The sequence below is a fragment of the Simochromis diagramma genome, unplaced genomic scaffold (genome assembly GCF_900408965.1).
Source record: "Simochromis diagramma unplaced genomic scaffold, fSimDia1.1 OVJJ01000802.1, whole genome shotgun sequence".
Lineage (NCBI taxonomy): Eukaryota > Metazoa > Chordata > Actinopteri > Cichliformes > Cichlidae > Simochromis > Simochromis diagramma.
The window spans coordinates 9,610,130-9,754,308 of NW_024387492.1; the positions used below are offsets into that span (position 1 = coordinate 9,610,130).

Below are 144,179 nucleotides of genomic sequence, written 5' to 3' on the forward strand. Positions count from 1 at the left end.
ATAAACAAGGAGAGGCCCAAGAGAGTTTTGTCAGGAACAGGTAAGATTTCAGAAACAGGCATACACCTTGTGAGGCCAATTTACCACCATAGAGGCAACAATAATCTGGCAAAAGATGATAAATTAGCATGGCCTTAAATCCATTGAACTAAGGAGTAATGAAAAGAGTAAGGATTTGTGTGCCAGCTGGGTCAGAGGGGCCGGCACCGCCCTGCCCAGAGATGGAGCTGAGAACCAGAAAACCTGCTCCGAACACTAAATGAGAGAAAAGGGGAATCTAGAGGAAGAGTGAAAGAGAAAGAAGAGTGGGGCTTGCCAGGACCATGACACCTTTTTGGTTATTTAATTTAAATCTTGTTCTGATATATTGTCTGGCAGATGGATCTTATCACTTTAATGTGAGCACAGGGCTCCTGTAGTTGAGTGCCTGGATGATCTCATTGTTTTTGGTGTATGACTATTAAATATTGCCTTTTAAATTAGTAGATGATGCGCTAATGAATAGCGAGTCATTTGTAGGATCTCCAGCTTAATGGCAGAATTAGTCTCATGACGCTGAATGAGAATACCCAAGAAAAACTGTATAACAGTCCTAACAGAGGCAGCAGAGGGACACTTTAGATTACCCAAACACATTCGCACACACAAGCACACATTCCTCCTGTCATTGTCATTATGCAAATGCAAATGTGAAAGAAAGCATGGCAGTGCGATTAGCACACAAAGTAGGCTGAGTGAGCTATAAGTTAAAAACCCAGAGTGGGAGGATAGAGTTATGTAGTGACATGCAGTCTGAGGGATTATGGCAATTCATTACACACTGTCAGTCACAAGAGCAGAGCACAGCAGCAGCAGAACCTTGTTTTTATGCATCTGTAGTTTGTTGCACGCATCTATTATTGGCCCCTCACTGTATTTCATCCATCTACTTTTCTTGTTCCCTTCATCTGAGCAGGAGGGTGACTTTTACTCTGCTACGATGACCATGCATGTGTTGTTGCCATGGTTACCAGGTCGCAGAGGGCAAAATGTAATCTGTGGCTGCATGCTGCATTCATGAACACATGGCACATGTTCTTCGGTGTAATGTTTGGCAGCCTCTGACTTGATCAGGTTTGCCTGGCGTGTATTTACTTAGCTGTTTGCCGTTGTTGGCTCCTTATTCATAGCAAATCAATTTCCTCATGTTAGATTAAAAATTCGAAAGACCGAACAGAACCAGTGTGAATGAGTGGCCTGTCATGTTGCCTTTGGAGACTTTGAAATTACAGGGTGCAAGAGAGAAAAAGTATGTGCAGCTCTTTAAGTTCAGACTTTCTCGTTTGAGTGGCAGACTTCTCAAAATGGTGCATTGAATACAAGGTAGTTGCGCAATATTGCTTATGTTTGTGTCTCACTATGCCTTTCACATATTTTCTACTTAGTTGTGGAGCTAAAGTTTGAGATTTGTGTGTGTGTGTGTGGGGGGGGGGTATGCAAAGCACGAGTCTTGACTCTGCTTGTTTTTAGAGAAATTTTATAAATTTATTTTTGTTAACTTGATGAACCACTTAACTCTGACCTATGAATCATTCAAGAATAAAGTGATATATCTACACAATTTAGCAAAAAAAAAAAATCGGCAATTGTATATATAGGCACGTTATTAGAAGCCTGTTACAAAGGCGTATTACGCGTTCCCATTTCTTTGGCTGAATGTGTGAAAAATGCCAAACATAAAACAGTTTGACAGACATGAAAAAATATTTTTGATCCATCACTTCTAATGGTTTGGGGCTGGATTTCAGACAGTAGTGTTGGGGATCTTTCAAAGCACAGAAAGGGAAAGCGCCGTCAGATATTGATCCACCATGCAATGCCATCTGGACATTGGCAATGGCTTCATTATTTAGCATTACAATGATCCCAAACACATTGGCAATACAGCAAAGGCATACTGTACCTGGATAGAAAAAACTCAACAGATGATTATCAGTTATTGGGAATTGGCCTCCCCAGAGCCTGGAACTCAACATTATTGAAGCAGTGTGGGATCATCTTAACAGAGAGCTAGACGAGGGCGGTCGCACTTTTCTCCGCTCCTCCTCTCCTTTAGCTTCCCTGCTTAGCCTCTTATGTCCTTGTCTAGTCTCGTGTTTTTTGTATTACTTTTCCCTGGAACATTCTCTCACAGTCTGTTCTCTAAAACCTAAAAGAGGAATTATGGATTGGATCAACTGGTCCCTAAATGCAATTGACACCCCTTTCTCAACAAGAAGTTTGGGCTTGGGTGAGCCTGAGTGCTGAAGATATCTACCTATTCGGAAACATGGTAACAGGGTTCTGGCGGATCGGAGCTGGCTTGGCCCTGACTTATCGAAGAATTAAGAAAGTGGAACCGGCTGTTCAAACCCCCACAAGGCTGCCCGCTGGGATTGGAACGATGGGAGAGGCGTGAGTTTCTCAAAATGGGCTCATTGAGTGCAGCACGAATAAGATCTTGGAGAGGCTACGGCTGCTGTGAATACTCAGAATAAGATCTCTGACTGCAGACTGGATACATCTCGGAAGGGCTAGCTCGGAATAACATCTCTGGGCGCAAATTGGATGACATCTTGGGGAGGCACACTGCCGTGAGTTCTCAGAATCGGCTCCTTGAGCACAAGAAATGACAGCATCACAGAATGCAAGTATGGCGAAGCTCGTGGCTCTCCAACGGGAGATTGAGAGACCAGTGTTGGACTGTAGAACTGCTTTGAAATTCATAGCTGTTTGCACTAAAGTAAAAACCACCATCACTTCATGCGGATACCCCTTTGGCGCCAGCTGCGGTCTCAAGGCTGGAGCTGAACAACAACACCCTGATAACGACTGTGTTTAGTCTGTTCCTTCCCATTCCATGCAAGGCCACCTGGGTTGGCTGGAAGACTGTTTACTTAGGCTAGCAGGGCGAAGGACACTGTCTCAGCTGAACTCTGGACACGCACACACATACATATACACTGATATGCACACAATCATCCCCCCTCCCTTTCCAAACGCCTTCGACGCTTATTCCCTTCCGATGCTGACGGGGATCAAGGAGACCAGCGCACGCAGGCCCGGATGTACTGTCTAATTCGGCTGCCTTTCACCCTTTACCCACCCCTGTTGCTTGTCATGTGTTTCTTTGGTGTATTAAGAGTTTTTTTCATGTGCTATGTGCAAAGGTGTTTTTTTCTGTTCTCAAACTGATCTCCCTGTTGGAGCTCAGTCTGGGGGGAGTTATTTTTCTTCTCCTTATCTTTCCTCATGTGGTGCATTTTCCATTGTTATACCTCTCTGACCTGTCTTCCCCATGTGATGTTTTGTGTAATGTATGTATGGTCGGAGGGTAAGATGGCGCTGCCATTGAGTGCAATAGGTCGGCAGCCTTATGAAATTTCCCCTTGTGGGACTAATAAAGGTATATCAATTCAATTCAATTCAATTCAAAAGGCAGCCAACATCCAAAGAAGAGCTTTGAATGTACTTCAAGAAGCCTAGAGACTCTTTTACTCCAAGAAATGACAAGAAAGCTTGCATGAGAGAGCTCAAACTGTGTTGAAAAATAAATGTGGTCATACCAAATATTACCAAGAACTGTACTGTAGGTCTGCATTATTTGCAACTCTGTCATGCCAACATTTGCTGCACTGTATGGGTAAGGCTGTTATGGTGGCACATGAGCATTATGGGGAACACCCGTCCATACTCCAGCTCATTCACTCTAACGGGGTGGGGTGAGGTGGGCTTCTTCAGGGGCTTGTTTACAAGCAGGTCACAACTGAATACTGAAGTTCTACCAGTTGGATGCTCCCTTGGCTTTATTGGCACTTCAAGTAATTACTGTAGGTTATTAGCCGGTGGAGTGACTTAGCAAATGACTGTTGTAAAAATGTAACAACTGAAAATATGAGAAACAACTTAAAACACGACACTGCACCTCCTTGTTGCAGAAATTCGTTTCATTATTCGGTTTTTGTAAAGACATAAGGGGAATAAACAAAAGCAAAGAAGATAATGCAGGCGGATAAATGATTTTTTTAGAATAATGACATTTGGGAGACAACCACTTCTTAAAAATTTCCGCAGAGTATTATCATTAGCAGGCAACAAATAAAAAGAGGCTTCTGAAACACTGTTTTTAAACGATATATTAGAATGTAAAATATCAGATATGTAATAGTTTTCCTTCTATCAGGACATTGCCGTGTAAGTAGGTAACAGTTTGTTGGAAGCATGTTTTGTTGATATCGTGCAGTCCCTGTTGTTGTTCTGTTCCCAAGGCTGCAGACCTGTCAGAGGGTAATCTGCAGCATCAGACACACACAGGTTCCAGCATGCCTCATGAATAAAATCCAGAGCGGCAGACCTCCTTTCTCCATGAACTATTGTGTTGCAGTGTTTTGATTAGATCCTTTTCTTTTTCTTTTCCTTGGAACAATAATGAATAAACAATGAGCCAGATACATGTATCTGTTGTTTGTTATTAGCAGCATACACATATCAGGTCCTGACAGCTTTGTATTACACAACTTAACTACATTTGTTTCATCCACAACCAAACTCAACCAGCTTTTCACCTTCAACTACTGGACAAAATCCTGTTTATGTAGCCACAAAAATGTTCAAGGACATTTCTGATCTTTTAATACACTTCTTCCAACAACTACCTTTCCAAAAATAGTGGCATATCTAGTCAAACTTGTCTCTATGCACATCTATATCCATAGAGCCAGGCGATTTGTAAAAACAAAAGAAATAAATGTTGTCACTGTATTGCGTAGACACTGCAGAGCCACTCTTGGAGAGGCACGGAGGTAATGGGTAATAAATTGGTGATATTGTGAAATGATATTGTCTCTGTTATCATTTTACCTGTGCCTGTCAGCAAGAAACACAATTCTGTGTAATATAATATATTGTATAATGAAATCACAGTAATAGTAATGGATCCCCAAACAACAAATGTCATGACAAACACATGTTATTATGCAATGAGGAAACCGATATCGGATGCAGATTTACTGTAGAGCATCAGTAAGTGAAGCTGTTATTATTAAATGATGTGAAAACCTCATACCTCCAATTTGATTATGTTTTATTTTTGTTTTTAGGTGGGGTTGACTGGATGTTGTGGAAAACAATAAAATCTGATTCAGCGTTTTATTGATTTTACGTTGGCCGCAAAAGCTGTGCTCATGTGTGGGACGCACATGCATGACAGACCATGACCTTGTTTACTATCAGAGCACCTGAGTGAAGAGGGCTGGATAGCGTGAACTCATGTGTATTCAATGTGTGTGTAGTGTGGGATGAAGTGTATTTTGACCCCAAACTTATTTATTCCCTTTTAACTACAATATTTTGTTTTCTGTATTTACAAAAGTGTCAGAATATCTCCTGTACTTTGTGCCGTATACCCCCATGCAGCAACCCCTTAATGCACTTTGGTTAGTCTAATATCTTTTAGGTCTCCAAGTCCTTAGTATAAGTGATACAAGTTTTTTTCACCTACAATGACATTAGCACAATATTCATTTCTTTGTCTGCAGAGAAATCATTGCTGCTAATGCAGCTGCTGCAATTCAGTGTGAAAAACACTGTGAATGTGTGATTAAGCATTTTTATTCACAATACATAATTATTTGACACTTGATTACATAAAACTCTCCAAATGTGAGTCATGACAATGTCCTGCTATGCCCCAAGAACATAAGAAAAAGTGGACAAGACACACCAAGTGCCGCTAACTGATTTCATTTCAATGCTCTAACAATCGTAAAACAAAGCCAATTGCTTTTTTTTCCTTCTTTTTTTTTTTACCCATTATCGGTCCAGTCCTTGTACCTGACCATTTTCAGAGAAATGTTTCTTTTGCTTACTAAGACAGTTAACACTGACCTATGAATAATTCAAGCATTTTACCTATTTCAGGGGATGAACCAGTGTTAAGCAGACAACTTAGCAAAGAACCAATTTTAAATTGTATCTTTAGCCACTTTGTTAACAGCAGCTTGTCACAAAAATACATAATTTGTTTTCATTTCTTTGGTTTAATGTTTGAAAAATGAGTGGCAACGGGCCTCAGAGAGTGATTTATCCACATTTTTAATTCAAACCATGTTTGAAGGAGGTCAGGCGAGACATATAACAGTTTTCTGCAAAACATGGTGCAGGCTCTGTCATGGTTTGGGGCAGCCAGCAGTTTTGGAGAGCTTGTCACTATTGATGGAATTATGAACTCAGAAAAGTACTGTCAGATTTGGATCCACCATGCAATACCATCTATAAAAGTTCCTACTGGCAACAGCTTCATTTTTTAGCATGACAGAGATTCCAAAAACTCCATTATTGATATCACTTATCGATTCAATTCCTTATTGATTCTCTTATGGATTGTCATTGGTTTCTCATTGGCTCTGTTTTGAGAGTCACCGCAATCTCTAAGCAGCAATAAAGAAATTACATTAATGCAAATTAATTGCACGCTGTGTGTCAAATGTTTCATCTTTGTTGAGGTATTTCCCCTCTTCTTTGAGATCAGTGTTGGAGTCATTACTAAAAAAAGTAATTATTACACATTTTAAACAGAACACGGACAATTTCACCTCAGTAAATCGCATGATAGGGTGGGGCTAGGTTTCACAATGGGTTCACCCGAAACCTTGGCTGCTTGTGACTACACCCGTTTCCACACTTTGCCTCGTGTGATTAGGTAGGACCAAAAGGGGTCCATGGCTCTCTTGGGGACACTCCCATAGGGCTTAAAATCTGGGACTCTGCACCAATTGCTCTTAGAACTGAAGAAGCTTCTCAAATGAGATGTGAAACGTCTTCAAGGAAACTTAAAGAAGTCCGGACGCTTTTGTTTCCAAGCTCCTTACACTACGATGACCTGGATGACTGAGAACCTTCACAGACATTACACCGAAAACTTTTCTTAAAAGGAATGCAGCATGTTAAAGAGAGGCTACAGCCTGACTGTTCATCTGTTTGTTACCTGATATTAAGGGTCTGGCTGCTGGGGTCGGCATTCGCTGAGCACTTGGGGATCTTGGCTAGCTTAGCGTTAGCATGCTGTCTGCACAAATGCTTGCAAAGAACTGAAGTTGTGTTAGCAGAATAATGTGGTTGTTTCTGTCCTGGAAGCAGTTTTCCCCTTTACCATTTATGTCACCCTTCTGTACAATAAAAATAAATGTCCATATCCTCACTCTACACTGTGTCACTATCAGCTGGTAGCCCAATTGCAAGAACCAATAAGCGGCATCAAAAGGCAGGCAGACTAACAAAACAAAAGTCAGCCCACATTCAACAACAGCTTTAAACGTCCTAGAACTATTCCTAAAGACTACTTAAAGAAATGAATGAATGAATGAATGAATGAATGAATGAAAGGGGTCATGCAGAGGGTTGGTGTGACAGAGGAGAATACTAGTTACAGGGTGAGATGAAGGCATATTATCTGCTGTGGTGAGCTCTAAGAACTGCTGAAAGAAGAAGGAGGATCTAACAGCAATTATGTTACATTTTCTTTTTCAAACCCTTCCCGTCTATAGTAAGACGCTTCACTGGCTGAGACCACATCCTCATTTATTTCTCACAGCATTTCTAGTAGATAATGGCATGAAAATGAGTTGAGTCTACGATTTAGAAAAGGTCTCTGAGTGGACTGGAGATGGCTTCCGGACAGGGCAGATCCCCATGTTTGCCCAAGGGAGGTTGGGGCATGAAAATGAGAACAAATTGCTTATAGTGCAGGGGGGTCATATATCAACAGAGAATGGAAAGGGGATGCATGAAGTGTGAGCCTGCTCCTGAAATTCAGATAAATGATCTCCATTTTATTTTATTCATTTTTGCCAATTACTAAATCAGCATCCACACTCTTGTTTTTATCGGCAATGCAGAAAAAAAGCTGCCAGAATAACAGAGTATAATTAAGTATAATAAGAGGAATTAACTATAATACAACAGCTGGATACAGAATCAATCCTGGCATAACTAAGCTTCTTCTTTTTCACCCCGACAGCTTCTTTGGGGTGGGGGGGTGGGGGGGGTGTCATTACATCGGCTCATCCACCATTAATATCAAATCTGCCAAGAATGTTGGTATATTTTTTGACCAGCATTTGAAATGCACATTTCACATCTCTAAGTTCATCCAATCTTGTTTCTTTCGTCTAAGAAACATTGCAAAAATCCAACCTCTAATTTGAATCTTGAGTATATACGCTTTAACTTTCTTCCATCTCAAAGAGATGGCCCATCAAAAAACTAGCTGACACTCATACATCACTCCTCTTCGTTCTTCTCTTCACTGCCCAATTAAATTCTTTATCCATTTAAAAATTTTAATAAAAACATATAAAGCTCGATGGTCAGGCTCCTGCATATATAGCAGAGACCTTATTCCAGCAGTTAGCCTCTCTTAACTCTTAACTGTTTCCCTCTTTAGTATTAAATCCAGAGGCAATCAAGCTTTTGAGGATGAAGTGCCTAAACTTTGTAACAACTTGTCTCTGCCTATCAAGCCATCTAAATCTGTGGTGTTTTTCAAAGACTACTAAAAACTCGTTTTTATAGGTCCATTTTTCTCAGTCTTTCACCCATTTGACTTTGTGTCTCTATGCTGGAACATGTTTACTTATCTTTAATGTGTGGTTTTATTCAAACTGTAAAGCACTGTGTAACTGTGCACTGAAATCAGGCCCCTACCTTCATCACGCTTCCATTTACCACTGTGCTTTTAAAAGAAGTAGTGGCAGAACCAATTCCCGAGATAGCATCCAAAACAACTTGACATTGAGGGAAAAGAAGGTGGAGGGTAATAATACATTTAGTTACAGTTTGAGTACAGAATAAGCTGCAGTCAGTCAGCTCTTGTGAATGCTCTGTCAGTGGGTCCTAATGGTGAAGGATCATGATGTCATCATTGAAAGTAAGCCACCTACTCAGCCAAATGACTTTGTTCTTAACACTGTACTTTCTTGGCCTCCTACAGTAAAGTAGATTGGATGATGAGTCACTAAGAAAAGCAGAGGACAGTCATACAGACACACGTTTTACAGTTAGATTATTAAATTGTACCAAATACATCTTAATTACAAATTTTTCATGGCCTTGAATAACAACCACATGCGCCTCACGCAATGCTGATCTGACAATATAATCACTTGCAAAACCCATGTTTCTAACGGGCTCATCCAATGTCATTATGTTGCCTCATCATAGCACCTCCTGCACACCCTCATCATGAAAATCAGTCAACAGCTAGTTCTGCATATATTTCTTCTTCCTCCAGAAGAGAAATTATGCAATAAGTTTAACAACTTTATAATGAAATTATCCAGATCCTAAAATGATTAAGCAAAACTGTGAACATTCAACATTCTTACACTGTTTAGACCAACCAGTGTGTTTATTTTTAAGATTTTTCAATATTACTAAACTAACAAAGTTTTACTTTGCAAAGAAAAACTGAGATTTTGGCAATGACAGGTTTTTGCACCGAAACATACATCATTACAACAAAAACAACCTGATGTTAATGTCTGTCAACAACAGAGATGGGCAGTACAAGTAACGCGTTACTGTAATCCGATTACTTTTTTGAAGTAACGAGTAATGTAGGGGATTACTATTGCAAAAAAGGTAATTAGATTACTGTTACTTTCCCGTAAGCACGCCGCGTTACTGCATTACTAAAACCGTGTCTTATGACAGTGACGTAAGCGAGTGCGACGTTTGTGACAACAGCTGTGTGCAGATCAACAATGGATAATCTATCGAGTGCAGGAGAGAGTATGAGCGTGCAGCGTTTAAAGCGTGGAAGTACTGACCTTACTTTGAGTTTGATTCTGTAAAAAGTGACAAAAACATTAGTGTCCGCTGTTCACTGCGTGGGAAGAAAACTTCTTTTTACAGCTAAAAAACCCTTAACTTCCGAGGAAGTTAAGGGTTTTTTCACAGACAAACTCACGGATTCTTCCACTGACCGCTGCGGCACACCTGCACCAGGGCAAACATCTGCCTGCTATACAGGTGAAAATAGAGCAACAGGACTGTTGAGTCTTTGATTTTATTTATTTTCTGCTGTGTTTCACTTGCATTTATTTGAAAGACTGAGTGTAAACACAAAAAAATATTTTATTTTATGTGCTGGAATGTGCAGAAAATAGGTTTAAATGTTAAACAAATTTCTTCCAGTCAGAGAATGTTGCATATAATTAAATTTTTGCTTGATGCATAAAGTTAAAAGATTAAAACTAATAAAACTTTGTCATTTTTTGAACTTTTTGAGGGTTGAAATAAAGAAAACCCTTTTTGAAGATATCTTTTTTTTGCCTGTGTCCTCTATGCCTTGGCTGCTTGGTCCCTCACAGTTTTGTTATTACTATTATTCCTGTTTTGATTTCTTTCCCAAGTTGTTGTGAGCCCCTTATTTCTTATAGTAATTTCGTTCCATTATTGTTTCTATTTGTTCTATTTACTTAGTTCCCTCTGTGTTCCCTTTCGGTTCCTTCTGTTTTCTCTCTGTACTTGTCTATCGTTCTTCTGTCCAATACCTGTCTTCCTTTGTGTCAAGCTCTTTCTTGCTCTCCTGATTAGCTGTGGCTAACTTCCTGTTTTGTTTTGGTAGCGGTTTATCGTGATTGTTTTCAGCTGTGTTTAGTTCCCATACTGTCTCTGCTTTCCTTGTTACCTCTTGTTAATATATTGCCTCAGTCTTCCTTTGTCCATCTACATGTCATGCCATCCTCTCTACCGCCACTAAAATAACCAGTAACTGCCCGGTTACTGTGGATCAGGAAGTAGAAGAGGTCATCCACCATTTGGAAGATTGCTGGTTTGACCCCTTGGGTCCTGTACTCAAAGTATCCTTGGGCATGTTACTACATACAGAGTTGGCCCTTTTAGTGTGAATGTAGTAAAAAAAAAAAGGGCTTTGAGTGCTCAAATAGAGCAGTAAAGTGCTGCATAAGTACCAGTCCGTTTACCTTTTGCTCCCGAGATGTTCATAGTATCTCGTCATGTTGCTGGTTTCCCTTGTACGTGTTAAACATTTAGTAGTCTGTGGACTCTGCATCACACTCTAACCTATCCTGTCAATGTCACATCTAAAAAAATATCAGCATCTGGATTACAGTAAATGTTGTGGTTGAGGACTGATGTTTTAGCACTATTTTTCAGCATCTTGTTACACTTTTAAAGTTTATGTGTTAAGTTGTTTTGGTAGGATGGCACATTGATTGTGTTTAAATATCAGAATCAGAATACTGCCATACCTTGGTACGTCTATTCTGCAAGAGTAATTTGGTTTTACAAAAGCAGTTTTATATCTTTTTAAAAACAAGTGTGTTGCAGTGCTCGTATTTAATCAAAGGACAACTGAGTAGAAGATGCATTTTTATTAAAGAGGTTCCATTCAGTCACTCTGAGTGACGGTTGTCATGTCACTTTTGGATTCACCTCTCGTCTTCATCACCCTCATCGCTTTCTTTATTGCCTTCAAGTAGGGGGTCTTGTTCTTCAGAGGCACTGTCAGCAAATTCATCCCACCAGTGGAACTGTTCGCTGGCATGACTTTTCTCATCATCACTGTCTTCCTCTCTAAACTGTCTCCCAAATCCTCCAGGAAGCAGATCCTCCGCTGCTTCTCCTTCATCCGGGTTGACTTCATAGTCAACCTCAGCAGCAGCAAGGTCATTTTCATCTTGATGAGCTTCATTGCGTTCTTCTTCATCGTTGCTGCTGTCAGCATTTTGATCATCATCGGCAAAATTATAATTGCAATAATTGTGGTCATTTTCAGTATCTCTGTTATTGTGGTCATTTTCATCATCAGCATTATTGCCATCATTTCCATCATCAGAGTTGTTGTCATCAATTTCAAAATGAATGTTGAAGAAATTATTCTGATTGATGTGATCACCATTGTTGTTGTTAAGCTGCTCTGGCTCCCAAAGTCTCGCAACTTCAAAGATACGTGGTGCAAACATTATAACATATTCCACACCATTTTCAAAGAAGTTGTCCATATCTCCCCAGTTACCATCTTCAGCCAAGAGTGGTTGCTCTACATGAAAGTTCAGTTAGCAAAGTCACAGCTAATCAAAAGAAACTTCAACACTGCATTATGTTTCTTTTGTACAATAACAGATCAAGTTCTTACCCTCATTAGGCTGAGCATGGGCCCCATCTCCTTGCTCCGTCATCTGAGCTTTAAAGATCCCACAAAGACATAAGTTATTCAAGTTAAGCAGTACATTTCCCATCTGTACTGTTGGGCATGCTCAAAAATCTCACTGTAAATATCTACCATCAGCTATCAAAGTTACAGCGTCAAAAGTAAGTTTCACTTATAAAGCAGTTCCCCCAAAACTCACCTTTTTTTCAAAGAAACTGCTCTATGAAAATGTCCTAGTTCAGCTGTGTGTGTATCTGCTTGTTGCTGGAGTCAAAAATATGTTTCAGTTGTAACATTTAAACCTGCACTGTAACTGTGCAATAGCAGTGATGTCATAAGAACTACCAGAATTCCACCCCATGAGTGTTCCATGAAATTCCACCTCAGGAAGGCCAACTCTGATGGCCTTCATCAGGGCTTATGTAAGCTTACTTCAGGACTACCAATGTAGCCATTGTACTCCTGGTACCCTATGACCCTGATCAGGGTCATAGGGTACCTGATCAGTATACTGATATATAAAAAACATAACCATGCTAACAGACAGCCATTTCTAAGTAGTGATGGCAGTAAAAATAAAAAACTGAGCTTGGTTCTTTCATTGTGACAAAAAAGTCGGCAATGGCTGGGATGTGAGTCATTTAATTAATATTGCATGTACTTATGTGCTTAAAGTAAACAAACAAAAATAATATTATTAATGTTTTAGCAGTAGTAACAGTTTTATATATTTAGTCTTCTCATATAAAACTGACAACACAAACATCATAAATAAGAGGAAAAAACTGACCTCCTATTTTACACCTGCTCATGAGTGTTTTCATGATGGCGGCAGCCTTGTTTTCTTTCAACAATCAGGAGAAGCAGGAGACCACAGCTGAAGACTCTGTATAGATAATGTATGGGAAGCTGCATCCCCTTTTACATTACAGGCAGGGGGAGAAGAGGGTCACGAAGACACGCTCATAAAACATTAATTCAGCACTTCATTCTGCTCAAAAGCAGCCACACACGGTGAAATAGGCTGTCAAATACAGTGTGCTTCTGCAGGGAGTTTGGTTCACTTTAGTGTTAGCAGCAGTGGCCTCAGAAATGTTCATGCAGCTCATTTTAGTTCAGCATTTTAGAAAAAACACAAAGTCACTAAATAATTGTGACTCATCGGCTCAGCCATTTCTGTCAAAATTGTTAGGAGTGTGAGTACTTAGGTAATTTTTACATTTATTAAAATCAATATGTTTCCCTGTGATCCAGGTTGTGTAAACGCTGTTGTGTAAAAGCTGTGTAAACAGCAGGTTGTCACTTACCTGCAGAAGAAACAGCGTGGGCTTTTTTTTCTTTTCTTAAGTGTATTGGTGCCTATGTCTTGTTCAGTCTCTGAGTGTTCCCATGATGCAGGTAGCCAGAGGGTATGTGGACACAGGAACATTAAGTGTTGAGAAAACAAGTATTTATTCAATCAGCAGGTGTCATCAAATCTGAGAAAGAAATGCTAAAAACAGAACATCTGAGATAAAAAAAAACAAAAAAACAAAAAAGAGCCAATTTCTAGGAATTAAGGAACACAACATGGCTATGGGGATTACTATATGTTTGTTGTTTTGCTTCATTATTAAACCAGACTGAAACACTGAACAGAGTGCGTGCTTTGTGCTAGCACATCTCACCGAGAGTAAAACCTCCTGAGTCACCTGAAAATCCTGCATTAGAAATAAGTCTAAATTCTGCTGCTTCCTTAATGAAACCTTCTAGTAATTTCAAACTGTTTAAACTGTTTCTGAAAGTCACACCACTTACTGGACATAGCTCGTTTCTGCTTTAATCCCAACACTTTAATTTCAAATCAGCTGTAAAAGAAACGTTTAACTTTCAAATGCCATGAGAGCGAGACCCGTCTCAGACGTCTGATATTAAATGTGACAGCAGTTACCAGGAATCAAATTCGACTGTGGTAGACGGCACTTTTGAATAGTCAAGAATGGTATTTTTATCAGTATGGAAAGTGTCTCTTTTCATCGAATTTTTACTTTGTGCTATTTGTTTAACCTTTTCAAGATTTTAACAGGTAACCTTTAGAAACTGTGTCTAATTTCAGGGTTGTATATACCACTTGTGATGCTCTGTAATGCATGGTTGGCTATGATGGTTTTGATGCCTCGCTCTCTTATAAGGAGATTCGGGCCATTCGTTGTTTATTCTTTGTCGGTTTACATCAAAGAAAATGTCAGCCATGTGTTTCTGCGCTCGGTGCTCTGAGCAGGTTTTCTGTAATAAGGCATGAAAATGTTGAGGTGACTGTACCAGCACTTGCAAAGTACAAGGGACTCAATTTTCCAGCTAATGCACATTTTGTCAGCCATGTCTTTTCTCACTGTGCAAGACACACACTCACACAGATGTGCACATCAGGACACATATAACCCCACTTTGCGCTGGTGCACCAATGCATGAAATGCACACTATGTCTGAAATGCTTTTTCTGTGATGTGAAGTGAAGGTCAAGAGGACGGGGCATGAATGACTGGCTTTTATTTTTGCTTGACATCATATGCAAGATACCATCTACGTCTTTGTATTTAGCAACAAAAGAAGCTCTTTATTTACTTTTTTTAAATACTGAAATTCAAAGTTGTTTTTTGATTGGATCTAGCTCAGCAATATTTAGTGCATTATGTGTCATTTGTCTGTGCTATATCAAATTAAGAGACCTAGGTTAACAGAGAGTGAGGCGTTTGGGGTCGAGTAAGTCTTTCCTCAGGCTAAACAATGAGACACAGCCAATGGTGCGCTTGATGAATCTGCTGACGCGTCAGTGTCGTCGTGTAAATAATTCAGAAAGACAATAGAGAAGAACAGAAGAACTCACTGCAGATGGCTGAAGGTCAAAGGTCCTCCCAGCTCCTAGACATGTTGGAAAAACAAACTGCATCACCGCACAGTGACTTACCCAGTTGCTCTGCGCGACCCCCTTGAAAAGCTGAAACCTGACGCTGTTATGATCAAAGAGGGCAACTGTCTGTTTGACTGACCCACCTCTTCTATGGAGCTTTTTGGTAATATTTTTTACATGAGACATGATGAATGGAACAAATTAAATCCCTTATTATTAAGCTGCCCGAGACCACTAAATAAATAAGCCTGTAGCGAGTGATGCACAATGATTGTTACTGATGGACTGATGTGGGCACTCAAAGCCTCTCATGAGATTTTCATGACAGTCACATTAGAAAGAAATCAAAGGAAATGGACACTACTGGCAGCACTTAATAACAATCCATCTATCCACTGTTCGGTGATTTTTATGCGGTTGGATATAAAGCTTTTTAAATGGAAGGCAACTCCAGCATTGATCTGATACTAAAAGCCTTCCTGTTGCTAATGAGGATCATGTCATGCTGTATTTTTCTGAAGAAAATGTCAGCCCATTCAACCGCAGCATTTTATTCACTTACATCAGTGTGCATGAACCAGCAGTTTATTTCTGGAATGAAATCCACAAAGAACGATGATTTATTTTTCATGTTATAAAAACTTCACAGTCTTCATTCTTCAGGTGTGATTGCCCACTTATGACGTTATAAAGTCAGATTTCATTGGTCACTCAAAAATACAAGCTACACATTAACGTTTCATAGCCAAAACCAAGCTTTTGTTTGGAAACTTAGGCCTGTAATTTTTCACATTACCTTACACTTTCCTGTTAAAAGAGAGATTTTCTTTCCCATTGCTGCTAATCATTGTATTGTATTATTGTAGGACTGTCATGACACAGTTGTAACTGTAATGTAATAAATTTATTTAGTACAATAATGCATTGCAGTATGTTACTTTGGAGGGTGTTACACCTGTTACAGAAGGTGAGTATGATGGCAACTACACTTTACTGTCAAAATTATTCACTCACCCATGCAAGTTGTTTGTATCTATCTATCTATCCATCCATCTATCTATCTATCTATCTATCTATCTATCTGGTAGAGTTGCAAGTTCAATCATAGGCACTCATAGGCACATATGTTGAAGTCTAATCACACTAATCACTTATAATCTGTAATTGTACCTATTCGGGGTACGTCTCAGTGCCAGTTGGGATAGACTGCAACCCTGCTATTAGCTGCTAAGAAAAAGAATTACAGAGTCAAAAAAACATGTAATTTCTGAGGCTCTATATTTTTAAAAGAAATGTAATCTGTTTCAGGTGGTAGGGATGCTATCATGACATGACGGCCATAATGCCCTCTATTTTTAAACTCCAATTAGCAGAGGAATCCTCTGAATGGCTGTGAAGGCCATAGCATTTAATTTCATATCTTTTTTTTTTTCTCCATACTAATCAAACCTTCTTGTGACCTCATGTCTCCAGTCTAGCAGCATTTGCATACATCATGCATCTTTACTCATTTATTCAGAAATCACTATTTGTGGGCAAGAGATCACTGGATTTTTTGAAGAAGAATATAAAGATGAAAAAACATATTCATCTGCTTTCAAAGGATCTTTGAGACACTGTTGTGATTGATCTCCACAGAATTTTTCAAAGGAAAGGTCTTTTAATGTTAGCTAGAAGAAGAGAGCTGCATAAATATTTTCAAACTATATTTGCTTTCATACCTTTTTTCATATCGCTTTACAAACACATCATGTTCACATCACAAAGTCACATACCTCCCAACACTACCTCCTGTCTTCCACCCCCATATTCAACCATCAGCACCTACCCTGCATCCTGTCAAACTGTCACATCACTCAGTCTCAGCTCTCAGCTTCATGCTAACATGCTGGAAAAAGCTGCTTAGCATTATGCCAAATGTGAAGCTGTCTTTGTCAGGTGATGAAAACGGTGTTTTCATGTGTTGTTACTGATATACAGTCATTTTAAAGGCTGGCACACAAGTTTAAAGTTTCGACAAATGAGTGACACCAACAAGTAAATATGCTGATCTGAATATTTCTAGTATTTCACAAATATAGTACAGCAGATAACTGAAATTGTTGTTTGTCTCCCTGGATCCATTCATTTGAGAAAAGTCCCCATTAGCCAGTCTTTAGACTAGACTTTATTTCCATCTTACAAACAACTGCTTTAGATTGCAAATATGCCAAATTTCTAACTAATGCTATTTTTGTCACGTCCACTTCGCCTGAATTTCGTGTATTTGATGCATGAAGACTTCTTTACATTGTACATTGTATTGTACTACCTTACAATACAATTGTAATTTATATAGCACCAAAGTTTAATTTAATTTAATTCTTTATTCTTGCCCATCCCTCTCATGCTGACACGCTTATTCAATTCATGGGAGCCTATCCCACACATCTGCCGAGAGGCTGGGTACACCATTCAACAGGCCAGTGTCACACTACTAAGTTAGTCACCAGTGAACCCAAAGCTGAGTTTTTCTCAGAGGTGGAAAGTAACGAATTACATTTACTTGCGTTACTGTAATTGAGTAGTTTTTTTTGTGTATTTGTACTTTTTAAAGTCATTTTTCAAGTCTGTAATTTTACTTTTACTTAAGTATATTTTTTAAAAAGTATTGTAGTTCGCTACTTTTTCAATCACACCCGTTACTGAGTAAATTAAAAATTAAAAAAAACATTGCGCTTCGGAAATACTGCAGGGAATGATGGGTAGTAGAACAAATTGGCGCCAAGGTCACGTTAAAGATGGAGTCTGACATCGGTGTTACGGATCCAGTGAAAAAAGAAGCCCCGTCGAATTCTGCTGACCCTGAACTCGAAGAAACGGATGTGAACCCCTGGCCGTATTTAAGGGACCATTTCGGCTGAAAGTGCAAGAAAGGCAACAGCTTTATTATGCAGTGTAAGCTGTGTTTGCCCAGAGACACCGAGTTAGCAGCTTTTAAAAATTCCACATCAAACCTGCGCAAGCATGTAGAGATAAGTTAAATACAACTGTGCTCAAATTAATCACATTAAGTTAAGACATCTGTGAAGAACACAGATAACGTTGGTTGGTACTAGCAACTTGCTGTAATCGGGCACGTTGTTGTCCACGCAACTTACATTTTTTTTACTGGGTTGGTAAATTGCAAAAAGAAAATGTGTTTACCTACGTTTTTCCTGTTTGTTAATAATAATAATTTATTTTTAAAAATAGTTAAATTAAAGACAGAAGCGGCTACTTTCTTACTTAACCCACATATGTTCACACTGCAGGCAAAAGAATAACAGCGCTCACTTACCTTAGATTAGTCAAAGACAGCTGACTTCTGTTACTTGTTAATTAGCACTTGCAACCTCCCGTTAACTAGCCTGTTACTGTCCAATAAAAAAAAAAACACGAGGTATATTGGTATAATTTACCAGCGGTAGCTATGTAATGCATTGATGTCTTATTAGGGACGTCAAAAAACTTTCTCTCAAACTTAACACTGGCCTGCCTGCCTCAGCTGCCTTCGAGCGTCTCTTTAGCTGTGCTGGACTACTGTTCGAAGACTACTGGCGAAGTCTGTGGTCCCCACATGCTTCAAAAGATCCACCATCATCCCTGTGCCCAAGAACAGCAAACCCTCATCCCTGAACGATTACCGGCCAGTTGCACTGACCTCGGTAGTAATGAAGGTGTTTGAGAGGCTGCTGAAGAACATCATCTCCTCCTCCATCCCAGACACCACAGATCCGCTGCAGTTCGCCTACAGATCCAACAGATCCACAGAGGATGCCATCGCCCACGTCCTACACACCACTCTCAGCCACGTGGACAAGAAACAGGGTAACTATGTGCGAATGCTGTTTGTTGATTACAGTTCAGCGTTTAACACAATAGTGCCCTGCAGACTGTTCACAAAGCTGAGGGATCTGGGACTTAACAGCCGTCTGTGTGCATGGGTGTTGGACTTCCTCACTGGCAGAACTCAGGTGGTGAGGGTGGGCAGGTGCTTCTCCAACAGCATCACCATCAACACAGGAGCACCTCAGGGATGTGTCCTCTCGCCACTGCTCTACTCCCTCTACACTTCAGACTGTGTGGCCACCCATGGCTCCAACACCATTGTGAAGTTTGCTGACGACACAGTGGTGTTGGGTGCCATCTCCAACAACGATGAGGCGGCCTACATGGATGAAGTGAAGAATCTGGCATCGTGGTGCCAGGACAACCACCTCCAGCTGAACGTCAGCAAGACCAAGGAGCTGGTGGTGGACTTCAGAAGGGGTCAGCACAGAGACTACAAGCCCATCATCATCAATGGAGCTCCAGTGGAGAGGGTGCAGTCCTTCAAGTATCTTGGTGTCCACATCTCCTCAGACCTGACATGGTCTGCCCACATTCAGGTCCAGACCAAAAAGGCTAGGCAGCGCCTGTATCACCTACGACAACTGAGGAAGTTCAGGGTCTCTCCAAAGATCCTCAGGATTTTCTATACAGGCGCTGTGGAGAGCATCCTCACACAGAACATGACATCGTGGTTTGGGAACAGCTGTGTGAAGGACCAAAAAGCTCTCCAGAGAGTGATCCGTACAGCAGAACGCTGCTGCAGGATTGCTCTCCCCCCGCTTCAGGACACCTACACCAGGAGATGCCGGACTAGAGCAGCGCAGATACTGAAGGACCCGTCCCATCCTGGCAACAAACTGTTCCAACTTCTGCAATCTGGTAGAAGGTTCCGCATCTTCCGGGCAAGGACAGAGAGACTCAAGAGGAGCTTCTATCCCCAAGCCATCCGGGCCCTAAACACACACACCCGCCCTCTCACATCATCTATAATTGACTGAGACAGGACTCTTCCAGACACTAAACCAAGGCACAATGTACATTTCAAATTCCTTTAATTTTAAATATGTTTATATTGTCTCCTGTAAAATAGTCCGATGTCTATTCATATTAATATACAGAATTCACCTGCTTGCTGCTACTACTGCACATTCACCCAGTGTATATACTATATGTCTGTATATATATATTTATTGTTCTTCCTCTACACCCCCCCCAATTTTTGCACATGTCGAGGAGCGTGTCAGCCTACATTTCACTGTGTGTTATACTTGTATAACTATGCATGTGACAAATAAAGAACCTTGAACCTTGAACCTTGAACCTTGAACCTGTTCACTGCAAAGTGAGCAAGGATGAACTCTACTAACTTTGAAAATCAACTGCTCCTCAAAATTAACAGGATGTTCAGAGAGTAACACTCTAGGATGGATACAAAGGAACTTTAATCTATAGGTACAGTAGGGCAGGGCCGTGTTTAAAAAAATTAAAAAACATTTTTAAAGCAGCTGCCGTTCAGTTCAGGATTTGTTCTCTTATTTGACAGTTTAGAACACATTCTCATGTGAAAGAATGATATGGTTTTGTATTGAAAACACTGTGATACCTGACAGTTTGGTTGATTGGTTTGGTGACCATTATCCATTTTCATGTATAGACTTGCAGTTTAACTGCCACTGCACTTTAATTTGTAAAGTTTTTATTTTCACTAAAAAAGAACTACTTTGAGATTTATATCCCACTGTCTTTTTTTGCACTACTCAGAAGCGACTGTCCTCCTGCTGACAGAAAAGTAACTATGTAACTTTTACTCTGAGTACATTTTAAATGAGCTACTTTTTACTTTTACTTGAGTACATTTTTAGACAGGTAATTTTACTTGTACTTGAGTAAAATTTCAGCAAAGTAATAGTACTTTTACTTGAGTAAAATATTTTAGTACTCTTTCCACCTCTGGTTTTTCTGCAGTGTTCTGTCTGTGCTAGTCCTTGGTAAATGGACTGTAATTTATATAGTGCTTTTCAGCACCCAGAGCACTCTTTACAAGGCAAACTGCATGCATGGAAACAATTCTAAAGCTCATGCACATATGCAATTGCAGATGGATACATCAGGAGGTCTTGGGGGGTTCAGCATCTTGTCCGAGATCAGTTCCGCATACAGTATACATCTTCTGAAAAGTAGACAACCCACGCCACCATAAACAATATGCTTTTGGGGGTACATAGGTGACAAGTGGGTAACCAGTTTCATGTGGAGTGGATTAATATATATATTTATTAGGGGTGCAACAATACTCGTATCGATATTGAACCGTTCGATACAGTGCTTTCGGTTCGGTAGGCATATGTATCGAACAATACAAAATAAATTTTTAATTTATTTTATCAACTTTCCTTCTGACGATGCTGTCTGTGTAGAGCGCTCAGTGGATCTGCGCTCAACAGTGCAGCCTAGGCGGAGTAGTCGAACGCAGATTCACTGAGTGCAGGGCAAGCTAGCGAGACAGAAGTTAAGCTCTCCTTACAACATGGCAAATTGAACCTCCCCCACCCTCATTCAGATCTGGTGTTTGGAACTATTTTGGTTTTCATGTGATGTATGACCCTGAAGGTAAGCGCGTCATGGACTAAAGTAAAACAGTATGTTGGATGTGCCATGCAATGCTCAATTACATGGGTGGGAGCTAGTGTGTTAGCACAGTTAGCTCGTTAAGGTGTTGGCCGTCCAGCCCCATGCACGGCGGTAGCTCGTTAACGGAGATTTGCCATGTTGTGGCGTTAAGGTCATTTCAACGAGATTTACGCTGACAGCACTAGTGGGAACACAACAAATATGACTGCACATTTACACCCACATCATCCTAGTGCAAAGACAAGTGGAAGCAGACAAAAACAACAAGCACGCATGCTACAAACTTTACCCGAGTCATTTAGACAGCCGTTAGCACATGATTCTTTTTATGGGGACCTGATATGTTTAATATGCTGCTGAGAATATAGCCCAGAAGAAGCGTATAGTATAGCTTTTATTTTGGAAAGAGCCATTTCTCTGTCCTCAATCAGATACAGGGCTCGCAAAATCGCCTGCCCAATGTCCCGGGGCTAGCGATTTTTCCAGTCGGGCTACCAAAACCTATCTCTGCCCTGCCCGTGGGGCTATCGTAGGAAGGAAAAATATATGTCAATGCTTTTGCATTCTTTCAGAAATGTAGCTGGGTAATTATGTCATTGGCATCGGTGAGCCACTGCCAATATGTGACATATTGAAATCGTGTTTGAATTTGCGCTTGTTTTTTGCTTTCACTTTGCAATGGCATGAACTGTGTATAGAGAGTGACAGCACTGATTGGTGAGTGATGATAATTTGCACACCAATTCCTCTGACGTTGTCTTATCAATCGTTAGCTTACTATGCAAACATGACAAGTGAAATCTCCTGCAGCAAGCTTAAACATGTGAGAGGTTGATCGCGCAGAGAATCGCTGAGCGTTATGTGAGTGCCTGTGTAAAAGCAGCAGGATATATATTGTAGCGGGTCAGGGCTGTTCGGGGTTCTGTTTGTACAGTTATGTTTTGTTTATGTTGCCATAGTGACGGGTGACGCCCTCTCGCTGCGACGGTGTGTCCTTCCGGGGTCAGAGGGCGCCCTGTGTGTTGTTGTTGTTGTTGCTGTGCTGTTGCCACGCTGAGCAGTTAGCTAGCGGCAGTGTTCTTCTGCAGATGTCAATAAACGGCTGTGCTCCCTGGCTAGCTCACGGGAAGCAAGACCAAACGACACCTCCGTCTCCTCGTTGTCTGAGCTCGCCACATTGGTGTCAGAAGTGGGATGATGGTGGCACCCCATGTTCTGACCCGAGTGACTTTTCCCCCGCCGGTTGTGACCGGCCGGTGCGCCAAAAGAAGGCACCTGGACATTTGCAGGACTTTGTGTGGGGTAATGGGGTCGTCGGGGACGACTGACCCCTTAGGTGGGGGCTATGTAGCGGGTCAGGGCTGTTCGGGGTTCTGTTTGTACAGTTATGTTTTGTTTATGTTGCCATAGTGACGGGTGACACACTCTCGCTGCAACGGTGTGTCCTTCCGGGGTCAGAGGGCGCCCTGTGTGTTGTTGTTGTTGTTGTTGCTGTGCTGTTGCCGCGCTGAGCAGTTAGCTAGCGGCAGTGTTCTTCTGCAGATGTCAATAAACGGCTGTGCTCCCTGGCTAGCTCACGGGAAGCAAGACCAAACGATACCTCCGTCTCCTCCTTGTCTGAGCTCGCCACAATATTTTAGTTCTGCTGAGCCAAATAAGACAGGTCAGGGTGAAGAAGTGACAGCCAAAGAAAAGCTTACCACAAAACGGAAAAGTTATGACAAATCAGACTATAAGGAAAAAAGAAAGTGCAGCGTTATGGTTTCATGGACAAAAGAATTTCTGTGGCTGCAATATGACAAGCGAAATAACCAGGGCTGCACATAAGTGGTCCGCAGGTGCGCATTCGCTGTCAAAATAAAAAACGTGCACAAGATAAGAAGTTGCAACGCGTGTTTGTATACATAAGATTTTCAGGAGGAGGACAGACATTTGTTTAGAACTCTTAAAGATGTCGAAAGAAGCTCCTTTAAGCAATTACTGTGGTGTTCCTCCACCTCCAAAGAAATGTCAGAAGGAGTCCTAACCACAAAAGAAGCACGTATTCTCGGAAAAGTAGTTGCAGGAGGTGAGCTGGCTTCAAACAAATGATGAACGCACAGAGATGTGGTGCGGGATGTGCCGTGAAAATTTAATAAATGACAAATTAAAAAGGCATGAACATTTTTTTTGTATCGAAAAAATATCGAACCGTGACACCAAAGTATCGAACCGAACCGAACCGTGAATTTTGTGTATTGTTGCACCCCTAATATTTATATAGTTAGATGAAAAAATGCGGTTCCGTACTGAAAAATCCATCTTTAGTTTTTAAAATAATTCATTTGTAACAACAACAGTTGCCTCAAGGCACTTTATTTTGTAAGGCCCTACAATAATATAAGAAAACAGAGAAAACCCAAACAATCATATGATGATGATGAAAAGGATGGTAGTATTTATTTATATAGCTTTAGGTTTGTTTTTTTTATTGTATTAATATTTTTTCTATAGTAAATCAGAAAAGAATATATGTGACAATTGTGGTACTTGTATCAACTAGTACCGGTACTTGTGAATGTGTTGGGGTCCCGGTGCCTGCCTGGCTGTTCCAGCGTGGCCACAAGTGGCTTTCCCCCCACTTGTATATAGAGCACTCAGTGTTGAAAATAAAGTACTGTTTAACTGTTATTCTCAAGTCTGCGCCTGAGTCCTTCCTGCCTGCCCTGATAGAATGATTCCTCCTTAATCTTAATCATCCCTGAAGATTAGAGAGCATGATGTGAAATTGCCTGCATTTCTTTCCACACTTTGTAAATCTGCTGTCCCCACACTGTTTGTATGTTGCAAACAAAGAAGAAAAAAACTCCTTTTCAGGGTGATGAATGGACACTTAAAAGCTTTGCAATGCTTAGTGTTCTGTTGTTTACATTACGCTTGTAGTTTATCTCTTTCTTCAGTGCACAGTCCTAATCTCTTGTATATGTTGTAAAATGTTTCCCTTCTTGCTCTTTTTTTGTAACTCTGAGTAATTTTTTTTAGTTTGACATGTGAAAGGTCAGTGAGCTCTGGAGAGGCCAGCAGATAATAAAGTGGTTAAGTGGCACCACCATGTGGCCTTACAGACATCATTTTGCTGACATATACAGCAGGGACACATCTAGTTCCTGAGAGTTTCTATGTGGAATTCATTTGCATTTATTGCATCTATACTTGGAGGTTAAGACACTGCCTTCTCTTCTGTGTGATTTGCTAAATTCTTTGAAAAGACCAGGTGAATGACTGATCAGACAATTTGCAATGCACGAGTTCTTCAACTGATATAACACAGTTGCGAAGACTGTTGGGAAAAGATTTTTTCAATTGAATAACAGCTTAATGAAAATGCAATAGAGGGTATGATTTGCAGTTCATTTTCTTCTTAATGAGACCATGCATGCTGAGCTGCAGTCAAAGGTATAAAAATATAAAGACTTTGATACTGTAATAGGATCAGCACCCATCATACCTCGACGCGCATCATCATTTATTACTAGCTCAGAGCGGGATTACTTGTGGGTGATGTTTGTTTACTGTGTGTGCTGATGCATATTAGTTACATTATGTTCTCTTCTAAAGTGCAAACAGTCATTATGTGCACCTCTTACAGCAATCCTTGACCGTGTGGGTCTATAAGATGATCATTTTATTTATTTAATAATTAAGAACAAAAATCTATAACCATTAAATGTAACAGTTCAGCGCACATTCTGCTCTGCCACAGTTTGTTTGATGTAATCAGGACAAACAGTAATTTAACAGAAAACATGGATATTTCTAGGAAATTAAAAGACATTTTTCAGCTCTTGGCACATGTTTGGCTTTTACCCATAATTCCACTATCACTTCCTTCTATGCCTGCCTCCTTCCCACCCCTCAGTCATGTGAATCCTCTTAGAGGTGGATTACTGGACTACGATGTCCACATCGAGAAGGAAAGCGAGGGCGAGAGATGGCGAGAGAGAAAAGGAGCATGAAGCGTCCAGAGTGAGAGGAACACGCAACAAAGAGAAGAAGAAAAAGACAAAGACAATGGAAAGGACCCCTTGGCCCCATGCAAGCCAGGAATGGGGTAGAAGGTGGTGTTTAGCTAGGGTGAGAACACCTACTTTTCCACAGGTGCTACTATTTGTTTGTTTTTTCATATCTTCATTTTAGTTATAGGTTATGTCTATAAAATAGTGGATAACTTTATGACTTATCCACTGTAAGTGAGACACTTAATGAGTGGTACACTAAGTTGTCTGACTGTTGCTTGTCTGTCAAAGTAATCATATCTTAGTGAGCTTAAAGTGTCTTTATGGCTTTGTGAAATATATATTCCTTCCTTTCTATATTCTGTTTCTGTTTTCTCGTGGAATGATAATGCCCGTGTTGTCTTTCTTTCGCTCCTTGCAGACAGAGCCTCACATGGTGAAGCGCACACTCCGGGTGTCCCACGCCCACTCTTGCTGACAAGGCAGGGAAAGACTAACAACCCGTGGCAGCAATGTCTCTCCTGTCCTTAACTGCCCCTCCCGGCTGGAGCATGTGCTCTGCTCTTTATATCCTCATTGTGTTGCTCCCAGAGGCCAAAACAGACGGCTTGAACGCTACCATTATCCGCAACGGTGGGGGCTCCCAGTGTGGGGAGTACACAAACCAGGTGATTACAATAACCATCTTGCAGTGATGTTCTCCAGACAATAGTAGCACAGCCTTATCACTGCAACAGCTTGCTACTTTTACCGTACACCAGAGATCCATCAGCTAGGTTAAGGAGCTTTCCATCTGAGCAGAAATCAGAATAATGTTCCCATCAAGTACATTTGAAATGCATAAAAAATATAAAAAAAATAATACACTAAGGTGGCAAGACACCTATTATTTTTTAAGTATATATATTTAAGAGATTTTAGGGGGGGAAATCAGACAATTTAAGTGAGGAAAAGATAACACTGTTATGAGTTGATATAAATCTGAGATTATGTATAAGAGCATTGACAAAAACAAGTGAACAAAGACAGCGGTTGTTTCGGCTGTCTGAACCTGTCCTCAACAGGTGATGGAGAATGGGATGTGTCGCCTGGTGGCCACACTGCCTCAGCTGGACGAGCATAGATGCCCCGATATGTTTCGCTGCACAGACGAGGTCTCTTACTGGCTGCATGAGAATGAGGAGAGGACGCAGCAGATCATGGCGCTGAAAGAGACCATCTCTGAGCTGCAGGAGGAGCTCAGGAACCATCGGCATCGTATCAAAGTCCTCGAGCTGCAGGTGCGATTTCCATTTTTATACTTAAGTAGGTGGGAGAAGAGGGGATGCTATACTTAGCAGACTTGAGTCAACCATCAGCAGCAACCCTTTTAGCTTTGATCGCTACATGGAGAATATTGTGACAGTGTGAAAACATATTTTCTTGTTTTATTTTTAAGACTATACCTGTAGTGGCTCACTTTTTTTGCGCTATTATAACTTAATTATGTTCTGTCTGTAGTATTAAATATAGCCACATGTGATCAAATAAGCCTTGATTGCAGTTTTATTTGAAATAAACATGTCCGCCTACGACAGGAAACGTGCTGCAGTTCTTTACTCTGATGTGGTGCTTGGTCATCAAACTGGCTTCTCTCCCAGCATGCCCTTGACCTTAGTCACTAACAGGATTACTCTACTCTTGCATGTGTTGCCTCATTCGTCTCAGTGTGAGCTTAAACAGAGACACTGGTCGGTGGCCACAGATGAAGTAGCTCGTGTCTTGTGTGTTGCACAGGAAGCACAGGAAGCACAGGACAGGGGAGAGGGCTCTGGAGTTTGTGGTGATGGGAGTTGTTGGTGGTGGTGTGTCTGAGCTCTGAATAGATTAATCTGTCTTTAAGTATTACAAGTGGACTTGCTCCACACGTTTCCTGTGTGTGGTGTTCTGGGCATGTTATACCCAGAGGAGGCCCTGGGGCAAACCCAGGACATGCTGGAGAGATTATATCTTTTGGCTAACTTGGGAACGTCTCAGTGTTCCCTCAGATGAACTGCAGAGGGTAGCTGGGGAGAGGGAGGTCTGGGCTTCTGCAGGCCCCATGACCCTTTATGGATGGATGGATGGATGGATCTAGATGTTGGTTTGGCAGATATTGCATGTCTTAACATGTGAATGAAGGGTTCCTGTAACAGATTGGTATATCTGTCACAGGAATGTGAATGATTTATTTCCTTTATTTTTAACTAATTTAAAAATGCACTTGTCTCAGTTGTTGAACGTCCTTTCATTCACATGTGAGTCTGTGTATTTCTATTTCAATGATTTCAGAGTGAAGAGAGGGTCCACTTGAACATCTCCTTGGAGCAGCGTTTTCATGAGTTGGAGCTGCACTACGCTGAAGCCACTACCCTGCTGCACTTACAGGGGACTCTGATCCTAGACCTTCAGGTTATTACCATCTGGGGATATTTTGTTAGAATTTTTTTCTCTCTTTTTTGTCATAAATGTTAGCAAAAGTGTTTTTGAGTGTTGGCCTCTGTTTGTATTTATGTTTAGAACCAACTACATAATCTGACACTTTTGGTGGATAAAGTAAAAAGAAGCCCCGGCTGTTTGATCAACATTGTCCGACCCAATCCTCTCATGAATGCTCACGATGCGCTGCACCCAGGTACATGCTCAAGCAATGATGTTCCAGCAGAGGGTGCCAAATACCACTTGTTGATTTTCTCTGACACTTTCTTGCCTGTTTTACTCTTCTTTCAGAGATCCAGCATGTGAGGAACTGTCCTATAGACTGTGCCTCTATCTACCACAATGGTGTCAGGAGATCTGGCCTTTACACTGTGGTGCCATCACTGGCAGGGATGCCTGTGGAAGTCTATTGCGATATGGACACAGATGGTAAGTCATGTGCAAGCGGTCCTGATTAAAGGGAAGCTATGGTGGTAATTTTCAACTCCATGTTATTATTCTGGGACTCTACTGCAGTAGCACTGCATGATTTACAATCTCACACTCATCCTTGGCAAAGTCCCTGAGTTCATTTCCTGTCTAAAACAGTTTGCTTTAACCCGCACTTCCTCCTCTCTTTAAGCCAACTTTCTTCTGATTTGCTGCCACAGCCATAGCTGTGTGCCTGAAATGACCATATGATCATGTCTACTCTTAGTGATATCATACAGAGCCAAGGGTAGAAATACCTGACTAAAACAGAGTATTTGGAGCAGTCTAAAGCCTGAGCTTTAACTGTGTAAACCCTCATTATTTGAAAACTTTGGACATGATTAATGTGACCATACAACACCAAATATTGTTGTTCATGTGCATAACTTCAAAAGCAGTGCCATAGATTATCCATTAGTTATTTTCATCCAACACATAAATGCAATACCATTTTTGTGACCAAACCTCCTTTAAAACCAGTTCTACTTGGTACACTTGCATGAAGCCTTCACAGTTTGTCTATGGATTTAGGCTTTCTGAGCTGATACAGTCACTTTATTTAATATCAGACCGATTACTGAGATCAGAAAAATGGCCAGAGTTAAAATATGCACTGCCATTTATAATAGCTACTTAATGTTTTCGTCAAATTGTTAAGTATTCTATACCTGACCTATAGTCATCAGCTGAGCAGATGATAACCCATCAAACATGGAATGAATTTTACACTTTCTCCCAGGTGGCGGCTGGACTGTGATTCAGCGGCGATTTGATGGCTCAGTGAGCTTTGACCGCAACTGGAGGGACTACAGGGATGGATTTGGTGAGCTGCACTCAGAGTTCTGGTTAGGCAATGACCACATACATGATCTGAGTGCCCAGGGAGACTACAGCCTGCGGATTGACCTGGAAGACTGGACCAGCAAGCACAAGCATGCCCTCTACCAGAGCTTCAGGTTAGTGTCAGATAACCAACTGTGCAGACTTACATTGGGCTGGATATCCCAAAACATACACAAGCAACTGTGTTCCTTACATAATTTCTTGCAGTGTGGAAGATGAGGAGCATCAGTACCGTCTCCATGTGTCAGGCTTCAGTGGTACGGTTCAGGACTCTTTCAGTTGGTACCACAATAAGCAGGGCTTCAGTACACCAGACAGTGGAAACATCTGCGCTGAGATCTCACATGGCGGTTGGTGGTATAACCAGTGCTTCTACGCCAACCTTAATGGAGTCTATTACAGGGTAAGGATACACAAATTACCCTGCATTTTACATTTTTAAAGATAAATTCTTATCTTCTTCTTCATCATACAGGGAGGCCATTACACTCCCAAAGGGCGAGGGCCGCTGGGTCCAGATGGAATTGTTTGGCACTCCTGGAAAGACTCTGATTATTATTCCCTACGCAAAGTCAGCATGATGATCCGGCCACGCAGCTTCCAAAGCCGCTCGTCACCATAACAATGGTGAGGACACGGGAACTGGCGTCCTTGGCAGCATTTGTAGGGATGAAGATATCTGATGATCAGGACGATGATGATTACACTTTATTGTATGCTCAGGAAACGTTTTGTGTGTGGAGCAGACCTACCCGGTAACCTCTTTGCTTTTAAATCTTATGTGACTGCGGCTGATATCCATGTTGTATTGTGTGAATATAAACATCATCCTGTTCACTGATTATTTCTTTCCCCCCACTCACTCCTGGTAAGTGAATTCTTCCTTGTTTTATACTTCTTTTTGTACTATAGTTTGTTAATGTTGACGTGTAAAATACCAGCCAAAATGTATTTGTGTGATGACAAGGTTGTCTTCTAGCCACCATGTGGAGACAACCTGCAACCGGAAAGAATCACATGACACAGTTTGCTGAACACTCTGCATGTATGTGCATATTTGTAATCACTCTATTGCCAGTTTTATTATTTTGGAGTTCTTCTACTGTTTTAATCAATGGGGGAAAAAAATCATTGAAATAAAAAGGGTTTGATATTACTAAACAAAGTCACTTAATATCTGATACGTGCTACTGTCTCAAAGTATTAGGTCATGTGCTATCTGAAGACTCCATATAAATACACATTAATGTATTAATTGTGCAATAAACACTATATATACTTAATAAAATGTGGCTTAAAGACATGTTTCACATTCAGAAACTACAAGCAGAGCATCCCCTCTCCCCAACTCTCCATCAAGGTCTTATCTGTAATGCATTATAAGCATCTTACATCATGTGCAGGGCATTATAATACATTTATAACACATTCCACAAGTGTTTACATTGACAGCTTTTAACGAGGTCTAGAAAAAATTTACCATCGTGGGTCATACTTTTTTAGAACTTTATAATGCTTTATACCTTCATGCCAAACATTCTGCATAGCATGCAATAGTGTTATATGGAGTTAGAAGAGACATTACATGACTTTGTCAGCTTTAAGTGACAGCACTGTATGCGCTTATTAAAAGCTGTCAATAACACAGTTATGAATACTTACACTTCTTTTTGGGGGGGGGGATGCAGTAATTACAGCAAAAAATAAAATAAAATAATGTAATTGCCAAGTGTTTGTTTTCACACCACATGCCATAAAAAAGTGACACAATCAAATCAGTCTCTGTGGTCATGGTGCCAGAAAGAGGTAGTACTGAGCAGCAAATGTGCAGCTGAGCACATGAGCAGGATGTAGCTCGTGTGAGTTGGAAATTAGACTGTGTAATGCAGGACTCAAACTCCTACAGTTGGCACTTTAAAGCACTGAGTACTAAATGCACAGCACTTTCTATGTCTTGTAAGTTATGCATGACTATAGACATATTTTTAATGGCATGGCATTCATTGCTGTATAATCATTCTACACATAACACATTATCTGTGTTAGTTACTTACATCGTATTGATTTAAACCTGGGGTTTCCACAGACCAATAGCATTTGATGTTACTATAGTATGATAATATGGTATGTGTTTAGCAGATATATTCCCAAAAAGCCTCGGGATTGCAAAATATCAGTTCAATTCTTGCAAAAACTGGAAAATAATTCTGCAAGCTTTCTATATGGTCTTGAGAAGCAATAAACACACTGCGGGTGATTCCATTTGATAAGATCTATTCATATAGCCACTGTGGCCTACATGAACAACTGCACCTGATGGCAGCGTGAAATGAGAGCAGGGTAAAAAGGGCTCTTTCACTTCCTTCACAACAAGAATTCACAAAATGCACTCTTCACACAAGCTGCCAGCTCATTCCCATTCCTGTCCATATCTACGCAAGAATCTGCTGCAGCGAATAAAGGCTTTAGTGTGAGGAAATCCGGGTGCGTAGTGTGCCGTCCCCTCCGAGTCAGAACACAAAACACACAAAGACACACACATACGCAATAAATGACATCCTAATGAGTACAAATCATTGTTTAATAAATCAAACTGAACTTTTGCTTCTTTTTAAATGACACATGTATTGCAAATAGTTCTATACATAACATATCAATTACAAGAAACCCCTGATAGGTGCAGTACAATTGATATTTTCTAACAAAGAGTGAACAAGATTACAGATTGATTTGAAAACTGGGCGGTGATAAGCAAAAACAAGAACACATAATTCATGGCTCTTCCAAACTCCTCTAATAGTACGAATTCTTACAGATGACTTTATTCTTGTACCATCATGTCAAACACAATGACTGCGTCAAACAAGGGCAAATATTCTTTCGAAGTACTGAGAGAAAGTTAACTAGTGTGGCAGGGAAGCACTGATCCAATGACTTTTAGTTTAAATGTTTTAAAAAAAGAAAAGAACAGAAAAGGAAAAAAGAAGAATAGAAAAAAAAGACTCATTCCAGATTCTGTTTCTTAAAATGCAAACTGCAGTGTGTGAGTATGCAGGAGCTTTGGGGTGCCAACCAGGTTGACCATTTCGAGTTTTCTCAAAAGGGAAAACAGGAAGAAGGTGGAGCTTCCTGTTCGCTTTTGAGGAAGTGTGGGATGAAGGGGAGCTGGGAGCTGCGAGTGGCGGTCACACACAGGGAGGACGCACACACTGCCTTTGCTAACTCTTTCAAGATTTGAATCCTTAAAGGAATGCTTCTGCTAACAATAGTGAAAATTTCTTTTTACATATAAATACTATATATGGTAACAAAATTATTCAAATGAAGCTACAGTAAAGCTTGAATATATCCTGGCTGTCCTTATTGGCAGAGCGGAGAATAGCTTTGGTATTTGGCGCCCTTTCCTATATGAATATTAACATGGAATAAAAGTGAAAGGCTGCAGAGCGTTACCTTGAGATAGATGGTTATGTTTGCACGTGAAGCTGTACAAAAAAACAAAACTGTATCACGTTAAAGAATTGCCAGGGTTTGATTTCATCACCACTGTAACTACAACATGGATTTTTTTTCCTGTCTGTGTTAAGAATTACAGCTGCTGTCACTCTTGAAGCCTTTTCAGATGTCGTTCGTACTCTTTAACATCGAAGTAGCGGATACCGCAAAGCAGGGACTGCTGGGATGAGTTGTAAGAAGAGGAGATGAGGTAAGAGAAAAACAGAAGTGAAATTTAAATTAAAGAGGACAGGGGTTGAAAAATGCAAAATAAGCAAAATTATTTTGGATCTTGAGCTGGTTTAAATCTTCTCGTCTCTTAGTGCAAGACAGCCAGCGGCCGCTTTCACATTGTAGTGAACTGACTGTGCGCTTGTCTCAGCTTCGCTGCGATCTGGGGGTGGGGGGGTGCAGAGGAAGACAAACGAGCATTAATACAAAAAGGTCATGTGACGCCTTCATATCGTCACTTTGGTATGAAACTACTTTCTTTCCAGGTAATAAGGAAGTGAAAAGGACAAACTGTTTCACAGTCAAATTTACTGTGAGAAATGCTCTATTAAAATGCCTTTACCGTCTCGTAAAACTTGACTTGCTCCTCCAGGTACAACTGCATGACCCTGTTGTAGTCATAGATACGGTTGCTATGGAAATGGTTCATTTCAGCTGCAGCACAAGACAAGAGAAACCACGGTGATCAGCCTGCATGCAGCGATAAAGCAAATTACTTCAGTATCTGTGACCGTGCTGTACCTTGTAATGCGTAAGACATGGTGCTGGCACGTTTAGCCATGGTGACTTTGTCCTGCTGAGTAATTTTACTGGCGGCTACCAGCTTGTCACCCTCCTTCACTTTGTCTATGGCTGCCTGCAGGGACCAAAAGTAAACAGAAGGCACTTTAGTTAGACTATTTAAACCTTGTATAATAATATGCACACACTGCTACTTGTTAATTTTTGCTTCTATCTGATAAAGGGACAGTTCAACCGTAAAATCAGATATGCATGTTTTTCCCCTGCTGTGCTATTTTTACCCTATCATAGATTGTTTGAGTGTGTGTTGAGCAGTTTTGGGAACTTCCGCTATAGTGATTTCTGCAAATAGTACAGGTCCCAGACATCAACATTCGGGGGCTTCAGAGTTTTCACTTTGCAATGATAATAACTATGAAAAACAGAAATTGCTCACACTTTAGTATGGAGTGCATAGGCAATTTTCTTCTATATTACTTAGAAAGTACTTAAAAAAAGACTGTACATGCAAAATGTGTGTGCATACACATTCCCAAGTTTTTTGTAATCTTAGGCAAAGAAAAGGGATAATAATTAACTTGAACACTTGACATATATTGTAAAGGTGTAGTAGTGATATAGAGGCGGTGACATATTTTAAACAGGTATCCTTATACTGTAGTTGAAGGTTGAAAGTGTATGCGTTAGCATGTGGGGGTGTGTGTATATGTAGATGTGTAAATAAAGGAAGATGTTGGTATGGTGTCTGTACTATCTATATTGTGGCACGCACAGCACCTCTGTTCCTATCAGATACCCCATAACGGCAAATTATCACATTCCAGCCCATTTCCTGTGGCATGGATGTTAGTGTACCTTATGGACTCCAATGGTATCTGGAAAACATCCAAGTAGTCCTTTGTATTCATTGTTGGTCTCCATGAGATGGTGGAGGTCTTTCCTGGGCTGAGAGAAAACAAAAATAGACACAAACATGAACTATAAATGTAAAAAGGTAAAAGTCACCAGTACTTAAAAATAGAAGAAAGTAAAACAGAGCAGGAAGGAATGCAAGAGGCTGATAAGAGAAAATACAATGAAGCCATAATTCAGTGTAGGTTTTTTTTTTTTTTTTGTTTTTTTTTTTAAAAATAGCAGTACTATATATAAAACATCATGTATTCAGAGGAACATCCAACAGGGAGACACACTGGGATGAGATGGCACAGAAATAAAACAAAATATTTAGCCAAACTATCATTTTAAATTGTAGTGCCAATTCCTTTGCTCACTATTGACCTTATTCTGCAGGGGAGTGCTGTTTGCATCCATTTTGGATAACATCAGATAAATTGGACTGGTTCCTTTTGTGCCCTGAGATGAATCCGTGTCTAGTGATCGTATTTCTCCAACACTAAACCACATCACAGGTTTCACTCAACTAAAATCAGAATTCTACCAAATCACTAACAAAGTCTGCCTGGAGCAGGACGAGCTTACCAGACAAATCCTTCCTCTGGAAGCTGCTGGGACATCAAAAAGGCCAAGAATGGACTTTATTACTTTGCACACTCATCGGGTCATTCAGTCAAAAAAACAAAAAAGCCACATTGATACATGAGTCAAAGCAAAACTAAGGAAGCACTAGGAATAAGTTTGCCATAAGCCTCTTCCTGCACAGATAGAAACTGACGAGCAGGACGCTGGGTTAAAGAGGTCAGCAACAGGGGAACTGGGAAATGCTCACAGATATTGAGAGATGCAGTGAACACAGATAATGGCCACAGATAGATGTTGCCCCACCCCTCTCTCTTTATGGTCTGTGTGTGAGTTTCCAGACATAATCACAAGAGGAAAAGTAAGGGTAGACACATTTCTCTTACTTTTAATAGCAGTCACATTAGATTATTTTACAGCAGCGGTCAAAGTACGTACCTGCTCTGCAACCAGCTGAGCTATCTCTTCGTATGTCTTCCCAGCTGCTGTCATGGCATCAGTTAGGGCTGACTCACCTGCAGCGAGAAACACTGTTAAAATGCATCCTACTGTTTCCCAACAGTAAATAACGAACACTCGATTTCAAAACCAAAGTCCACATTACAGCATAGCTCTGATTGCTCCAGATGTCTCCAGCTGTAACCCGAGATATCGGTGTGACAAACACAGAACTCCTTACACCCAGGAAAATGCCTCAAGTGCCCCAAATTACACATGACGCTGAATCGATATTTGTACTCCGTACCTTGGTATCCGCTGCTGGTGAAGACAGAGGAAAGGTTTTGGAAGGCTTTGCCGATTCTCTGATACTCTTTGGGCAGAGCTATGGTAAAACAAATGAACAAAGTAACAAAGACATTTTCCCCCCAATCTTTCTAAGTTGACAAAATATTCAGAATAATGAACATTTAATGTAAATAGTAATTACAGCACGGGCTTAAGGTGTGGCCTAGGTGTGCTAAACACTTATTTAGCTTGAGTGCAGTGTGAACATACGGCCTGTGCATCTCTTCCAATGTTCATGCCCCACTGTGAGGATTTCCTTCACCCCGTCATCCATGGATTTGGTAAACCTGCTAAACTGCTCACATTTCTGTTCTCTGTGAATGAGGAACACCACTGGCATGAATTACGCAATACAGTACTACACACAAGTTACATAAACACTTTTTGGTGCTATAGTTTCTCTTGGTAAAACTCACACTTCTATCAGGTCCAGGTCTGGAGCTTCAGGCTCCATTGTGGAGAAGACCATCACTCCTACCGTCTCATCCTTCTCTGCTTTTCTCTTGCCCATCTTCCAGTCCTGTAACAATCAATTGTTTTAATTAAAAAAGAAATAATTAATGCCACAAAATAAGCCCCAACCCTAAACTATTAGTAATAACAATCTTAGTTTTGATCTGCAACATTTGGCTGAAAGAAAGTAGAATTAACTTCCTGCGGTTGTTTGCTACTGCTTTGCAGTTTATAGTCATGGCCAGAAAAGGGTTTCTGCGATACTTTATAAAGTCAAATTCCTTCATGCCTTTCCAGAGACAAGACTTCCATACAGAAGGCTGGGCAACCGGACAACTATGGGAGTCCATATCCAGCTGTTTCTGCATGATTTTCATTAGTTTTTGCTAGTTAGGCAGTCTGTCTAGTCTAGAATTTACATCTGTGAGCAATTAACTGATTAAATGCAACTGCTGAACAGCACCACAAGGTGATGCCTTTCTGTGTGGAGGTCCCAATCCTGGATGAATGGGAGGGTTGTGTCAGGAAGGGTATCCAGTGCAAAATCTGCGCCAAATCAAACATGCAGATCCATCGCTTGGGAAATAAGGGCTCAGCCAAGAGTACCTTTTTAGTTGTACACCAACATGGAAACACGTCACTTCAGTCAACTGACAATAGCTAGTTATTCTGTAGTTATATATTACATATTATTTTGTTACATTAGCTTTAAATAACTAACTGACACCCCAAATCATTCATGTAAGACTGATTTCAGCAACACAGTCTTAGAACACATACTCAAAGACCTTAAAAGATGGGAAGTGGATGTATCAGTTTACCTTCTCATCCTTGTAGGTGACGAAAAGCTGAAATACTTCACTGCTGGAAATAACGGGGTGCCTGCACATCCTGGTCATCCAACCCTGTAACCGCTCCATACGCATCTTAATAAACTCTTCCTCGAAACGGCCTTTTAAAAGAGATCAATGCGTAAAGAACGGAAAAAACAAATATATTCAGCCATACGCATTTATTGGCTAGTTACCTACCTGTAACCTGCTTATCTGGTAAAGAAGGGATGGGAATGGCTGACCCAAATTTTTCCAGAAGCCTTTCATACAACCAGTCAAAGTGTTTATATCTGTGATTGACGGGTCGGTTTGTGGTCTGCATGCCAGGGGGGAAAAAAAAAAAAAGAAGTACAGCTTCCATTAAAGGAAGTAAAATATACATTTCAGTCCTTCTTATATTTATTTATGCGTCTAAAGATTAGCTTAGTGCATTTAGTTGATTTGATAACCTAAAAAAATAGCTCTTGGATACTTACACTGGGTGTGACTTGGTACTCAATGTAGCTCTTGAGGCCATACATCTTTGAGCCTTTTTTGGGATCAGCTACAACACAGTCTAGCTGGGTTTCTGGGTAAGACCACACTGGACCAACTTCTCCCATCTGAGCACAAAACATGAAGGTTCAGAAGTCTACTGCGCCAGACAAACATATGGCGAGCTGGCAAAAGATGCTACAATACTACTTTATATAAAGGCGAATATTCTGACAGAAATAATTTAGCCATAGGTTTTTAATTATGACTGGTGACTTCTGTGTAATAACTTAATAAGATGCACGTTGATGTTCTAACAGAACTAAAGAAAAACACACAGAAAAAAAACATTTTTGGAGATGACCTACATAAATTGGAAGTCTGTCTTTGCCCTTTACAAGCTGCTTGCAAAGGAGGTAAAGCTCCGGACCCGACTTGGAGAACCCAGGGAACCTGCTCAAAGACACAAGACAAAATTTCCTGATTAGTCTTGTGTAGAGCAGTTATTTGATACGATGTTACCATCATTAGAACAAGATTACTCTGTGCTGCTGCAACTCAGTTTATTATTATCTACAGTAAGAGCCTGAACACACTTTGGCTGAAGTAAATTCTGCTGTCCAAACTCTGATCAGCAGCTCAAACTGTACAGTGCAGCTTATTTTATGTTAAAAGCTGATTTGAAGCCAGGCACATTACTGACTTATTAACTCTTACTTGTTGAGGGAGATTTTCATTGAAGTTGCATGTGATCCGCCCCTCTGCAGTGCTCCACTTTCTCCGGCTTCTGACTCAGCATAACCGCCAGTGGATTTCATGTCATCCCATTCATCGTCCCACTCGTCATCCTCTGCCCCTGAGGTAAGATTCGTGTACACCAAGTTGTTTGTTTTCAGATCACATGCACAAAAAAAAAGCACCGTGTACAACTATTATACTACATTTATAGATGTTCCTACTACAAGAGTTGTGTGAAAATTCACACCTTAATGCTTCACTGAGCTTTACTTAGTGTGGGTCTAAATATAACATAACAGATTTTTCTTGAGATAGAGGAGTCAGTTGTTTGAGCACGAGGGCATGCAGCACACATCTATATCAGAAGCAATGCAAATCTATTAATGGTTCTCATGCTTTAAGATTTTAAGCATCATCACTCTCGTTTTCAATTAAATGGCTAAAACTATTACACACTGCAAAGCTTAAATTTGTCCTTCAGTACGTCTCATTTGTGAAAATAGTGCATGCATACTGAACCACACATGATATCTAGATCATTGCTTTTGTCAGAAGCTGCACACTTCATTTCAAAGCAGGTTTCAAAAAGCATTGACACAGTTCAAAGCAAAAAGGGCTGAGCATGATTTGTTAGGATTGGTGCCAGCCAGACCATTAAAGTCTGAATCAGGCAGCAGGCGGTAAGAGAAAACATTTCCACATATACATATAGCTGCACTGTTCCAACACTGCCTTTCAAAGCCAGACTAGGAGGCTATATAATAACTTAGTTAAAACTGAAACTGGCATGTAAAATATCATATTATACTAACAAATCACACTGGATAAGACAGCAAAGAAAATACACAAAAATACCCCATAAATTACAGCAACTTTCATTCTATCTCCATGTTGGCCTGCCGAATCACATTTACTCATTAATTTTCATTTTTGTTTTTTTAAATATATGTGTCTTTGTGTCCGATCAGTTAGTTGAGACATGTGTGTTGTGTATGTGTGCCTGTTCACTGCTGATAACGCTACTGCTCCAACCCCCCACAGACAAGCACAGGAGGACAAGCTCAGACCCAGTTCAACTCCTTTTTACTGCAATCGGATCACAATCAAACTGAAAACGAAACACTACAAAAAGGCAAAGCAAATGTGCTGCCGTGGTCTGCCACCTGCTCCAAAGCGAGTTGACCAACTAGGGGTAAACACTTGGGGTATATTTAACCTGCTAGTAAGCCACAGCCTCAGCCATTCTCCTCCGCTATCTATCTGTAAATTTAAAATGCCATAAAGGTAAACGATTAAGAAAGGCAGCAAAGGTAGTCCTGCCAAAAGTGTTCTTGTATAAATCTACAAATGTTTAAAAGTTTATTCCTGCACCACTCACCAAAGTCTATAACTGAAAACTATATCTCTGTTTAGTTACTGATCTCTATCTGTGCAGGGCGTCTAACAAAGCTCCTCCAACCTCCTCTTATACAAAGATAATATTGTTAGTGTCAAACTGTACACACATGCTTTAAAAGAAATGTTTCTTTCTTCATATTATTGGCAGTTCACACACAAAAATGAGCAACAGGCTTCCAAAAAGCAATAAACGGAATACCTGTGTAATCAATAAGGTAAGGATATGGGTAGATGTCTTTAGCAAGAGAGAAACAGAGGAAAAGTCTGTTAATTTCCCCTCTGACCATTTTTCCAATGTACTATTTTTTTTATGTATTTGGGGTGTTTTAACAAAAGAAAGTGAAGAATTTAAAAAGCAGCTCAAGTAATATATCCTTCTGAGTCATGAGTGAGGCACAATTTTCCACAGTCTAGAGAAAACAGAATCATGATTTGACCGTTCTGTCCCCGTGCTGGAGCTTCTCTCTGTGGCGGGACTGCACAAGTAAGAAAAACCACAGCGAGGACTTACAGTCACTGCAAATCTGTGAAAATCTGAGTCACGTAGTATTTTCAAATACAGTATGTGGAGTTCAAGATTACAGGTCCTACTGTACATAGCATGCATTTCTGTTCATATCAGATAACATGAAGGACAGGATATATATGACGCAAACACCTTTCACTGGCTTCTCAATGAAAAATCATAATTGCAATTTTAAGATTTGTTTCCATAACATCTATTTCTCACGACACGGGAAAAGAAACATCCAAAATATACATCTGGGTGTTCTTCCTACATCACATATTATTGATTTTTCCTCATACACTCAGCCAGAAATCCTTATTCAGTAGCACTTTTTTCACAGTAGGACTTTTTCCATATATAAAAAGCCTGACCTCTTGAACATCTTATCACTGAGAACAAAGAGTCAATGGACTTTTTCCAACTACTGACAGCAGTTTGTGATTTGTGGAGTAATAAAAACACTTGGTATATCAATTTGTCGCAACAATAGTTAAAGAACTTTAAACACCATGTTATCCAATGGTCTGAAAAAATATGCTAAATTAAACACATAATGCCTCACTTGCATATTTAAAAATGAGCTTTTCAGAAAGCATGATTCAAAAACAAAACACTTGATATCAAGCATGAATCAAAAATTTAACACAAAGCTTAATTTATCTTTTGTATTACCACAGAGGCATTCTCAAACTCGCAAGTTGTTGTCTGTTTGTAATTCAAACACCTTTAACCAGCCGAGCTCAAAAGCTCGCTGCAGAATCACTAAAAAGCACCAAAGGCTGTTTGAAGCAACAACCTTTATCACATCAACCAATTGTGATTGCAACAAAACAACCTAACTAATCAACGTGAGCCTGACTGTTTGATGCATTAAGTGCGAGGGACTCTGAAGTCACTCGTGTTTGTAGAACTGCTCCCTCCCCTGCAGCCATATATACAGTACAGCTTATGCAGAAGAACAGTTTAACAAGTAAAGAGTGAGCTAAACTGTTTCACGAGGTAGTGTGATGAGCCAAAACCATTGCATGACTTTACCTTTCCTGTAACCACATTAAGACGTTAAAAATTGCTTTGAAAATGTAGCTTACATACTTCAGAATGACATAAACACAGTCGTATGCGAGTATTGCTACAAAAGAGAAAGTTGAAATTTCAAACTGTCGAAAGATATTACAGTGATTTTTATGATAATAAAAGGTTTACATTATACTTCTAATAATAGGACAACCATGGTTCCTGAAGCTATCTCGGGTTTTTTTTTTTGTTTTTTTTACCTGGGCCTTGGTAAGCCTGAGGGTGACCATGTGATACAGGGGGCCAGGGGTCAGGAGCGCTCTTCCCAGTCTGTGTGCCCTCTGGATTAGATGCCCAGTTGTTGGTGGAGCCCCCTGATGGGTCCGCGTTCCACGCCGACCACGGATCATTACCATTAGTAGCCTGCAAGAGTGAAACAGAACTTGTGAGGAATGGAAGACGGGCGGTAATAACAAATCAAACGCGAGAAGAAGAGAAGGAGCAGAGTCAAGTCCAATCCTGTATGGAGTCTGTTTAATGAGAAGTTGACAGTAGTTTCAAAACAACATCCTTTTCCAAACATTTGATGAGGACCGGGCTTCTCTGAGGGAATCTGCTGAGAGATAAATCAGCCCGGCAGTGAGTGTGTAGTTTGCATATGCCGCTGTACAGAAGGGTTAACTGAAAAGATCAAAATAATACCCGATAATCTGGAGAAAGAGGCACATGCTTGCATACAAAAACTTCCATTTGTTTTTACACAACCTGTTTTTGTTTTTACAGCATTTAAAAATGCTCAAAAATGCAGCATGCCATGCTTGTAAGGCAGGCATATACACAATTCTAACAACTTGAAGGCATGCAAAAACACTGCTGTTGTGCGTTTCTCTTCTGTTGGTTAAAAAAAAAACAAATCACCGAAAAAAATAAACAGGCAAACTACTCAAATGACATTAACAAGCAAGTGCATTGAGGAACAACACTCTAAGAGCATGTGCTTTTAAATTTTGCAGCTCTTATACTTCTCATTACAGAGCAGCACTTAAAAAAAGTGATTATTACTGATATTTGCATAATTTTCATCATGATTTCTGGTACAAGCGTGTGTTCTGGCCTGATGATTTGTCAGTGTGATTAGTAAAATACATGTGGGGATCATGAACTCTTTTACCACCGATTCATACAGTTTTTCTTTTCTTTTTTTAACAGTGTGTGGGTGCTGATTGGTGGAATGTCTTGTCTTGTGCTGAAGTGCAAGGTGAATGGAGAAGTTGAGCTCATGCTTTTTGCAGGCAGTAAGGGTTGCAGGGGAATTCGCCAAAGCAGACCAATCAGAGAGGATCGCTTGGGCAAAGAATGAGTGAGGGCGGGAGGGCTTGGGTTCATGCTTTTAGGCCACTCCCACCACCCCAAACTCACGGTTACCTCATCAGGGGACGAAAGGTAGGGGGAAACTGGGGTGTCGGGGGTTTCCGGCTGGGGGCTCAAGCCCCCAGCATCCACCTTGAGGGGAGGGGGAGGGGGAAACAAAGGTGACATCATCACAAAGCGCCAGATGTGACAGTATACACTGTGCAGTGCTTTTTGTTAAAGTGATATAGATGTGTCAGAGGAACAATAGCCGACACATTTCCTGCTTTACCTTACTTGCTGAGCCGCAACATATTTTTACTGATCCAGCAGTATGTTCACTATTGTGGAACTTCCTGCCTGCTAACTGAAGATTTTGGTGGACTGCATATCGTTTAAAAATGACATGACAAAGATTAATATCTCCCACACCAGCTGGTCTCACTTCTGCATCTCTGGGGTTGACGGGATGCATTAACGTCAGTACATTTTTGCCATCGCTCACTTCTGCTTTTTGATTGTTTTCTGTAGCGTAACCCTACCATATATCATTTTTGAATAGGAGAATGGAAGCACGACAGATGCACCGCTCTATATTTTGTACACCTACTTACCCAGCATTGCACTAGACTTGTGAAATTGAGAAATCTTCACTGGCTGAATGCATTACCTGGTTTTGTGCAGGTGTTGATGCAGGTGCATATGCATCAAAGAAGGACAGGTCTGAGGCTGCAACATTTCCTAAACTTGGAGTAGGTGCTGCAGCTGATGGGAACACAGAAAACTGCTTATTGAGCTGCAAATCAAGAAAAAAAGAAAAAAGACAATGGAAGAGAGAGAAAAAAAATTCCCATTAGTGAACAGATCCAGACATTCCAGCATGATCTAATGATTTTTAAAGGTGCATCCTCATGCGGTAATGTGATCGTCTCATTTTTCACTCGTGGCTTTGCGAAACAGGGTTTTAATTTTCTCAATCTTTCCAAAAAACAGCAGTGTGATTGAAAAACAGACTGAGTTCTGGTGTTTTTCATGAGGCATTACATAAGCTACAAGTGCAATTGTCATCTGTGGGTTTTATATGATTTGGACACAGAATCAAAACAGTCCGGGAGCAGCTGGGGAGGTAACTCGAGGTCAGACAAACAAGCACGCACCCACCAAAATTTGCAAAGTTAAGCAGATGTTTAATATCAATGCCTCTCACCCTCGCACACAATCGTTAGCTCTTGTGTGGTAAGTGTTTACAGTGATGTTAAGTTGTTAACATCACAGACTTTAGTTTTAAACAACTCTTTCTGTGTCTGTAAATTTCTTCAGAGTGAATCATATCCTCCACATGAAGTCAGAGTTACTGGATCAAGCCATACACCCGCGCGCACGCACGCACGCTCGCACACACAAACACCCAAATCAGCAAAACCCTGAATGAGGCACATCCTGTTGTGACTTTAGTTTCACATAAGAGATGGCACCACAGTATGCAGATACATCTTTGTCTGTGACGAGGTGTCTATGAAATGTCTAGCTGATTAATGTTCCACTGCACCCACGGTACATCATGACCTCGGTACAGAATGTTTTGTTTTCGTTTCGTTTTTTTCTTGCTTAATTTTATGTGAATTAAAGTCTCTTTGAATATTCTATGGGGTTTGAAAGCTCTGCTGGCATCTCCTCCATACTCTTCACATCAACAGACACAATATAACTCACTTCAATGTAGTCTTCAGGAACCAGTCCCACCTCCCCTCTTGAGTTCTGTGCTTCCACCCAGCCACCTCCAATACTCTGAAAGAGAGACCCAGCTGCATATTAGTTACAGGAAAAAAAATACAAGGCATGTACTTAGGTATTTCTCCCTTCAGGATATTAGTTTAATAGCCAATAATCAGATAGATTTTTCATTTTACTAAGTCAGTTAATGTTTTAGTTACTTACTTTTTCAAATTTGTATTAAGTTACTGGAAATTATTTGAATCACATTTACAAAGAAATGTTTCAAAGTACAAAATGTTTTGTCTACAATGTTTCTCTCCGACTACTACTTCTTTAAATGCCACATATTTGTGTAATATGTCCAGTCCTATGGTCAGTTGTTACACAGAGGCCACAATACCACAACATAAAGTTCTGCACTTTGAAGAAATTCTGCTTCACATTTTTAAGTAACCTCAATGCCAAAAACTGAAGACGAAGGTAATAATGTAGCACATAGCTTCTGAACGGCTTCTGATTTACTTTTCTTGCACAGGTCGTATTACTACAAATCCAAAGAGAACCACATCTTTCCTTAAAAATATCCTTTCAATGCAACAAATGTTGCTTGGTTGATATGAAGCTCGCACATTTTTTTCAGTCCTGCTCGACCCACAGACAAAACGTGTACTTTTAACTTGGAAGTCTAACTCTCCACTTACCTTTGCGCACTGGATTAAGGAGATTTTATATACAAATGGAAGAATCACTTACCCATAAACCAAATACTCCAGATAGATTTAACAGGTGACAGGGGCTTTCCTTTAAAGACACCATATTATCTCTATATTTTCTCTCTGCTCAATAGTGTGTGAAACTTTATATTGATTTATATTCATTTATATATTTGAGTTATGTTTTCTTAATGTCAATACTGTCAAAGCATTTGCATCATCTTCAATTCCCTATTTATATTTTAAGTCTGGTAGCCTGGTAGCCTCCTGCTTATTTTTTGTGTTTGTGTCTATTGTGGCAACATATGTATCCTTAACTTTTTCTTTTTTTAAATTGCTTTGATTAATATCTTCATTGCTTACAAAGCTGTCCTGCAAAAACTTTATCCTGTACCTTACATTTTTAAGGGAAGCTGTATGGTAACTAAAACAGGCTCAGTAATAACTTGTACATATGTGATAGCCTATACACAAAAACTACATGTCACCTGTGGGAACCCAACAGATTGTTTATCGGTCACACTTGGATTTGACTCATTGTGAGTCAGATCTCGAGCTTACCATTTAAACATCATTTTAATGTTTAGTACCAAGCAAAAAAGAAATAAACAGGTAAGCCAGGTATGTATGTACACACCTGAGACAAATTCCTCATCAGTGAAGTTGATGAAAAATAAAAGTTCTGATACGCTGAGTCCTTGATAGCCATGACAGAGACATCGATTGGAAAACTATGTAGGACAGCACTTAACCAGTGACCTTTGAACTGTTTGTGGCTGGCAGCAATGACATCATGTTTGCTTTCTGATTTAGTTTTTTTTTTTTTTTTTTCACCTCTTGTCCTTCCTTCTTTTGTCCACATTTGTGACACACGTGACAACGTGAGGTCATGTGCTTTAAGTTTTTTGTTTTTAAATTGGAAGATCCGCACTAAACATTTGATCCCGGACTAATGTCGGCAATGTTGTTGTAGGCAAAGTAATTAAAAAATGATGGTATCCACAACACAAGCAAGTTTTATGATTTAATGATTACAGGCAGATGCAAAAAAAACAAACAAACAAAAAAAAAAAAAAAACCTCATATCGTACACGTCACATCTAGACAGCTTCTTTACAGCTGAGAGTGTGAGACTTTACCCCTGATGCTAAACAGATGAAAAGTAGAGCAGTGTTTGTATTATTTACCTGATTGGTGATAGTAATTGTCTCGCCTTCTTTCACTGACAACTCATTGTTTCCAGGCTCAGCAGTGAAGTCGTATAAAACCTGTGCCTGCAGACAACAACAACAAAAAAAAGTTCTAAGGTTTACTAGATAACTGATTAACAAACTTCAGACTTATATGAGGCCGTGGTGAAACAGGCCAAACTTGTTCTTGGTATGGTATGCTTACTCTCAACTAAATTCTTGCATCAACCAAAACACGGGCAGACCCACAACGTTACCCAGTTCAGCTTAATACAGGAGCCAACAAGGTCTCTCACAGTGACCCACATGTACTAATCTGTCATTCCTCCATGGCCCCAGAGAAGCTCACACACACACACACACACACACACACACACACACACCTATCTATTCATCTATACTCATAAATGAATTTGAGACAGTAGACGGAAACCTTTCCAGTATGTTGTAAGTTAAATAAGCACAAAATTGTTCATTAACCATTGAGATGGAATGCAAAGCTATTAGGAAGCCATCAAAATAACATTTGTTTCAGTGTCCACCAACCACCACCCTGCAGTCCAGGAAGCTGAATGAGGTTTTTGAACAGAAGCATATTACCAGAAAATGACAATAAATGTTTTCATGTCTGCTGATGATCTTAAAAAAAATCAAACTGAATTATCAGGTCGTTCTGTCGTTGGTCCCTCACATACATGTTTTTTACTGTGCTGACTGCTGCATTTTTTATTAACACCATTTATTTTATTTTATTTTATTAAGGATTACTTAAAATAAAAAGCAGACCTGTGTTATTATTCTCAGTAGGATTTTTTGCATATCATAAACCATATCTAGAGTAGAGGGGATATTTAACTTCTTAGTTTTACGTACGGTTTTATCTTTACACACACTCTGCTTCACGTACCATTTCCGGTTCCCCTAAAAGAACACTCATTAGGTCCAAATGCGAACAATACTATGAGCAAAATTATCGTGTTTACAGTGCTGCAGCTACATTTATGGCCCTGTAGTCCTCACCTAAGGTAAACAGTAGTCACATATGGTACGAACAGGGTTTTGAGAAAAGACTGCATTTCCCAGAATTCCGCGGAGGCAGCTATGACCCACAGTGGAAAGGTAGTAAAATGTCACAAGACACTTCGTTAATGAGACACATTTTCCATGTATAGCAAAAGCATTCGTTTCTCGCTGAGCGCATACAGATGTGCGACAAGCGGCCATAACGCTTTTAAAGCAGACTCCCTAAATGCTTTCCGCCTTAATGCGGAGCTCACCGAGTGAAGTCTTCACTGTAAAACTAATGCGAGAAACTACACTTCTGACTGTCCAAGTCTACAGCCCTCAGTATTGGTGGAAAAACAAGCTCCAGGGGGAACCCAAGAAGCCAGCGTAGTCGTGCTGGGGCTTTAAGAGAAGCCCAGGAAAGTTGTCAAACCCACCTTTTGCGCCATTATCGAAGCATTGATCAATCATTACAAAAACAGGCCCTGTAGTTTTCAGGATTTCCAGTCCTCAGCTGGACATTTCCTCCGAGCTTCTCTTCAACTGGAGGCGAAGCAAACACGATAACTCCTCCCGGTGGAAAGCCGCCGCGACAAATGCATTAACACATGACTTAAAAACAGTAGGTCGTTTAAAAACTCAAAAAATCCGAGAAAACGAAAGGTGGGAAGGAGACCAGCTGAGTGCGACTACCAAGTTTGAAGCGCGTAAAGAGCTGCTGACAGTACGGAGGAGGGAGTGACCTGCAACGCGCACAGAAACCGGAAAGGTAGTCCAGGTCCGATATGGTGGCTCCTCCAGAGAGACTACACGACTGTTTAAAATCGCAAATATTTTTTTTTTCAATATGAAGAAGTAAAACACTTCATAATTAAATGATGATTAAAAAAAATACAATATATATATATAAAACGTGGTAACTTAAAATTTTTAACTTGTCGGAAAAAATAAGTAATAACAATAATAATCAAAATAGTAGTAGTAATAAAAGAATTTCTACTATTTGCGGGATTTTTTAAAATTTCCAGTGCGTTTTTTAATTGTGTGTTTACTCACTATGGGCCTGACAGCTCAGAGGGAGTGACCCTGAACCTAAACTTATGTTTACTCTTTTGTTTAAGTCTCCCTCTGCTGGCCTCATTGTGCAAGTGCGTTTTTATTGTTGGTGGGGTTTTTCTTAACGTTTTCAATAACAGCTCAAACGCCTAGCACATGCCAACAGCATGACATCTGTAGTCCTTCTCACCCATTATCACCTTCTCATATATCAAATATTTATTCGAGCCAAAATAATTCCGTGGTTCAGGACTGTGAATAGTGTGGTTGTTCTCTGAGTATTGTATTAAAATCCTAATCTCTGAAGGCCACAAAGAGTTTTTGTTATTCAAAATTTCAGCTACAGTAAGTCTTCATGTCTTTATTTTTAATATCTGAGTTTCAGCTTTAATAGATTTTCAAACAAATCCTAAACCCATGGTTTGTTCTTTTTGTCCAGCTGATGTTTTGTAATTTGAGCTTGAGCTAACCTGAGGAGGGGCATCAGTACTGCCAAATCAGAATACAAGAGGAGAATATAGGAACATGTTAATGACCCCAGACAGGTGTGGAGGGGCATACAGACTATTACCAACAAAGGATGTCCTGTGACACCTGTCCTGTGACACTCAGGCGCAGGGCTAGCAGAGGAGCTGAACAGCTTTTTTGCCCGTTTTGAGTCTCAAACACTGCACTCAGCCACACCATTCCAACAACCACTACAACCCACACCAGACTCTAGCAACCCCCCACTGACTCTTGAGACACAGGATGTGAGGCATGTGCAGTAAACCCCAGGAAGGCTGCAGGTCCCAATGGAGTACCTGGGAAGGTGCTCAAGGCATGTGCCAAGCAGCTAGCGCAGGTCTTCACTGGCATCTTCTTCAACCTGTCTCTGGAACATCCCACCTGCTTGAAATCTGCCATAATCATCCCCATCCCTAAAAAGTCACCCACAACCAGTCTCAATGACTGCCGTCCAATTGCACTAACCCCTGCCATCACCAAGTGCTTCATGAAACTGGTTCTGGGGCACATCAGAACCTGTCTCCCCCCCGCTCTGGACTCACACCAATTTGCATATCAGACTAACAGATCCACCGAAGACACCATAGCCACTGCTCTCCAAACAAGTACTGAGTCACCTGGAGCAACAGGAGAGCTATGTCAGAATGCTCTTCACTGACTTCAGCTCAGCCCTCAACACAATAATACCGGACATTTTGATCACCAAGTTACTCAACCTGGGGCTCCCCCCACCCACCTGCTCTTGGATAAAGGACTTTTTGGTCAACAGATCCCAGCGGGGGAAACTGGATCCTCGCCTCTCCTCCTCCCACACTCTCAGCACCGGCTCTCCCCAGGGCTGTGTACTAACCCACTACTCTACTCCCTCTACACATCTGAGTGCAGTCCTGCCCACCCAGAGGACATCATTGTTAAATTTGCTGATGACACAACGGTGTTGGGGCTGATCACAGGGGAAAATGAGGTGGCCTACAGAGATGAGGTCCTGAAACTGGGAGAATGGTGTGCATTAAACAACCTGGCACTTAACATCACCAAGACCAAGGAACTCATCCTGGACTTCAGGCGGAACAAAGCTGCCCCTGCCCCCCTGCCCATCAACGGTGAGCGAGTGCAATCCTTCAAATTCCTTGGCATCCACATCTCTGCAGTTCTCTCCTGGTCAGTCAACACCACGGTGCTAGTCAAGAAGGCCCAGCAGTGGCTACACTTCCTAAGGGTGCTCAGGAAGGAGCAACTAAACACCCCACTGCTGGTGACCTTCTACATATCCATCGTCGAGAGCCTGCTGACCTATGCCGTGTGGCACGCCAGCTCCACGGAGGCAGACAGGAAGAAACTGCAGAGGTTGGTAAACACAGCACAAAAAATCGTCAGTTGGCCTCTGCTCTCCTTGTCTACCATCTATAACTGCAGTTGTTTCAGCAGGGGCAGAAACATCTTTAAGGATATCACCCACGTCGGCTACCATCTTTTTAACCTGCTGCCCTCTAGCAGGCGCTTCAGATCCATATGGGCCAGAACAAACAGACTCAGGGATAGCTTCTTCACCATACTCTGTCTCTGTCACCCGGTGCTGTGTATTTATATTATGTGTGTAGTTATATTATTGTATAGTTTTTTATAATATGCTAAGCACTTGTACACTTTTATGGAGCTGTTTTAAATCTCATTATACTGTGCATAATGACAATAAAGGCTTTCAGTTCAATTCAATTCAATTTTTGATGCCTGTCAGTTACAATTATCTTTTATTTTGTCTCCTGATTTCCTGGGTTATCCTTATTGGTAAAGACTTACAGCACTGTGTAAAAGTCTTTTTTATATTTTTCTCAGAAATTGCAGTGAAACAAGTGCAAGCATACATAGAAATACAGGACAAAAGGCAAAAACAGAGCTTGTACAGTTCTAATACACTTGAACCTTTATTCTTTAACACAGCCTGAACTCTCTCAGGTAAACTTTCTTTTGATTTTTAAGTAGTCTTCAGAATTAGTTCTCCAGACTTCTTGAAGGACATTGAATGCTGTTCTTTCGCCGCCCTTTCTTTCATTCTCTGTCAAGATGATCTCACACTGCTTCAAAAATGTTGAGCTCTGTGCTCTGGGGAAGTCAGTTTCTGTGATTTTCTATCCAGATATACTTTTACTGCCTTGACAGTGTGTGTTGTCCATCAATCAACCCACTCTCCTAAACAGAAAGTCCAACAAACAATAAATTCTAGCATGCAAAAACTTCTATGAATATTTGTTTGCAATGATCAGTGCTGTCAACCAGTTTATCACTGACAATGATGACGATGACTAAAGAAATCTTCCTCTCTCCTTATGTGCTCAAGTTAAGAAAACATTGCGTATGTTGGTAAAAAACCAAAAAAAAACAAACCTAGACTGTGCAACTGAACCTGTGAACAGGATGAGTTGCACAGTAAAATGACCAAAGAAGTATCATGTGTAAGAGCACTCAAGTCAGTTGTTATGTAAGTTGTAACTCTACTTGAAGTGAAGTGCTTTTCCTTAAAATATTAGATATTTGTTCAGCCACTGCATAGAAGAAGAATCTCTCTGAAATGTTCGCTAAAGAATATGAGACGGTTAAAGATTGCACACTGTAAAAAATAACACATGAACAAGGAAATAAACCTAAAACTTTTGTATCTTAGGATCTGAATGCAGCACGCAGAGACTAACTACACAATTCACATTCCTGCGCCATGAAATTCTTTTGGCTCGACTCAAGCCTTTGATATATGAGAACGTGACAGTAGGTGAGAAGAAAGTATTATACATTTCACTTCTCCTTAGCACCCATTCATATGTCAATCACCTGAGCCTGGCAGTTATAAAACAAAACAAAACAAAACAAAGTGTAGGTGAAATCTTCAGCCTATCTGTGGACATTTTAGTGCTGTATGAAAAGCACTGTGGCTGGAGACTGCTAGTACATAAAAGATTCAATTATGGATTTAATACTAAGGCTTTAAAGAAGTTGAGTTTGAAACTCTTGTGAGGTTTTACAAGGATGAGAATGTGACAGGGAGCCCAGTTTTTATTGTTCAGCAAGGGCAAACAGTAAATGCCTGAGCACTTTTTTCCCCCCACTATCACTTGAGCTGATCTCGAAACGCAGGTGTGTCTTTGGATGGTGGGAGGGAGTTTGGCAGCCCCGCTAGTATTCAGCTCAGTTTGAAGAGTTTCAGCTTTGCAGAGGCATCATGTGCTCTCCGCTTCCCTTTTTCTCCCTGCTACTGTTCTGCGCAACAGGGTCATGGGCGATGGATGTCACAATGCCCTTTATGGAGTACCTGGACCAGGAGCAACTGGTGTGCCTGAAGTGGGGCTTTGACAGTCCAGCAGGTGACATTACATTCCAGCTGGCGGTCAACACCACAGGCTGGGTGGGTTTTGGTTTGAGCCCGAACGGAGACATGAAAGGATCAGACATCGTCATAGGAGGAGTTGGATCCAGTGGAAGCTACTTCTCGGTTAGTTATGAAATAATTATAAATGAGCAGCTGTTGTATTTTTACTTATTTAGTATAAACAGCTGGAAGCTTTCATCCTCATACATCCTGTTTAATTTAATTTTGTGTTTTGGTTTTCTTTTCAGTTTCATATCAGTTGTTTTAGTTTGGATTCTATTGAAAATTATTAATTTTTGTTTAGTTTTTAGATTTGCATAGTTTTAGTTTTTAGTGTTACTGTGTCCTGTTCGGTACTTGTCAAGGACAGAAATAGAAAAAATAGATACAGCGGAGTGAAAAAGTGCTTGCCACCTTCCTGATTTCTTATTATTACATGGCCCTGTGTGAAAAAGTGATGGCCCACACCTTGTTAAATCACAAATTAACTGTGATTAACCACATGTTATACAAAGCTGAGTTCAGTGTCACTGCCACACCCAGGGATGATTACTGCCAGACCTGCTGAATCAAGAAATCACTTAAATGGAACCTGTCTGACAAACTGAAGCGGGCTAGGAGATCTCAACAAAACATTTCATGATCCAAAGAAAAAGCTGAGAAACAAAGTCACTGACATCTATCAGTCTGGAAAGGGATATAAAGGAATTTCTAAGGCTCTGGGACTCCAGTGAACTATGGTGAGAGCCATTATCCACGAAAGGAGAAAACTTGGAACAGTAGTGAAGCTTCCCCAGAGTGGCCAGCCTACTAAAATTACTCCAAAAGTGCACTGATGACCCTTCCAGGAGGTCACAGAAGAAACCAAAACAACATCTAAAGACCTGCAGACCTCACTTGCCTCAGTTAAGGTCAGTGTTAAGGTTAGTGACTCCACTAAAAATGGGGCTGGGCAAAAGTGGCCTTCATGGCAGAATTCCAAGATGAAAACCACTGCTGAGCAAAAGGAACAGAAAGGCTCGTCTCAGTTTTGCCGGAAAACATCTTGATGATCCCCAAGATCTTTGGGAAAATGTTCTGTGGCCTGATGAGACAAAATTAAACTTTTTGGAAAGTGTGTATTCTGTTACATCTGGTGTAAAAGTAACACAGCGTTTCAGAAAAGGAACGTCATACCAACAGTAAATTCTGTGGTAGTAGTGTGATGGTCTGGGGTTGTGTTGCTACGTAAGGGCCCGGAAGACTTGCTGTGGTAAATGGAACCGTGAATTACAGTCATCTGCTCGTGACCTCAAGCTGAAGCACACTTGAGTTTTGCAGCAGGACAGTGATCCAAAACACACCAGCAAGTCCACCTCTGAATGGCTTAGGAAAAACAAAATGAAGACTTTAGAATGGTCTAGTCAAAGTCCTGACCTGAATCCGATTGAGATGCTGTGGCATGACCTTAATAAGGCATTTCATGCTTGAAACCCCTCCAGTGTGGCTGAATTACAACAATACTGCAAAGATGAGTGGGCCAAAATTGCAGTTGTTGCTGCTAAGGGTGGCCCAACCAGTTGTTAGGTTTATGCAGGTTTTGATTTTCCCCTTACTAATAAACAGCTTAATTTAGAAACTGCATTTGTGTTTACTTGTGTTATCTTTTTCTAATATTTAACTTTGTCTGATGATCTGAAACAATTAAGTGTGACAAACATACAAAAAAAAAAAAAGAAATCAAGACGTGGGCAAACCTTTTTTCACACCACACAACTTTTGTAAGTGATATTTCAAAAGGACACGCCTAACAGTGCCAGAGACTAATGTCTGGCTTTCTGCTGTTGTTTTTTTCCATTAGGATCGATACGCCACGGGCAACTCCATGCCTCTAGAGGATGCACAGCAGAGCTACACTCTCCTCTCTATGCGGGAAAATGAGGGGCAAACTGTCATGACCTTTAAGAGGCCTATTAAAACGTGTGATGATAAAGACTTCCAGATCACTGTAACTATTTTGTTGCTTGTTTCTTTTCTTTTCTTTTTTTTCTTTCCCCTTATCACAGTCTGCATGTGTGGGATTAGTGTGACACAGCCATCACAATTGTTTTTTTTATTATGTCTAATGAAGGTTTTTTGTTTTGTTTGTTTTGTTTTACAAAATAGTTCCCATAAAAACATAAAAACAAACAAGTGAATCGTGCTGAGAAGAGGTGCAACGTTTCTCTCTTCATACCACATCTATAGGTCTCATATGACACCACAATTAGACTTTGTTGTCTAGGCCTGAAACACAAGTTCAGTCTCTTTGTTGTACCCTTTTCTCTGTTTTCCTTCTTTGTTGCCATAGATGTAATTCTCTGTCTAATGCTCAAGTTTCACAGTCTACAATCTGCAATTCCAGTTCTTTTGTTAGGCTCCCCGGGCTTTTTTTTCCTCCATACATTGCCCTGGGTTTCCAGAAGAATACAATGGCATGATTTCATTTTGAACACATGAAATGCTACACAGTTCCTAGTAACAAGACCCAAAGATTATAGTACACCTTTGCAGTGGCACAGAAATCTACACAGCCAGAGCATTAAATCACTTTATGTAACATGTTAAGTTATTTTACAAGGTATAAAAAGATATTAATAATCAGAAACCTCTCACAATATCACCTTCCACAAGAATGTATATATTACTGTATTGCTTCTATACTGTGTAAGGGATCATATTGCCTGACCTAAATTACCATCTCTCTCTCTCTCAGGCTCAGCCAATCAAACTCATCTTTGCCTATGGGAAAACAGATGAGATCTCTTACCACGGGTCCAGACGAGGCACCAAAGAAATAAATCTACTGAACTATATGCCAAAGTCCATCCCAACCAACTCCAGCTATCTTAGTGCTACGGTGGACAACGTAAGAATTACTGACAATAACAGTCAGATCAGAAATATCGTATTGTTTGTTGTTTATTTACCTTTATATTTGTTGTTTACAGATCATAGTCCCTTCCAACACTACCTACTATCACTGCAAAGTTATGCAGTTCCCAAAGTTAAATACAAAACATCATATTTACCAGGTAAGCATTATTTCTTTATGTTTCTGTCGTCACTGTTCTTTCATTTGTGTCTGATTGGGTAATTAAAATGCATATAAAAGCACACCCACATTGATGTATGTGTAAGCATAAATAAACTAATAAAAAAAGTGTCACAACCAAGTAGACTTTATGAATTTATATGCTGTCATTGTGATTTTTATGTTTATTTCAACCTCGTTCTCCTAATTTACCTCAGATCGAGCCCGTGATCGAGCACCTTGACCTCATTCATCATATGCTGCTGTACCATTGTCCCCCCAAAGTGACAGAGCCTTATGACAAGCCATGCTACATGGGAGACATAGGAGACAGCTGCTTTGGAATAGTGGCTTCTTGGGGAGTGGGAGGCGGGGTGAGAGAGACTGTACACTGTAAACCTAAAGAAGTTCGCAGAAGTTTATTAACTTAACAGTTGGACCTTATCAGAACTCCAATATTTTGATTGCATTTGACATGTACCTTTTGTCTAAAATAAAAGTAAAATTGTTTAATAATTGAATTCATAAATATTTAGTAACAAGAACTTAGTTTTCGTTTATGACTCCCGTGTGAATAAGCTGACATAACTTACGAGGAACGAGTACAACAGAGTCACTGTTTCAGTTTAGCAAAACTCAATATTTATTGTTCACTTTTATAATCGTTTTTTAAATAAACAAAAGTCAAACATCAACTTTGAAAACTCAAAAACAAGTCAGACAAAATGTAAAGTTTATTTATATTTTTATATGTAGCAGGTACTTAATATCCAAAATAGTTGAAGTTCATCAAAAATAATAAGTTGAACGGACTAAAATGGGAGAAAATATTAGATTAACTTGAGTTTGTAGGACTGTTTTTTTTTTTTTAAATTAAGTTTACATCACATCATTTTTTTTCTTGTGTGTGTTGTTTCTGTGCCAGTGTTACATCAGTTCTCCTACAATTCATCTCTAAATCTTCAGGTGTACGAGCTTCCGGAAAATGTGGGAATTCCCATTGGAGGAGAGAAGAGCGATGCATTCTATAGGCTGGAAATCCATTACAATAACCCAGAGAGGAAAGAAGGTAAATAGTGAGTTCGTTAAAACTAAGGACAAGTTAAAAGAGAAATATGACCCCTTGACCTCTGCAGTGAGGTTGCCGCATTGATCTGGATTCTTTTATTACACTTAAAGTGTCACTGAAAATTAATCCAGAGTTGTTCTAAATGTTCATCTTTCACTATGATGAAACATTTCTGGCCTGATAGAAGCCTTAATTTTTGCCACAAACCCCTTCAAACACCATTTTTGGTTTTAACCTTTATTTAACCAGAAAGGAATAATTTTGAGATTTAGAAATTATTCTGAAAGTGTCTCGGACTAGGTGGCATGGTGGTTAGCACTGTTGCCTCACAGCAAGAAGGGCCTGAGTTCAATTCCACCATCAGGCCAGAGTCTTTCTGTGTGGAGTTTGCATGGGTACTCTGGCTTCCTCCCACAGTCCAAAGACATGCAGTTTGTGGGGATAGGTTAATTGAAAAATCTATAATAATGCCCATAGGTGTGAACGCGAATGGTTGTCTGTCCCTGTGTGTTAGCCCTGCGACAGACTGGCGACCTGTCCAGGGTGTAGCCCGCCTCTCGCCCCATGACAGCTGGGATAGGCTCCAGAACCCCCCGTGACCCTGAAGAGGATAAGCAGAAGCAAATGGATGGATAGATGCCTCAGACTAAAACGGGTAGCATTAATCTTAATCTTACATACCAACGCTGGGAGAAAACCGGCTCCCAGCTAGAGTGGGGGGCACCTAGGGAGCCATGTTTAAATACTGCGGCACAGATGTGTTATGCTGTGCTTTCCATTGCCACCACCAAAACACCCAGTTAGGTTGGCGATCTAGTTAAAGTGTTGAGGCACTTTGACACCCAGTATCCAACTATGTTTGTCAAAAATTTAATATGCTTCCTATGATCTTGAATTTATTTACTTAACTTTAATATCATTATTATTATTAGTAGTAGTAGTAGTAGTAGTAGTAGTAGTAATATTTGACTGTTCTTTTTCTCTCTACAGGCATTAAAGACAGCTCAGGATTAAGATTACACTATACTGCAAAGCTACGGCAGCATGATGTGGGCATTATGACTACAGGTGTCTTACCAGGAAGAGTGAAGTACGATATCCCTCCAAAAGCTAACCAGTTCCACACCTACGGCATATGCAACACTGCTTACTTTTCAAAGGTATGCACCTCTGCAATATGGATTCCAAGATGCATTTAAAAAGTCTGTAAAAGTTTTTTTTTCTCCTTCCCATAGTTTTTGAACCCTGTACCTGATCTTCAAGTGTTTGCTGTGTTCTTGCACACTCACTTGGCTGGGACGAAAGTCAGAGCTGGCCACTTCAGGTAAAAAACAAAAAAAGGCAGACTCTATGCAGCTCAACAGCAATCAATGTCGTCTGCATGAATTTAGAGTTGATTTTCCCGGTGCATCCCACTGCAGAAATGAACGACAGATAGATTTTTTGGGCATAGATGAAAACTACAACTTTGATCTACAACAGGCTGTCAGTTTGGGAAGCATAAAGACAATCAAGCAGGTAAGGGTTCATTACTTCCATGCACATTTATGAACACAATAGAGAAAAATGGAAAACAATTAGCTGTCTATGGTTTTTTCCTTCCACTACAGGGGGATGAAATTGTAGTGGAGTGCACCTACAATACTACCAATCGTGCTTCAGTCACTAAGGTGGGTTAGTAGTGTATGACCTTGTGTCATCATATGGCTTGAATGAAATCAAGACTGCCTGAGTGAAACCAGAAAAAAATGTAGCACAAGTAACCTTAAACAAACAAGTGGTTTACTAGTTTTTGCATCCATATCTTAGAAATGACATGTAATGCACAATGTTCAGCTGTGATTATGACTGTTAAATATGTACTGCTTCCCATAGCAGCAAAATCCTTGTATCAAGAAGCATACAGATATGAACACAGTGTTCCTTCCTATTCATTATAATAATATCAAAAGATATGTGATCTGTAGTGAGGATAGGGAGTCAAGCGGAGACCTGGAAGTGTGCTCTGGAGCGAAGATGAATAAAAAGAAAAAATATCTGTAAATGAGAGGGAGACATTTGTAACGTGTGAAACTGCAGGGAGTAGAGGTAGTGAAAATGAACTAGCTTAAACACCTGGGGTTAAACAGGAATAGAGGGCAAGTGGGGTGGAGATGAGTGTCAGGAATGATTTGTGATTGAAGCAACAGTGAAAGGGAAAGTTTACAAGATGGTAAACCTTAAAAACCACAATCTTCAAACCATACATCATAATGAGGCCTGTTGTCATGTATGGTTTGGAGATCGTGGTTCTGACAAAAAGAAAAGAGCTGGAGCTGAAGATTCTAATATTTTCATCGGGAACCACACTGGACAAGATTAGAAATGAGTACATCAGAGAGGCAGCTCAGGTTGAACAGTTTGGAGACAAGGCTGAGATGGTTTGGATGTGTGCAAAGGAGGGACAGTTGATTTATCAGACAAAGGATGCTGAAGATGGAGCTGCCAGGAAGGAGAACAAGAGAAAGACCTCAGAAGAGAGAAGAGATGCAGAGGGTTGGTGTGACAGAGGAGAATGATCCACTGTGATGACTCCTAAAGGGAGCAGCTGGAAGAAGAAGATCTCGCAATCATTTTACACCATGAAAGAAAGTTAGACTGCATTGAATCTCTAATGCATGCTCCTTTCAGATGGGGTTAGCAACTACCAATGAGATGTGCCTTGCTTTCCTGTTCTACTACCCTGTGATCAGCATCACCTCATGCGTTAGCATTCCAGATACCACAGGAGTGCTGATAGACGCAGAGAAGTAAGCTCCGATGCTTCAGCCACCCTTTTGATTTTTTTCCCCATACATATGCATTTGAGTAAACTAGCAATATACTGATTTTTGACAGAATACCCATGGATAAGATCACTGAGTATGAAATGATGTTAAAGAAGGCACCGCAATATCAAGCAATCATAGACAGTAATGTAAGTATCAGTCTTCGTTATTTGATACTGTTCTTTTTTTCCTGTGGGATTTAATCAAATGTTTTTGAAGATTAAAAGACAGATACTGGCACCGACAACACGTTATATTTTATTATTTATAGGTTATATAAAATGTTTATATCAATAAGCTTGTTTCTTTACAACTTCAGACATATAGTGGCTGGGTTATTAAAGTACAGGAAATAATATGAATGTGAACATGATCCCATCATTAACATTTGACCTATTGTTTTTGATTTTTACATGTATTTATTTTTATCTAACAATGTTTCCTCCTCTACATCTGTTCTGTATTGTTGCCATTTTGCATTTATGCTAAGCATCTTTGGAGTGTTAATTTTTATAATACGATTTGACTGGCCAGTAAGCCAGGCTTCTATACTGTCACACACATCTATGCATGCGTATTTAAGATTTTATAAATGGTTCTTATGGTTTATGATCAAAATATGATAAACACAGCATAATCACAAAGTTGGAACTTTTATTTGTCTTTCTCTACAGTATGTGGCATTTAAGTGGAAGACACTGACAAAAAAGCAAGATATTTCATTGTTTTTAACTGCAGAAAAAAAGTGTTATTGTGATTATCTTTTTTTTTTAATTTGCAGCACAAAGCAACCCTTTTCCCAAATGGCACTGTAAGGGATCTGATGAAGACACCTGCTGCTTGCCAGATTAGAAACACTTCAAACAGATTCAGCACATCCTGGATTGTGAATCTTGCAGGAATCATACTTGTGCTACTCTGGATTATATTAATGTAGCCCAGGCATTGGCAATAGAGCCAGTTACAATCCCTATAAAGGAAGACAGAGTTGTTCAAATCTTTACTGTATCGACATTACATCAGATTTTCCAAGCTTTTGGTTTCTCTTTTTATGATATCATTTATCTTTCTTGTTAAATTTTAATCACAGTCATTTTCTTTAGCACCTGATTGATTTTCATACTAAGCACAGGGACAGGGATATTTACATTACACATATTAAGCCATTAATACTGAAGCACAACTTCAGTTTGTAAGCTGGGATACTGTCTCTACCACAGCAGCAATAAAAACATTTATTGTTTCTGAAATGGCAATAATAAAAGTTTGCATGATTTTCAGTATGAATGCAGTTTTTTATTTTTCCTTTATTGCATTACTATTTGCTAATTGAGTAGATCAGAACTTTCTGTATTATTAAATCCAAATGTTGGTTGTTAAGATTAACAGTTAATTACAGATTAAGTGTACATGACATAATATGCTTCCCATGTTGCACAAAAAATGACTTTCTGTTTGGTGACATATATTCTATTGATTTAATGTCTAATTGTTAATTTCTGTGTTTAAAAAAAATCTGATCACTCACGGAATAAAGAAATGCACCGGTAGCAAAGTGAACTGCCATTCCCGTAGACAAAGATTACAGTTCAGTTGCTTTCCTAAAGGGGGCGCTCTGATTTATTTGTCTGCATGTTACTGACTGTACAGTCAGAGAATGAATGTGTACGGCTAGCCGGCTGGTAGCTTCGGCAATGTTGTCAATATCAGAATGATATCGCAGCGGGACAGAGGAGAACTTGCTCGGTTTTATACTGTTACAGATCCCAAGAAGCACCAGAAAGGCTACACTGTGTACAAAGTCACTGCAAGGGTAAGTAAATAGACGATGAGCACTGGGAAGGCTAGGCTAATGCTAGGTGTCAATAGCTAGCAGTGTTAGCCAAGCTGTTATGATTATAAAGGGACCCAAATAAAAACGTCAGGTTAACCGTGTGGCGGTGAATTAAAAGTGGCGACAGCTTTTGAGAACATATGTGTAGCTAATGGGCACATTCATACCCTCTCTTGTTTCAAAATACATGCTTTCTATTTGCTAACTTACACTGTCGATTTGAGGCGAATTGAATGTGACCCAGAGTTAACCCGGGTGTTAATGGTTTGATGCTAAACAACTAAGTTAATGTTATGTATAGTGTTGTGATACACAGATATTCAGGAGGTGGCAACTCGTTCTTTTGTTTCGCTACATTTTCAGCTAACAAAACGATTTAACACTTCTGTGTTAAAGCCGATGTTAAAGATGAAGTACTTTATGATCCGCATGTTGAGCAGAACCGAAACATAATACGTGTGTACGAATGAGGAGGCGGCAAGTGTAACAGTGAAGCTGCAAGGTGCAGAGTTCGTAAAGGTGGATGAGTTTAAATACCTGGGGTCAACCATCTAAAGCATCTGAGTGCAGGCTGGGTGGAGTGGGTGGAGAGTGCCAGTGGAGATTTCTGGCAGGAGGATAGCAGTAAATGTCAGAGGGAAGGTTTAGAAAGTTGGAGATTAGGTTTAGGTTTAGGTTTGGAGACAGTGGAACTGACAAAAAGAGAGAAGGCAGAGCTGAAGATGTTAACATTTTCATTGGTAGTGACCAGGATGGACAAGATTAGAAATGATTATATCACAGGGACTGACTAGCTTGGGTTGTTTAGAGGCAAGGCTGAAATGGTTTGTACTTATGCAGAGGAAGGATAGTGGATATATTGGGCAAAGGGTGCTTAATTTAGAACTGCCAGGCAGGAATAAAATAGGAAAACCACAGAAAAAATTAATGGATGTAGTGAAGGAGGACATGCAGAGGGTTAGTGTGACAGGAGGATGCTAGGAATAGGGTGAGATGCGTAGAGCAGCGTGCCTACTGATGATTGAGTTTATCTGATTATTAATCAGCACTTATGCGATCACATTGCTACATTCGCATTGTAAAAACTGGACTGGGGCAGGCTGAGTGTCTTTGTCTGGCTGCTGTCCTTGTTATGACTCTGGGTGATGTCTCGTTCTAACACTCGAGACTTCCGTCACTGTACATAATGCCGTCATTGTGACACTCAGAGCCTTGTCCCTGCTCACACTTGTGACAGCCCTGCAAGGAAGTTGCTCTAGCAAGAGATAGGGATCACTCACATGGATTTTCTCTTCTCCCTCTTTCACACAGATAATCTCCAGGAAGAACCCAGAGGATGTCCAAGAGGTAAGACATGCAGCTTTTTTTTTCAGTCCATTTTTTGAGTGGTCAATGCTTCTTTACCTTTGACAACTGAGAAATACCAAGACAGGGGCTACTGTATTTCTCATCCAAAAATAATGGCAAGGAGATATTTCAGTTTCAGATATTTCGTTTTACTCGTTTTAATTCATGAATTTCAGAATCTGGCTTTATGGCTTCTTTACACATTATATCCTGAAACCGAAGCTTAGGTCTTTTAACCAGAAACATTGTGAAATGTAGTTTACAGATAATTAGGCCTACACCTGGAAACTTGTTCATATCTAACTTTTGCACTATTTATTTTAATCTAAATGCTTACTATCTATATATGCCTTGGTATGGACAGAAATCCACCGAAGTTACTCATTAATTATTTTGCTCATTTTACACGGTTTTACAGAGCATTTAACCAACCATACTTGTCTGTGTTGTGCATGCATGCTGTCTTACATTTCAAACACACTGAGGAATGCAGTTAAGCCCACAACCAGTGCTAATGCAACAGGCATGATGTCAATTACTGTATGTGTTTCTAAGAGACAGAGAGATGTTTTGCCAGAAACACACATACCTCCATTACTGAGTAATCTTCCTGTTTGGAGGATGTGATTGGCCTAGTTTTTCCCCACACCATCCAGCAGCCTAAAATTTCCGCACACCACAGTAGCATCTCAATATGTGGCCATTATGCTTTTCTTTATTCCACTAAGTAACTGCTTCACTCTGGTTGTTGTGGCTTGTATTTTAAGTTTTGAAACACAAGATGATAGCAAAATGTGGACTACATTGATTTATGTTTTGGCCTAGTAGCAGTCACATGAGGGAAAAGTCTCTGGAGTTTAAGGCTGTGGAGTACTCTGGTTGTTATGTTAGCTATTTTTGAGTTTAACAAGATAGCAGTGATTTAATAGCATTATCGGTGACAATGAGATTGCATTTACAAACAAGTAGAAAATCAGCTGCTTTTGTTCAGTCAACGATAATAATAATAATCCATTCAATTAAAGGTAGATAGATCTTTAAACCCCAAATGATTGATTTATCTGTGTCTTCTGTGTCTGTCTTTCTGTAGATAACGGTGTGGAAGAGATACAGTGATTTCCGGAAACTCCATCAGAATCTCTGGCAGCTGCACAAGAATGCATGTGGCCAATCAGAGCTGTTTCCTCCCTTTGCTAAGGCCAAGGTCTTTGGTAAGAAGATGACTTTCTCTATTCCCCTGTGTCACACATTTGCCCTAAAATTATCCAGAGTGAAAGCTTGTCTTGATTGACAGAATTACTCCTCTACAGTTTTGTTCTTCTGTGAGATTTCTTTCAATCCTACAGTACCTCATCTTTGAGTTGTTGAGATTTTGAACAAAGAAAAATGTGAATGTTAGACTCTGTAGTAGGCGTGCAACTAAAGATTATTTTGTTAGTCGACTAATCTGCCAATTTTCTTTTTGATTAGTTAATCGGTCAACGATTATTTCAATAACTCTTATTCCCGCTGTTACCCTGTTGTCTCGTCCCACAGCAAATTAAAATAATGACACAGGAAACAAAGGATTTTGAAAATAATCAAATGTGTTTAAACATTACTCAAGAGGAACTCCGTGAGAATAAAAATTAAATAAATAAAAAATTAGGTAATACAAATTAAAGTGTTAGTAGTATTTTGGCAAAAAAAAAGTTATGTGCAAATAGGAAACTAAAAATGGCTTCTGTCCATAAGTTTAAATAAAGCTTAAAATTAAATCATAAAGATTTTTTTTCCAGTCCAAAATGAAAAAAATTTCCAAAGTTCACAGATGATTTAATTCATGAATGCACGATTGCAGTGAAAATGCTCTGGACTGTTATTATTACCGCGGAAGCACTAGCTGGTAGTCGGGCCGTACGCGTGTCTTAGTGCAGTTGAACATAATCCACAAAGTCCTTTATCCTATACAGTTATCTTTGAGATGATGTCCCCAGCTGCTGATAATCATGCTGATGATCCTCTCTGTCATGACTTCAGTCATTTGAGAGGTGCAAGAGCCTCTTCTCAGGACAAACTCATCTATACGCCTTTGCTTAATACTAGGAAAGCTGAAATAAAACCAAATCACAAATTTGGTTTTATTTCATAGTTTCTCAGATGGTGTAGTGATCAATGCCAATTACACTGTTTAATCCTGATATTAATGTGAGAAACAAACTAGGAGACAGTGTAGCTACTGCTGTTTAATGGTTTTCTATCGCATTTCACTTACTAGCCAACAAAACTGAAACAGTGTTCGCTTAGCAAGCATCATCCATGAAAAGTTTCCGACAGGTAAGCTAATATAAACATTACTGTACAAACATGAACACAAACAAGGCATTAACGCAATGCACTAACTTGACTGCTTAAAAACTGACCCATTCAGAGTCGACGTCACAGCTCCAGGGTGCCGGTGGTGTGTCAAAAACTGATTTCCAGATTTTTCCATGCGTTTTATATGTAACGTCTTTAGTGCATGGTTTTAGAACATGATGCATCGAGAATAAAATTCCACGGTGACAAATTTTCATAGTTGAAGTCATCAATTATATCGACGCATCGTTGCAGCCCTGCTTTGTAGAGATGGATTTGCCCACTTCAGATAGCTTGGTGTTATTATACTGCAAGCAGGCACTAGTTATAATAAATACAGTATAATCACTTGCGTAATGGAAGCATCACTTATGTATGTTTTTTGCATCCGTGTGTGCCTGTCGTAGGTCGTTTTGATGACTCAGTGATTGAGGAAAGAAGACAGTGTTCTGAGGATCTCCTGCAGTTCTCAGCTAATATCCCTGCTCTTTACAATAGCCAGCATATCCAAGATTTCTTCAAGGTATTCTAGTACACATTGACAGAAACACAAGAATAATCGCAAAAAACTTTTGACTGAAGTATTTTTTTATTGTCCAGGGTGGTGAGGTCCATGACGGCTCAGAGCTCATTGGACCAGCGGAGCCCTTTTCTGAGTTCCTGGCTGACACTCTATCAGACTGTAGCTCTGATGGTAGGGTTGCACACAGAATGTCTTTCCTGTTATTAGTCTTCCTTTCAGCTTAGGTGCTGATTAGTAGGTGCTAATTCAAATTTGCTTTGCGATGTCTGGATATGTTTTTCAGTTCAGAGAGATATCAGTGGGGCAGAAGATTTGACTCTCACATCAGAGTATGGAGGTATGTACAATAAACATGCACACTTTAAATATTTTGGGATGTATATGGATCTAATAAATGGTGAGTGCAAAAAAGAGTCAAGACAGGATGGAGAGGGTGAGCATGGGTGATTTGTGACAGAAGAGTGAAACTAAAGATTTATAAGATGGTAGCGACCAGAAGAGACAGGATTAGAAATGAGTACGTGAGAGGAAGAGCTGAGATGGTTTGAACATGTGCAGAGAAGGAATAGTGGACATTTTGGACAATCAATATAGGGCTGCCAGGCAGGAGGAAAACAGGAAGACCACAAAGAAGGTTCGTGGATGTAGTGAAGAAGGACATACAGAGGAGGATACTAGGGATGGGGTGAGATGGAGACAGGTGATCTACTGTGGCTACCCCTAAAGAGAGGAAGATGATGATGTAGTTTTGTTAAAGGTTTATGTTTGTAGCTGTCCGTTATGACCGCGGGATTCCTGTTATTCCTAGGCCCATCCAGTGACAGCGACTTGACCTCCCTTGCGGTGGACACAGACTCTTTGGCTGAGTTGGATGATGGCATGGCCTCAGGTCACACCTCCCCAAACCAGCCACAAGGGGGAGCCACCAACATTAGCAGCAGCTGCAGCCCTCGCTTGCCCTCCCTGCATGTACGTCGCACTCCATCACCTGCCCCGGTCCCTGCCTCCTCAGCCCCTAACCCAGAGGTTAGCTGGCCAGGTCGAGCACCGCTCTTCCCCAGCAGTCTGAAAAAATCCACTGGCGGAAACCTTAAGGACGTTAATTCAGACTACTTGGACAAAGCCAGTGAGCTCATTTGTTTTGCTGTCCAAAAGGAGAAGGAACAGGACTACCAGGCAGCTTTTTCATACTATCGCAGTGGAGTTGACTTGCTGCTGCAAGGCGTGCAAGGTTAGTTTGACCAAGAGCTCAATAAATTTCTATATGGTCTCATAGTAGTTGAGTGACACTTGGGCTCAGGAATTTACCTTGAACTCTTGCTTTGATGTTGTAGACTGGCAGTTATTGAAATGCAGAAAAAGTATTGTCCAGAAACAGTCCAATTTGTTAAAATTTCACTACAAATGTACCTTAAAAAGGATCTATTAAGCATAAATGCGTCATTTTTACTTTGTAAGCCATTTAAATTCCATGCTTTTAACTTTAGACTCCACTCTATTCGATCTACTTTGTTAAAAAAAATATTAATTACATTTTTTTTCTTTAGGTGAGCCAAGTGCTACACGGCGAGAGGCCGTGAAAAAGAAGACTGCCGAATATCTGATGCGTGCAGAGCAAATATCTAGTCAGTATCTGAGAAGCAACATGGGTCAAGGGTCAACACAAACAGTGGTGAGTGGGAGTGAAATGCTGGTTCATAGGCTTTCTGTATTGTATTACACAAATGTTCTTTATATGCATGCATCTACCAGGTTCCTCACACGCACTGCAGTGAAAACATCATAAGTTTGTGAATGAATTGATTAAATGATTAAAGGAAATAAGTTTATCTTTTTGAATGAATGATTTAATTGCATATGTATGAAACACTGAAAGGTTTTTCTTTTCAAGGCCTTTGGGGTACAGTGCTGCTCTTCTTTGAACAGAGGAGGGCAGCAGAGTCCATCTGAGGAGCTGAGAGCTTACAGGGTGTTAGGGGTCATAGATAAGGTATGCTTTCAATTTACAAGTGTTGCATCCTCTAAGCTGACTGTACGACTTCATTTAAGTGTTGTTTCATTCACCCAATCACCAGTTTGCCTTTTTTCTACCAAGTAATTTTTTAATGAAAACACATTTCATTAAAATACACATTCATGTAATTTGATAGCAGAATTCTCACAAAATAATTACACTCAGGGCTAGCAGACATTCGTTAATTTAATGATGACTTCGACCCAGAGTATGGATGTTATCCAACTCCAGATTTCTCTTTTGTGTGTCCTTTACTTCTTTGACCATCTCTTTTATCAGGGGTAATAAAACACAGTAGATTTACTGGATGTATGGTAAGGGCTGAGTGTGTGTATGTTTAGCATCAGTTATGACTACCACAAGGTCAGTTTGGGTTGCTGGTCCTCTCAACCAGCTGCCGGCGAAGCAACTTCTCCACTCAGCCATGAAATGACTTGGCAAGCAGCTCAGAGAGCGACACACAACACTGAATCAATGATGCTCATCCTACACACTCACTCAGACACACGCACACACAACAACAAACCCTAAGGAAAACGTTGACACAATACCAACATGTATAACTCCACTGAGGTGCACTCAAAATACACAATATGTCAGAAGTCTTTGAGGCGTTAAAACAAAAACAAAAAAACCTCAATCAAAGATGAAGTTATCCAGCAGTGGTGTTTTCTTTCCTCTTATCTATTTCCACCCCCTCCTCCTTCCTCCTTTTACTTTAAATGGGGACAGCGGGGACAGATGGAGAGAGGTCCTCACCCTGCTGCCCCCACCAGCACCGCCTCACCCACCCCTCCTATCTATCTCCCCCCTTCCCTGATGTTTGTTTCTTAATTATATTAGCACCCTGGCTAGCACCGCCACTCTGTTTACTCACTGCTCCATTCATATCCATTTAGCCTGCACCTGTTTGGTCCCAGTCAGGGTCACATGGAGAGAACGCACTCTCAAAACATACACATGCACTACACACACACACACACTGGGTCGCACACATATGCTCAAGCTCTCCCCTGAGACAGGGAGGGAGTAAACGAGCGATGGAGATGTCAGAGAGGAAGGGAGAAAATGAAGATCTCAGGAAGGAAAAAGGGGGAAAGAGTGAAAAAGAACAGGGAAATTAAATGGGGGAAAAAAGGATTTGCTTTCCCTTTCTATTGACATCTGACAGTTTAGTGATGACACTGCTAGTAATTGCTGCCTCTGTCATGACAAATTGCATAGCTCTGTGGTGACATGTTTTAGACAGCACATGTTCTCTAAAATTGATGCTCAGTCTTGTATATAAACTGAGTTATAAATGACTCTCACTTTGTTCTGAATGTTTTTTTAAGGACCAAGGAATGGCCAGATTTGCTAGAATATTTCCAAGAATATTTAGGTCTTTTATTAACCTTTAAAGCTCTGTTGATTCTTGTTTTTCTGTATAATATCGCTGAGACTGCAGTTTGGTTGGCACAACAGGATCTGACATAGTAGTGTCAATTTAGTGTAATTTAGGGGCCTGCATTAATCTCTCAGTAAACCTTATGTGTGTCCTGACCCGGTCATTAAAAAAAAAAAAAAAAAAACTGCTTTGGAGGACATAACCACTACATCATCTTAGTCTGCATATGTCTCTTCGTGTCCTGCAATTAATGGTACTCTTCTATCGCAGGTTCTTCTGGTCATGGACAAGAGAACACAAGAGACTTTCATCCTGAAAGTAAGTCTAGTGTGTGTGTGTGCGCGCGTTATGTTGTGGTGTGGGTTTTTTGCCCTGCATCCTCGTCGTCCTGACTGTAAGTGTGAAGTGTGCCAGAAGCCCCTGTGTGTGACTGGTGTAATTGATTCTAATGGGCCTGTCCCTGTCAGCTCCTCTGCTCTCAGGTGTGAGACGTGTGCCAGATGCCAACGCACCGCGCAGGCATAAATGACTACACACACGCGTGCGCACACGTGCACACATGCATACACACTCTCGCACCCGATGTGAACTTTACATGTAGCGCTGATAGATTTGTGCGGCTCTTGTGCTGTATGTAGCCTGATGAATTCGGTGACTTTGGGTTGCCACAGGGCATAACTAGCACTTGGTTAATGGGAAGTTTCTCCTTTGCCACATTTTTTTTCCTCCTATTCACGCACACTCTTTTCTTATCTTCTACTTAAATGCTTGTTATTTGAATCAGTGCATATGTTCCCTTTAATGACTCACCTCTCATCTTTTTATAAATAATTTTTTTTTTATTGCAGGGTTTGAGGAAAAGCAGTGACTGTGGGCGGACGAAGACGAACATCATGCCTCGCTCTGTGCCCCACATGGTGCAGCTGAGAAAGTTTGTTGTCTCAGAAGACACAGTTTTTCTTCTGCTGCAGTATGCTGAAGGTAAGGGACACATTTCAGTCTCATCTGTTTCATCTTCCCTCATTTGTCTTCTTTACCTCCACCTCTCTTTTCCCCTCCTTCTCCTGACTCTCCGGTCTCCTGCCCCTCTCTGTGCCCTTGTTCCAGACAGATGTTTGATAGAGATGGGTGTGTGTCACAGGTCATTATTCTGAATACCAGGTGGCGCCATGCTTCATTAGCTATGCCAACACCTGGGCATCCTTACATCCCACTCACTCTAGGATGTGTGTGTAGACTGTGTGCGTGGGTGAGTGCATACTATGAATGGCAGCCATATTTTTTAACGCCCTGTAACCTATTCAATCTGGTGTACTCCATAACCATCCTGTGCTAATATTAGTGGACAGTATTGAATTTCATATGGGGATGTTCAGCAGGATTTGATAAAGCCAATCAGAAACCGTTTCACTCATTATGACTCACTCCTGTTACACGAAAAAATCCCGTAGTAGTCCTGCTTTTATAGTATTAACATGGAGGTAGTTGATAGGCTGAATAAGGAGAGACGGGCAGACGGAAAGAGGCAGTGACCTGAGTGACATTGGACAAAACAACATGTGGATGGTTTTACTTTCTAAGCCATCGAGCTGCCCCGCTATCATTATCATCACTGTGAACTTCGTATTCATTCTAATTGCACACAGCAGATGCTAGCTCCCAATTACTTACACTACAGCTGCGTGTGATACGTATGTATGTCTGTGTGTATGTAGCCACTCTTTTTTTTTTTTTTTTTTTGATGTAGCATTTTCAGATTCAGAAAAGTGAGATGCACATCTGGAAAATGGTGTCAAAAAAATGGGGATTTCTACCTGCATAGAAATCCCAAACTCTCAAACTCATCTGTGTGCCAATACTTTGTTGTACTTAAGTCAGTTATTAATTAAGTAGTTAACAAGTACCAGTAAATTTTAAGTGAAGAATGGAAGAAGAGTGTAGAAGCGTAGAATCAAAGGTGTTTCACATCCAATGTAAAATTTGATGTTATGGTTAGCTAAGTCACCTGACCTCTCCACATAGACGATCTGTAATGTGTTCTCTAGAGCAGTGGGCCCCTGTTTTATCATGAACTAGAGGGTGGCAGCTTGTAATGTAAATATAACTATCGCACTTTATATTATGCACTGTCAATAATTATTACATGATTATCACATCAATACCAACTCGCCATAATGCAGAATCAGTGGGAGCCCAGAGCTTGTTTCATGGCTTTATTAGCTAGCTGGGCAATATTATACAGAGTAGATGTGGAGCGTGTGAATCACCTGTTGCGAAAGTTGCACCTGAAGCTGCAATTTAAATGGGATTCTTGACATTTTCTTTTAAATACAGTTTTCTTTCCGTTGTCCTCAGCTTTTTGTGAGGGTTAGCTTTCAGAGTTACTGATGCATGGGGGACAGAAAAAAAACTCAGAACTAAGTTAAGTGCAGGAGTTAAGTCCAACTCGAAAGTGGCATTGTTTGGAAAAGTAAAAATGTCTGGAAAACTGATAAAAAAATAAAATACATACAATTTTAAGCAATTTTCTTCTGTCTTTGCGGCCTGGTAGCAGTCCTCAGGCCAATGGTTGGGGACCTCTGGTCTACAGGAAGATAAGTTGTTATTGTTAACGCTGGAGCAGAAATGTTTTAGATAAAGAAAACTGTTTCCTAGGAACAAGATTATGTGTTCATGATAATAATCACAAAGAAAAACAGGAAAGTGATTATCTAGCTAATATTGGCTCATTTGTTTCTGTCTGCTCCCTAAGTTCTACTTCTGATACCTCTGGTTCTCCCCATATTGTGCACTGTTTTCTTTTTAATGCTCTGCTTCTTTCAGGTGGGAAACTGTGGTCTCACATTGGAAAATACATGCATAACTCCAGCCCAGAGGACAGCTTTGACATCCCTTTCATCCAGAAGAGCCACACAACTGCCGTGCGCTCTCCTCAACATACCATGCCACAGCTGGAAGTAGATTCAGCCAGCTGTGGTTCGGTTCCTGTTGCTGATTCAGAGTCTGTCTCTGGGCTACAGAAGGAACCCGAGAGCCTCTTTTCTCCTCTTAAAAGCGTTCTTCCTCCCAGGCTTGTGGAGCAAACTGACTCTGGAGCCACTTCTGAAGAAGAGTGCACCAACAGCTATTTGACCCTTTGCAATGAGTACGAACAGGAGAAAGTAGAACCGGATGCACTGCAGGAGGAGGAAGAGAAGAGCGAGCAGGAAATGCTCTCATTAGAGGTACCTAATGCAACGACCACCACATCGTCACGTAGCCGCTCACTTCTCAGCAATGAAAGCCTTTCTTCACCAATCAGTTCTCAGGAGCTTGGCTTCTTCAGTGAGTTGTCTGATAAAAGCGGTAATGCCCAAGACAGCGATCAAAACCGTGGTGAGGGACAGGATCACAATGAAGTCTTTAGTCCTTTACGTTCCCCCGCTGTGCCTCTGTCTTTAGATGAGTCCAAGAACACGCCAATGGAGTTTTTTCGTATTGATAGCAAAGACAGTGCAAGCGAGGTTATGTGCCTTGAACTAGGAGAGCAGCGTCCCTCTCATAAACAAGTCCCTTTCTTTTCTACGTCCGACCTGGACTCAGGTGTAACTGAGGATCTTCCAGAGCTGGCTCAGGAGGTCAAAGGTCCCGGGTTGGATCTTTGGGTTTTGGACTGTAGTGATAAAGCCTCCAATGAGTCAGTGCCAGTGATCTCATTTAAAGAAGCAGTAGTGGAGGATGAGGGGCATCCACCAGACCTTTTGGTGAACCTCCCTGTAGTGAGCGGGACTGCAGACTCTTTACAGGAGGAATTGGAGACTTCAGGAGTGTGTCTGGGCCTCGAGGTCACGGCCTCTCCTCAAAAGTTCATCCAGCCAGATGTCTTACAGCTTCATACTCAGCCTGAGGAAGAGGAGGAACAGCCACTGGAGCAGGACCTTTCATCTTTATGTACAGCCTCTGCAACTTGTGACACGAGTGTTGCATCTCCATCTCCATTCAACTCGCTTTTGGATGACTACAGTCTGGCATTGGGACAAGAGGCTTCTGACAAAATGTTTATCCACTCTGAACGCCAAAATAATGACCTCCCTCTTGACACAGGCATTCCAGACACTGATTCTCATAGTGAGAAACTAGAGCCCAGTGCAAGAGTAAACACAGACTTGGTTCCAAACAGCACAGGCTCTGACTCGGCCACAAATGGCACAGAGGCCTGTGGAGCGGTTGAGAATTTATTAGGACTTGATGACGAATCATCAAGAGTTATTAGTAATACAGGTGGCAGCGAATTTGATAAAGAAGTATCCCGGCTGTTTGCCGAGCTGGACAAGCTGTCGTTGGCTGCTTCCCAAGCTCGTATCCCGGAGGAGTTTGTACGGTGCTGGGCAGTAGAGATGGTGACAGCCTTGGATTCTCTACACCAAGAAGGGATCATCTGCCGGGACCTAAATCCCAATAACATCCTGCTTGACCACCAAGGTTAGACTTTTTTTTTTTTTTGTCCATACCCTTTATAATTGTGTTAAGGGTTTTGTTTTTATTCTGTAGGGCATTTAATCAGTCCTTAAAGGGGAATAAGATCAAAATTAATATTTAGTTATGTTTGATAAGTAAAGAAAGAAGGATATGCAGTTTAATGACAGAATGTTAATAATTAGTCTAGTTTACCATACTGTTCCAACCTTGGTAATAGCTACCCCAAGTCATCATTCCCGTCACTTCTTGGTGGATTACTGGGTACATGGGTAACATGTATGTTAAGGACTTTTACACATGAAACTAGGGCTGTTTGATATAACGATTTATATCGGATGATATAAAAACGTCTATCGTTTCATTTTACGCTATCGTTTGTTTCGTGGTGTCACAAAATAAACAGTTTACGGCAATATTTTTCATCGTTTTGATGGTCACTGTAGTGTAGGGCTGCTCAATTAATCGAATTTTAATCTCGATTACGATCTGGGCTTTCAACGATCATTAAAAATGACTGAGCCGATTATTAGCCCCTCCCTCGTGCTTTACTCTCGCGCTGCTCCGTGTGGCAAATCGAGCGCACCTCTCTGCATTTCGAACACGTGTCACAATAATTAAGAGCAGCGGTCCCCAACCCCCGGGCCTCGGACCGGTACCGGTCCGTGATTCGTTTGGTACCGGGCAGCGAGAGTTGAGGCTCAAGTGTGAAATGTATAGTTTTCAGGGTTTTTATCAGTTTTCAGCGTTATTTTGTTATCGTTTTTATCGTTAACTCTGTTTCCCTGGGTCTTTTCACGTGTGTTATGAATAAATCTTCTTTTTTTCGGTACCGGTACTAGTTTTATTTTGTTGTATTTATCCGCGACACCTTAAAGGCCGGTCCGTGAAAATATTGTCGGGCATAAACCGGTCCGTGGCGCAAAAAAGGTTGGGGACCGCTGATTAAGAGGACCCGAGGGAAGCTCGGAAAGCTAAGCAGAAGTTATTTGGAGAGGGGACAACAAAGTATATCGTACTATATCGGCGCCTCTGTCAGTGCGCCCCAGGGCAGCTGTGGCTACAATGTAGCTTGCCATTGAGGAGGTAAAAAAAAAGAAAAAAAAAAAAAAAAAAAAAAAAGAAGTTATTTGGAGAGGAGAGGTAAAAAAAACTAAAGTGGTGTGGAAACATTATGGGTTTGCGGAGTCAGACGTGGCTCAAGTAGACATAGTGTGTAAACTTTGCTACAGTGTCGTAGCTGCACCACAGAGCAACACTGCAAAGTTTACTAAACATAGATGTTTACATTTTTCATTTATTTTTTATATTGCAAACATTTGCACTGTTATCAGTATTTGCACACTATTTTATATTATTTTTTGACAATCTTTAAAGTCATTATTCAATACATTGTTATTGTTAAATAAATATCGTCAAATAATCGAGATCTCAATTTCAGTGAAAATAATCGTGATTATCATTTTTGCCATAATCGAGCAGCCCTACTGTAGTGGCTATATTAATTTCTTAAAGTTCTCTCTTTCTCTTATATTTAATATAACCACACTACTGACGGACAAGCGCCTGTTTTTATGCATTGTCGTTAGCAACAACGATGGTAAAACCATGGCATGTCCGCTTGTTTAGTTTCCACATAAATCCTTCACAATAAAGCTCAAGATCCCGTTGAGACTTTTCAAAATAAACGAAATCACGTGAAAAAGTATGCAGAGTATTTACGGATGAGAAGCAAAAAAAGAGCCGTCAGGTGCTAAAAAATAAACCTTAGACTCAAACGTTAGAACAGGCTTTTCTCCGCAGCACGGCGTGTAATAAATACTCACAAAGAAAACAGCGGCCGTTACAACCTATGTCTAAAAATGTGTAGTTTCTTGCATCATTTGAAACAGTCGACTCCAGGTACACGACGCCCAGCTGGAAACACTTCAGCTACCCGAGATTCACAGAATTTACAGAAAATGTGATTTATATCGTTATCGGGACGATAGATGTTTTATATCGGGATATGAGATTTTGGTCATATCGCACAGCCCTACATGAAACGATAAAATGCACTAAAACAAGAAACCAGGGAAGCAATTTAAACCTCTAACAGTCAATATGAAAATTAAATGCGCACTTGATTAATCTAATCTTGATTAAATTTACCAGAAGCTGGACAAAACCAGGTTTAAAAAGAGATAAATAAATCACCATGAAGCAGCTACTGTATATAACAGTTGTCATGTTTAATTTGCCCTTTTTTCCCTCCCCAAACTGGATAACTTGCATTGTAAAGATACAGTCCACAGCCTTCATCAGTCAGCCGTGATCTAATCTGTTTAGCAGAATGAAGTCTCTCTGAGAAGCGAAAGCGTTGTTTTACCATGAGGTCACAGATTCCCCCTCAACTTCTTCTTTTGTCGTCCTACAATCATCTCTCTCCACCTCGTTATCAACAAGCATCTAATTAGCTGAGTGGCTGTTTTCGTCTCCCTGGTGGTAATTATTGTTCTAAAGGGCCCATCAACGGCCTAGTGTGGTGCATCAGTCTGGCTAGCCCAGGCTAATGGCCACGGCTACCTAATGACACCATTAGTTCTAATGATAGCGTTAACGGGTACCCGCTAAACAGGAGTAATCGCTGGGGCTGTGTGCTTGAAAAGTTCAGAGGGATGTAGAGCGGCAGAAAGGAATGGAGGAAGGAAGTGCTTTAAAGGTGGGGTGAACAGTTTGAAAAGTTGAGTGTCTGGGTGACACTAGACGTGTGGGTTTGATGAGAGGCAGAGCAACAGATTTATGTTTAACAGACTCCAAGCTGAACGCTTTCTGTCTTTTCTTCTCATCTTAGGTCACGTTCAGCTTACCTACTTCTGCAGCTGGAGTGATGTGGAGGAATCCTGTGACAAACAGGCCATTGCCAATATGTACTGTGCGCCAGGTGAGACATATGCAAAGATTTCAGTACATTTTTCTATTGATTTCTTTCGTTTTATCAGTTAGTGGGTATATTTGCAGTTAATTATATGCTGACTTTTGTTAATTCCCACCACCATAATACTCAAAGGAGCTTGCAAAGAAAAGCTCCTTTTTATATAAACTAATGAAATATGAAGTACTGAAAAACTAACAAAATAAAATAAATGTACACAAATCTTTCATGGGGTTAAAATACTTCTTATACATTTTATTTACCTTTCTAATTGGTCAGTATATTAAGAATAAATAAGAAACACCATTCATTTTTAACTCTTCCTCCACAAATGTGAGTTGCTGAATCTCATTGTAGTTGTTCTGATGTCCTGTAGAGTGCGCTGTTGTGCAGCAGTCAACTGGTAGCACGGCGGGCCTGCTTGTGGCAGCTCTGGCATGCTGTTTAAAAGCTGCCTAAAACAAACTGGTGCTAGACTACAGCACCGAGTCCCTACTTAGCCCTTCAGCGTGCGTGGTTGGGCATTTGTACATGTATGTGTGCCGTCTAATGTATTGGTCCTTTAAGCAGGTGGCTTCACACTAAGGCTGTCAGGCAGAGTGTGCATGATGTGTTTAATCTTCTCAAAATGTTTTAGCGGCTAGTTGAAAACACTGGATGCATTCTGAGACACTCACAATGACCCTCACACCCATTCACTCTCCCACACACTTATATTTAGCTATTCTTTCATATTCATCCTCTCGCTCAAGTCAGGAAGGTCACTTCAGATTTAAATCCTCCTTTTGTCTAGAACGTACAGTGTCTCACTTTTGTAATAAATCTGAAAGGAACAAATGCTCTCTTTAATATCCAAAGTGTTCATTTTTATTCCCTTGGCAGCAGCTTGTTTAACAGCTTACTAATAGAAGTGCATACATTTTGAGACATGTGTTGTGAGTGATGTGGAAACTAGCTTAAACTCTTAAATGGTGAGCAAAGACATCCCACTTGTTTATTTTTCTTCAGTTATTATAAGCAGTGGTAATTTTTACACTAGTCTCAAATGCGTGGTTGATGAGTAAACTGTAATATGCGGATGATGCTTATCCAGTAAATATAGCCTCATTAAAAGATTTTTTTAATGCATTGTATTTTATGCAAGCTTTTTAAGTTCTATCCTCATGTATTTTTGGTACATATTTGGTACCCATAAATATATTTCATTTAAAATGATATAAAAATGTTTCAGTTAAACCAAAATTTACAGTTTTTAGTTCAATGGAAGTCATCCTTGACAGCGTGTTTCAATGGTAAGAGGCGCAGGAGACAGCAACATAATGACACCTTTACTTCATCTAAGCCATCTGCAGTTCCTCCTGAAAAAATAATGTGTTTGGCTCGCATTAGTGTAATTCATGCCGTAGCATCAAAAACATTTTATGACAATATGTGACCGGGAAGAAAATGTGGTTCTGTGATAAAAGGCAGATGACCTGTGAACTGAGCTGAAACCGAACCCACCTCGGCCTAAGTGTGAAAGGTCTAGTTAGTCAAACAAGTTGATCCCATGTGAATTTAAGGATGTAATGCATTTTAGCTGCCAACAGGGGGTGTGTTACGCTGCTGTTAAATGAAAAGACAGCTTCGATATATATCGACTGTCCTACTCAAACGCTGGCAACTTTCTCTCTCTTTCTAGCGTCTCGTTCTGCCTCATCTTTATTTAAAATTCATCCATAAAGACACATTAAAATGTAGAAGCTGTCACACACTTTGTTTATTTATTTATGTCACACCAGAAGACTTCTACATCATGGACATGCATATGTCTTTAGATGTATGTGAACACACAGTTACGTGTGTGTGTGTGTGTGTGTGTGTGTGTGTGTGTGTGTGTGTGTGTGTGTGTGTGTGTGTGTGTGTGTGTGTGTGTGTGTGTGTGTGTGTCTCCTGCCCTTGTTATGCATTGCTGTTTATCCAGACAGGGTCAACTCATGCAATGGCTTCATTCCTGATGACAGATTTATGAATGTTTGCCAGAAAGCTAGCAGGGGGCCTGCTGTGACTGTGTGTTTGTGTGTGTGTGTGTGTGTGTCAGAAGGAGAGAAACATGTTTTTAAATAACACATATTCACACCCAAAAAAACACAGGAGTGTTCTTGGAAAATGCATCGGCAGCAGGGCATTAATCCGTTTGTCCAGCACTTCTGCTTATTTATTTTCTCACCATTTTTTTCTTTACTGATAAACATCAGATGGCTAATGTTTTGTTCCTGGTAAGAAAAAAAAAAACCCAAAAAAAAAAAACCGCCTTTGCACGAACACGACCTAATTTGAGCAGAAATGGGAATTGTTTATTGTTCTGCTGAGAAGGAAGCACAGCCAAAACCGATTGTCTTCGATTTCTAAGAAAAGGGAAATTAAATATTCTTCCTCTCTGAGGTGACAAGGCAGTTCCTGAGGACACGATCATCATAACCACTGTTTGTTTTATTGTTTTTGTTTTGTTTGGTTTTTTTAAGTCCTTTTACCTGCTCAGCCACGCCTGATCTGATTGAAGTTACAGTTTAGTTCTCCTTTTGACACAGAGCCATCATCTCATTATTTTTTGAAAGGTTATACAAAGAAGAACATGTACCCTGAAGCCTTAAAGTACTTCTGCTTTACTATTTCAGTGTGTTTACTCTGCTTGTAAATATGCCAGGAATCTTGATGTGGACATGAACTCTGAGCTACATTAAGGCAACTGCAAATTTATCGACCAGTCACCTCTAGATTATATCATGATTTACCTTATCTTGGTATGTCACTCTAACAAGTCAGATGAAAGACCAGATTCTGAGTGACACTGTCATTGCTCACATTTTTTATGTATGTCAAATAATTCAGCTGCTAATGTTTCCCCAGGCTGAGAGGCTATACATGTACATGCAGATGGAAAAAGAAATTCACCCCCTGCCCCCTAGAGTGGAGGTGATCTGGTGTCTTTGTTGTGATATGGGGTCATTTTACTGGCAACATTTGAGTATATCTTGTCTAATTAGAAGAAACCTTCACTACAAATCAATTCAAAGTTGTTTGGACTTCACAGCTACTGGTTCCAAATGTTGGTCGGGGCTTTGGACCCGTGTCATCATAAAATTAAGGGTCAGATTTACTAAATGGCGCAGTCAGTTCATTTCATTATCAAGTGCAAAAAATAAGATATCCTTTTTTCCCAATGTTAAATGTATTAATGGTAGTTGCAAACGTTAGTAGATCAGTTTGTGCGTTGATACCTTGAGAAAGGAACTCCCAGAAAGACATCCTAAGATTTGTTTGCTTGTTAGTCAGATTAGTTAAAGGATTTTATCTGCTTGGCCCAACTTACACGTGATTAGGAGTTTTCAATTAGTTTATCATTGAGATTGCAGGCAAAACTGGACACTGGTCAAAAGTTCACAAGGGTGTGTATATTTGTAGATGTTCGTGTTGATCTAAAGTTCCTTCTTAATCCAGAGATTCCATTCATGCACGGTGTAGGGTCTTGGCTTTTTCTTTTCTTTAGTTTTTCCCATAAACTTGAAGTTTATTCACAGTCTCTTTGTGGTTTCGTCGTATCGTTTTTATAATGGAATCTTTTTATACAAATGTATTTATACCTTGCATGTCTTGTGTAAATCTCTTTGTTTTAAATTGTCGAGAGATCCTTTACACACAGTGCTCGCCTTGCCTTGGAACAGCAAACATCAATCCTTCCTTACTTCCTACCTGCATATACTTGACTTCCTCTTTTGGTAATGACTGTCGGTTAAGTTTTTAGGGAAGTCAGACCGAGAGGAGAAGAGAGAAAGTTCCTTATGGCCCCCAGGAGGGAGGAGATGAAGTGTGATTAAGATACAAAGTAGGAGGGAACTTCATTGTTGAGGGGAAAGGGAAGAAGAGGCCATGAGGTGAACACACTGTATTGTTGTCGCGTTGGAGCCGAACTTGTCTGTATCCCTTTGTTGTCTTAGAATTCTCGTGTGGTTTTTTTTTTTTTTTTTTTCTTTGAGCTGTTGAAGAAATACAATGCAAAGTTAGTTTAAGTATGCTCAGTGTGGAAAATGTGCACATCGTGTAGCACACCGTAACACTGGGCTTTGCACGACCCATGGCCTGTGGATGCAGTTAATTCTCCCATCCTCTCCTCTCTTTCTGCATCTCCCTTTCTCCTGCCTCGCTCTGACAGAGCGGTAAGTGTAGCCAGCTCCACTGTACTCTCCCTGCAGCTCCTTAGACATTAATCCATTGTGATGACATCGACCTTGCTCTGAGACGTTCGCGTGTGTGTGTGTGTCCAGTATTTTCCCTCCAGCTCATAACTACACAGGTATCACTGGTCCATTCAATGACGATCTTCTCTCCTTGGCTGTCAAAACAGTAGTCCTGGGGAGCCCTGAAGACTGGTTGCTCAGTTGGCCGTGCGCATGTGTGTGTGTGTGTGTGTGTTTGTGAGTATATGAAACATGCAAGTCGTATCATAGCCCTCTCTAACCTTGGCTGCAAGAGAGCTGCACAGTCCCCTGGAGTTCTCAGCAGCCTCCAGGAGACGAGGGGTCTTTGTCTAATATGCTCCTCCAGCTGAGGAGCCAGGTCCCTGGGCGCACACAACCATGACCCTGGGTCCCGGCCCAGTGGGCGACCAGACCCCCTCCCTCTGGACAGGAGAGGAGAGGGACACTAAGCGGCACAAGAGGCCATCTGGTACCCAATGGAGCTGCCGTACACGCTTGACTTTTGCAAACAAGTGTCACTCTTGTTCTCTGTGTCTTAGTTAGACTTGTGCTGCGGAGCCTGCCAGATGGGTTGTAGATCAGTTATTTCTGTCAGGTTTTTGAACAAAATACATAATTTTGGGATGTAAGTAAAATAGGAAACTAGTTTCTGACACTTTACGGAGCAAAAAAATACTTGAATGAAGATTTTTTTTTTCTTCAAACAAGCTGATGTCATTAGTTTTAGCCCTGAGCTCTACTAAAAGAAAATGTGGGAGTAAAGAAAAATGAACAACATATTTTACTCTTTTTTTTTTTTTTTTTTTTTTTTTTTTTTTCCCTCAAGTGTTCCTGCTTTATCTTTCTTGATTTGTGTGTGTGTATGTGCTGCCTGAGTGTCTGTGTGTTGCACGAGTGTGTGTGTTTGTGTTTGAGGTCAGGTCATGCAGATGGCGTGAAGTTGCAGCACAGACGGTTTCCTCAATTTAACTGCTTTTTATTATGCAAATCACCCTTTTATGAGACACACACTTTGTGTGTGAGTGTGGCCACGTTTTTGTGCTCATTTCGAATTGATTGCAACAATTCAGCAAAATATTAATCCAAGTTGTTACTCTGAAACGGTGGCACAAAAGCAAGATCCTTAAAGTTTATCGTAGGCTTAAGATCAACGACTCCACGTCTGTATGCTTGATCATATCCCGACTTCACATTTGTCACTAGTTTATTATTGCTACCTGAGTTCCTCTCCCACACACAGATGATTTCTCTGCTTTTTAATTTATTGATCATTTCTGTCTCTCTCCTCTCGCTCTCGCTTCAGAGGTGGGAGGTATTGGTGAGGAGACGGCATCGTGTGATTGGTGGAGTTTGGGCGCCATCCTGTTTGAACTCCTGACAGGCATGGTGAGTCAAAAAGTACAAAAACTGTTTTGTTTTGTTTTTTTTATCTTTGTTGCGAAGGTGTTGTGGGATGTCTGTAGGTGTCTTGGCTTTCAACTCTCTCACACTCTTTATGGTCGTGCCAGGTTGTGTGTGATTCTGCGCGCGTGTCTGTATGTGTTTGAGTAGGTGGAGGTTGTTGTTTTGGTGTGTGCGTGTTTGTGCGAGGTGCGTCTTGGCTGCAGTCTCTTACTCTGGTTCTCAGGGAGTGCCAGGGGTGTCGGTGTGACTTTCTCCCCCAGCCTGAGCTCCATCTGCTGGGCCATGGGGTCAGCTCTCACCGGGCCTCTTTGCTGGCTCCTAGAGCAGCGCTGGGCTTGGAGCACACCGACCTTAGATCGCCGTGGAAGGTGAAGACCAGGGCAGCTCTCAAGGTGCTGCAGCTCGGCTGGTCCAGGATCAGAGGGGACCATCTTTTAAGACCGGCTTGGGAGAAAGGGGAGAATCTCAGAGCCTTTTGTTTTGAAGATAACGGATACATTTATAGCTGTCATGCATGTACACAAACACATGCTAATTATAACTTGCTGCTCTCTTGAAGGACAAATTCGCACACGGATGCAAGCACAAACGGCCAGTGCAGGTGCAGAGCGTCCCTTCAATTTTTCATTGTCTATTAAATTTGAATAAATTCTAACTGATTGCCAGTGGGCACATTTTCATATCAGCCATCAGCGCTTCTTTTCAGTGGCTCAGACATGAGTCGGGGTGTTAGGTTAGGGCCATTGTGTTGGAACAATAAACAACTACTTACCTGGGTAAAAAAAGAAAAAAAAATCCCAAAACAAATAAATAAACAAAAAGCAAACTGAGTGACACAGATGTCTCCTTTGATGATTATGTCTTGGTACAGTCCTGGCAAGGATACACTCACACAGGCACACATAGTGTCTCTTGATCCTTGCAGGATAAGATCTTGCCTGGAGCAGTCTTGACTGCGGCTAGGAACGCAGCCAGAACTCCTGCAGCACGTATCAGGAGAGAGAGAGAGAGCCAACCGACCTAACTGATGGAAAAAACACACAGGGTTCCCCCCCCCCCCCCCCCCCCCCTACAAACACACACAGTTTAAGGTTTTTGCTTGGTGCACACATTTTGCTCTAGCATTTCCAGCCTGTCAGTGAAGATGCACTGAGAAAAGTGCTTTTTCAACAAGCAGCGATTACACTCATTATTGTCAATTATTTCAACAATTGGGCTATATACTGTGGTTAGGAAAGCATTTGGAGGTCTTACTGCTTACTTTTTCTCACTTGCAGGATTAGGTTTGCTTTATTTTCCTCTGAGTGAACTGATAATTTGACCTGATCAGGTTTTACCTCTCAAAACATAAAAAAACGTTTCGCATTTACCGGTGATGAGCTGCTGTCCCTTCCAGGAAGCATTCTCTGTGTAAGCGAAGAACAAACGAACCAAACACAATAATGTTTTTGTCATTCTTTCTTTTTCCTGTGATTTTCACTTCATGTGACACACACAGAGGGACGGCTCCAAGAAAGAGCAACAGTGCTGAAATCATTAGCTTGTTGCAGTTGGTGTGATCAGTGTTGTTTCAGGTGCTCTCGCTCTCTGATCTCCTCCCTATTTGTCCAGTCCTGGTGCTTTAACATTGACTTGTGCTCTGCGGGTGTCCGTATATTCTGTGTGTTTACATGATGGTTATCTACCTCTCTTCTTTCCACTCCTCCTTCCCTCTGCACAGTCTCTGCTGCGCTGCCATCCAGCAGGAATCGGTCGTCACACAGCGCTCAACATCCCCGAGTCTGTTTCGGATGAGGCCAGATCTCTGCTAGAACAGGTGAGAGTCTAGTGTGATTACTACTTACTTAAATGCTGTATACAGAATTAGGTTTCCCTCCTAAACAGATATTGAGTAGGGCTTTCCCAGGAACAAAGGAAGAACAACTAATACTTTCTTATAGTAGTGGTAGTGGTTAGTATGCAACAAATACAGTGGAAGAAATGGGTTGACATTCACTGATGTTTTCCACCAGACATGTTAGTAATCTCTGAGAAGTGCAATGACACAACAGTGAAATCTCCAAATATATTTTTAAAAAAGCCAAGCTTCACTTTAACGTCATTAAATGATAAGGAATATACAGTATGCATTTGTCAGACAGATTATGGCAGATGAACATGCACTACTGATGATGGACATGTCCTTAATAACACAGCTGGCACTGTGCTAATATCTTAGAGCTAATTGCAAATCCTCAAAATTTGGTAATCTTTGGATATATATTAATGTGGTCAGCCTGGATTTCTCTCTGCTTAATGTAGCATGAAGCTAACAGTAAGCCAGTGTGGCTATGCCTACAAGGTGACAGCATATACAGACTGTATACCGTATTTATTGGATCTGCCTGATGTCTTGATTTTGGTATCATCGTATGCAAAACAGTGCTTATACTTTTATAGGCAACAGCTAGTGGTAGTTTGAAACTGTCAGATGTACTGTTTTTAACTCAGAAGTTGAGAAAGGCTTTCGAAATAATATGGTTTATTTGTGTCATTTAAATTATTAGTTTCATTAATGTTTTTTTTTTCTCTTCAATTTCTGTCTTGTGCTCCTGTGCAGCTGCTCCAGTACAACCCGACAGAGAGACTGGGGGCAGGTGTGGGAGGTGTGGACGATATCAAATCCCACCCCTTTTTTGCCACAGTGGAGTGGCCCAAATAGACTCACCCCATTGTGGAAAGCAGAGTCGCTTGTCGTCAAAAAAAAAAACTGGCTGTTCTCAGTTAACTTCCTTCTGACCGAACACACAAATACAAATACAGTAAACTGAACTTTGACCCCCTTTTTTTCCCTCTCACTACAGCCACGCAGCCCCCATGTCTGAGTTTTGCCAAGTGGGAGTTTGCTCAGTGCTCATTTCTTTATCTCATTTACTGTGTAACGTTTGGTGCAGGGAACACTTAACACGTGTGGTGCAATAATTTACGCAGTAAGTGTTTGTACAGAGCGATGATCACTGCAACACTGTTGCATTTCCACTCTGCGCATAGTAGCTGTAAGCCAAAATGATCTAACTGAGAGTGAGAGGTGACATTTTTGTTCCCTCATTGAGTACTGTAAGCTATTCAGTCACTTGAGTCAGCTTTCTTAAAGACCCATGTGCAATACGCTCGGTTTGTTTCCATAGACGACACTTACATCATTCCTCATGGAGCCCACTGAGATTAGCTGACATGAGGCTGTGTGTTGTATAATATATGATTACCTACTTTTTTGTGCGTGTGCGTGTGTGTGTGTGTGTGAAATCCTTTTATTGAAGACCAGCCCAAGAACAGTAAATGTAAAATAGACTGACACTATGCAAGGCGAATGAACAAAATAGTTAAGTGATATGAGTTGAGTGGTACTGTTATATGGAGAATTTAGTTACCATGAGATTAAATTATTTGATAGACTGTAACTCTGTAAGGGCCGGTTGGCTTGAGCCTCCTCCCTGTGTGGTCAGTAACGCTTTCAGTGAAGAATGAAAAAGGGTGAGGCGTGAGCTACACATTTAAAACCAGCCCTTTTGCAGAAGGTTGTTTTTATGATTATCAGAGAAAACTCTCTCTGTGTTGTACAACACTGCATTTTGTGCATGTAGGATTAGGATATTTAATACTATAAAAAAATATATAAATAATGCGTATCATGTAAATATACATTTTTAAGGATCCACTGATAAACAAAAGGACACCAGGTGTCAAAGTTGTGATTACGTTCAAGCTGTCAATCATTTGGGCTCAGTTAAATCCTTTTTCTTTGTGTGCGTTTTGTGGTTGAGCAACACGTCTACTAACTTGCCACAGATACGTTAGCGCTGCCTATGTTGACAGATTTACGTTTTTATGGTCACGTGCCATGTATCAGATATAATCATACAAGGCTTTATTGGAGCATTTTCGATACATTTAATACATTTGTCTAATCAATATTCGGATAATCACTCAGCTGTTAGATGCTGCACTCTGTTTTTGCAGTATTCATCCATCTATTAACCATTTTGATGAGACATAAACATAAATGTGACATGAGTTTTTTTGTTTTTCTAATGCTCGCTCTTGTCTGTGGTCAGTGTCGTATCAGTGCACTCTGGAAAACAATAAACATACCTGGATGAGCACATGTACAGTAGTGGTGTGTTTGTGTGTGTACACAGTCATTAAGTGCAAGCAGCTGTGTGTGTATATCATTTGTTTTTTCCTGTTCTGAGGCTACAACCTGTCTTATCTGCTGGACGCATGATACTCCTAGAAAGCTGATGTCACGCCTGCTGAGTGTCATGTTGAGCGCAATATGAGACGGCACACAGACATGCCAACACACACACACACACACACACACACACACACACACACACACACACACACACACACACACACACACACACACACACACACACACACACACACACACACACACACACACACACACACACACACAGAGTATGGTAAATACCCAGCAGTCACTAATGCACAAGGGACCTTTTTTTTTTGGGTCCAGTTACTATTTTTCTGCCCTCATTTTGCTTCTACGGCTATTTAAAACTGTCACTACAATTTTTCCAATAAAATTAATATCAGAGTCTTTGTAAAGCAGGAGTGTACATAGAGGTACACTTGGGACCACAATGAGCAGTTTTCACAGTAAAAAGGCAAACTACTGAGGTTGCACCTGTGTGGAAATCAGGCTCCAGGGCTAAAACACAACACAAACATTGAGCCAAAAAGCTGCAGTTTCTTGAATGGCCCCTTAACGTTGAATTTGCATGACAATCCTCACAGACTCAGCACAGATATTTTAAACTGCTAACACTGCAACATAAATGAATAATTTTCTTCTTCATAAGTGCATGGGAATTATTATTTTGATTAAGTTATCCATATAAACTGTTAAGGCTCAACTTTGGGGATGTATATAGACTCAAAAGCATTAAATCATAAGGAAAATTGTCACTAAGGTCACATGCAGGGTGAGAGCTTAAGTTTATTTTCCCACAGACTCATCCCTTGCTAAAAGAAAGAGTACAGGTTTAAGGCACTTTCACATTGGCTTCTCTTTACAGACTTGACCCCGTGTTGAGATATGCCAAGTTTTTGACTAATAGCACTTTGGGAATCACCTTGTTGGTGCAGAACTAAATAAATGGAAACAAATTGTACATTTTTGTGACTGGCTGCTAAAATTGGTTGTTTGCTAAGTTGTCTGTTATCTGTAGACATAATTGGGGTTCATCCCTCGAGGTAGGTACCTTTTTATGCTTGGATGATTCATAGGTCAGTATTACTTGGCTTTAAAAAAAAAAAAAAAAAAAACTAAGAAAGAAAACAAAGCTCCGAAAATGGTCAGGTACAAGGATGGAACTAAAAATGAGTAATACAAGAGCCAATGTCCAAAGAAAAACTGAAAGACTTGATGGGTGGCTCTAGGTTTTTGCACAGTATTGTACATAATTACTATAAACATACCTCATGCAGTTAATGATTGGATTATTTTCAAAAGGCCCACAAGGACTGTGATGAAAGAAGGAAGTAATTTAGCTACAGCATAAACTCTAGCTAAAACAAATGAGAGCAACATCAGTGTCCTTAACGTGCCTTGACCTGAAAGGTGGAGAAGAAGAAAACTGTAATTAATCATAAGTTTAGTTTAAAATGTGAGTTGAAGTTACATATGTATGCTCAAAGGGATGCTTTTATTAAACATCTTAAATCAAAGAGAATTCTCTTAGAGATCAATATTCTGGCTTTTTCCATGTTGAGGAAAAAAATTACAGTCTAAGTGCAGTGACCTGAATGCGAAGCATTTCCCGCTTTGTCTCCATTACCTGACGTGCCACACGCTCATCCACGCTCAGGTCGCAGGAGTTTGTTAGCAGTGTCGTAGTGCATTCCTCTGTGTCAGCTTAGCCGCCACGGGGTCAAGAGTCTGGGCTTATTAGTGCTTGTCATAAGACCTGTCTCACATTACACACACACTCAGGGCAAAAGGTTCACTTCAGTTCAGAGAAGAAGCCTGTCAATCTTATTCAGTGCAGATGTGAGTTATGCCTTCAGTGGGTTCGCAATAGCTGCAGGATCCCTCCAAGCATATTTTTATGATTTCTCTAGTTCCTGGTTACATTTTCATCAGATTGTGTGATCGGCGTTAACAACTGCTACAGCTCAGAAATGACTCCTGTTTGCAGTGAGACACTTTCACTTACAAATGTAAAGTTTTAGTGTAGTTGAAGTTTCAGCTTCAAAGCTTTCTTAAGTTCTTGGTGGTTCAGTCTGATCATTAGAGTTCATGTTTGGTTCTGGTGATTGGACTGACACGTTAGTCTACCTGCTCGTCTATTTAAAAGCTCTTCGGTTGCTTCAGCTCTAAGTTTAGAGTTGTTGTCCAGTTAGTTTCGACTCAGCTGTCTAAATCTGAGCACGCAGAAAGTGCCTGTATACGTCTGCATTCATGCTGTTGCTTCCGTCAGCAGTGAAACCATCAGCAAATGCTGGCGTGCCAGTTTCATTAGCAGGCATGCGTGTCCAAGCCTTAACATAAGCACCACCATGTTTGACAGATAAAAGGATGATTCTTTTTTGTTGTCACCACGCTTTTTGCTTTCCATCCTGTTTGATATAAAAGGAAGATTTTTTTTTCATTGTAGAACTTTGTTCCAAAACTCAACCAGTTTATTTTTCTGTGTTTTCTGCAAGCTGCGACCTGGCCTTTCTGTTTTTAAGGCTCACCGGGGGGTTTGCATCTTGTGGTGAATTCCCTCAGGTTCTGGTCATGAAGTCTTTCCTGGTTTGTTGACAAGGAAACATGTACGCCTACGTCTTGGAGAACATCCTTGAGCAGTCTTAAAGGGCTCGCTGGTCCACCGGGTCATTTGTCATTTTCTGTACCTTTTCAACTTCTTTTTTTCTGAGGATTTACCCAACTGTTTTACAAAATCGACGATAGTACTGTGCAAAAGTCCTGAGCCGCCCATTATTTATTTGTACTTTATTTGTAGAAAAATGTGAGAGGAGTGCAGTTTTTGTGTTTTACAGACCGCTTTTGACGCTCACTGTGTACGACCTATTACCACTGATTTTCAGTCTGGTTCTTGTGTAATTTGGCATATGTCAGACTTTTCGTCCTGCGTCCCTTCCTTATCAATGGCTTCTCGACAGCCACTTTTTCACTGAGAAAATTTCCCATGAGTCTTCAGTGGATCCAGCAGGGCGTAATTGTTTTTCCTTATTGCTTCAGAACTTTCACTTAGTGTTTATTTTTACTTCACTTTTATGTGTAGACACAATGCTTGTTCATGTTTTTTTATGCTTGTGTTAAGTGTCTTAACAAAAAAAAAATGTTATCCACAAATGGTCAGATACTAGGAGTAGATTGAAAGTGAGAAGAAACACAGCCAATGTCCAAAGAAAAACTTTGAAAGACCTTCAGAAAGCCTGGAGAACAAGACCACTTTAAAAATCACAAGAAGAAAAAAATACTTTTCAGATGGAAGCTTGTAGCTGATAAAATAACCCAATATTTCATAAAAACTGAAAGATTAAAGAAAACTCCAAATGATTTATCTAGGAGAGGTTTGTGTCTTCTTTCCCACCTCATTAATCATTTTTCAGTCCTTCAGATTTATCTGTGACCTAGTTAAGGAGGACCTCACACCTCCAGTTGCTTATTACACCTTAAGTACACAGTATTTTAAAATTGTTGTACTGATACTTTGACTATTCTGCTCTCTCTGTGTTGCTCCCAACATACAAAGAACCAAGGTGCATGTGCTTTATATGTGTCTTTGTGTGTGTGCAAAGCCACAGGGAGAGACCCGTCTGGTCAGAGGCAAGATTAAGAGGACACACCAAGGACTCCCGTGATGCAACAGAGGCCTCTTTTTCTGAGCCCCGAAAGCATCACCCTGGCCTGCAGGCTGAATTGACCCCTGAACCCATTCTGCAACTTCCTGCACCTCCCTCTCTCCCTTTCTCTCTCTCTCTTGTCTTTTCCCACCTCTCTCTTTCCTTAAATGTACCTCCCTTCAGCTCTCGCACCCATGGCTTCCACACAGAGGCACCAGTGTGCGGGCAGCAGCCAAATGGCCTGCCCTCTGCTTCATATTGCTGGTGGTCAGGTTTTGTTTTTGTCTTTGACGGTTTGACTTTCGTTCACAAAGCCCAGGAGGACTCAGATCGCCCGGGGATGGACACACACACGCTCACACTCTCTCACACATACACTTACACCGAGCTGAAGAGTTCCGCTCCGAGACCTCAGGCATCTTCTCCAGCTTCTGTCAGAGCCATGATGTCATTATGAGGAGACACAATGCCTCTTCATTATCCCCCCCCCCCCCCCCCCCCCCGCAAACACACACACCCTCAACATTGCACAGACACACATACACTACGTGGTCAGTAGCTATAGAAGCCAAGGCGCAGGTGAAAACAGGTACAGGTGGTAAAAATGAATAATTTATTCAATTTTAAGGGGCTCGTTTAAGAATTTGCGTTTTCTAGGATTAAAAACAATAATTAAAATGCAGACGGCAAGTCTGTGTTCTCTGATGTACATTCTCAAATTAGCTTTATTATCTGATGGTACTGCATCTGTTGGATGATGCATCACAGGTTTAGTTTTTATTATATTTAGATCTAAATAACAGAAAAGTTTCATACCCCAACAAAGCATGTCTATTGCTTTTTATCTATGGAGAAGTGAATATAGATTCGAGGTGCCCTGTAATAAAGAGTAAACTACGATGGTCTCTAGTGTCGTCCTTGGGGAGGCCGTCACCAATAAAAGCAAAAGGCCAAACAAACAGAGGTGTGCACAGCTATCATTCAGTTATCAGCAGAATTTTCTTTTTCCTTTCAAAGTTCTATAAAAATTATACAGATGTGTAATCATAAGAACAGGATCTTATATCTAAGAAAAAGATATTTCAACGTTGTACCATCTGCTGTAGTTTACAGTAGCTGGGTGGCTTTTAATGAGGTTATTTCAGATAACACAGAAGGTGAACTCTGATTTTACTGAGTTCAAAAAAGGCAAAAGTGGTCCACTAAAGATAAAAATAAAAAGGTCTAACTTAATCTGCTCCTGGTCTGACTTTAATTAACTGCTGTAATACTACTTGTTAAAGCGGGGTCACTGCCCTTCTGCCTTGGGCTGTCTCACACTTTAATCTGATCAGATAGCACAAAGCAGCTCTGTCTCTTACCCTAGCTCCTTCACTAGCCTGAGAAAAAGAAGCTCTGCAGTAGCAGCGTTGTAACTGTACAAAACATTTCCTGCGCCTGCACACAATCATGATTTCAGTTCAGTGTAGACACAGCCACGAGATTAACCACCAATTGGCCTTAAGGCTTTTGGAAACAGATCATTGACCCACTGTGTGCACCACTACCACCACTTCCTCCACCTGCAGTGGTCCTTCATTAGCTGTATTGCTGCAGATTTGAATGATCTGGTTTCTGCCTTAAGATAATGACCAGGGTCAGTGAGAGGCCACTGGAAACACTGTAGGTCTGGTCATCAGGTCATCAGACGCCACCTTGAAATATTGCATCCTTTGACTTTTGACTCCTGAGATCCTTTTTTTTTTTTAAAGATAAGATAAAAGATTTTCAAAGATAATCCCAAATCGCTGTAAGAAATAAAACATTTACCCCAAAGAAGAGAAGACATAAACTGTGGATGTCAAGCATAGGTCCCATAGTTCTTTGGACTGGATGAATTTATAAAGTGTGAAAACTGCAGAGAAACAATTAAAGATTCTACCCTTTTAACAAAATTTCTATTATTACTGTCATGCCAACATTACTACACAGGATTGAAAATGTATGGAAAGTTGCAAGTATTTCTGTCAATAGTAAGACGTCCAGAGATAGGACCGGAGATGCATCCGGCCCTTTATTTGATCAACCTACTGTTCACAATTCTTCTTAAGGAAGGAGAACAGGGCTAAAGTATGTAATTACACAGAAACTGGACTAAAAATCAGTGGCAATAGGTCTTACGGAGTGATGGAATTTTTGGTTGAAACCATCCTCAAAGTACAGAGGTCATCAGGAGGAAGGAACAACACAAGTGTCTACAACCATCTGTAAAATTGTGATGTTGTCAAAACTGATGGAATTATAAATGCAAAAAGTACCATCAGATATATATTGATATCATCTAGAAAGTATCTGATAGGCAAAAGTTTAATGTTTCAGCACGACAATAATCCCAAACACATTGTCAATATGATAAAAACATCCCTGGATAGAAAAAACACAAAATGAAGCACTATCAGTCATGGGTAGGCCTTCTCAGAGCCTGAAACTCAACGATATTGAAGCAGTGTTGGGTTGGATCATCTCGACAGAGAACACAACAAAAGTCAGCCAACTTCCAAAGAAGATCTTTGAATGTCCTTCAAGAAGCCCGGAGAACTATTCCTGCAGACTACTTAAAGAAATGACAAGAAAGCTTGCCAAAGAGTTCAGGTTGTGCTGAAGAATAAAGTTGGTCCAAATACCAAATATTGACTGTCACGTTTCAATAAATCATTGCACCTATTTACTGTTTTCATAGCAAAATATGATGAATTGAAAGGTGGGTAATTGGGTACTACAAAACCTAAAAAGAAAAAAAAACTGTTACATCATGAAATCAAGTTTTATGTTTTTTTCTTTTTTTGTTTTTGGGCATTCAGGCTTGTTTGATTAGAATGGAGGCATTTTCAAATTCTATGGAAGAACAAAGACTGTTAGGTCCTTACTGTTTGTACACTGTGGGTTTAATGGCGCGAACAGAAAAAACCCACTCCTTATTCACATATTTCTCCAAAGTGGTTAGCATTAAGGCTAACCTTTAGGGCTAATGCTAACTAACAAGTTAAAGTAGATACATTTCGTTCTTTTACTGTGTGGCATATTGTTCTGGCTGGTTGTTACCCACTGAAATTGAGAGTCTGGTAACATGTCTCCAGTTCTTTTCATTAATGGGATGTCAGCAATTTCCAGTAAGTATCTCTGACTTACAAGCTGAAACACGACAGGAAAAGTTTGTTCTACCTATGTCACTCATAGTTAACGATTTGAACAATATGGCATGAAAGCAACATCAGACTTGTACGTTTTGTCTTATATCAAGACAGGATACACTCAGCTGGGTAAGAGAGCAAGTACAGCCCTGGGAAATGTCTGATCTCGCTTCAAGTCAAATTACTCAGAGTGTCTTGCTGCATAAAGCCTTTTCTGTATACCTCGACTTGAAGTGCCAGTTAGTTTTACCGCTCTGAGCATTGTTCTACCTCACCTTCGCCGCCACATTAGATTTAGGGGTCTCTTTATCTAACCCACATGCCTGCATGTGAGTCATGGTACGGGAGGCTCAGATGGTAAAGGAGTCCCAACCGGTGCCCAAAAGATGTGTCACTAGTAATACTTCCCCTCGAGACCCGAGGTGTCTCTTTTCGTTGCGCTTTGGGCCTCTGTGATCTGTGTGGAAGGGCACCGTGCCAGGGCCCAGGCATGCCGTTAGCAGCTCACTAACATAGCATTAGCTCTACGGTCATCTCAGTGGGCCTGCGCTGTCTCAAATGTTTCCTCACGCTCGACTACACACACCTTCTGTGGCTCCACGCCGCTTGTTAGCCACAGACCCCCTCTGTCATAAGACCACCCTCCTCTCTCCCCCTCCCCCTGACCATGTCTCCTCCTAGGCCTTTATACTCTTTCTTTTTTCGCCTTTCATTCTCTCCACTATCGCTCTCTCTCTCACGGGCTAAAGAGGCCTCAGCGGGGGCTCCTGTTAGTGGCGTACAAACATGCACAAACGCATGCAAAAGCATCTTAGGGATGTACCGTGTCAGGGGGGTGAAATTTGTTTGACTATCCAGCAAAGAAAAAAGAGATAACGAAAAATAAGCAGGAGAGTGCCATCAGATTACTTTCTGCGCTCCTTGTATTTGGGGTGGAGGGGATTGCCACAGGCCACCTGGAGGGGAATTTGATGCTTGTTAAGGAGGAGACGTTCCTGGGAATGTAGCTTGAATGGCACGCTGGGAGCAAGACTCTTCTCGCTAATCTGTCTGTTCCTCCAAGGCGCAAGTCTTTCTGGCGATGAGACACATTTTGCTACCACACACACACGCAGTCGAAGTTAGAGTCCTGGCCAGATGATGTCTCGCTCCCCCTCGGGGGAGAGAGGAAAGAGCAAAGGAGGAGATTTAGAGGAGGGGGGGGCAGGTTAAGGGAGGTAGATGACATCTCACACATCTTGGGACAAGGGGGGCAGAAACAAGGGGAAGGGATCTGAGGGAGATGGAAAGGAAAAGGGAGGGGGCAGAAGCGATTAAAGAAGGGGGGAAAAAAAGAAGAAACCAGGTGGGAGGTTTTACTTTGATGTGCCAGAGGCTGTGAAGAAGATGTAAGTCTATAGTGATGAGTAACATCTAAGAGGGGAGAGGAGAGCTAATTTTATGAAGCACTGAGCAGAGGATTTAGAGTTAACTGGACATCATGATGCGAAGGTTGGGGACGAGAGCAACATCTGAGGGTGAAGTGTAAAAAGGGTGATAAAGGGGTGAGGTTAGCAGGACATAGAGCAGTGTTCTTGAGGGAGTGCGGAGGATCCTTGGAGTCCTGGCACCTTATGGCATGGCCTCCAGTCAAACAGATGCTGCAGGCCTTGCCAGCCTTGAGCAGGGCACAAATGAGACCATTAGTAGCAAAGGAGGAACGTGCCTTGTCTTACCGAGCAGTGCAGGAGCGTGTCTGTGAGTGTGGACCTGTCTAAAAAAAAAGAGCGTGAGCTGTTTGCTGATGTTATGCTAATGAGCCCACTTTTCTTCACTTGTATATTTAGCGGCTTTATTCCATGCTGTCCTCGCAGTGAGCTGCTAACAGGAACTAGTTTTCATAGAAGGTTCCAGTTCACTAGGTACACATATTAATATTGTGCTGTTATATGTTTAAATTGGCACATTTATCTTATGCATGTCTTCTGTTTTGGGGTGGCTAAGTCAGCAGAAAAGAGCAGGATAAAATTATTCTGTTGTACTGAGTTCTTTTAAAGTGACAACATAACACATCATTACCCATTTGCAGGTCACCAGGAGTGCAAACTAAAGGCTGAACCTTTATGATGTCTGAGAAAAACAAACATCACCACTGTTACAGTTAGCTGTGTGCTAGCTTAAGCGTCCTGCATGGTTGTGCATCAGTATTTATAGTTGCTACTGTGAAGTGAGCTTTGCTTACTCGGTGGTGAACTTCATTGTCGGCCTTTGGAAACACTACACGCAATTGTGTCTCCCTAGCTTCTGTTTAACTTAAATCCACACAATCCCTCTCTTCCTAGCCAAAGTGTTACGTGAAATGCAAAAATGCTGGATTAGCATCTAGAAACTTTTCTGATGGAATCATTAAACTGGCAGTATGCCATGCTACTAGTGGCCAAAGGCTCGAGTATTTGCGGAATTCTTGTCAAATCATCGTTTCCTCTGACTTCTTAGTGCCACTTTCCCTCCACTGTTCCACAAAGGAATTCTCTTGGTCAGTTTGGTCAGATCTTACAGCATGGCAGTACTTTTTCATCGTCTTTCTCCTCACTCTTGTTAGAAGATTTTCACATGGACCTGTGTGTGTTCTTCATTAATCCTGCAAATCCTGCAGTATTACTGAGTTTCAGCAGATGTGCAGGGCAAACCACTTGTTCTTCAGCTAGTCTCTTCATCTGCCTCCATCTCACCCTACCCATAGCATCCAGTTTTATCAGACCAACCCTCTGGATGTCCTCCTTCACTACATCCACCAATCTCAAAAGGTTGATTCTGTTCATCTGGACGTAGCATTTTCAGTGGAAGAAACTTTTGGTGTCTTCTTTAGTCTCACTGAAAACGCTACGTCCAGATGAACAGAATTAACTTATTGGGAGTTCCTTTCGTGGATGATTGAGTATGCATCAAGATACACCCACCAATCTTCTCTGTGGTTTTCCTCTTTTCCTCCAAATACGTCTTACCCCTCTCCTTTCCTTTGTCTTCGGCCAACAGTAGCAGTTTCCACCAACACACTATTGTCCAACAGCACCAGAGGTGGTTGTTATTAACACGGACCCCAACCGATTTAGTATCAAAATCTTATTGATAATCCAAAAGTTCAATTAGGCAATGATTTTATGCCCTTTTTTGACATAACTCTACCCATTTATCCGGCCTTGGGACCAGACCCAGGAGGATGGGTTTAGTCAGTTTTTACAAATGTAGATAAAATTGTAATAAATAAAAAAAATTATGTTGGATGATAGCCAATGGTTTAGAGAGTGGATGCTGGCAAGTCCTTCTTTTGCTTGATGATTGGTCATCTTGGAACTTGGACTTCAAGAACCCAATAGGAGTCTGCTACTAAAAAGCATATCACTCTTTAAGTATGCTGACTTTGATTTATAGAGATTACTCAGTTAATTCATATCAGTTTTCAGTTTTTTCCCTTTGTCAAATCTAACTCTTTGAGCCTACTTTTGAAATAACCTCTATTAACAAAACAAAAAAAATTGTCAGCGCTGTCAGAGGATTTGTAACATATATTAGTCCTAACCATTCTTGACTCCCTTCGCAAATCACACCTGCATGTTTAAGGAAGGCAGATGAGTTAGAAAAAAAATATCTTAACTACAGACTGTATGCCTCTGTTTTGGAAAACTACTGACTCTAGTGGGTGGAAGCACAAAGTAAGTGGAAGAAGAGCAGCGCCAACTCTCTCCTCGCTGTCTATTTTCTCTCCTCCATCTCTAGTTTTTTCAAGTGTAAGTGATAATATCCTCCCTTTTTTCTACCTCTCAACGGCTTGAGTGATTTGCTAAGGCGGTGTGTTCATGTGTGTGTACGTGTACATGTGTGTGTGCATCTCACATTAGCCTTTTTCCATTAAAGCAATTTCGACGCCCATTGTATTCCTGAAGAGGACCTGGGAAGTCACTAATGGTGCCTTGCGTCCACACTTGCACGCTAGCACACACACCCGCCGCGCATGCACACAGCAGAACATCTCTGAGCGTGTGCTATCATCACCTGTCGCCTGATAGCTGTAAAACACACACATTAGCATAGAATGAGACACATTATCACTCCTGATTATGGGACGCTAAGAGGTTTCACAGAAAAAAAAGACCTCACACCTTTTCTCCACAATGCCTGCTGCTAGTGAGATAAATGCATGTTGTCCAACATCTCTGACGCTACTGAAACAGCCTGAAGACTCTGCTGATGGATTTAATGGCCTCTTGTTGTTCATGTTCATAACTGCTCAGATTTGTCATGTCAATACTAATTTTTTAAATTCAGACAGCGCTGTGATCCAGCTGCCACCATCAAAACATGTACAGTACTTTGTGTGTTTACGGCTGTTTTGAAAGTGGAGTGAAAAGCGCCCGGCTGGTGGTGATTTCAATAGTTACTTATTTTAGTGAGATCAAATCTAAGTAGGTGCAGAGCAGACAGACACACAAACACACAGTGCATCCTTTGTGGCCTCCTCTTCCCTGTCTTAATGAGTCCAGGAAGTGTTAGCCTTGTACAGGAGAGGCAGCGGACACTTGTTTGAGTCAAAGGGCAGCCCTCTTTGATATTTTGCACTGGCTTCTAAAGTCTCGCATATCGGAAGAGGTCCCGGTACTTTTGACACCCTTCACTTATTTCAGATGTATAGGAGGAACAGGAGGAAGGAGGACAGATGTTATCATTGAGTTTTGACTATTTTCTTTAGTCTTTCCTGTATTTTTTCACCAGCAGACTGGAAATGAGGGGTGCATCCTAATATAGCTTAGAAAAGGTCACAGGGTGATAGGCGGTGGGTGCTAAGATGGGGATTCCCTTGTAGTCAGGTTTGGTTAATGGTATATTGTTTTTAAAAAAAGGGGAAAAAAAGAGGGACTTTCCATGCTGGCAGAAGATGTATGCTCTCTGTTGAATATATACTTTTTGGTATGAAATCAGGAATCAAGGTCCAGGAAGTAGCTTGACATTTTGTGTTTTCTTGTCAAGAATGTCAAAAAAAGATACCACTTTTCATATATATATGTGTGTGTGTGTGTGTGTGTGTGTGTGTGTGTGTGTGTGTGTGTGTGTGTGTGTGTGTGTGTGTGTAAATGTAATAAATGCATTAAGAATAGGTTTAAAAATTATACATCGCGTTTTTACTGGGTATCACATGAAATCGTTACCTACTTTTGGTCTTCTTGCTAAACAAAGCCCTATAGCTCGAATAGACACAATTTTTTAACAATGTTTAAAACAATGTTTAAAACAATGTGGTGTGGACATTATTCTTATTCTCTAGTTTTGTTTTCACTGCAGTTTTATTTTCTGTGTCTACACAAACCTTTAGATTACAGTTAAAGTAAAATCAACTCACACAGTGTATGTTCAGTTGAATTCTTTTTCATTCAGTTCTAACAGGACCTGCGTTTCTTTCCAAAGCTTGAGCAGAGAAGCTTGAAGTTCACTGTTTGAATCTCTCTGCACACTCTCAGCAGCTTCTAGCAGGAAGCCAAATGAAACAAACCTGAAAAACCTTAACAATGATCTAACACACATAAAACAACTAGGGCCAGATTTACTATCTGGCTTTAAAACATTTTTCAAAATCACTGGTTTTTACAAACAGAGCGCAGTGACAGGATTGTGTGTAAGAGGTAGAAACCCTTGTGACTGACCCTGTTGCAAAATATATGTTGGAGAGTATACTGCTAATTGCTCTGATATTTAATGCTTAGAAAACGGTGCAACTTTTGTAAATCACCTATTAAACTAACCAAACCCGTGAGCACTTTTTGGGGATTGTACTTACACACTATATTGTGGCGCTACATGCAAACTATTTTAGCTAACACGTGCAAGCTTTGCTACTTGGAACTTGCAAATCCGGAACTTTCCAGACCCACCCATTCTGCACTACCGCATTAATGACAAGCTGGCAAACATGGTGTTGGTGGGTCTTCACTTTTCCTCACCTCTCTCCTGTCTTTCTGGATCATAGCATAATCTATAATTGCATGCTAATACTCTCCTGACAAAGGCTAACACGAGTACTTTCCTATAATGCATGGCCACATGCATTAACATGATGACACAACGACACACACACACACACAATTAAATACTTCCAAGTGCTGCCTACTTATTCAATACCAATCTATTTAATTAATTCAACAAAGAATCACGAAAACTCAAAATTTTGAGTAAGTAGAATTGTAAATATTAAAGTTTGCACAGCTTAAACTATATAGCTTTGAACATTCAGGTTTACAGTGTGTAGTCCTGGCTGCCACATCGCTGCTAATCTCTTGCTGTCTGTGCGCCACCTAACATTCAGAAAGAGGGCCCAAATACATTTGACGCTTACTTTTAGCTTAGCAGGAGCACTCACTGCAGGAATTCCATTTACTGAATGAATGAAATTAGTGAGAAAAGATTTCCGAGTTAAAAGAAAAACCTGCTGAAACAAACTGAGAACATGCTATTAAGAGATTTTAACAGGCAACAGAGAAAGTGAAAGAGAGTGAGTTCAGATTTCCTTGGCACTTAGCTTCGTTTGCCCACCTGTCACCCAGCACACACACACACGCACACACACACACACTCACAGAGGTCTGTGATAATGACATAATTGTCCCAGAGCACACAGCCATGCAAATAGGGAAGATGGCTTGTGTTGCCATCCGTAGGTCTCTGCCATCTATTTCCATTATTCTAATGCACTGCTACTGATGACCTGCTCTCACACAATTAACAATCAGCGAGTGAGAGGCAGAAGCAGAGAGAGAGAGAGAGAGAGAGAGAGAGAGAGGGGAATGTGTGGTATTTGGGAAAAGCATTTTTCTGTGCTCATCTTTCTAGCCTGATCTTCTGGCCTTTAAAAAAAATGGCATTACAGATGGAACATATGGTAACTTTTTGGCTCTCATTTTTGTTTGACTTTTGTCATCTCGTCATTCATCCCCAAAAGGCAAAGCTGGAGTTCACTGAACTTAGAAAAAAAAAGAAGGAAAGAAAGTAGCTGGAACCATTGGTCGCTTTTCTGCCCATGCTTTCTACGCCATTCCTCTCTCCATATTCTTCCCGGCGTCTCTTCTTGTCCCCATATTTTCCGTGTGTGTGTGTGTGTGATCTTGAGAGAATGGGCTGTTGATTCTGGTCTGTTCCTTGGCTCCCCATCTCATGGTCTTGGCCCGGGTCTGATCCCTGTGATTGGATCGGGGGGCTTTTGTGGTGGCTGATGGGACAGAATTAAGCCAAGTGGCACACAGTGAGCACGCTCCATGGCGGGCAGATGGACGAAAAGTGAAAGAGCTGTGATTTCTCATTGTGTCCCACCGTCTTTTGGGGTGTGTGTGATACCCCCAGAGCACATCCTCCATCCAAGAGCTCTATTCTCAAATCAGTGGCCACCGCTTCCTGGATCCAGAGACACGCCTCTCCAAGATTTCATCTCTGTATCAGACCACAACTGGGTTGTAAGCAGCTTAGAGAAGAATAATGCAGGGCAAGATGTAGCTGCTCAGTCTTTGTTTAAAGCGCTGTCAAAAACTGCAGTACAAAGTCTTATTTCACATTATTTCAATCTATTTATCGCTGACGTCTCACCATAAAAGTTTCAACTTAATCACATTTGCATCTGCACTTATTGTCGCACATATGTTCTTGATCATTTTAAAACACAGTGCTTGTGTGAAGTCAATGGATCAGTGCACTTGCAGCCGTCCAGCTGTTGACAATGCACTCGGCATTTTCCAAAACCGATTATAAATACATAAAGGGGTTAAATGACTGAGGCGGTAAAAGTTCCAGCAGTTTATATTTAACCTCTTACCTTTGGAGCCACCCCCGAACCCAAGCTGTGCAGCTTAGCCTCAATGGGATTTGCACAAGTTTGTGCAATGGTTATTTGACCGACAGCTTTTCTGTGCATACATATGTGAGTGTGTCTGGGTGAATTTGCCGATTACAGCAGATTACTTACACCCGTGGAAAAACAGGAATTAGTTCCCAATAAGGCATGCTTAAAGGGCCTAAAAACATTAAAGATAATCATTAGGCCAAGGGGAGCATCACTCATCGCATCACGCAATCACACATCCTCACTATTACATGTTAAAAAGGAGTAAATATCCCCACAGCACCTTTTTTTTCCAGACCCCCCACCCCTTCAGAAAGCAGCAATCTGAGCCGTCAGTGGTGGTGCTTAACTGCTCCTCTGATCTGGACATTAGCGCAGGAGCTTTGGAGTTTTATTCTGAGTAGGGAATAAATCACATGAAAGGTACTAGGAAGCATGGACAAAATGCTTTGCCTCAAGCCTTTCCCCTCTCTAGGACTTATTCAGGGAGAACCTTTTGTAGCCCTTTCTGAGAGCTGACAGGGAAAAGGAAGCAAGACTATAGGAGACAACAGCGGTAGCATGGCATCTCCAATAAGGGTTGAGTGATCTACTTAGAAGGGCCATGGCAGGCCTGGGCAGCAGAAGCCAGATAGATGCCTGAGCAGGCTGGCAGAGGACCAGACAACCCTTTAAATCTGCTACTATGGCTAATCTCTAATCTGGAGATTTAGTCTATCTGTTCCCCTCTCCCTCTGTTTCTCTTCCTCTCTCTGTTCCTACTCCTCTACATCTATAAATGGAGCAATCTGTGAGTATTTCAAAAATGCATTTATCCGCAAAATGTGTTATTAAAGACCGTCTAATTCCTCGCGCATCTCTCAGCTACTTCAGCCCCACCCCCCAAGGCCCAGCAAAACACACACACTCACACATGCATGCACATTCTCGCAGTTTTTTGCAGATGGTCACATAATGCACAATCAGCCAAACAAGACGGCTGATTTTCGGGTGGAAAGTTGGACTCCCTCTCCTTTGGAGGGCATCCTTGGTGGACATTGCTAGCTAGAAGCCATTAGATGCTAGCCGTATGCAGTGAGCCAGCAGCAGTCACAACCAATCCTAAATCTTCTTGTAACTGGAACAAGCTGCAGTCCAAAAACTGGAGCGAAGAAGAGCTCGCCTGCTTGAGTTAGTGTAGCTGGACCGCAGGAATAACGTGCCGAGCGCCATGCATGTAGCAGATGATTTCTTGCATAGCTCATGCTAATTAGTTTTTGGTGTTTCAATGGACATTCTGCTTGCTTGGTAGGTTTTCTTCCTCTGCATCTAACACTGCGAACAAATGCACCTTTCCCTCGCCCGAAGCACTAAAACATACGGTGGTCTTGAAACTTGCATGATGAAGACATGTTGTTTCATAATAATTAGAAGGTGGACAAAGGACCTGCTGTTTAACATGGAAATTTATGCAGTCCCCTGCGCTTTCTGTGAAGCTAAATTTGAGCATTAATTTATTTATTTATCGCCTTCCAGCTCAAGTTAATTTTCCACTGCCTGTCCACTGAAGACTTGCAGTGGTCAGTGACACTACTGTCATGCAGGTCAACATAGGAAGGGTTCTACATAATGTGCATCTCCTTCTATGCTCTCTTCTTTGCTACTGGCAAAAAAAAGAAAAAAGAAAAAAAAAAACAATGCATCCCTCCTCCCTCGTTCTCGTTTCTCCATACTTAGGCCCTCGCAGCAATTATGCCCAATCACAGGGCCTCAATAGGAAGCAACCAGGGCTTGTTTGTGCCTCTGCGGTCATTAAGAGGGGGGCGAAGAAAGGCATTAATGACTTAATTGAGGAGGAGAGAAAAAGGGGGAAATCACACAGACTCTGGGAGCGGAGGGGAGAGTATGAATGGGGTGCCTGGAACGCTCCTGGAGCAGGGGATTGTGGGATTGCTGAAGTGTGTCAAGATTTTGGTCGTCCTCCAGAGCAGATGGTGGCTTGTCGTTCGCATACCATCTATTCTCCTCTTTGTCAACCCAGAACGGCTTCTTTTGTTCCTCCCCATTGCTTTGCTGCAAAAGTTCATGGGCAGAGAGAAGGAGGGAAAAAAAAAAAACAACACAACAAAACTGAAACATTGGTCCAGTTTGCTCCAGCTCAACAGTCTCAGCATCTCTCTCTCTCTCTCACTCGTTCTCCCTCCCTCCTAAAGTTTTGACCAAATCAAAAAGGATGCTGTGTCTACAGTGTCTTGTGTGCCAGGCTTGGCACATTGCTATTCATTCCTGTCTAATGTGGCAGTGTCCCCCTACTGCCAAGCCTCCGCTCCTGCTCCACAGACTCCTGATTACTGTGGATAAACACGCAGGAGGAGATCCCCCCCCCCACACACACACATCCCTCTCTTCTATCCACACCAACTGAGACTTGAGAGATACGCTACCTCCAGGAAATTCTGGCTCGACCTGCTCTCGCAATTACTCTTCTTATCCAAGATTTCAAAACGATAAAGTAATCAGGAGGAAAGTGAAAAACAGCTTGCTATTAAAAAAAACAAACAACAAAAAAAAACGCAACAAGGTTGGATGAAGCACTGTTAAGCCCCAGGGTTGACAGACCTGATGATAGCAAGCTGAGGTGCTTTTAACATTCTCCTTTTTGTTTTTTCTTTTATGTGTCCTGATTCCTGGAAGCATTCTTTCTGTAAACAGCATCTGAAAAACCCTCCCAACAACAACAACAACAACAACTGAGGCTTATTTGGAAAATGGTTAGCACCTTTGCAGGGTTGAATAATTAATGTATGCTAATGCTAACGATGTATTAGTTATTCAAATGTAATCCTTTTAGACAACAGAACTGTTTACCCCCTATTACACCCTCTGATCGTCCACTCCAAAAGGGAAGCGCATAAAGAGAAGAAAGCAAAGGAAGAGAGGAGCAATGAGTGTATGTGACACTAGCAGACACCAGCCAACACAACAAAGAAAAGCAGTGAGATTAGCATGACAGAGAATACCAGCGCTTCACACATTAATACACAACATGAACTATAGCCATAACCCTCAGGGGCCCGATCCAATATGCATCTCCTCTATCTCCTCCTTCATTCTTTCTTTCTCTCTCTTCACATCTCTTTTCTTTTTTTTTTAAAGAACATTTTCACCCCTCTCTCCGGTCTCTTCTGTTCTTTGCTCAGCTCCTGTCCTTCTCTTTCCCACCCCTCTGCTCTTTCTCAGTAGACGTCTGAAGGGCTCTTCAGTCCAGAGGAGATGGGGACTGGTCTTACCAGGGCAGGGGCCAAAGTGTGTGTGGAGGGGTGGCACAGGAGGAGAGGAGAGAGCTTTCTGTCTGGAGGAGGGAAGGATGGTTCAGTGTCTGAATGTTGGGAGAAGAGGGCCTCCCATTGATAGATTAAGGACCAGGTTGGCTGTACTTGAGAACTATGGTGCTCTATCGCAGGAGGTGAGACTCGAGAGCCAGGTCACGCATTAGCATGTGTTTTGTTTTCGGCTCGACCGTCCCAGAGTCCGTTACTCGGTTGTATCACTGATGAACAGGGGGATGTAGAGCAGGGTAAAGCCGTCTTGTTTGTAGAGCCGTATTTACACAGCGTGTTAGGCTTATGGAAATCTTTAGAACACACATTTACAGCACACAGCCAAAAGACTGGTTTAATGTCGCTACGTATAAATATAGTGTATGCTGTCAAGCTTTGTCTCTTTGTAGCACTTTTGTAGCTGTGAATTCTAAACTGCCACCTTATTCAATATAGTTCTGATAAAACTGTAAAAGAAAGTTTAATGACTGTCATGATAAAACCATCAAGCTTTGTATTCTGACCAATCTAGTGTATATATATATATAACTAGCTACCTATAAGATCAAGTGGTTTCAGGTACAATTTGGTGCATAATTTCTTTTCACATTCCTTGTGGACACTGCTTGGACCGTGCAATGATGATAGGCAGTGTTGTAGAGAAGCTGCGTTGAAACCAAAAGGAAATATTAAAGACAAGGACATATTCAGTCCTTTTAGCTTACACCAAGAGAACTGAATAAGGTAAGATGTGCACCTGATTTCACCAGGTCATTTTAACTGCAGATAAAATGTCTTGTTACCCAGATCAGGGTTCTATTATAATATCCTGTTTAAAAAGAACAAATATGCCAAAACCTTTTAATGGTCTTGACTATTAATTAAGGTAGGTTTCCTTTAATATTTATCCATACTCGCCCATTACTTGGGTCTGGTCAGCGCAGCCACCAATGTCTTTCAAAATGAACCTCAACGCTTTGTTCTCCACATGCAAATCCCTACATAGATTTGATGCTGATGAATGACACAGTGCCTCTGTACTAGAGTTGTGCTGAGTGGTCACAATATCTTTTAAAGGTTCTTTAAAACATATTTTCATGGCAGTTCTCATTCATGTGACACTTTTTTTATATGCTAAGACCACCAGAAGCAAGATCCTCAAGGTGATTCAGTCTGGGAATGTCTTTGAAGCTCCCCGAAGCCACTCCTGCCTGCACAAAAGATCAATGCGTCTGCGAAACTGCGAGCGCAGTTGAGTTTACCCCTCGCCCCCCTTCTTCTCATCAAAGATAAGCTTGAATTAGGTGCAATTAAGGTATTTCCACAGCCACCATAAAACAAAAACCGCATGACAGCGGAGCTGCGGCTTCACTATTAACAATAATCGCCCACTAACTTCACACATTGTCTCTCAGCAGCAACAAGGTCAAAGATGTGAAGCTGACCTGTTCAAAAAAAAAAAAAAAAACCGTACACGCCAATCACTAAAACAGTAAAATTCGACTAAGGGGCTGTGAAACAAAGTCATTTAAACACTGAAAGCTACAGACCCCCTCCTCCATTTCCCCTTTTGATAATGATATCAGTAATAGAGTCTTTTGTTTGATAATGAGAGCTGCTATTTCTGATAGGAAATAATAATACATAGCTATTATAGTTTCATCTGTTGGGATTGAATGAATAACAATGCTTGGTGCAATATTAAGCATCACACTAAAGCACACATATTCTGTGTGTCTGTAATTGAGGGGTTGATATTAAAGTGGCCGGCCACCTCAGTCCAGCAACACAGGGAGGAAAGCAAAGGTCCTTGAAGTTATTGTTGCCTGTGTAACAATGTAGACGATTTGGAGTTTTTTTGTCATGCGCTTTCGTCCTGGCTTACTTCACCTTGCTATGAGATTGTTTTGATGCTAATTGTACAGCGGGCTAATAATTAAGTTAATAGCGCGGAGCTCTTTACCTGCGAATTAAGGGAGTATGTTTGTGGTACTGGGAATGCTTGGCACGCATAATAAGTGACTCAGGCCCGGCTGTTTACAAAAGTTGGAGAAGTCGAGATCGTAATTCCCTGCGATAATTACAGTGCACATTGTGAAGAAGAGTCAATATAGCTGGATCTCTGTACGGCATGTGCAAAATTCTCATGTAAAAAACCCCAAAGCGAAATCACAGTTTTACATCCAAAATCCATCTATGGTTGAAGTGTAACCAGTTGTTTTGTTTTTTTGGTGGGGGTTTAATCTCTTTTGTTTTGCTTTTTTTTTTTTTTTTTTTTTTTTGCTGCAACCTGTGAGAGCGAAAAACTGAAAGATGAAAACTGCGACAAACTGACAACTTTCCGCTGCTCCTGCTTCCTGCCAACTTCAATGACTCCAGCTGCAACTGCCAAAACACTGATTCACAATCTGACAAAACTGGATGATGACAAAAAAGCACATTCTTAACTCAAAACACTGTGCCGATGCTTGAGATAGAATTTCTCTCCTTTGTGGGATGGATGATAATAGGTGAAAACAAAGAAGCGGGGTGTAAAATGCTTCAGCTGAGCGTGATTACAGCTGTGGCCGTCATTAGGCAGCCTCTTTAATGTAATTGATGGAGTGGATTCTCATAGCAGACCTCAATAGACTGGGCAGGGTCTCCTCGTTTATTTGGACTCATCTGCATTTGGTGTGCGTGCGTGTGTTTATGTGTTTATGTGTGTATGTGTGCATGCAGGCATGAGGTAAAGCCAGAGTGTGCTATAATTACAACTTCACACTCTTCAGACACTTAGAGAAAAGAGCAAAACAAAGCCCAGTAATCAGTGTGTGCATGTGTGTGTGTGTGTGTGTACATGCGTGCACAGTTTGCTACATTCGGAGTGCAAATGCAGTGCGTGTGTTCGTGCACACATGCCTGTATGTATGCGCAGTCCCGTGTGTTTGTGTGTGTGCAAGAGCGAGAGAGGGAGAGACTGTTTGCATTTGCTCAAGGATCCTGACCCTTCAGAAATGACACGTTTTCTCTATCTACCCCATCCTTTCCCCACACATTAGGTGCTTACAAAAGACAGAGCACTAATGCATCATCTAATTGGCCTAGGCTCCTGCCTCTGCCTCTCCCTCCATCACTCTATTAGCTCAGTAATTACCCATATGCCTCGGCGAGGCGGGCGTCCAGATAATGGCCGCCTCAAGGGCCCTTGAGCGCGGCAGAGAGGGGCCGCAGTCTGTCGCCGCGGGAACAGAGCAACCTCTCCAAACTATCCCAGCACTGCACTGGGAAAAACACAATGGGGAAGAAGTTTGGCAACACCCTCTCCCCACCTTCCACCAGAGCTACCCCACTCCCACCCCCCCACTCAAAAAAAAAAAGTTTTGAGTTGAGTGTGTGGTGGAGATTCGAATTGGTGGCTTTTCAAGTTGGATGCTGTCTGTTTACCTAATATTTCTGCACTTGTGTGAATGAGCCCGAGACGTGCTTTTGCGTGTCTTGAAATGAGAAGTATGGAGGGTGGTGAGAGAGCATCTGCACAAAACTCCCACACACACTCTGATGACAAAGTTCAGTCATTTAGATCTTCATGAAGAAAAAAATATAGCATTGGCACAATATCAACAAGGACTTATGTTAGTGGTGGTGAGTTGTTTGCTATTAGGATTTCATAGCAAATATGGATAAAGTGTAGTTTCATTACCAGGTTTGTAATACTCAAAAATCTTCTGTGCAGTACTCCTGTTACAACATAATCAGTAAAATGCAGTTGTATATATGTGTGAGTGAATGAGAAATTCTCATTTTATGTTTCTCACTTGAAACCATGCCACAGTTAATAGTTCTGTACAAAGCATGAATATGTGAATACAAAAGCATGATAAAAAATTTCATCGGCGTTGTTGTGCATTTTGCAGACTTGTCCAATGTCAGTGTCTAGCAGTTGATTTGAGTACTCAGGTAGTGCACACGTAATGCATTAAAAGAGTGACTATTCACCATAATTATGTTTCCCTCTGCAGTCCTTTTTAAAATGACGAGTGACAGAAAACACATATTCGTGTTGATCCAAAACTTAACCAAAACAGTATTAATCCCCCGGTGATAATGTAAAGGTTTACAGAAACTACTGCTTCACTGCAGCTAAGACACTCTTTGGAAGACCACATGAGCCCACATGAATTTAGACCTCTTTTGGCTTTAAAAGAAATGTTTTGATTTAGTCCTCTGTTTCTGGACAGACGCTACAGGGCAAAGAGCTCCTTTGTCAAATACATTTCGATAACTAAGATTCTGGAGTATTTTAGCACATTTGAAAGTAACTAGACTTGTCCTTAAACTGTTGTCTTTCCGCCATTCTCTTCCGATTCTCCCCCTACATCTCATATCTTTTTAAAATGGAAAATTATAATTCTCCAATCTTCAATCTTCATCCTCTTAATTGAAATCACATAATCTGTCACAGAATAGGACTCGCCATCCTCATCCCTTCCCCAAACAACACTTTGAAAAAGAGTACAACAAAGAGCTTCTTAAATAATTCCCCCGTTCTCCACAGCATATAATATGGATTACAGAGCCCTCTGCCTCTTTTCTCTCTCCCTCAATCTGCGATATGGTCTCATCTCTCCATCCTACGCAAGGCAGATTTTGTGACACTCAAACTGACCAGGCAGCATTATCTGTTTTTAAAATCAGATAAATATATAAATAAAGCATCCAGCAGTAATGCTAATATATGCCCTAAGAGGGTCTAAGGCTTCAGATCTGTGGACTTAATCTGGGTTTTGGGGAGGTATCTTCCCTTGGCTGTTCAGAGATTTGTGAGATCACTGTCAGTCCTGGGCTGGCTGAATTATCTTTGCGTATTGTGTTAATCTGTTGGCATGCAGATTGTGGTGGACTAAGGTTCAAGTGGGAAGGATTAGGGGAGATCTGAGCAAAGCTGATGCAGGCAGCCTTCTCAAAAACGGCCCATGCGTTCAGGCTCCTCTGTGGGGGTTTTTGCACGCTGACCAGCGGGACCACTGAAGCATGTTCTCTCCCTCGCTCTCACATACACACTCACACACAAATCGCCTTCATTCCACCCTCTCCATTCCCGATAATTCCCCTCTTAAAATCTCCCCCTCAGACCAACCACTGCAAGTGCAGGACCCAAAATGCAAAAACCAGCAGCCATGCCCACTCCACAAATCCCAAAACCTTTTAGAGCTACTTGACAGAGAGAAATCCATCTGGAGAGGATATCCACCATCCATTACTTAGAGACTAATGTCTAGTTTTAACTCAGCGGTATTTATTTACATCATAGCATCTAAATAAAGCACATTTTACACCACAAACTCAACCCGGTAATGCCTTATTAAAATACTCGTAACACACAGCCGGTACACGGACAAGGTTTGTAACTTTGTTAATTGTTCGTTGTCAGTTCAATAACCCAGCACTTTGTGTCAGACTCTCCATGATTATCTCTGGAGAGTGATAAAATCACTTCAGGTAAATGAGTGATTGGACTGGAGGACCGCTGAAGTACAACTTAGCAGTCCTTTAGCAGCTTCTGTTTGCTAAATGGAGCCATGGAGTTGGGAGGATGAGGAGGCTGGAGGGGTCAGAGGGGTCCATACGGACCAGCAATTGGACGACTCTCGGAGGGACGAGCAACCAATCACGTTCTCTAAAAATCCTCGACCCAGGGACCCGGAGATCCAGCGGGAGAGCCGGGATTTCATTTCCACCAATCACTTGGCTTCAATGAAAGCTAATTGAACAATTCTGATCTCTCAAATAATTTTATTTGGTTTAAGTTCTCGGTGACAGAAATAACAGTGTTGGAGGTGCACTTGTCTTTATGGAAATGTTAGAAAAAAAATCTCTTTGTGTGGAGATGACTGTTGAGTTGTCCAGAACAAATGGACTGTTATGATTCTTGGGAAAACCAAAGGAACCACAATTCATCTTGTTCTGACTCTGGCACAATTTCCAGAGTTAACTGGAAAAGAAGTGACCTATTGATTTAAATCTGGCTGAATTAATACATACCTTTGAAAAACTTGTATCCATCCATTCAGATCTGGGGGTCGGAGCCTATCCCAGTGGAGAGGTACGGCAAACCCCGGACAAGTTGCCACTCTGTCACAGGGCTAAACCTTCAGAAATTTACATTTTACATTCATGTATGCATTTTACATAGATAGAAATTAATGAGTGCATAAACCAAGACACAGAAAAAAGAGAACTGATGATTGCACTTGCTTAGTTTAATAAACCAAATGTCTTCCATTGCTCATCTCGCTTTATTAGAGACAGAATCTTCTGAGTCCTTCTGCCTGCATTTACAAGGTTAATAGGGCTCTAATATGGCAATCGTGTGGTCAGGGTGGAAGGAGACCAAAAAATTTTAATTAAGGAGCGAGTAGGTTTTTTTTGTTGAGACTTCAGAAGCAGCTGTTTTGTCATTTCTCCAATTAAAAGAAGAGGACCGTCAGAGGAAGTCACTGCCTAATTTCTTTCTGTTTGTGATTCATGAGTGAACAATAAGGACACTAATAAAATCTGATTAGCGGTGGCAACAGGACTCCTTGATTGATTCTTGTCCGATATTGTTTTCCACAGACATAATTAGACTCATGTAGCTCTGTATTTCATCGCCACTGCATTCGTTTTCCATCTTAATATTCTTTCCTAAATATTCTGTAATTAGTTCCCATTATTAATTCCTTCCGCTTTCCAAAGAAATGTCGAACAAATCTTTAAATGCCACGAAAAATATCAAGCAGAACAGAGAGCAAATGCGAGGCAAATATATGTAAGTCGGGCAGAGGAGTTACAAAGAGAGACAAAAGCTTGCTTAGCATTAATGTCAAACAATTAAAGCAGGAGCATTCATAACGGGAAGGATCTTATTAGCTGGAGAAAAACAGAATGAGACGGACCGTTTCTCGGCTGCTTAAGCCTCAGGATTACTCAACCTTTGGTGGCGGAGACGAACAATGTGGCTTTTAAAAACCCATTCTGGAGAGAAACGTCTGGTTGACAATTATATGCCTCTAAGCTGTTTAATAGGTGGTTGGGAGAGGTCTTTAAGATCCTCATTCAGGACTAGTGATCTGGCCCACAGTGTTTTAGGCATCTCAGTGTGTGTGTGTGTGTCCGTGTGTGTGTGTCCGTGTGTGTGTGTGTGTGTGTCCGTGTGTGTGTGTCTACGGGGGGAATGAGAAGGGTTTTACGGAGAGCCTGACATAAGAAATAGAGAAGCGGCAGAGGAAGGGAGACAGTTTCAAGCTTGCTAAGCAGATCAGTGTCTTTGTGTGCGGTCAACAGAGGCACTTGAAACTTTTCGTGAGCCCCAGCTGTCTGGAGCTTATTCTTTCTTTTTATTGCTTTTGTACAGAGATGAGGGGGGTAAACAGAAGAAGGACATTTCTGAAAAACTTGCAAAGCTACTTTTTTGGGGGGCTCCGCACTTGTTGAAATATTTTGCCGCAAAATGTTACACATCGAGGGATGATTGTCGACGAAGCCAACGGATCCAACAAATCAAAGACTTAAAACACAACCAAAAATCACTTTTTATTCAGAAGACTTCTAAGCTGAGGTGAAATCCATGACTCCTATTGGCTCCTTAAAGCAGCCTATTTGTGTTTACACATTGACTTTTTTTTTTAAAGAAACAGTCAATAATCTGTTTTCCCAAACGATTTTTAATCACCCTTTCAAATATTTGTGCCGTCGCTTGTGTGTGGAGTCGTGTCCTTTAGGATTTCAGATGGCCACAAACAACGGGGGGGGGGGGGGGCAGGAAAAAAAAAAGATCAACAAACAGGCGAAGCATAGAGACAGAACAGTTTGAGGATGAACGCTGCTAATCCTGACCTCAGCTAATGCTAATGCAAATGCATGTTTATCAAATATGTAATCGACATTAGTTAGAAAAACAAGGATCTGCCAGCACTCTGCTCTTTGTTCCGTGATTGTGGAAGAGGGAGATTAAGATGAGCTTTAGTGATGCTCAGATGAATGGAAGGAAAGAGGGATGGACGGATGGATGCACTTGTGCTCACTGTCAAGAAAAGACGTGGACCTGTGCAGCTGAATCTGCTCCATGCCTGAGCTGTGTGGAGCTTCATGTTAATGTTGATGCCTGATTTAATCTTTGCCTTTTGACCAAAAAATAATCTTTTGTTGTTGTTGTTGTTGTTTGTTTGCTTTTGAATATTCCCATCTATGTCCATATTCCCTACAAATCCAGTAAGTTTTACTCATGTAGGTGATAATGTATATATTGCATTAGCCAGTATATGCACGTTCTGTAAGCATGGAATGTCTTGAAGGCTGCCGAGGTAACAAATGCTCAGTTAATATTATAACTTTTAATTATTTCTGTTGATATCTGTATTGTGTTAATTATTCATGTAACATACCATTGAAAAAAGGCAATATCTAACCTGGATTCTCTTTCCACTTAACACTGGTTAGCACTGTTTCAGCCAATTATCATACAGGCCACCTGAACTTATTTTGTAATTTTGGCTGTAAAATGACAAAATATGTGTCATCTTTCAAGAATCTTTTAATTTTGTCTGTCTCTAGCACAAACGGTCTTTTAAAGGTAGGTTGTAGCTGATTAAAAAAAGAAAAACGTTAACACTGGTGAAGCTTTGGATAGCTGTCCACCTTCACCTGCCATAACAACATAAAAGATAGACAGCCAGCTGAAAATCCACAGCGGTCTTTATTGCCAATAGCTTATTTTCTTTATATGACCTTTCAGTAGGTGCGCAGAGTCCAATTAGATAGATTCACAGGTCAAAAGTGACAAGTTAGTGTAATGCCTGTCACGAGAGAATATCTGCACAAGATCCACCTCCACAGCCTTTGATGGCATGATATTTTCTGGTTTGCTCCAGCTGTTTTGTTGCTGCTTCTTGTCTAATTTTCAGACGGTTTATAAATGAACTTAGTTCATATTCTGCTTATGTTACTTTTTCCGGCTAAATGTTTACAGGATGACACAGGGGCACAACTCTTGCCAGTTAGTGGCTCCCCTGGGCACCCAGAGAAACAGAGGTAACCTATTTTCTTTGGCAAGGTTGAGCAGTCACACAGAGACTGTGTTTGTGTTGTTTGATTGCATTGCTCCTTTAGGCTTCTTTCTCTTCTTTAATCTACCTTTTTCTTTTTTCCTTTTTGTCTCTTTGCCAAGATTTTCTCAACTTTTACCTCCATTACTGTTTTTCTTTGATTTCTCTTAGAATTTCCTTATTGCTTTGTCTTCATTTTCCTCCCTTCCCTGTCCCTCTTTTTCACCATCCACTGTCACACAGCGACAAAGGGGAGACGTATTGCTTTGCTGTGTGTTTGCCTGCTTGGTTGCAGGGTTTGTTGTCAGTAAATGAGGTCATTAGAAGACACTCTGACCTAACCAAAGGCATTTGTTCAGCATGCTGTATTTTTTTAATGCTTTTCTTCTTATAAATATACACCTCTGATGGAATGGCCAGATGCTGGGATCATTAACATGTCATTATATCACCCAACAAATTAGCATGAAAAATTTCTTGCCGCGTTCCCTTCACCTCTCTAAACATTATATACAGTACAGAGAGGTGCAGATAACTTTCAATCTGTATTTGGGGATTGGCTATCTACTCTCTCTTTCTTTTTCGGATGTGCCTACTCCTTTTCTCCATCCCCTCCTGACTTCTTTCCTTGATGTATTGGTACATCTTGCAGCAAGATGACACCTTTATGTGTGCCTCGGGGCCTTTGGATCATCTCTCTCCGTGGCACGAAGCCAGATCCCCGATGACACCTGTGAGCCTTGGCAGAGCTCCTGGTTTACAGTAGTTGTTAGCAGGCTATTATGTCAAACAAAACACCAATACAATGTGTTCTCTCTCACTATACCTCAACAATTCCCCACCCCAAATGACTCCAGCCCACTTTCTCCTGCACTCAACGTGACCAAAGCTCTCCGTGCAGTCATATGCTACTGTAAACACTGCCAGTGAATCAGCCTTTTTCTCACCATGTCAGCGAGTTTTAATTATTGGTGAATGTCAAGGATGTCTACTGGGTCCATCTCATTTCTCTCAGAGCCAAACCCATTTCTTGTGTTGTGTAACACTGTCCCCCATTGTCTGAGCGCACTCATAAACATACTTCATATGCAGCATCTCTGAAGTGTATTCCATTGTTCCTCAAGTGGGGAGACGAGTGTTGCTGCTCTCCAAATGGACATTGGCGCATCTCCTGAAACAATGCGGCTCCCCCACACCACATCACTCGCATGCGTTTAAAAACGCCAGACCTTGACCACTTACGCCTGGAAAGAAAATTACCTGAGCACAAAGCGGGAGCTCTTATCTCCACCCTAAAACACACCATAGCACTCTTGTGATTGCAAGTGGAGGGTCTATTATAAACAATTATTTTAGCCCTTCACGGACAGTTTGGTCTTTTTGATACATTGTGTGTTTGAGTGAAGAAGTATAGGCAGTAATCAATGGAGGAGCCGTACGGTCAAGGTAAGGCTGCTGTGTGATCTAAACACATGCAAACATGGGAGGGAGAGGGAGGCTATGTTGACTCAGATACTGATGTTTGATATGTTGGACTAAAAAAGCTGATTATGACACAGAATACTGGGTTCTGATTGGCACCAATACTTTTTGGACTGGCAACACTTCATCCACAGTCTCAGCTGTAGTGACCCTAGCTTTGTGTTTCATCGGCTGAGCCTGTTACTTACTGTTACTTTTCTATTTTGGTCACCAACTCCCCTGTTGTCATTTACATATGCAGTATAACATATATACATGCATAATGAGGGCTCATTTAATAAGCGTGAGTGATTTAGGGAAAGATTACCAAAGTCTTTTTTTGTTTTTAAAGTTTAGAAGATAATTTCTAAATTGTCAAGAACTACCACTTTCATCATTTCCTATGAGGTGTTTGCTGTGTAGTCCTGAATGACTCATGGATAACGTACATTTAAAAAGAATTACAGTGCTTTGATTGTAGTAAAATACATTTTTCTAAGGATTACCTTGGGTTAAATGTGGATTTGAGAGAACTGTAATGCCTGGTGTGGCCATAAGACATAAAAATTTGTTGCCTTTTCATAAAGGTTGTGATCTGCTGATCTGTGCTCTAAAGTTTACTGCTCTTTGTGGATTTAAGCAGAGAAATCATCTTTAGTTTAAATTGTTTGCTATCCTTTATGCAACCCCACAGGCTGCCCTGCATCAATCCAGCACAGTGCAGTACTGCAGACTTCACACAGTATTAAACTGTGTAGTATCTTCATGAAAACTTTGAATAAGACAAATGATTATGCTTAAAATTTTCAATATGAAAGACAAATTTGAGCAAAATTCATATATAGCTATGGGAAAATAATGCATTGCTCATTTGCAGCTTATTCACGTGAAACACTTCAATAAAATGCATTTCTCGCACATAGTTTGAGAGATAATGGCAGACAGTAAAGTTAAGGCAACAAACACAGAAGAAGATATTTTAAAGTTTGGATCTTCTTGATCGCATCATTGCTTTGCTGTTTTTGTGTCACTCTCAGTTTGTGTCTCTAGCCGACCTTTCTAGTGCTGGGTCACATATGACAGAGGTACCTTCTAGGTAAACTGACTCCTCTAGATCAGCTCTGTTACAAGGCGCTATAAAAATAATTACTCCAGTTCTATGAGTATTTAAAGCCTCCTAACACTTCAGCAATTCTGGGTGGTGGTTGTGGCTACCCTCCGCCTTCGCCCCAGTTTGTGCAGACCTTGTACAAGTGGATTCCCATTAGAGCATTTATAGCTGCTGCTTGGAGTGTATATCATAACAGACGATTGATTTACGTTCATCCGGCAGTAATTAAAGCCATAAGAGTGTCTCTGTGAGACAGGTGGCATCACAGGAGAAAGGTTAATTGTAAACCTAAAACAATGAGATAATCAAATCAGGGTCAAAAATTATGATTAACTTTGAAATGTTATTCAAAGATAAAATGAAGAGTAACTGACCACTTGTGATACTGTCAGGTAATGTTACATTCGTCCCCATAATGTCTGTAAGCCATGAGAGAAGCCCTGTGCACATGCACACACACAGTTGTGCAATGCTTACTCTGTTTTGTCTGAGCTATATGCAAAAGCTCAAAGGATAAAATGCCAGGAAAGAAGGATTCAGTTTTTCTTGCTACTTTCTTGCCACAATATTTTATACTACAGTGACGATCTGCAGCATGAGGAGAGAACAAAACATCAGTTAAATCTTGTCCAGGTCCTTGAGTCCAGGTATGAATTTCATGGAGCATAACTAAAATACAAAAAAGAGAAAGAAGGATAGAGATAAGAGACACACACAAAAAAAAAGAAAGCGAGGTGTTAGACGTGTGGGTGGACATTGGGCATGGTGGCAATAGGCAAAAGGGGCTTAATGAGAGGTGAGCCAGAGGAGAAACAGAGCAAGGACAGACGGAGAGAAGGTAGCAGAGAGAGGGAGAGGTGAGAAGGAGGGAGTGAGTGATAGATGGTGCAGAGGGAGAGGGGGAACAGAGGAAGAGGGAGGGAGGACAGGACTTTGGAAAAAACAGAAGCAGTAAACAAAAAGCCAAGAATAGAGTCCAGGTGTGAAAAGTGAAGAAACAGGTGGGAGGCAGGGATAGAAAGGACGGTTTAGAGGAGAACACTGAAGGAGCAAGGCGGGGTCATCCGAGTTAAAACCGTGTATCAGAGGAGAAGAATACAAAAGGAAAACCCGAAAATATTTTACACTTTTTCTGTACATAAATCCATAATCATATCAGTAGATGATGAGCTGCATGCAATAAGAGAAGTTAAAGAAATGTCCTAAACAGGAGGCAAGCACCAGATTTCAGTGAATTTTATCAGCAGGTGGCACAAATTCATCCACGTGGCTTTGTGAAATACTGTCTCATTAGGCTGGATAACATATATACTTGGTAATAATTTAGACGGCCATAAAACCCCAGAAAGTTGGGACAGTGGTGGCTGCCGTTCACAAACAGTTTCACCTGGTTTCGCAGCCTTGCATCACCTCTTGAGTTTGAAGGATTTACTGATGGGTGTGCCAGACAGCCACCAAGGTTCCAGTCACCATCATCAACAGAGTGATGCAGTGGCAGATATAGGCACAATGATAATAAGACATGACTTAAAAAGTAAATTTGTACTCACAAAGCAAATTGAATGCAAAATGACTGTGGAAGTGGATCCCACAGTTTCTGCGTAGGATCAGGCCCAAGACATTGTCTCACCACTACACTAGTATTTCACTTGATTTCTACTCTTATTTTTTTATTTTTTTAAAGTCTCATAGAAATTCCTGCTGATTGGTTGATAAGTTAGTCAGAATAGAGAAGGGAGCAACAGCGGAGCTCACTGGGAATGGGAGAACCACTAAAACACCTCCAAATGTAAAAGAACAATATGGGATGAAAAGCTGCTCTGGACACTTTTCATTGTTTGTAATACTCATTTTCACTTCAGCTCTTTCAATGTTATAACTTTGCTTTTCTCCACGGCAGGCTGATTAATCGACAACTTCACAAGCAAGAGTGGCCCACAGACCTGTGTAACCACATACTTTGTACACTGCCTTCATCTGGCAACAGAGCTCTCTGCAGGCTGACAGACCATCTCCCGACTGCCAGCTGACTTCAAAAACGCTTCTTCTGCTGGACTATAAAATTAGGTATAATAGCTCACATGGAAAGCTTCTTTTGTAACTGTTTTAAAATATATCTCTATTTCTCATACACTATGACCAGCGGACAGAACAAGAAGTCTTGGTCTGGATATTCACTGGAAACACCGGAAGCCCTCAAAGAGAGATGAAAAGAGAAAATAAAAAGAAAAGTTTAAGTTGTCTCTGAAGAAAGAAAATCAGTATTCTGATGCAAAAGAAAGGGGAAAGCGACAAACAGAAATCTGGCACTATCCCAATTTGTGAAGGAGTTTGGGACATCACTGCTTCCCCCCGTCTCAATACCCCCCACATAATCCCCCTAAAAGGTGATGTATGGCCAGGGAATGGATGTGCCCTTGTCAGAGCCCTGTGTCTAAAAATGCTGATGGATGGGGAGGAGGCGCAGGAGGAGAAGGAGGAGAAGGAATGCAGGTGATGGGGAGATGACAATGATGAAACATCAGCGTGCCACACCACCACATCTCAGACAGCTGTTTAGCAACGGGGGCTAACGCCCTGTATGTGTGTGTGCGTCCAGGCCTATCTCTGTGTGATTTTTGGGAGTAAGGGACAAGAGACATGTCTATTTTGTAACAAAATCTGTTGGCTTAAAGTCAGAGGCAGTTTCTCTTCTTTCTGTATCTCACGTCCTTCAAGGCCTGGCTGCAGCCTCCAGGCAAGCCTCGGGCTCCGAGGCCTCTCTTTGTGTGGCAGGATACCAGATCGGACTCAGACACACACAGCTGTGGCCCAGGGGCCCTCACTCCTCCCGGAGTGACATTCAAACTCCCAAGAGCTATATTTAAGTGCAACAGTAAGTGATTATGTGTGTATTATCTGTGTATTTTGTGTGGTCGTGACTTTTAGCCTCCAGACGGCAGGTATCCAAGGGCTTTTTCAAATTAGAAATGGGGGGATTAGCCAATTCCCCGAGGAGACCAGTGGCTTTCTGAGCAAGGACTCAGGGAATATCACACATATCTGTCACAGCAGAACATGGTAAAACATCACAGCAGCAGTCATAAATCACTCAGCTGCTCCTGATCATCATCCACCAACCACAGGTTGCTTTGTCTGTGAATAGAATAGAATAGAATAGAATAGAATAGCCTGAAGCAGTTGAAGTTTAAGTCACAAATAGCTGCTATTCTGTTTTACAAGCATTTTACAAGACTCTGAATCACTATCAGTTCTAGAAATGCTCTTTTGTAACAGACTGATATCCATCTGGAGGACACTTATAAAAGACACTTTTAGTAAATGCCCAGTGTTTCCAGCTTGCTTAGCTAAAAAATAAAATATAATAAAATAAAATAGATCCCCTATAGCTAATTGATTGCTAATTTTTGCTTTTCTTGCCACTTGTGGGAAGCAAAACAAGTTGTTAGGATAATAATAGCATATCAGCCTTTATTCTAATGTGAGTTATTCTAATGAGTTGCATCATACTGACACAGCAGTTGCTGATCAAGACTATGTGATTCATTTGGAGTCACATTCCTGGCAACTGGTGCATATAAAAATATTCACTCTCTTTTAGCTCTGTTGTTGCTCTACTAGCCCTGAGGGACTCTGGCTGTTTAGCAGCTAGCTGCTGAATAAAACCCTTGTGTTCATTCTCTGACAATATGTAGAAGATGGAAAAGCTCATAGATTGAATTACTATTCTGAAACCACACTTTTGACATTTCGGATGTTATTTTAAACCAGTTGTAACATTTAGATGAGATGGTAGAGCCGGGGAATGATCAGTTTTGCTAGTAGAGGACAGCTAGCTAGATGAGCAAAATGCATTCCTGCTTCACTGTGATATTTAATGGGCTCCTTATTTGAGCTGCCAAAAACTAAGCCTAAAATAACATTTATTTACTGTGGAAATTAAATAACTGACTCCTTGAAGTGTGCTGAAATAGAACTGAACACGCCACAAGCCAAAATGAAGCATGCCTGGTACTCAAACGTGTCTCTTATATAGCTATAAGCTGTCATAGGATTTAAATAAATACGTTTTGTAAAAATCATGGAGGAAAATCATAAATGTGCAGGCCTTTAAGTTCAAGTTCCAGGCTGTTGTCTCAGACCAAAAACCTGAGCTGGAGTTAAAACTTCCTATTAAAGTTCTTTAAACTGATGACAGTTCTTTGCAGTGGTCATGAGGTTACAAACAGCTTCTTTCAAATGGCATCATTATTATCACTTTAAGACAAGCAAGCTTTAATTAGACTGCATTACCTCCCACCAGTTGTGGCAGATGGGCACCCCTACTGGAGGTTGCTTCCTGTTAAAAGGAAGTTTTTCCTCCCCACTGTTGCCAGAGTACTTGCTCATTGGGGGCCATCTGACTGTTGGGGTTTTCTCTGTATTACTGTAGGGTCTTTAACTTACAACATAAAGCGCCTTGAGGGAATTGTTGTTGTGATCGGGTTGTGATATAAATGAAACTGAATTAAATTGAACTGTATTGATAAAGATGCATGTAATCCGTCTGTGATATTACAGCAACGAACTGTGAAAAATTTGTCTTCAAAGAAGTTCACATTAAACAGAAATCCACATGCCCTACTTCCATTCAATCTAGCCAGAATCTCATAGATTTGAAACAGAGGTTTAGAAATTGCTTCACAAATAGCGATGTAGTTGCTGCAGGACAGTGATTTAACTGCAAAATTAAATAGGTGCTCAGTCAACATGCTTTTATTTAGGAATCTAACCAGAATACAGTAAGCTGGCACCCAGTTGAGTTGACTCCCCTTTTGCAAAGAGGCAGATGAGCTGCAGTCATTGACACAGACTGACTCCAAATAACTGCAACAAGCTGGCAATCGGTCTGCATTTGTAAATTAGATAACAAGTATTTGCAAACCTTCACCAATTTGACTGAGAGTGAGCGGAGTCAGTTAGAAGTGCAATGTGATTGTATGGAGGCAGGTTCCCTCCCACCAAGTGATCGGTGTGATTGCCTTGTTGGCCTTACAAATGAAAGTGGTCACCGAGATGTTGAATTTGTTATACTCTTTAACCTCTGTGTGACCAGTTGGTGATTTCAAATACTTACAATCAGTCTACAAATGCAACAAAACAAAACAATTAAATGCAAATCACCAAGCAACCACTGAATTTTTCTTAGTTTTTTTCTTACTCTAATGTGACTGAGTCATAGCAAAACATTAACTAATCAGTGCTGATACACTCCTGTAGAACTCCTGCAGAATGACAAATCAAGGTAGAAAGAGAAAGAAAATGAGGACGAACGGAGGAAAAAAGTGTGGGCCGAGTTTTTGGGTTTTTTTTAAAAAAGGAATCTAGTTTCCATTCCATTCCTGAACGCAGGGGGTGATGCTGATAAAAAGACAGGATGTGAAAAAAGGGGAAAATGAGGCAAGTTTAATTGAGGACTGGAAGAGCACCAGAAGGGATGTGTTGAGAAGGGAGAGGTCTGGCTTGGGAACAGGAACTGGAAGTGTTTGTGTGTCTGCATGTGTGTCTGCATGTGTGTCTGCGTGTACAAAATGCACTTGTGACACAAAGCAGTATTGACAAGTGGGGCCGATGCCCCTGAGAAAACCTTCAGAATTCAATCTCATTGATTCCCACAGAAGAGTGGAGGACGCCGCCTCTGGTCCATGCCCTGAGTCGCATTACATACACACACAATCACACACACAACCACACACATGCAAAAAAAAAACCTTACAGTACTAGTGCAAATTACCTAAATCCATGCACAATAGTTCGATACGTGTGAAACTCAAGAATTTAAAATAATTATTTAGATACATTTTCCAATTTGATGTGGACAGAACCATCCGAGAGTATCAGTGAGCCATCACTGCTTTCGTGATCAGCTGCAATTCTAGAGATATCAATAGCTCCCAAACTTAAGACTTTATTATATTATTAATGCCTTTCCCTTTGAGAATGTTTATGCCTGATAAACAGAATGCATGAGTGAATACATCCAAATGCATTTGCACATACATCTGCTCACAATATGTGTGTGAGAGAGAAATGAAGTGGAGGAAGAGATTATAGTGGGTATAGAAGGGGTGGTGGTAGTGGTGATGGTGTTGGGAAGGGGGGGTGGCACAGAGTCCATGTGTTGTATGACCTTGGTCACCACTGAGGGGACCTAGTTTCTTGCCAAGCCAATCAATAAGCTAAACAGGCGGAGGATGGCTATTTGGAGCATGGGAAGCCAAACTCAAATACTGATAGTTTATCTGGCTGTCCCAGCACCACTTCTGTGCAAATATTGGACCAGCACATTTTTCACGGTGACTTGCATTTGGAAAAAAAAAAAAGAAAGAGAGTTAGAGGGGGGTGGTGTTGAGAACATTTATGGTTGAGAGCATACGTTTGAGGGCAAAATCTCCCTCCTTCCTCCATTTCAGTCAGTCACAACCCTTCACCCAACAAGTGAATCTCAACCAGAACAAACACCAAGTCTCCAAATTTTATTGTTAACATTTAAAATGCACTAATGAGGTACCATGCAGCAAGGCTGTACGGTACATTTTAAGATATTTATTAAATTACAAAAATATTTAAAAACTCTAATCCCTCCAATACTGGTAAATGGTAAATGGCCTGTATTTGTATAGCGCTTTACTTAGTCCTTAAGGACCCCAAAGCGCTTCACACTACATTCAGTCATCCACCCATTCACACACACATTCACACACTGGTGATGGCAAGCTACATTGTAGCCACAGCCACCCTGGGGCACACTGACAGCTGAAGACACTTCTTCAACTGTGTTTTACCATGATGTCAATTCTTATCTTTTTATAGTCCAGACCATCACATTTTGTTATATTTGTGGTAAATAGATAATAATGATATTATTATAGTCAGACCATAATTTAATCATAAACTGTAACAAGTAAAAAAAAAATATAAATACATTATTCCCATTAAAAACAACTGTATTATCTATTTAAAAAGTAATAAATTACTTTACTTTTTGTACTCCTTGTAGAGATGTGCTGCGATGTATACATTTCTCATTGTTTAGATTATAAAGGACACCTGTGATGTCTTGTCACATACTTGCCCATATGGAAAAGATATATATAAATCTTATAAAGTTTGTATCTGTCTTGTGTGAAACTTGTATGAAAAGCATATAAGTGTGAAAACAGATATAAGATCCCTTGAAAAATTATATAATGAAACTTGGTATGTTTGGATACTTACTAAAACAATATATGAAAGTAATGCGAAAGTGGCACACTTTCATGAGTAAATCATGTAAGCCTGATATGATTTACTCATGAAAGTGGCCACTTTCATGAGTAATCACATATAAGTTTTTACTATTTCTTTTCCGTATGGGTGTAGTTAACAATATAAAATTAAAACGTATATATGCCCATAAATCAAAACTCTATCCTCATAAGGCAGACAAAAGCAAAAATTATTTCACCATTACCACAAATCTAACAAAAACTTCACAGCTGGTGACAATAGTAATTCTGCTTTTAAAATGGGCTTCATTTCCTCTTCCCCATATGATGCAACAGACCTTTTTATCTGTCTTTTTGGTAACTGTTGAAAATTGAGCTTTGACTATTTGCTCAGGGTCAGCTTGCACTCCATCTGGACACCACTCTGGGTCCTGGATGTTTTTGCATCTAGCTTTATGTTAGCATTTTGGATTTGCAGATGCTTGAAGGGATTTGGTATCTTGCTGCTAGTGGGCAGTTATTTCCAACCTGGACACAGTTCAATTATTAAATAATAATAATATAAATCCAAATGCAAAACTTTACCTTATGAAAAGCCAGATATTTTCAATTAATTTTATTAAAAAAAAGGTACTATCTGACAGCTTAAGATGAGTTGAGCGTAGTGAGTTTAAGAGAGCTATTTTGGCTCAATGACTACAATCCAAAGGGCATTTTTTGTTAACTTTCAGGACCAGAGCTGCCATTACAAAGTACACACTGTTGCATACCTTTGTCATAAGACTGGCCCTTTGAACTTGATTGAACTTGGATCCTCTTCCAATAAGTGTAGCTAGGGCAAAGGATTGTGTGTCACAATTTCCTGAAAAGTATTCTGGTTTGCATACTTGCTGGTTTGCATTGAGAAATAATGGTATTTTTGCCATTTGACTAAAGAACGCACCAATATTCTCTGAATCATCATAACAAAGTCTCCCCAGCCACATTTACTATTTCACACTTTGCACATAAATGTCTACCCAGTAAGGCAGCTTTTGATTGGATGAGAGAGAGTGAACACAACTGCCAGGCACTCAGTTAATCAAAACAGTTGAGTTCATCTATGGAGATCCTCGTATAACACATTTCATTACACGTAACTCAATGTGCTTAACATAAAAGATAAATACATAGAACCTATAGTTTTACTCTGCCTTAAAGCAACAAATACCATAAAATAAATCATTACTACAAATAAATAAATAAATAAAAGTTAACACACATCCACAAACACGCACACAGCTAATAAGTGTAAGTTTAAGAATAAAAAAGTTTGGTTTTGAATGGGCACATGGTTGTAATTGATTTCAGATCAGCCCTGTTCTAAACAACAGGACCTCAGTAACTAAAAGCCCCTTCAATACACGCAGATCGAATTCTGGGAATAGTTAAACAATCTGCACCTGATGACCTGAGAGGTCTGACTGGTTTATACACACTGAGTAAGTCAGAGGTGGCATTGGGGGGCCAAATCACTGAGTGCTTGATCTAATTCAAGGATTTTAAAGATAATTCTGTATTGAACTGGGAGCCTATGAAGTGACTTCAGTACCAGAGTGATATGGTCAACTTTCTTTATACGTTGCTGACTGAATATATGAATTCATTGAGCAATTTCTCAGACTCAGTTTGAGATAAGATTTTATTATTTTTTTCAAATTTTAGAAAGCAGTTCTGGTTATTTTAGTAATATGATTATCAAAACTGAGATCATTGTCCAAAATGTCAGAGATCAATGTCCATAACTTGCTCACTGTGTTCCAGCAAAAGGGATGATAAATATGAACAAATATTCTGAATTTGACTTTTTGGAACAAAATAAAATATTTCCATCTATTTAGTTCTAAAATGTTTCGAGACATCCAGCAGTTAATTAGATTAAAACGGCTCGTTAATTTGTGAACAGAGCTTAGACGATCAGAGGAAAATGATAAGTGCAGCAAAAAATCATCTGCATTGGGATGACAGGATTTACTGCGATATAGTTTTTGATAGTGGGAGCATGTAAAGGTTAAAGATTAATGCACCAAGAACAGACCCTTGAGGAACCCCTGATTGATTTTTTTATTTCTCTATATCAAAAATTGAAATAATTGAGAATCAATTGCCTTTGAATTAAAAAGTCTTAATCTTGAGTGTTGAAGGCAACAGCGAGATCAACTTGAGGCCATTATACACTGAGCATGGTGCAAAAAAAGCAACATGAAATTTCAATTTTTTTTGATGCAAACTTGTCGTGTAACATATTTACACTCTGAAACCATTACGTTTTTGTAGAAAATTCATTTTAAAAAGCAGTGGAAAAAAGGAAGTCAACATCAATCGATGAAGAGCTGGTCCTGATGTTTCTAAACAAGAAAAGGAAAAAAATATTAGATTTTGGTTTGATATATTAATCTGCTACCTTTTTCATTTCATGGTTTGAGGATGAACCTGTATCACGGCCACTTTCGTACATATTTCAGGATGTCATTTGGGCAGTTTGAGGTCTTGTTGGCATAGCTGGGAACACATCTGAGGAGGCAGAGAGATTATTTCAGAGAGCCGGTTATTACAGAGCATCTCACTGTGTGTCTGAGGTAAAACAGCTAGCACCTGTTGCCAGATGCAGTGATTTGATTGGCCAGATCTGCTTGTTCGCGTCACAAATCAGAAATATCGAGCTAGGTTAGAAAAAAATAAATGCTGCAAATTTGTTCAGTAAAATTACACAGTTGGTGTGAACAGTTGCATTAAGAACAGGCAGTGTTGGGGAGTAACGGAATACATGTACCGCCGTTACGTATTTAAAATACAAAATATGAGTAACTGTATTCCGTTAAGCTAAGCTAATAGGCAGAATGCTACAGACATAGCCCTAAAGAATGTAGCCTCATGGGCAGTGTAGTCCATGCTGCAGGGAGAATCGACTGCCATACCCGTTATGTGTCTGTGAGCGCGAGGAGGGAGAAAAAGGAGAGTGGAAAACTAAGAGTTGTCATCGAGCAGAAACGGGAGCTGGAAGCATGTAAATATAATATTAACCACTGCAGCCAAGAAGATTGCATGACGAGCCCAGTTGTAAGTAAGCTCTTAAGACTCGACTGTACACCGTGTTCGTGTTTTCCTCCGAAACAATAAGTTCCGTTGGAGCAGCCTTTCAACACCTCTCTCTGTCTCTTGCTAGCAAACGTGACCCAGACAACAAAGTAAAGCTACGTCAGAACCCGACGTATTAGCCAGAGGTCCCTTTACTATGGTTCGGAGCCGCGGACCTTCAGTAATAGTAATAAATCACATTTAAGTAGTTGTAAACAGCATGATAATATATTAAGTAATCCAAAGTATTCAGAATAGGTTACTCTCATTGAGTAACGGAACAGAATACGTTACAAAATACATTTTGGGGCATGTATTCTGTAATCTGTAGTGGAATACATTTTAAAAGTAACCTTCCCAACACTGAGAACAGGTGAGTCAGAAAAATATTCACCAGTTTGCAAAGGCCTTAAGACTGAAAGTTTCTGTGAGTTGCCTTTTCTGTTCAGGTTATTAAAGACTTAAATAAGAGTTAATAATGTTCTGATTGTGTTCTGATTGGTTTTGAAATCTGATTGGTATTTATCATAAATACTGTGAGTTAAAAGATATTTATTTGATTGTTAATAAACATCTTTTGGGGATTTTATTCTAGGACAGCGGTCCTCAAACTCCAGGCCGGTCTGTGAGTCGTTTGGTACCGGGCTGTAAGTGTTGAGGCTCGGGTGTGAAATTTATGGTTTTCAGGTTTTTTTATCAGTTATTATCATTTTTTTTTTAATTTTTTATTTTAAATTTAAAATTTAAAATTTTAAATATGTTTATATTGTCTCCTGTAAAATAGTCAGATGTCTATTCATATTAATATACAGAATTCACCTGCTTGCTGCTACTACTGCACATTCACCCAGTGTATATACTATATGTCTGTGTATATATATATATATATATTGTTCTTCCTCTACACCCCCCCCCCCCAATTTTTGCACATGTCGAGGAGCGTGTCAGCCTACATTTCACTGTGTGTTATACTTGTATAACTATGCATGTGACAAATAAAGAACCTTGAACCTTGAACCTTTTTTTAATTGTTTTTATTGTTAACTCGGTTTCCCTGGGTCTTTTCCCATGTATTATGAATAAATCTTCTTTTTTTGGGGTACTGGTACTGGTTTTATTTTGTTGTATTTATCCGTGACACCTTAAAGGCCGGTCCGTGAAAATTCTGTCGGACATAAATTGGTCCTTGGCGCGAAAAAGGTTGGGGACCGCTGTTCTAGGACATATTAACTCTGTGCCAAGCAGTCACTTGTGAGCTAAAGAAAATACACACCTAGTTTAAACAAAAAAAGTAAAATTAGATTTTACTTGTCAAAAATGCAGTATTATTGGCTTTAGGTCAGAAAAAACAATGAACAAATACGAAAAGTTTTAACAGTAAAGTAAAAAGGTACATTTTGTCCAGAAAACATTAGCATTCTGCTAACATATGCTATCTGGTCAGTTAAGTATTTATGACGGGACTTGCTACCTTAATACAACACATCTCCATTTATAATGACAAAAGACACTGGGAGTGCAGCTAAAACAAAGGGTGGCCAAGAAGACTGTTGCTTACGGAGCCCCGCAGGGGACATGGGAGAAAAAAAAAAATTAGGGAGAAAAAAAAAAAATTAGGGAGAAAAAAAAAAATTAAGACGGATTTTTGCGAGATCTCGCAAAAGTATTGCGAGATCTCGCAAAAGTTTTAGCCGCATTCTTCGGAGGCCGCCAGCTCGAAGCCGACCGGGAGGTCGAGGCACGATGTGCCGGGAAAGCGGTGTTCCTCCCGGCTGTAGTAGGTCTCGACTTCCCGTTAGCTTCGAGCTAGTGGCCGCCAGCTCGAAGCCGACCGGGAGGTCGAGGCACGATGTGCCGGGAAAGCGGTGTTCCTCCCGGCTGTAGTAGGTCTCGACCTCCCGTTAGCTTCGAGCTAGTGGGTGTCAGATCTCCAAAAACGTCGGAGCACTTTTGCAAATATGTGATGTCTTGTAAACCGAGCAGGTATCTGACGTTTACACAACTACATTCACGCCTCAAAATATCTTAAAAGTGTATTTTGTGACCCAGAAAGAGTAATATTACAACTAAGTAGCTGCCGCCATTGTTGGAGTTTTGCGAGATCTCGCAAAAGTCCGTCTTAATTTTTTTTTTTCTCCCTAATTTTTTTTTTTCTCCCTAATTTTTTTTTTCTCCCATGTCCCCTGCGGGGCTCCGTAGTTGCTCATGATCCATGAAGTTAAAACAGTGAATGCTAATGGTACTGGAAGTTAATATCCTAATATAGCTGAAAACCCCATAAATATAAAGGTGTTGTTTTTTAAGTAAACATGAGATGCCCATGTTGTAGGTCCATTCACATGATTAGAAGCTAAACATCCACATGGCAAGATGGCAAGTTTTTATCATGGAGGAGGAATTATATCAGTATCTTGTTGATGACATGATATCTGTAGGTGTTACGGTAGTTGATAAGAAAAGAACACCAACAAAAAAGATTGGGTATGTGTGCTGACGGTGTCAAAATATCAACAGCAGAAACCCACACCCAAGCAGTTGTGTGTGAGAAGGAAAGAACGACGGTGGTTTATCTCTAAGTGAGCCGTAGTAGATGACGGCATCTGGATCTGATCAATAATAGATGAATGACACATGCCAACCACTGTATCCCTACCACTCTGGAGAGACACCAGTCAATCCAAATGTGTGTGTATCTAAGTATTAATGTGTGAATGCAGCAGTGAGATCCCTCTGAGACAATTCAAAGCTAAGAGAAAAAGAGAAAAGTAATAGAGAGATAGATAATTAGACAGACAGAAGGAGGGAGGGTGAGGTGAAGTGACGGGGAGAGTGCCGTGATTTTCCCATCAGGTGGAGAAGTCAAAGCCAGCTCGTGTTGGTGCAGCGGAGACTGGAACAATGACTTCAAGAGCAGCGCGCAGCAAAACCACATTAATTATTAGAGAGGAGCGATCAAAGCACAACTGTGACATGAAATAAATGAATTAAAGCTGGAAAAAAATATCGCCATCTGGACGAAGGGTTTCACATCCCAGAAACAACTCACTGCTCAGATGCCTGCCTTTGTTTTTTGCCCCTTTTTTTAAATCCATTTGCACTCATCGGTTGAATACTTGTACAATATGTAGGCTGAACAAACATTTTCTTGTATTCATATCGCTCACTGGTTGGAAATGTTGTAGTTCATTTTAGTTTCATAAATAAAATACACTTTGTCTACTTAAAGAATTGTTATTTAAGACGACCGGCCTTTTCGTGTTCACTTTTAGCTCACGGCTGGAGTCAGAGCAACTGTTGGCCTACTTTAACATAAAGAAAAGCAGGTGTTGTCTTTGTCCAGATTTGAAAGCAACCACTCCAAAGGTTATTTACACTGTGCATCTTAAGCTCACTGAGGAACAGCAGACCTCATACACTTATGGAACTGGTGTGAGGGTCATGGGAGTTTATGCATCCAGTCTAGACATGTAATGTGGAATTGGAGGAGGCTTATGCTCATGTGCCCTCAGAGACCCCGCTGAGGGAAATTTGGGACCGTGAGATTTCAGGGCATGTGTTACATGCTATCCAGTCCTTATATGAACTGTGTATGTTTTCAGTTGGTCTTGGGCTCAGCTAAGTTGCCCCTCGCTGGTGCTGTTTCTGATTTTCATGGATCTCAAACCCAGGCTAGGTGGCAGAGAGTTGCTGCCCCAAGCAAAGAGGTTTAAGTACTTCTGTATCTTGTTCAGAAGTAGCGTAAGATGAACAATATGATCTGTGCAGCATCAGTAATGTTAGCAATGGTGTGTTATAGCAAATAGCTGAGAGCTGAGGTGCAAGCTGAAGCTTTCAATTTACCAGTTCATTTATGTTCCATTCGCTATGAGCTCTGGATAGAGACCAAAAGAAGATCTTTGAGGTTCCTGTACAAGGGGCTTAGGTGCAGCCTTAGACATCCAGCAGTAGGAAAAAAGTACAAGCAGTACTTCAACAATAACTTGTTAAAGTTCTGCGCAATCTATGATCCCTCCGTAATCACGGTGCTGTGATTTTTGGGGGGAGGAGTTTGTTTTGTTTTTTGCATGCATGCATAGCTATTTGAATACAATTCAGCATACAGTCTAGTGTATTGGTCGGTTCCTTTTCCTTTTTTTTGGGACATGAAACTGCTATTTCCTGTTGTATTCCGCTTTTGTGCACAGTATCAGTATCTTTACTGGTATTCACCTTCCGTGTAACTAATGAAAATAAATTAATTTAATTTTTAGATAATGTTAAGCTCTTCCTTTAAATCCTTTACTGTTGCCCTAAAGACCTTAAAGGCTGCAGTTTAGCAGAAGCATGTGATTACAGACTGTGTGTGTTTGAAAACATAGATGGCCCCTTTCTCTGTCTGCAGCTCTGGCTGGCCAAGCTGGTGTGATGTTGTCTTCCTGTTTCAGCTCCTCCACTTGGTTCTGGCACGTGTCCCCTTGCCTCTTTTTTTCCAGCTATTTCACTCTTTCCCTAGCTCGCTTTCTCTCTTTTCTCTCTCACCGACATGGGCACTGCTCCCTTCCCTGACCATCTGGGCCTCTCCTCCGCAAAAAGTGTCTGTGTTATTATTATTTATTGTGCACAAACCAACAGGCTTGTATGAGGTGGAGTTTCAGCACTGTTTTCTCCTCAAGAGGGCATATATGTCTATGTCTCTGTTAGCGTGTTTGCGATATGTGTGTGTGCGTGAACTGTTTGCGAGTCTGTGTCAGTAGAAGGTTCTTCCTTCGCCAGGTGGACAGCTGCTACTTAGTAGCCTTATAGCCCAGCCAGAAAAGTCAGGGATAGAGAGATGGCAGCCTTAACCCTTAATGTGCCAACACATTGCTTAAAGTAGACGGTTTTACTCTACTTTACTTTACTCACTAAAACTTGCTCAGTAAACAAAGGCATTGTAGCTTTGCATATATTGTAGATGCACATATATATACACATTGTACAATGCTTGAATCCCTGTGTGTGATTGTATACACTGTGTATGATCTACATCTGTATGTTTCTGAGCCTGGCAGTCAGATTTAATACTCTTATTCATCCCTGCGGCCCCGTCTTTGTCTAGTCCTTAAATGGAGGTTAAGTCGCTTCAGTACAAGCCTGGATGAGCTTAATCAAACCATTAGGGTCCTGAGCCCCAAGGAGCATCTCATCACCTCCTACTGAGATCTGCTTTAAGACATGGTGGCAGTGGGAAACCTCCGGATTAGATAGGCTCTCAACGACTTAGTGATCTCCCTCTAGCTTCCACCCCTCTCTCTGCTCTCTCACACTTTATCTGATTCGGTTAAAAGCACTTTCTTCTTTCCTTTTAAGAGTCCTAGAGTAAATGCAACCAAGCAAGTGCAAAGTACAAACATAGCATAATAAACTTCATTCAGAACCACTGTAGACAACAGTGACTGATTTCCATCTGTAGTCATTTATATTTGGTGCCAAAGGGCCACTGACCACTGGCCAGAGGAGGGGAGAGCAGCAGCAGCACCACTGACAGCTGATATGGCACTGACAGGAAAAGAGGAGATGGGATGGAGGTGGGTTGCAAAGTGGTTTGCAGATACATTTGCCAAGTGTGTTAAAGGGTATCTGCAGAGCCATCACCTGAGGTAACCAGGCACTGACAGTGGACTGATCTACTGAAACGGAGGCTAAGCGTGCCTGAATAAACGTTATGCTTTTTTATTATTATGTTCGCTGCTTACCATTAAACTAGACTTTAATGCTGGTAGACTGAGGAGAGACTTGTTATATGGAATGACCTCCAGACATCCCAGAAAGTATCCTCCTGTCCTTGAGTATTCAGTGTTCCCTCTTTCCAACAATTTGGAACAGTGAGCTTACCCAGAGTGATTCTCTGCTCCAGTTTTCCATGGGCCCTAACCTTAATTGATTTCACGTACTACATAGAACAGTGGATTGTCTTCCTGAGTGTTCTTTTATGGTCAGTGTCCAAATGAGGGGCAGTTACAATGCTTGTTTTGTCCCTGGCCTCTTTACTTGGCTGCTTGCGTTTCAGTGTTCTTGCTTTGATAAGCAGCATCAGAACACATTCTTCCATGTCCCCATGGGATGATGGGTATTAGTGTTTTCCGAAGAGTCTGGAGTCCACTTCCTCTGTAGCCTTCGTCCAAGGGGGAGAAGCGTGTCAAAATTCTTCCCCTCAGTCCGACTGACGCTCCATGTTAAAAGATTAGAAACAGTGGCTTAATTTGAAGGGAGAGCTTTGGAAATATCAAGAAGAGGCCATCCTCCCCTGTGTTTAGCTTGTAGGAAGTGGATAGAGATATACTCCATTGTAAATCTTTCACCGTGACATTTGTTTAAAAAAAACTGGGAGAGGGAGAAAGAAGGAAATAGGACATATTCTAAAGCCTTTCTGTTTTGCAGGATTTAAACAAACGCAAAAAAGGGATAAAATCGGCTTAGACTGCTGAGACAAGTACATCTAAGAGAATGCACAAAAGGAGGGGTGTAAATGGCGGATTCTTCCCTGCTAAAAACTTATCAAGCACAGGCTTTGTGCTCAATCCATTTAAGTGAGTCCCTAACACGCCCCTATTGTATGCCTTTAATGGTCGAAAAGTGACTTGTGCAGGGCTATCGCCTCTTCATGGGGATTACAGCTAAGTGCTTAAGTTGTAGTGAAACCCGGATTTACTGATGGCAAAGAGAAAAGAGCAAGAGAGGGAGGGCAGGAAAAGGACCCTTACCAAGGATTTGTGTCAGGATCGTGCTGTCTGTGGCAGGACAACTGCTCCATGCAAACCAGCACGCAGGCGCACACATGTAGCAATGCTTTCGCACAACACCCTGTTATTGTGCATGGTTTTATTTTCCTTGTCATCCCTTTCCATTAGTCCCTCTCACTTTCTCTCTCTTGCCCTCCCTCTCTTTCTCCCTTGCCCTCTCTCACTGTCATCCCTTTTTAATTAATTTCTAGCTGTGCTGCCGTATGAGACTTGGCCCTAGAAGTGTGTACTCCTGCAATTTCAGCCCTCATCTCCTATGGCTGCCAGAAAATGACTCAATGCTACTTGCTTTTCAAGAAGTAGAGGTAAATAAGGACCATCAAAAAAAGGCATAGAGATTTTTTCTTTAAAATGCGCACACTAATTACATTTAACGATTCTTAATTCAACTTGTGGCACAATAAGACAATAAACAATGGTTTATGGAAAATGCGTGAAAGGTACTGCTTTGTGCATTCAAAAATTGACAGCAGTAGTAGTTTAAAAAATCTAAACGCTGTCTTGGGAAGAACTCCATCATAAATATGGATCCGATGGTGAAACAGTTGGAGTTAGGAGTCTGTGTCTGACAACCTCAAAACCAACTTCACAGAGCAACTGGCCAGATGTGCAGAAGTATGAAAGCTGGCAGGGTTTGAACTTGCTCTCTGGCTGTTTTTTTTTTTTTTCAAACTGTTTAATATTTCTGCTTCTTGTCAAGTTAGCAAGTACAGAAATATGACTTAATTTACTGCTTTACACAACCTGTTAGTTGTTACACAGAGTTGGCGATTTTCTCAAATTGTTTATTCAGATTCATTGTAACTGGCCCAGCAAAGCCTGAGATGCTGCTGACTTTTTTGTACAGTATGGTTCAAAATCATGGAATCTTACATGTTACACAATTTAAAAAGTGTGTCTTTTAATATTTGTACCTTTCATGCACTCCAGACTTTAAGTTCTAACCAGAAACACTTAGGACATCTTTGCAGCTGTTTTTTGACATATAAACCACTGAGTGTCACTTCAAAACATTAAATAACCTGATTTAACTTGCATGTATCAACAAAGAAAATGAGCTCCTGTCATCAACGGTGAAGCTTAGAAAGCACTATCACTTTCAGATATGAGCAATATGATACACATACATTTCATTTCAAAAGGAAGAGGCCATGATGACACAGACGACAGACGAATGTCCAAGAGAAAACGCGTCTCCTTGAGCATTGTGTGTTTGTGTGTCCTTTCCCTGAGCTAACAAACTGTATGAAGGTAAACTCAGGAGCACCTGCCCCTATTGTCATGCTCTCACCCACCCACACTCGCACACCTTTCCCTTGAGCATACAACACCCAATACTGAGTAAAGATGAAGAAAGGGCCAAGCCCTGCATGAGGCAAAGGCTACCTATTCAAATAAAGACAGTGAACGTTCTGTCTTTTCTCTCACTAAGCCTTGATATGTTCCTCAAAGCCACTGGGGCCCATTGTGTGCCTCAACCTTTGTTGTCTTGTGTTTAAGCGGGGTGATTATAAAGATGATGATGATGGTAATGATGACGGCGATGGCAGAGGCTTAAGGAGAAGCAGCTGCCGAGGGGATGAGAGAAGCGCAGACAATCAGCCTGTTTACTCAAGAAAAGGTACACTTTGGACGTTCAAAGTGGTGCCTGCTGAATGGTGACTGACTTGCGTGTGTGTGTGTATATGTATGCCTTCATGTTCGTCTCACACACTCTGCAATTACTGCTTCAGGTGGATTTCTCTTCACCTTCTGTTTGCCATTTAACTGGGGGCTTGTATATAAAAACAAAACAAACTAGAGGACTATGACACAGTAACTGAAGTAGTGTAATTTCTTTAAACATATTAATACATATCTAACATAGTATTATGGTTTCTGTGGTTTTACAATATTATGGGAATATTACCTGTTTCACGTATTACATGCACATAAAAGGTATGTTGACAAGACATAGAACTTTTACTCAGTTATTGCTTTGTGTGATTCTTAAAGGAGAACAACTTAATTTTTCATTTTGTTTGTTTTCTCACTGTAAGCTGTATTCTGCTGCTGCTCTACTTTTTGAAATTAACTAACACTGTGCTCGATTTTAGCGCTTCTTAAAGTGACAACTGTCACATTGCACATGGCTTAAAGGTACAGTCAGTCCTTTTTTGATGCTGTTTAAAAGAAACAAATTGTGTTAAACTTATAAATATACAATACAGCATACAATTATGTCTTCCAACAAGTCGATTGCATTATCATAAACTTAGAATTAATCCATTAAAAATCCATTTAAGTGTGCATCAGTTTATACAAGATGCATAAACATGCTTATTTGTTTCCAAAATTATTGCAATTGCTTATTGACAGCAGGTTAAACATGCGATCCTCCCTTCTCCAGGCAGCTGTCAACAAGCTACAGTAGCTTAGCTAACCAGTTGGTTATGAGATAACATTATGCCAGCTAATGTTAAGCTTGAGTAAAAAATAAAAATCACACTTTCCGTCTGATAAACAGTTTTTGATTATGTTCATTAGATTCTCACATTGTATAAGAGTTTATTTAAGAGTCCAACAACATCACATTCACGTCAAAGAAAGCTTCTCTGATGCCGGCTAACAGCAGCTAACAGAGACTAACAGAAGCTAACTGAAGCTAAAAGCAGCAAAAACAGCAGCGGTTGCCAAGAAAAAAGTTCAGCATATCCTTAACAACTCACCTCAGTATCACTGTCAATGGAGAGAAGTGAGCTTCACTGACTCATAGACTCATATCAGACTCCTTTCAACACGTTTCACAGGATCCTCCACAGTAAATAGACGTGAACAGCAGCTCAGGTAAACACCAGCCTGACAGCCTACACTCGCTACAGATGAACAACAGCCAGAGTTGTTTGTCTTACATGTTTATAGTTTTAAATGTTGATAAAAGTTACTCTTTTGTTTGACTGTCATTGTCTGACTTCACAATAAAGCCCATTCCAGGCACTGAATGTATGGCATCAGTGGATTTAGTGGAAACCATTAGTGAATGTGACAAGAATCTCGATAACCCTTCAACACCTTCTGTCACATAGACAAGTTCTTTTTTGGGGCAATTTTTTTCTTTGTCTAGCTACATGTTTGTAGATGTTTCTCTATAATGAATCAGTACAATGAAGCCTGTTTAAATTTTGAAAGTGTTTTTTTCTTTCTTTCTTTTTTTTGTTGTTTGTTTTGTGCAAATGCCTATAATCCCATGTTAAGACATTCATCAACCTGCTGTGACTTCTCCGTTTGTGGTGGCATGACCCGCTCTCCTATCTTAGAGCCTGTTTCCAGGATTTGCTGTCCCCTCACCGTAGCAACAGTGATATTTTCGCCCTACTTAAGCTCCAGATGCTGAGAGGTTCCTTGTACTGGCACTGCTGCAAAAAGGCCAAAGAGGTTAATGCACCCAGGGAGGGAGAAGCAACCAGCTGTTGGCCTTCTACTGTTTAAAACCACCTCCCCTCCATCTATCCATCCCCTCTCTCTTCCCTGCTATCCTATTCTCCCTCCCGCCACCCCTCAAAGGAAGAAAGTGCAGGCAATAAAAAGCGCTCAAATGTTAAAACATCTGCTGGGAGCATTTCAGGACGACCAAGAGCGTCTTAACTCCTCCTGAGTAACAATATGAGACCATTTTCTGGGCATGGGCGACAGGGACTTAGAAAGAGATAAGAGGAGATAATGGCTGGATGGAGGACTTGGGGGCTGCAAATGTACAATCAGGAGGTCCGGATGGAGATGGGGGTAGGGAGGGAGGTGCAGGAGGGAGAAAAGGAGGGAGGAGGAGGGTCTTGGGGGGGCAGAGGAAAGTGGTTTGGTAAACAATGGCTTTGCATTAGCATGATAATCTGAAACATGCCTTTATTTAGATAAAGATGTAGGTTACACAGGGGGAGGAGGGTGTTTTTATTAACAAGAGTGTGTTCAGCTGTATGCATCTCTGTAAACATATGTATGCATGTTGCAGACATGAGAAATACACTGATGTACAAAGGGACTCCTGTCCATGGATGTATGGACATGTAGCTAACACTTGCTATTGCAGAGTTACTACAACTCACAGCAGTTTACCAGTCAGTGAAACTGTAGTTTACAAGTGTTACAAGAAAAAAGACTGTTGAGTTTATGGTTATTACAAAAATAATATTTAATGCACACACATAACCACAATAAATGTCTTTGGTTTCCCACTTGCTGTTCTATTCATCCCACTCTCAAACTTATGTTTATGAGATTTACTTGCATGACAACTATGATTCTCACAAGTGAGGTGTGTGTTGTAAACATATAGAAAGTACCGTATAAAGATTTAAAATATCATGTCACATTTGACCTCTGACCTCTCTTCAAGGTCAACAGATTGAGCTGAAGAGCTAACTAATAATAATGCTATTTAGCACTGTTTAAAACTATGTTTCTTACTTCTAGTGTTTGTATTGACAATATATCGCCATATGAGGATTAATATATAGGGATTTTAAATTTCAAGTTACTTTCGGCGTCTGACCTCTTCGTCAAGGTTAAAGATCAAACCTTCACATGATGTCTTTTAAGTTTAAAACTTTGCTTAAAATTCTACTGACTTCATTTGTATTGGAAACATTTTTGAAATTCTCCTGTTATATGGGGGTTCTAAAGATCACATTACAGTTTGCATGTAAATTCATGTCACCTTTGACCTCTGATCTCACTTTTACATTTCACATCTGCCTTTCTTTCAAGTTGATCCCAAGATGCATGTATCTTTAAAAAAAAAAAAAAGTATTGTGAAAAGATAAAAATATACTGCTGTGTAATATTATAGAATCAGCTCAAGTTATTGAAGTCCAGTTATCTTTAAATAATACCGATTATCCATTACCTACTCCTGGAGAATGTTTGTGTGATGAAAGTAAAAAATCTTTTTTGAATTTTGGGCAGTTTTTATAAAGATCAAACTAAACACTGAGACGGTGAACTGGAAAAGCAGGAACTTTTTTTGCAGTGTAGCCACCAAGCAGCGACACTAATTTTAAAGCCTTGTTACATTTCATAATAAGGCTTTAAGATGGCATACACACATGCACTGGTGTTTCATGTCCTCATCACATGCCCTTGTCATGTACACTGAAAGTGAGAAGTAGCAACAACTGGCTTTACTGTGTCTTGGACATACAAGACAGATGTGGAATTTTGAGGTTGCGTCTTCTCTTTTAAGTATCCGTTCCGTCCACTCTGACGCCTATGTGGCGCGCGTGTGAGTGTGCATATGTGCTAATGGAGTCTAATTGGATAAATCTGTGTTATACTTTAATGTGTGAGTGGTGTGAAAAATGTGTGTGCATGTGTCAGTCAAGGCGCCACTCACCCTGATAAAAGCCCTTTGACACTCAGCTGTTTAACAGCTCAAACTGTCTTTGCTCAGTGGATTAATCGCACATACACACTGACACACATACACACACAGCTTCGGTGACCTCCACAATACCTCCAACACACCCCTCCCCAATTTAACAAGGAATAACTCGTGAGTATGCGCGCGTGCGTGTGTTTATGTGTGTGCGTGTGCAAACTGGAGCATTTACACACAGATCCACTGGCCTGCTGAGGGCGTCCTTCTCCGTACGGCCCCGTTCTCTCTGCATTTTAACACTGTGGTGACAGGTGCTGGTCCAAGAGACAATGGAGCTCCTCCAGAGCTGGCAGCCAGCACACCAGAGACAGAAACAGAAGAGGCAATTGTAACTCTGTGTGCAGGAGAAGCATAATAGACACTTTCCAAATGTATTCTTTCTCTGCACTTTTGCCTGAATTCAAAGGTGAGAATAAGAGGTTTGAAAAAGGTGAAAAAGGAGTTTAAGACACCGTGGCATTGAGAAAGAGACTAAGTGAACTTTAATGCTACAAAGAAAAGGAGAGGCAAGTAAAAGAAAAAAGGAGCATGAAAGACACGGAGCTACACCCTGCTCACGGTTCTTTCAACTCAAAAGGAGACAAAAAACTGTTGAAAGTTTTCAGCAAGTCTTTGATTCCACCAGTTTGCAATGTGACTCCTCGTGAGCACAAAAACGAGATGTCAAAGCACTTCTCTTTTTTTAACGCCTTAACCACACAATACAAACTGCTGTTGCCAAATTGGATTTGATTCAACATGCTTGGTGGTTTCTGGAGTGTATTTTTAGTAATAGTGTAATGTATGTTTCCTGGGTGAGCGCATATACAAATATAAATTCCCATTTGGCCCGTGGTCTGCCCCTGAATAAAGTTCAGAGATGCGACCCCTCACCCATTAAAATCCTTGGAAAGCATTGCTCATGCACAGAGGCACTCGGCATTTGTTTTCAAATATGAGCCAATTTTTTTTATTTCCATGTGTTTTGGTGAGAGTCTAACATGTTTCCAAAGCTGATAAAAATTTCAGAAGCGCAGCTCCTTTATGGACTCAGCTAAGACTCTTTACCTCCTGCTACTTGCATTTACCACATTTACTGACAAATGTCAGAAAATGGGTACAAACAACAAAATGAGTAGCTGGTATCCCTATTTATACAGCTATTTCTATAACCCTCTAAAATTACATCTTATTCTGCCTAATACTGAGCAATGATGTACTAAGAGACCTGGACACAAGATGGAAAAAAGCTCAGTGACACATACTCTGAAAATGTTTTCCAAACTTAAGTGAGGAAATAACTGGATGTTCCACATAACTGCAAACAATTCAGCTCATAGAGCTGTAATAGTAGCATCTTTAATCACTGACGTCATAGGGGATATAAGACCAGGATTCCAGTCAGCCGAGACAATTTACTCTGGGTTTAAATAAAATATCAGTAAATACATAGATCTTCTAGATTTTAAAAATATTATTGAATTAAATAGATCAAATTCTGACTGTATAAAAATGTAATTTCTGTTGTGTTAGCCCTGCGACAGGCTGGTGATCTGTCCAGGGTGTACACTGCATCTTGCACTATAGCAGCTGGGATAAGTGCCAGCTTTACTGCGACTCTGAATTAGATAAGCATAAGAAAATGGATGGATGGATAATTTAACTAGGTATTTATCCCCATTATATAGCCACTGATGATTCTGATGATTTTGTGCAGTAAAAATGCTTTTGGAGCCAATATGATGAATGTGGAACTTAGTAGTAATACATTTGGCTGACAAAATCTCAGTAGAGCATAGTACTATTCTTGAGGGCGTTATGAACGGCTTACCATTTAAGGCTTGGACAATAATGATTGGATCTAAAAGAAAAAATGAAAAAGATACTTCAAAGATTTGTAAAAAATTAGTTAATGTTTATTTACGTGGTGCCAAATCACAACAATAGTTGTTTCAGTGCTAGTTCTACTGCAAGGTAAAGACCCAACAGTTGGGGACTGGTGTTCTCAGCAATCAGATGATCCCTGAAGAACAAGCACTTTGCAACTGTGGGAAGGAAAAACTCTCTTTTAACAGGAAGAGACCTCCTGTTAAAAGAGAATTTTAAAATATTTCTGGCAATACAGGGAAAATTATTCTAAAATTACAGAGTGGTAAAATAAATCAATAAATACAAGTCACAGAAAAAATGTTATGTTATATACAGCAGTAAAACCTTCAAATGCTTTCTTAAGAATCTTGTATATAAGAAAGCTACTTTCTGCTCCCTTATTCACAAGGGGTCGCCATAAACTTTCTTAAAATGTAATCGTTTTATTACATGTAGCGCGTGGGATTCATTGTGTATTTTCTATTTTTGTCCATCTTGTGATATTAACTGTAGCTTGCATGCGTGTGTGTGTGTGTGTGTGTGTGTGTGTGTGTGTGTGTGTGTGCGGTTGAGGAGGATACCAAAGTGTGTGTACTTGGCATGTCAGTGGGCGCCAGGTGCAAGGCTGGGTTGTAATCACGAGTATGACTTCTGCTCATGACAAACAGGGTCTCTTTCTCATCTCTCCAGGGGCCACTGTTTCCTGGTACTCTTTGTAATGGGAGGAACACGACATCACAACAACAAAGAGGATCAAACAGTGGTCATTCGCTGAGTCAGGATTAAGAAAAACCACCAGTCAACACAAAACATGCATGACTGAAGGAGGTCATTTAGCGGCGCGAGTTCTGGCTAAAGGTAGCAATGGAAAGCAGGTGTCGAGAATATCGTATGAGATCATTTTCTATGTGGAACACCTGCTTTATAGCTTGGCAATGTAACACTTAACGATTTCTTGCTCAAATCTGGCATGCAAAAATATCCACAGATCAAATTTTTTTCTGCCATTGCTTTGTTTGTCTGTTTTCCGACTTTAGCTTGGGAAAACTTGTAGATAAGATCTGACTCAATGCATCTGACTGTAATTTCAATCGTATATCTAACACCAAAGCCTGTACTTTTTTGTTTTCTTTCCAGAATTCCCCGTCCAGCCTGTGATAACCTACCATCAACCCGCCCCTACCCCTGCCTTGTGGGACAGGAAGTGAAGCAGCTCAGACGTACTGTACGGTCCCTCGCGTCTGGGCCGGAACCAGGATGTGTTGCTAGGCGCAGGGATGATTGTGTCAGCACTTGCTGGCCGCTTCGTTTCCTTACAGGTGATCTCCTGAATGGACAATGACAGATATACGTTTCCTGCTATTTTTCACTTCTGCAGGAGGGGATCAGACAAACACAGGACTCTGTGGCCATGGGGCCACCTACATAAGCAAGAAAGCAGGCTCCTAAAGTTAGCAGAACTTCAAACCAGCAGAGACAAAGACACAATCAGCCAACCAGCCACGAGACCTCGCAGTGACCCCGTGACCTCAGATTGTAGGTGGGTGTGGGGCCTGGTCAGTGGTGGCTTTAAATCCGGGAGATGGAGGGTAGATGATGAGGAAATATTGAGGAAGCCACTCTTGATTTCTGACGCGTTTGATGAACTCTGATGGATAGAAGGTCGAGGAGGATGAAAGGGGTACGGTCTGGCAGGAGGGGGGGGCAGGGGATGTGATGAGGAGTGGGGGGGTTGTGATGGCGTGTGGCAGGATAGCCGAGGTCATTCATTTGATTTATGAATTTTCAACTTTTTCTAATGGTGATAGACTGCAAAGTGTGCGGCAGGGAACGAGGAGGGGGGGCCCAAAGGAGGGACGGTCACGCTCTTCTGATTGATGACAGGGGTGATTAATGCCAAAGGATATTACCCCTTGGAAAAAGTGCTGGCCCCTCCACTAAAGTTGTGTTTTGCTACATGTCTGGCAGACGAGCGATTTGGCCTTCTTTGTTTTGTGATGACATTTTAAAGAGGGGTCATCTCTTGTTCGCAAGCAAGGAAATATGTTTTTGACTTGTGAAGAGTATTTTAGTCTAACCGGACTACATCAAACTTACATAAAAAATGCAAGCTGGTTAGAAAAATCAAAATTATATCTTAAAATAATCTATATAACGCAGAATCCTTTATTAGTTTACTATAATAAATATAAAAAGTTTTGTTTTGATGAGATTATCATTAAAATTGTTGTTAAAATAAAAATGTTACAACACCTTAATCTGCACATATCTGCTCCCTGCTGAAAGGCTGTGGTTTAAGATTAGCGCAAATCATTGAAATTATGTTAAATGCACAACAAGCAGCTAAATCAAGCAAACAAACAAATAAACAGTTTCCCTTCATTCATGCTGCAGCTCTTCGGGCTAGACAGTCAGTCTGGAGTCTCAAAATACAAACAATGCACCAGATTTTGTGATTTCTTCTCTTATTATAATAATCATGATGCTTATCTTGAGTGGCACAACTCAACCTTAATCTGTGCTTTCCTTTATTCTTAGGAACATAATCCCTTTCCACCTTTGTTGTCTCCCTTAATAGCATTTACTCTTCATGACATATGTAAAACATTTGTAATCCTTAATGTACATGAGTTTGTTTTTGCAAGCCAGGGCAATGCATGCAGACACATGAGGAAGCAACAGGAACCCCTCAGGTCAACCATGGTCTGGGACCTCTGCTCAGCCATCTTGTTCTCAGAGATCATAAATCATATGAAATCTACCGGTTCCGCTCTTCTTCAAAGGCCTTTGTTTTACAACTCCGGCGCAGAGGTTATCAGCAGGGCAGCAGCAATAGTGTGTATAATAGACCTACTTACACCCCCTGATAAGATACAGTGACAGTCTGCGACTCTTACTTTTGGCTGTCAATAAAACAAGGGAATAAGGGTGTTTTTTCAGGCTTTGAATTATATCTCATCAGTGTGACAGCAGCACCGCTTTCTGATGCCGACGTGTCTGCCAATGTAAACTGCAGAAGAATCGTTTGGGTTCCTGTCTGTGAGTTTCTACGACTGACCCTGTCTGGGTGATTAAATAGCTCTGTGCTGCGGGCTTCGGCTCCATCATCCTTGGCTGGATCAGAAGGTTATACACGCGGCCGTGTACAGTAGATATTGATGCTGTCAATAAAAGTGCCTTGGAGTTATGTCACCCGACCAGACGCTCCAAGGTTAAGCGGTGTTAAGCACACCTTCTCCTCCTTGTTAGACACTGTTGGTCTCAGTGTCAATCACACCATATGTCAGCCTCATTTATGTTTGCTTGTTCGCTCGCAATGACAACTTTTCTTGCTCTCACCACTGTACCCTCTCCTCCGCGCTATAACACACACAACTAATCGTAGGTCACCCTCACGGTTATGCATGTGTTGAACCAAGGAGGAGAGGAGGGGTTGGGTTCAGGGCATCAACTATTGCTAATCACTACCACTATGGCTAACATTAGCCCTGTGGAAGTAGTAGCCTAGCAGCCGTGTGATCTCCAGCTAACCTTGCCCACGGGCCTCTTTTGTCTGCACGCCGCACACGGCTGGCTCTATCCTCTCTCTGTTATTGAGCGGGTTGGAGGGGGGCTAAATCAATGGCAAATCGCTGGCACTGTTCTCAGGACAGTGACCGAAGCCCAGTCTGTTAGCCCCCTTTGCTTCCCTTCCACCAAACTCCCCCTTTCTCCTGCCTCCCTCAGCCGGTCCTCCACCCCTCAGTCACCATCCCCCAACCCCTCCTGTCTGATTGACACTTGAAAGGTGGCCGAGGACGGGGCCGGAGGCGATGTTCCACGCTCTGGAACCCTCCGTGCAGGGGAACAGCTGGTGACATCTGCAGCGAGGCCCACAAAAGGCAGTTGAAAGCGTGCAATCGCGCCCCCTCCTTCTCTTCGTCCCTTGTCTCACTCACTCTCTCCTTCTCTGTCTCACCCTCTGTCTCTCTAACCCTGCTCACCCTCCTCGTTCTTTCTCTTTCATTCTCGCTGCTCCTGTCTCCCCCTCTCTCACTGCCTCAGATGTCCCCTCTATCTCCTAAGAGCTAGCCCTTTTGTCTAAAGCACTGATACAGGCACCCAAGCGCCTTTGAATCTCATGCTTTAAACTTGAAGAGCTTACGCTGGAGCATGTGTGTCTGTGCAAAAATAAAAAGGGGGGACGGAGAGAAAAAGAGGAAAAAAGAGGGGATGGAGAATGAACGGCTGTATGTTGTACAACAGCCAAACAGCAACACTTTTTTGCTCTTTAAAACAAACTCCCTCTAGTCATTTTATTTATTTATGTATCTACTTCTTCACTGAGCTTCCACCCAGTGTCTCTGTGTTTGATCTTCTTACATGGAAAACTATCAGCTGTACTGATATCCACGTGCACACGCCCAGTTAAAAGCTGCCTTTTAAGAGGT

The 144,179-nt window shown here is 40.9% G+C and overlaps 5 protein-coding genes and 1 long non-coding RNA gene across 12 annotated transcripts; 3 read left to right on the plus strand and 3 right to left on the minus strand.

Annotated features, from left to right (window-relative positions):
* Positions 1–11,109: 11,109 nt before the first annotated feature.
* On the minus strand, positions 11,110–13,730 carry LOC120725236 (prostatic spermine-binding protein-like). 2 transcript variants are annotated; one of them, XM_040018001.1, is made up of 4 exons: positions 13,501–13,730; positions 12,984–13,111; positions 12,179–12,226; positions 11,110–12,082 (listed from the first exon to the last, which is right to left on the minus strand). In XM_040018001.1, the coding sequence occupies exons 2-4, from the start codon at positions 13,015–13,017 to the stop codon at positions 11,472–11,474; spliced, it is 693 nt and encodes a 230-aa protein (XP_039873935.1). In that variant the 5' UTR covers positions 13,018–13,111; positions 13,501–13,730; the 3' UTR covers positions 11,110–11,471. The 2 variants fall into 2 exon arrangements, with proteins under 2 accessions (XP_039873935.1, XP_039873936.1); XM_040018002.1 differs by lacking the exons at positions 12,984–13,111; positions 13,501–13,730 and adding an exon at positions 12,393–12,662 and having other exon boundaries at positions 11,120–12,082.
* A 162-nt stretch (positions 13,731–13,892) lies between these two features.
* On the minus strand, positions 13,893–20,381 carry LOC120724661. The gene is made up of 3 exons (XR_005693967.1): positions 20,264–20,381; positions 18,403–18,644; positions 13,893–15,094 (listed from the first exon to the last, which is right to left on the minus strand). It is a non-coding gene; the product is annotated as an uncharacterized LOC120724661 (long non-coding RNA).
* A 4,892-nt stretch (positions 20,382–25,273) lies between these two features.
* si:ch211-203k16.3 (angiopoietin-related protein 1) lies at positions 25,274–31,143 on the plus strand. Of its 2 annotated transcripts, none has more exons than XM_040017621.1 (9): positions 25,274–25,703; positions 25,983–26,229; positions 26,626–26,841; positions 27,872–27,991; positions 28,100–28,214; positions 28,310–28,447; positions 29,229–29,445; positions 29,540–29,735; positions 29,808–31,143. In XM_040017621.1, exons 2-9 carry the CDS (start codon positions 26,074–26,076, stop codon positions 29,952–29,954), a joined length of 1,305 nt encoding a protein of 434 aa, XP_039873555.1. In that variant the 5' UTR covers positions 25,274–25,703; positions 25,983–26,073; the 3' UTR covers positions 29,955–31,143. The 2 variants fall into 2 exon arrangements, with proteins under 2 accessions (XP_039873555.1, XP_039873554.1); XM_040017620.1 differs by having other exon boundaries at positions 25,274–25,679.
* A 741-nt stretch (positions 31,144–31,884) lies between these two features.
* snx9b (sorting nexin 9b) lies at positions 31,885–47,989 on the minus strand. Of its 4 annotated transcripts, none has more exons than XM_040017616.1 (19): positions 47,672–47,989; positions 46,227–46,313; positions 44,324–44,398; positions 43,281–43,406; positions 42,686–42,763; positions 41,521–41,683; positions 38,320–38,458; positions 37,971–38,055; positions 37,605–37,730; positions 37,327–37,444; positions 37,117–37,247; positions 36,259–36,362; positions 36,053–36,156; positions 35,802–35,879; positions 35,495–35,571; positions 34,436–34,525; positions 33,581–33,695; positions 33,402–33,493; positions 31,885–33,221 (listed from the first exon to the last, which is right to left on the minus strand). In XM_040017616.1, exons 1-19 carry the CDS (start codon positions 47,681–47,683, stop codon positions 33,174–33,176), a joined length of 1,848 nt encoding a protein of 615 aa, XP_039873550.1. In that variant the 5' UTR covers positions 47,684–47,989; the 3' UTR covers positions 31,885–33,173. The 4 variants fall into 4 exon arrangements, with proteins under 4 accessions (XP_039873550.1, XP_039873549.1, XP_039873553.1 ...); XM_040017615.1 differs by having other exon boundaries at positions 37,971–38,058; XM_040017619.1 differs by lacking the exon at positions 42,686–42,763 and having other exon boundaries at positions 47,672–47,988.
* Positions 47,990–51,827: 3,838 nt separating this feature from the next.
* Positions 51,828–60,369, plus strand: moxd1l (monooxygenase, DBH-like 1, like). Its single transcript, XM_040017648.1, has 13 exons — positions 51,828–52,281; positions 53,999–54,145; positions 54,893–55,045; positions 55,128–55,211; positions 55,429–55,584; positions 56,177–56,279; positions 57,270–57,439; positions 57,515–57,603; positions 57,701–57,797; positions 57,890–57,949; positions 58,950–59,068; positions 59,157–59,235; positions 59,868–60,369. Exons 1-13 carry the CDS (start codon positions 52,012–52,014, stop codon positions 60,021–60,023), a joined length of 1,683 nt encoding a protein of 560 aa, XP_039873582.1. The 5' UTR covers positions 51,828–52,011; the 3' UTR covers positions 60,024–60,369.
* Positions 60,370–60,696: 327 nt separating this feature from the next.
* rps6kc1 (ribosomal protein S6 kinase polypeptide 1) lies at positions 60,697–85,687 on the plus strand. Of its 2 annotated transcripts, XM_040017646.1 has the most exons (16): positions 60,697–60,899; positions 62,232–62,267; positions 63,358–63,478; positions 65,012–65,127; positions 65,205–65,298; positions 65,411–65,464; positions 65,936–66,358; positions 66,675–66,799; positions 67,019–67,117; positions 68,799–68,846; positions 69,377–69,509; positions 71,352–72,989; positions 75,817–75,906; positions 81,439–81,521; positions 83,260–83,355; positions 84,139–85,687. In XM_040017646.1, exons 1-16 carry the CDS (start codon positions 60,798–60,800, stop codon positions 84,238–84,240), a joined length of 3,360 nt encoding a protein of 1,119 aa, XP_039873580.1. In that variant the 5' UTR covers positions 60,697–60,797; the 3' UTR covers positions 84,241–85,687. The 2 variants fall into 2 exon arrangements, with proteins under 2 accessions (XP_039873580.1, XP_039873581.1); XM_040017647.1 differs by lacking the exon at positions 65,936–66,358.
* The last annotated feature ends 58,492 nt before the right edge of the window (positions 85,688–144,179 follow it).

Excerpts from the sequence above, each read along its gene's own strand:
- LOC120725236 (XM_040018001.1), bottom strand. The coding sequence starts at position 13,017 with ATGAAAACACTCATGAGCAGGTGTAAAATAGGAG. Across the intron at positions 12,227-12,983 it reads GAGCAGGTGTAAAATAGGAG|CTCAGATGACGGAGCAAGGA; the intron begins GTCAGTTTTTTC and ends GGATCTTTAAAG. Across the intron at positions 12,083-12,178 it reads CCATGCTCAGCCTAATGAGG|AGCAACCACTCTTGGCTGAA; the intron begins GTAAGAACTTGA and ends ACTTTCATGTAG.
- si:ch211-203k16.3 (XM_040017621.1), top strand. The coding sequence starts at position 26,074 with ATGTCTCTCCTGTCCTTAACTGCCCCTCCCGGCTGGAGCATGTGCTCT. Across the intron at positions 27,992-28,099 it reads CTCTGATCCTAGACCTTCAG|AACCAACTACATAATCTGAC; the intron begins GTTATTACCATC and ends ATTTATGTTTAG. Across the intron at positions 29,446-29,539 it reads GCCCTCTACCAGAGCTTCAG|TGTGGAAGATGAGGAGCATC; the intron begins GTTAGTGTCAGA and ends AATTTCTTGCAG.
- snx9b (XM_040017615.1), bottom strand. Across the intron at positions 35,880-36,052 it reads TTGGAAGAGATGCACAGGCC|CTCTGCCCAAAGAGTATCAG; the intron begins GTATGTTCACAC and ends GTTTTACCATAG. Across the intron at positions 34,526-35,494 it reads CTCAGCTGGTTGCAGAGCAG|CCCAGGAAAGACCTCCACCA; the intron begins GTACGTACTTTG and ends GTTTTCTCTCAG.
- moxd1l (XM_040017648.1), top strand. The coding sequence starts at position 52,012 with ATGTGCTCTCCGCTTCCCTTTTTCTCCCTGCTACTGTTCTGCGCAACA. Across the intron at positions 55,212-55,428 it reads CAAAACATCATATTTACCAG|ATCGAGCCCGTGATCGAGCA; the intron begins GTAAGCATTATT and ends AATTTACCTCAG. Across the intron at positions 57,798-57,889 it reads GCATAAAGACAATCAAGCAG|GGGGATGAAATTGTAGTGGA; the intron begins GTAAGGGTTCAT and ends CTTCCACTACAG.
- rps6kc1 (XM_040017646.1), top strand. The coding sequence starts at position 60,798 with ATGATATCGCAGCGGGACAGAGGAGAACTTGCTCGGTTTTATACTGTT. Across the intron at positions 65,465-65,935 it reads TCTCACATCAGAGTATGGAG|GCCCATCCAGTGACAGCGAC; the intron begins GTATGTACAATA and ends TGTTATTCCTAG. Across the intron at positions 68,847-69,376 it reads AAGAGACTTTCATCCTGAAA|GGTTTGAGGAAAAGCAGTGA; the intron begins GTAAGTCTAGTG and ends TTTTTATTGCAG.